The sequence below is a fragment of the Aythya ferina genome, assembly GCF_964211825.1.
Source record: "Aythya ferina genome assembly, chromosome: 5".
In the NCBI taxonomy this organism is placed as follows: Eukaryota; Metazoa; Chordata; class Aves; order Anseriformes; family Anatidae; genus Aythya; species Aythya ferina.
Window position 1 is genome coordinate 57,093,176 of NC_140301.1, and position 144,179 is coordinate 57,237,354.

At 40.8% G+C, this 144,179-nt stretch overlaps 1 protein-coding gene across 1 annotated transcript; it reads right to left on the reverse strand.

Moving 5' to 3' along the window:
* Nucleotides 1-1,191: 1,191 nt before the first annotated feature.
* NUDT14 (nudix hydrolase 14) lies at nt 1,192-61,993 on the reverse strand. Its single transcript, XM_084522278.1, has 5 exons — nt 61,794-61,993; nt 33,724-33,767; nt 19,099-19,163; nt 14,040-14,277; nt 1,192-2,808 (listed from the first exon to the last, which is right to left on the reverse strand). The coding sequence occupies exons 1-5, from the start codon at nt 61,872-61,874 to the stop codon at nt 2,568-2,570; spliced, it is 669 nt and encodes a 222-aa protein (XP_084378404.1). The 5' UTR covers nt 61,875-61,993; the 3' UTR covers nt 1,192-2,567.
* Between the last annotated feature and the right edge of the window lie 82,186 nt (nt 61,994-144,179).

A 144,179-nucleotide genomic window follows, 5' to 3' on the forward strand; every position in this document is an offset into this window, starting at 1 on the left:
TCAACGTGCAAGTTTCTGAAGGGAGGATGTCACAGGGATGGGGCCGGACTCTTCTCAGCGTTGCCCAGCAGTCAGATGAGAGGCAACAGGCACAAACCAGAACACAGGAGGCTCCATCTGAACACAACAAAATGTTTCTTTCCTGCAAGGATGACTGAGTACTGGTGCAGGATGCCCAGAGAGGTCGTGGAGTCTCCTTCCCTGGATATATTTAAAAGCCACCTAGGCACAACCCTGTGCTAGGGGACCCTGCTTGAGCAGGGGGCTGGACCAGGTGCCCTCCAGATGTCCCTTCCGACCTCAGCCATCCTGCAAAATGGGGACTCTGTTTTATTCCAAACTGCAGGCTCTCCACGGCCATATACATGTGTGGTGGCACGTCTGAAGGATGTATCTAAAAGGCAGACGTGATTTCAAGATTCCATTAGAAGCACTTTTCTCCTGCCTGGGCTTGGCTGATGTATATCAGATTTGCTCTAATTATGATCTTTGAAATGAGCCCTGATGAGAGAAGTGGTATCTGAATTGCCCTGGTTGTATTTTTATATATATGAATCATCTTCCATTTGGAAAAAAAGTTCAAACCCTTTCTCCTGCATTTTCAAACCTTCCTAACTACTTACAAAAATCACCACCAAAACTGACAGGGAAGAAGGAAAAGGATGTCAATACTTTTGTATTTGATACTGCACAGCCCAACACCAGGCACAACCGTGCTCTGTGTGCATCACATTGCGTTGCTTCTGTCTGATGACTGCATCCAGGGGCGGGACGGACTGCTCTGGTGATGGGGAACAGCCTTCTGCTGCCCAGCAGCTGCAGTTTGTGCTGGATTTTGGCAAATCCAGCAGGGCCTTCACTCATACCCAACACACACACATGCACTTGGGAGGCAGGACATTATTTATCATCTATATTCTACTAGCTTTTAAACGCCTCAGCAGCAATCAGGACACATGGTACTGAGCCCTGTAAGGATGCAGAGCAGCAGAGACCCCACCCTAAAACACCTTCTAATGTAAATACCTCAGACAGACGAGATTTATTTACTTTTCACAATAACTCAGCTGTTGGCTCTGCAGACCAGGCACAGTTCTGTGAATGTGTCTGCACTCTCGTAAGAGGTGTCGAACTGCTCCTTCTCCAGTGACTCTCCAAAGAGCTTTCCTCCCTCTCAGCAGAACAAGCAAGTACCAGTTTTAAAGGCTTTTTATTTATGCATTTATTTCTTAAACACCGATTTAGATCAGCAGCAATTTCAAATCACCTGGCGGACACAATCGCTTCCAGCTGATCCGCGCTGCGTTTATCCCAGCCGCTGTGTGAAAGTTTGCGCATTCCTGGTGCTCGGCTTCTAAAAATACCTTGTAGTCCTACAAGCACAGATAATGTAGTCATCTTAATTAACATTAACTCAATGAATTGCATAAACAACTGCATAATTAAATGTCCAGACTTGATTCTCTCTCATTCATGCTATTAACAGTTTTTCACATGACAAATCGTCCACATCTAAACCATGCTGATAGAATAATATACGTTCTAATTAGACCACTTTATTAAATCAAATTGCGTTGCTCAGTGTGTCTGTGCAGGATGCACGGCCTTCGACATAAACTGCACAAATGATGATAAAGCCTCTCATTAAAGCAATTCCGATGGTTGGATTTCAAGGAGCACTATCTAAGAGGTAGGTCCCGTTCTTCCCATTTTGGCTACAAGGAATCCGAGACCACAGAGCACCTCCGAGAAATCACTTGTATTAGTCACCTCGGAGTCAAATGAAAAGAATTTGGCTACTCAAGTCCTGCTCTAGATGACAAAGTTTGATCTAATTAAGCAACTATTATCCATACAACAAACAAAGAAGCATGTGTTCCAGTCGCAGCCCCCATCATTCATCCCCATCCCGGCTGCTCAGCATTCTAGCGGGCGCGAAGGGAAGTACATAGCCTTACAGCTGGGCTATTGTCCGAATGACACATTAGCAGAAGGATTTACAGGCATGTTTGCTTATGAAATAAAGGTTTGCATGTTCAGAAATGCAAATGTTTTCTCTCTGGTACGGGAGCTACACATCACAGAGAAAGCTGCTCCCTGGAAGCTGTGCTTAGCTCAACAACATAGTTAGGGTATCTGTAACTACTACAGTTGGCTTCCTCCCCCCCCCAAGAAAAAATATTAGGAGAAACATCCATGAGAACTAGAGTGAATACACGGCTACCAGACCCTACAGACAGCAGCAACAGGTTGGTATAGCAGCTGCACCGAGGCCCTGAGTATCTCTTCAAAATAGTGGTAGAGCATTGCCATGAAAAGAGGGCACATTTATTAGCTGTTGAGTGAGAATCAACATTTGCCTCTCAGAGGCAAACCCTGGTCCCAGAGACACCCACTACTGTTCTGCTAATGATGGAAATTGGGTGAGGATTTTACTTCAGATTTCACTTCCAAATTTATTTTGAGAAACATTTGAGAACTCTGTGGTGAGTTGAGTTGATCAAGGCAGTTTTTTTTGTACCCACAACCAGCAAGAAATCTTCTCTGAAAGTCACAGTGCTTTGATCTTATTTTTTTGGCAGCTTGGGTGCTATGTTGGTTTGGAACCACATGAAGCTGAAGATAACACCCATTGTCTTCGGGAAAGTCTCATCATAAGCAAACTTCATGGAGTCTTCTAAAGGTATTTCTACAACTTCAATCAGCTCTCCTTCCTCAGGCTGGCCACCTCCTTCACCAGTTCTCATCTGGTCTGTTACTTCTGCATAAAATAACGTTTGCCTAGAACCTGTCACACCAACTCCAGACCTGGAAAAAAGCAGAGAGGAAAGTTGGTTTTAGATAAAAATATGGTAGCTAGGAACCTGGAAACCTTGATCCTTAACTTGCGTCCCTAAGCAATGCCAAAATACGTCCTTACCCTCTGTTAATGTAATTGCTTGCAACTTTCATGCTGAAATATCAACACTTTTGAAAACAGCTGCATATGAAATGCTTCTGTCTTCAAATACATTCTGCAACTTTGGGAAAATGTTAGCTTGAGGGAAGATGATAAACTTTTTTTGAAATTGATGAACAGTTGTTACACATATACTTGAAGTCAACAGAAGTTTTTTTCAGTTGATCTTGGTGAGAACAGAACTGCACCAGAGATCTACAAACAACAGAATTAAGCTCCTCAGTGTATCTGTATGCTATTATGCTACATTCGTTTACTTGTTTTTACGCAAATATTTAGAGTTTTTACTTAAGAAGATTACGTCCATTCACAGCTGGAGGCCTCTACTCATGGAATAGATAGATACAGGAATAGAAAGGCAGCCTGAGAGTCTTTCTCTATCCTTCCTGAACTTTAGCCTTGACCCAAATGGACCACCGTAAGCACGCATGTATCTGAAATAATTCAGTCTCCCTGCTAAATTTATTACAGTGGATTTAGTTATTTTAGATTATGTAGTCTTTCTTCAGTTAGACCACTTGCTGTGCATTATACTTATTTGTTAATCCTCTATTTCCTTTGGACAATTTCATTTAGATATTTTAAATAAGGGATGAGCACATAATCCACTCATTTAGTCCTTCCAAAAAAAAATCGCTTTGTAATTGCAACTTCCTCATTTTGTATAATTACAAGTGACTTCTCATATTGAAGATGGATCCAAAGTTCACTGAAGCTATCAATCAGGCCTTAGAGAAAGCTGAAAAATTAGCCTCTAAATTATTACACACTCCGAGGATTCTAAGATTTGTAGCAATGTTATAATCCTAAAGTGTACATCCGCGCTTACCCAATCACCAGTCAACTAGGTCCCCCAGCTAATCCAACATAAATACCTCTATACCAGAAGGTCATCATTTGTCTCTCAATTTGCTATGAATGCTGACAATTATTCTGTTTGGTCAATTAATAGTGATTATTGAAGTTGATTCCTTACACCAATATACACCTCCTTTTTTAAACATAGAATAGGGAGTGAAAAAGTGAATTATTTTCCTAAAACCACTACTGATGCACTCAGTGACTTTGGGCAAGGCATTTCACCCCTCCAAGATCGTTCCTCTATTTCTAAGAAGTGCTAGAGAAACTTAAGCATCTTCCACACTTCCATGAACTTAGAATAAAGGCTGATATGTGATTTCTTTTATTCTGGGCTCATCACTATAGTTCAGTGTTTGTAGTACTTTTTTGATACACACTCTCTGCCCTGTGCCATGCTCCCTTTCCCCTGCTCTTAGGGGAAGCTGCCTGGCAGAGCAATGCCATCTATCAGCCATGCCGCCACTCATCCTGCCATGACCAAAGACCCGACGGCACAAACTGCAGTCTCTGAAAGCAGCAGGAGTTACACACTGGGCCCACCGTGCTGGCTTAATTGTCCTAACCTCAGTACAAAAGTAAGGTAGACTCATCTTTCCTCAAGTTGCTATCAGCAACCAGCTTCCAGCAGTTGGAATGCCATTTTTTATGCTGATGTCCGATCGGTCCTCTCTGCTGTTGTGGTGACAGCACACTTTACCGCATTCTCCCTGTGTTTAAACACAACACATTTTCTTGATATTATCAAGCAGTAATATATAATATTAAAGAGAAACACTGGAAATACCGATGAGGAGCAGACAGATCCCTTTCAGAGCTCATCACTGCTGGCCATTTACGCTCTGGTCATTCAGTGAGCGATCTGCCCCAGCTTATTCACCTTGTTATCTGCCACTGGCTGCTGAACCATGTGCTGCCCATTCCTCACTACTGGAGTTCTGCCCATGCAAGGAGCCTCACTGACAGTACATATTTTGATGAAATAGTACAGTGTTTGTTCACTTTTTGGCTCTTTTCCTTCTTTTCTTATGTGAGAAGTCAGAAAGGATTTTATTTTTCTTAATCAGCTGGAGAGCCAGATCTGTTTTCCTTTCTATACAGCGATACTTTTTCTTCTATTGTTTCTGCAAGAATTGCATTTTTAGTAGTAAAATAAACATAGGAAGCCTGGGGTTCAGCAATTGTTCTTTGGTAACTGATACTAAGAAATAAAAAGCAAATGTTAATTTATACTGCAAAATTTCCAACACAGAGAATGCAGCTTGCTAGTCTCTACAGGTACTACAAAAAAGGACAGGACTGTGCACAATACATTTAATGTTACATTATTTCTGCTAAGTGTCAAATCTGAACTTCATCTGGGGTGCCCCACCTGGAGAATGAAGATGCTCTTAAATGGACTTATGCCCACGTCCACTTGATATTAGGCAAAGGCTATATAAAAAAAATAGAGACTTTATTGAAGAAGCCCTTCTATCAGAACTTTCTAGCTTGCGTATTTACAGTATAATCTCCTGCTATACCACCTGTGACAATTTACTTAGGAAATAGCTGCAGCTGTGGAAATCACAGGAGTTCACTTGCCACACATCTTTTCTTTAAAGTAAAAGACAAATGCTTGCTGTGTGGCTATACCTTAAGACTCAGTTTCTTGTCACTCTAGCTCAGACAGCACCGAGTGATTTCCATATGCTGTTATTTCATCGTGTTATTTACTTATATGACACTTATAATAAATCAGCATTTCTTTTCTTATGGACTGAACACACCAAGAGTGGCTACTGTACTGAATACACTTTAAAAGATGAAAGCACTGGACATCAAAGTCTTTCTTTGTTACGATGCCCAGAGTTATAGCCGGTTCAAGTGGGGTTTCTCCATGCATGCTGGCATATCATTTGCCATGGAAATCAATGAAAAATTTGCAATAATACATAATCAAGACAGGACACAGCCACATGTTCATCCTTTCTATTTGATTACCTACCTTCTTCTGGCACAACTTTGCTGTGTGTTATGCATTAGAGGCTAGTAAGAACTTCCAAATGAGCTTTGAATAAAATCAGAGTGCTGGTATTAATATTCATGCTATTCTATTCTACTTTTGCCCCAGAACAGCACACTTGACATTTCTAAGACTACTTATAATCCCCTCACTATTTAGATCGGTAACTTTGGAGACTGGTGTATTACATTATTTATGCACATATTCACTGCATTTGCTGTCTAACTACATGACTAGTTCAACCTCTTCAGTAATAGGTTGACACAGGAACATCCTGTAATGCATAAAAAAAGACTTTTCTATTTAATATTTCTTAATCTAAATACTTTGGCTTACTCTGCTACTTTTTGCATGGACCTATGCGGAATGCCCTTTACTAAATATTCTCCAATATTGCCTACTGCTGTCTTTCACATTTCCAGACCCTTAGGTATTTCTAGATTCTGCCTGTCCTTAGAAAATTGTCAAAAACAACAACAAAAACCAAACCCCAGTGCTATTGCCAATCCACTTGTCTTAGTACCTTTGGTTTTTATAGAAATGAAAAGTTAGCAGGTCTGTTGCTTTGAAGCCAATCTAAGTCTCCATCTGGATGAAGTAATAACGTGTTTTAAAATATACTTTTGAAAATGTGTATACATTTCAGCAGAGGGAGGAAGAGAGGGGAGTGAGAGAAAGTGAGTCTGCCTGCTAAAGAGGCAACAGGCTACAATTATGTTTTCAGTGTGCTTTCAGGTTTATCTGCCATGAGAAACTTCCTACGCTTTTGCACAATTATTTGCACTTTCTGAGCCCTTTGTTTAAGGAACGCTGATGTGCCTTTATTCATGTTTTCATTACTTCTGCTTACTGCTACCTTCTTCCTCTACCCTGAGTCTGTGACATATGTTTTTCTTTTCCCTAGTATTTCACACTACAAATAAAATGCTTTTGGTCTAAAATGAGTCACCTATTAACAGATTACAACTATATTCATTAGCTTTGCATCTGTGAAAATCACAGGGGTCAGCACACACAGACCGCAAGTGATGAGTTTCACCCTGGGAAAACCACCCCCTGACGAAGGTGTCCCCCCTTCCAGCACACTGGGACCTGCTCTGGGGGAGGGCAAGCAGGGTCTGAACTCGCCGCACTGCCCCACAGCAGGACTTCAAGCTTCAGCCTCACTCCGCAGGCATAGCACCGAGCTGCCCGGATCAGGCATGGCATGGCTCGTACTGACCCAGACCTACCTCACCTGGCTTGACTCGGCTCGCTGTTCCAGATGTATTTTGATGTGCCTGCCTCTCATTTACCACTGTGGGACAAATGCAAATGATCTATACAAAACACAGCTCTGATTTACTCGTCCCTTTCTCATGAGGATACTCTGAGAAGTTCGTAGTTACTTCAATTAACAGCTACGTGGCTGACAGAGACCCTTTGTCAAATCATTAGGGCTTAAGGTCACAAACCCTGTAACCTCGACAGATAGACTTAAAATTAAAATCTTTAGCAATAAACTTTAAGCATTGCTTCAAAGATGGTAAGAAACCTCTACTACCTTTGACAGTAGCAAGTCTAAGAATGTAAGCACATCAAACTGAGGATACCAAAGCCGTATGGTTTTCATCACAACAGTAACTTCAATTTAGGTTTAACGCACCAAACCAGACTGTGTGCTGCTGTTCCACATTTCACTTTAATAAAATACCCAAATACTGGGATCAAATCATGCTTATGAACCTGTGGGCAATACACTTGTAGGCAAGAGCACAACAGAGATGCAGTTCTGCAAAGTGCTTTTCCTCACCTCCTGCCCAGGGGTGGGACTGGCTGGCAGGACAAGGCTGTAAGGAGGGTGTTTTATCTCTACTTCCCTCTTAGACCAGGGAAACACAAGAGGCAGATTGTCACTGCAATCTGGCTTTGAAGCACAGCAATAGCAGCTATCACAAAGTCTTTGTTTAGCTTTTCCCTTTCATCAAATAGATGAGGAAATATGCAGCACCTGAACCAGAGCTCACAACACAGGACTTTTCATTCCTCAAGTCTAAGTTCCTAAGCATAAAATATATAATTTGATTAGAGTTGGGTGGCAGAATCATAGTGCTTTAAAAAAAAATGTTTAGTAGTTCCCACAAGCTACAAGAGATTGAGTCCACCTCCTATGAGTGCCTATGCTCATTAACAAAGAGTTTCAGCTTCAAATTCTTGTGTACACACACATGCACATTTGTAAGCAGGGTCAAAATTCAAAGTGTGTACTCCAGTTTTACTTCCCCTTTTCTCATGTCCAGGTACTCATTTATGCAAATCAAACTTTACATTCAATATTTTAATGTGAAGGAACAGACAAACATCTACAGCAAAATAAACAGGATTCATACTGTGCTCCTCTGCTGAAATGTGGGGAACAAATAAACTAAATTGTGATTGGGAAGATGTATTAGTTAAACTCAGATTTCTGACAGACAGTAATTAAAAGTTAAATCTCTCATCTTTTAATATTTAATAAATTATATAAAACTAGTTTTATGTGCTCCTATTAACATAGAAATACATGTTTTGGTTTTAATATCACGTAGTAAATGTGAAAACCCTTAATGCCATATATCTATTTATAAAATGTTAACCCTTTGGATGCAGTATTTGGATATATAGTGAATTCATAGTTCAAGTTTACATATAAATGTGACACAAATCTCTGATCAAGATCTATTTAGGCATGCCCCATGTAAACTGATGAACATTGACATCCAGCTCCTATTGTCACTTCTTAGGACCTTTGTACAGTTCTGACATTATAAGCAGCAGGTGCAGGGAAAAAGCAGAGAAGTAATTAACATAAAATTATATTACATTATGCCATCACCCAACAGGTGTACTAGCAGGTGATCTTTCTAATTATAATGCACTCCAGCATTTTGAAGGCCGTTATTCTTTCTACATAATAACCTGTGAATACAAACCATTTTTACCTCATTGCACAGGGACTAATAGCCGTAGCACGGTAATTGGAACATCCAATATTAATTCTGTGAATACCCTCCTTTGTTGTGTACTTTTGGAAAAAATTCAAATGTAGGAAGATTAAAGTAAGTACCTATGTTAATATAGGTAGGCCCTTAAACTAATCCATCTGAATTTTTTACAGCAGGGCTGGGAACCTGCAGATCCTATTGTATCCAATTCATATCCCAAGATTTTGTACAACCACTGAGAGAAAATGAAGATGGGATGAAGAGGAAAGGAAGATGAACCAGAAGCTCTAAGTAACCTTTTTCCTGATGATCTAACATATTATCAAGGTCCAAATAATTTTTAAAATACTCCTCAAGATGACCAAACATTTTGAGAACTAGAAGAAAATACTGTAAGTATTATTATAACAACATATTTAGTAATAACAACAACAACATATTTATCTGTCTCTGTCTTGTAATGAAACAAGTCCCAAGGAAGATAGCTGGAAATATTTCAACATAAGAAACTAACTCAAAGCTAAATTCCACATGGGATTCAAACCAAAAACTGCTGGGATACGATGACAGAAAGAAAATTTGTTTTATCTGATACACGAGTAAGGCTAGTTCACTTTCAAATTTTTGCTTTTAAGAAACCAAAACCATATGAAAGCTCACAGATTCATTTTAGAGCTTTTAAAAATGAATAATTTCACTGACAACCATTTTCACGAAGCCCCAGTTTACAGTTACACAGCAGAATTAGCACCTACCATCCATTCAATTTTTGACTTGAAGCCATACACATAGCTGACTAGAACTCAACACAACGCTAGGTGTCAAAACTATCACGACGGAAAATGAAGTCTCCAAAAGTGGATTAGTTGCTGACAGAACAGAAAAAAAAAAAAAAAAGAAAAAAAAAGATTACTGTAGTGGCAAAATGAGGCTACTCACTTTGTGCCAGTCACAAATGTAGCAATTTTTGCAGCCATACTGAGAAGAGGAAACTCATCACAAGGGTGAAAACTATAACGTATTTTTCAGAATGATTCCTGCCTCCATCTACAGAGGTGAACCACGTACATTCAAATCTAGTTTCTGGCTGGCGTAATTCTATCATAAAATCAGATGTTTCTGATTTTCAAAAATACAAGTCCTTTGATTTCCTGCAATCAAGCCCCTCTTAATATATTTGTCATTCTTATGCTCTGCTTCCAATCCAGTCTCCTTCGTTCAGCCACAGCATGCTGTGTCCTTGTTGTTGGAACAATTTGTTCCAAAGACTCTTGCTCAAATAGTGTAAATTCTCAATTCCTGGCTTTCTCACCGACTCAAGCTACTCTGTGGATCATTCAAGGTAATTATGTTTCTGCTTAATTCAGTGCCTGACTTCTATCTGATTAGTATCATGTCACAGGAGCTTTGACAGAGCTTAAAAATGGAGTCCAATAGCTCATTTGTAAATGCTTTTGAAATATCTGTAGCAGTATAATAAACTTTTTCAGTTAGCTGAGAAACTTTAATAATAATAATAATAACAACAACAATAACAATAACAATAATAATAAATCCTCTAAAAACACTACTGCAGACCCTGGTAATAAATATGAAGAAAATGCTATTTTCAGATTACCTTCAGTCTTTACTGCACCCAATTCTTGAGAACAGAGAGAAGTTCTGCTTAAAGTTTAGGAACTTTCCACATGTCTTTAAACGAATTCCTCTCCACCACAATGATTGTACTTTTCCTGAGTCCATTTCCTTTTCAGTCCATGTTCTTTCCCTGCATTGTCGCTTCATCTCTTCTTCTCATTTATAATTGAGGAACTTCTATTCCATTTTTCCCCCTAGTCTAAGTTCTCCCCATGCACTGTCCATGTCCCTCCCCTTCTCCATCCATTAGCCACAGAACTGTATTTACTGTTCTGGCCAAAACTGCTTCTCCCTTTACATTTGTTGTGTCTTCTGCTTTCCATATCCTTTTGCCAGGTCTGCTTTTATTCAAGTCAGGCAATTTCCTTCTCATTACCAGGATTCTAGAAATGGGTGTCATTAGGCATACAGGACAACTCCTTGCTTTCAGAGCAAAGGATGTATCACAGAAGCTCCTGCGTGTATGAAAGCCTTCTCACTGCATGCAATTCTCAGCTTTTATCTACAAAAATCTAATAGACTTAACTCGGTAATTCTGCATTATATTTTATCAATATTCGCAGTGTGGCATTTTTTGCATCGAGAAAAGAACAGCTAACAGATTTGTAAAGAATGTATGATATGCAGTCAAATAATTCCAGCTACAGTAGGATAACAGCTCTTGTGGGTAGGAGTATCAATACAAACAATATAACTTCCATTTCTTAAGGCTTTGGATTTTATTTAACATGACTGTTTCATTAAGATGCTAGAAAATCATGATATAGTTAGAAATTGAAGAAACTGTGAAATTGGTGTAAATCTAGAATGAAAATGGTACTCATGGAGTGGGTATCACTGCTGAATTGGAAACACACCAAAACAAATTCCACTGTGCATCATCCTCAATTCAGTATGAATCAATATTTTGTTTTAGGACTTGCATGTTGGAAGAGTGACTGCAGGTAGCAAAGCTGGGATGGGTTATTTGTGAGAAGCTAGAGAATAATATTGAAATTCAAAATCATCCCAACAACTTGGAGAATTGGTCTGAAAAAATGGGATGCAATTCAGTAAAGACAAGTTAAAGGTCTGGTGTGCAGGCAGGAGTAACAAAAGCACACAGAGAGCCCTGCATTCAAAGAATGACAGTCCAGTACTTCTGCAGAAAATAGTTTTGAAATAAGAGAGGCATTATGGACCAAAGTCAACAACATAATGGAACTGCAAAAGACATCTTACTACAGCATAGAAACAAAATCATCTGTACGACTAGGGAAATAATGGTTGCACTCAATCTGAAACTGGTATAGCCTCTATTAAAATACTGTGCTCCACTTTGGGCACTATGTTCTTAAGAAAGATGCAGACCAGATGGAGAGAAGGCAGAGGACAGCAGAAGGAATGATCAGACATCAAAAAAACATAGTCTATAAAGAAGCTTAAATCAACTAAGATAGCTTTTCATAGACAAAAATAGAATCAAGAGGAGACCTGTTCAAATAAATGCACGGAAGGTGCAGAAGTACTTCACATCCACTGGGAACAGGGTAATAAATCACAGACTTGAAATGAAGAACAGGAAATTCAGACAAGATATGCGGAAAAACTTGCTTATGGCAGGGACAGTTAGCCACTTCGAACAGAATGCTTGCAGAGGCTATGAAATGATTAGATTTTAAGGAAAGCACAGACGCACATTTGTCAGAAATTATTTAAATCCTGATCTTTGGAAGAGGAGCAGTCTAGACAAGATCCTCCCAAAATTCCTTCCAATTGCATTTGCTAAGGCTTTTCTCTGACCTGCTGCAGTGGAACAATTAATAATATAGAGCTACTATTACACAGATCACTGGGATAACAGATAAAAATAGAAGAATTGCATGATGCATTTTAACTATTAATGACATGCATGGGGCACTAATGTAACACCAGCATAAACCATTTGTAAAAACCTGTTACACTTCGAAAAAGCTCCGAAATTCTTATATGTACCATAGCCATTATGGAAAAAAAAAAAAGTATTCAGCAGAGTCTAGGGGGACCAATTATTTCCTCTCTTTGCATCAAATTCAAGTATCAAACAGATACCAGTCTTTGGCTGAAGGAAAAATAACAGGATATTGCTAATGGAGAGACCATAACATTTAGAATCAAATTTTAATACAGAACACAGTAAGTCCAATAAAGAAACTGAAAAAAATCATTTTTGATGATTCAACCTTTCACATTAATCTGAAAAAGTAAATACTATACAGAGCCTTTTGACTTCTGCATGGATCTCTGTGGGCAGAAAGCTGTGCCCAGATAGACAAAGCAGGACTGGGGGATTAACATATTAAGCATCCTTTGCATGGGTTTCAACAGAGAAAACTCCAGTTGTACGCTCTCTTTGCAAGTCTCAGTGCAATTAAAAAAAAGTCAACCTATAAGATTAAAAGCCACTTACCAATCCAAAATGTGTGCTATTTTAGCAAGCTGAGAATCATTATTGTTGAGTTAAACTTCTATACTGACAGCTACAGAAATTATATTCTACTCTTCCTATTCTGTAGGTATGTGTATATATCTGTATGCTACAGCCCATCAGTGTCACCCAACATATGAAATGCTACAGACAGCTTTTCCTCAGAAATCTGGAAGGCACTTTTTCTTTCAGCAGAACAAACCCTCAATCTAGTTTCAAGGAGTTGTAAGAGACAGCTCCTGTGATTCACCCCTCCCCTCAACAGAAGCACTGCTCGTTAATCCAGCAGGAAATAACATTTGCCAGGATTGACAGCTGTGGATTTGTATTCAATTCCCAAATTAAAAACCAATGACAGGGCCTAGTTCAATGGAGATGTCAAGCAAAACGAAGAAAGTAAAAACCTGCTGCTTTCTCTGTAAAATACAAAGATACATACATTTCTGATAGCAGTACTGAAAGCTGGGAAGGAGATATAACAGGATTAAAGCTGCATGCAAAGTTTCTCCTGAGCTTTTTTTTTTTTCTTTTCTTTCCTTTTTTTAAGTAACTCATATTTTTGTATTTTTCCTCTTACTCCTAATACAGATTTTAAAACATGTTCAAATCTATTTCAATAGCTATTTAAAATACTGCAGCAAATATTATGTAAAAAACTCCACAGTCAAATCAGCAAAATCTTAATATATAACATTAATTACCATTCAATTAAAAGGAGCATTAATTATGCCCTAAATATATGAAGAGACCAAATGGCACAAGTTCTCATATTTCATATTAATAGAATGTAAGAGCCCATCACGAGCAACTTATACCAGTGCAGTAAGAATCAGAGGTAGAACAAGCCTGGCACAGAAAAGCCAGGCAGTTTTCTAGTGCTGTAACAAACTGCTCTTAAGAGCCCAATGCTACTTCTGTCCAGTTCTAACAGCCTTTGGAATAAATCACAATAGTTGAATTCTTACTTGGAATTCCATTCTGTAATTATCAGTTTTTAATTCCTAAATTCTTAATAAATACTCCTTTTACTTGTTGAAAATTACACCTTACACATACTTTCAGATGCCCGTGCTTCTCCAACACACTGCTTAGAACATTAATTCACACTCAAGCCACTTCAGAAATCTGCGACACACAAAAAATGCAGTATTTTTACTTACTGTTACTTACCTGTAAGAAGTGATCTTCCTTAGGTTTGTAATGGGAACACGATAGCCACACTCTTCTAAGATCTCCTCGCATGCAATTTCTTCTAAAGAAAGGTCTGGCTTGTCTATAATGCCAGCACAGAGTTCATAAGTCACTCCTACCGCAGCAGGTAAGGGATCCTCTACACGAGATAAACTCTCCTTGTCCTGGTTCTCAAAGAGCTCAGGATGATGTCTTTCTAGTTCGCACATGTAAACAGCTAAAAAAAAAAAAAAAAAAAAAAAAAGGAAAAGAAATGAAGTGTTTTTTGAGTTTATTTGTATTAATGGAAAAAAATATATATATAACATATGAATTTTGCCTGGGAATTTACAGATACCAGAGCATCAAGAGCAGCAAATATTCAGTAGAATTATCTATTAAAATTATCACACACTAAAAATGGACTGAAAACTTTAGAGAATAAAGGTTATTTTGCCACTTCTGTAAATTTATTCTTTGAGCTCTATTTGTGCTTTTATCATTTGGAATGAGATCATGCACACCTTTAAAAAAAATAAAAATAAAAATAGGAAGCTAGTTCATCCAAGAAGTCTACATCCCAGAAGCTCCAAACAGCTTCCATTTGCTGGGCAATGTGGATATCAGGATTTAATTTAAACTATGCAATTATTTTGCAGGAAAGTTGGGTTGTACATTATGTACCATGTGCACAATGATGAGTCTTTCAGCCTGTCAACTCAGCTGTTATTTAGAAAGGGTATGAAAAGCATGTATGTTTGTTTGAAAAAAAAAAAATCCTCTTTTGAACATATAGTTCCTTGCACAGATTCCTGTGTGAAGTTTGAAAAAGACTTCTTGAATTAATCTACAAACAGCTGCCACTGTAATGGACTCCTAAAGAAAGTGCAAATGCCAGATTTTAGCCCTCATTTAAGCAAAACCTCTCACTGATGTCAGCAGAAATTTTGCCTGAGTTAGAACTGCAGGACTGGATGCAAACACACAAAGAATCATTGTTGATAATTCCAGATGATGGTAACTTTAATTTACAGGTATAATTCCATTTAAAATGGCATGTCTACCATCTTGTTGTTCTTGAAAGGTTACCATGAGGGTGTTATAAAACAACCTTAATAAAACTATTTTAAAATTTGAAACAATTTTTATTCCATTAAAATATTTTACATCCATATTTCATGTATGTGTAACATGGTTTTCAAATGAGCTCACCCTTTATTTCCCCTTCTAAATCTTCTACAGCTGGCATATAAAAGAGCTCAAGTTCAATGGACAACCTTTTGTTCTTCCAGTTACTGCATTTAGCTCATTATTTCTTAAAACTGTGGTACACAATCAGATCCCTAAAGAAATGTAGCATAAAAGTAGCATAGTGACAAATTCTCAAGCACTTTCTGTATCCCAGAAATTGGTGCCTAGGCTTCTTCTGTAAGACAGCTCAAAAGGGTCGTACAGTGGACCAGCACTTCATGGGAGCTGTCAGTCTACATAGAAACATGAAGTGCAGAAGAGTGTCCAAAAATTCATCATTGTCCAGAACTCAAGACCTTCAAAGCTGTTTGCAGTAGGTACACCTAGGCCCTTGAGATGCAAGGATTTAAGGAAAAAAGCCTCCAGTTTTTAGATGAAAGACATGGTAGAGCTCAATTTTCCCCTTAAAACGCAGTAAGGAGGAAAAAAAAGTAGTCCATGCAGAGCCTGAGGGACAGATCCTTGAGAGGTGAATATTGTCGTTAATCCAAAAATATTTTAAAAGCTATGGCAGTTATCACAAATGACAACTACCTCCAGGATCTCGCTGAGATGAGCAGAATACTCTGAAGATTGTATTGTCTTGTCAGTACTGCCATGCCTTTATCAGCGAATACAAAAAGGCACAAAGCACACATTCCAGTAGAGGACTTAGGCACCAAACCAGGATGCAGGTAAGAGTGTGGGAACAGAAATATGAAACTGTGATTACAGTAACTCTCTGTTACAAGCCTGCTGAATCCCTGAAACCCATCCTGTCATTCCAGCAGGCACCTGCCATTCTCCTTCTCCCCCAGCACAACTGGGCTCCATGTGGATCAAAGTTACATTCCTGGAAGGACCCAGTCGAGCAGTCCTCCTCAGAGCAAAACCCTTGAATATGCCAGCATTCAAAGCACACTAACAGCTTTTCTCTGCAGATAAGGAAGAAAACAAGCAGTACTCGTCACTTCTTTAGAAGTGTACGAAAATTAGAGAGTGTTCACTACAGAATCAAGTGTGAATCCATTATCACCACTCCTGGAAAGGTTCAGACTCAATTTCTCTCTCATATAGAAGCAAAGCCTAGAAGGCCAAGTTGCCTGCTAATATTAGGGAACAGAGGAGTCCCCCATCTCTCTCCTGCAGGTGGAAAACTGACTGCACGGCTGACACGCCAAGGGACATAAAGCCACGGACGGAGCATCAGCCTGTGGTCTGTTGGATAGGGCATGCTCTTCGGATGTAAACCTGGGTCTTCCCTCTTTCTCATCACAGGTTGTCAACTTACTGCAAACACATAAAGAGTTCAGACAGCAGAAACCAGAACCCAGGACTCAGCTGCCAGCCCCGTGGCCCACCGTGGACACTGGTGCTATGTCTGGTTGCTCTCTCATGTCTTCTGGTGGCTTATGCTACTTCAGTCAGACAGAGCCACTTCACCACCAGGCAGCCTCCTCCATCATCCGATATACGCATGCAACCAGCAGCGGTGCCATGAGGAGCATCTTGACTAATTACCCTGGAGCAGCTCAGCTATGAGGGGTCCCAGAGTGGAAACTGTGGCAGAAGTGCAGTACTTGCCTTTCTTTCTGCAAGTGGGGGACAAGGGAAAGACAGCTCCACCAAACTGGTTGAATAAGATGGTTACAGCTATTCAGAGCAGTCTTTTTAGATGATCCATAAAGGGATTTGTTGCTCTTGCTAGAGAGAATAAAGTAACAGCCTGTACTTGGAGGGGTTAGTGGGGTTCAGCTGACTGGGGAACGTGATAGCTTGCATGTAAACTTCAGATTTCTCTTTGATTACACCAGTGTTTACTATCTCCTGAAACAGAATGTGGCTTATGACTCAAATCTTTGATACTGCTTACTTTGAGTCAGTGCAAAAACAAACATCACAATCCAATAAAAGGTAATTATTCTTACAGTGAAAAAAACCAAGGCGCATGTCCATAGGTACTAAGGCTAGCCTTACCCCAGAACATACAATTTTATTATAATTGAGAGTGTGTGGTCATCTAACTGCTATAACGAGCATTGTCTGAGTCCTTGGTCAGCAAGTAACGTGTGAGGAATTAATATGGAAACTACTGAGATATACGTGTAACTTTCCATTCTCCATGTTCTTTCCAAATATCCCATTTTATGACCATGCAAGGTGGCTTAAGTCTACAGTACACTGAAAAATAGAGTCCTGTGTGCCTCACCAAGGTTGTGTGCTCCTGACACCCCTCAAGCCACCATGAGATCTTTGAGGACAGTCAGATAAGCTGCCTAACCCTCCACCTTATCTGCCTGCAGCCGTATCAGACCTCTGCTGGGGCTGCATCAGGGCTGGTGCCGCCAAAGGGAACGGGGTGGGAATGTGCGTACGGAGAGGGACAACTGCCTGCAGAAGCAGCGCGGACTTAAATGGGAAAACCTGACTGTGACACCACACCCAAAGGAAAGGCGAGCACAGATGTCACCACCAGGCGTGCAGGGGACACGCCTGGTGCCTGAGCTGCAGCTGTTTGCTCACCAGAAAAGGGCGGCGTTACCGCCTGCCTGGTGGGACCTTGGCAGGGGCAAGCAGCGAGCAAGCCTTAGCCTTCGCTTCTGCTCTGTGAAACAGGCACCTAGGCAGACAATAACCAGCCGATGGAAATGTAATAATAGCGATGTGAGTCATGGAGAGGCATTGTTGCATTCATGGGGCTGCTATGGGATGTCTGACCCACCACCGGTCCCTATGGCCAGGATTCTGAACAGCTCCAGCCTCTGGAACAGTTCAACTCCAAGAACAATCCAGTCTGCTGAGGCAGATTTGACATTTCCATGGAAACGATATAATGGACTTGTCTGTGTTGCTATTACATACATACATATATATATATATATATATATATTTATGCATATACATGTAGGCTTTTGCCTAAGACTGCCTCAAACTGATGAACAGCTATATGAGCGATTTTATTCAGCTGGCAAATAAAAGGCACTGAACTATGGATAAACAGATAAACAAACTCTCCGTGTAATAGCCAACATAGTGCTTCATGATAAATATACACTATTATTATAACAGCGCTGCACAAAACAGAGCCTGTCAAGCTCTGTTGGTAAGCAAGGACAGCATGACACCACCCTAGAAAGTTTTCAATAAAGTCTACCATAAACAGTCTTGGAATGGTTTCTTAGCAACAGTCAGTGAAATATCTCGTGATTTTTTAATTAGCATGCAAACAATATGCATTTCATTTTTAACTTCCAAAAAGTAAATATTGCTTGGAATTAAAAAAAAAAAAAAAAAAAAGACAAAAATACTGAAAAATACAGCATATTAACTTAAATTTGTAATATCTCATAAAATGAAACTGTCCATGTATTAGTGAAACATTAGCATAAACAGTCCTGAATTTTTCCCATTTTAAATTTGCAGGTATATAACACACAATAACACAATCTGATTTTATTTATTTAAGAAAAAAAAGGAATATTGTGGTTCAGAACAAAAGCCCCCAACTAAATACTAGATAGGTAAAGAAGGAACTTCAAATAAAGGCAACTTATTGCATGATCATCATAGAGGTGTTTGAAATTTCATCCAAAAGAGGACAATGACAAGCCCAAAAGCAGAATGTGAGGCTACCCTCATCATTCGTTTCATCTGTAATGGAAATTTCCTTGGTTAAGAATTCCAACCTATTGAAAAGTGTGGGCTATCGTACAAAGAACAGAATATAGAACAAAGATTTTATCACCACAGATGCACCAACTTTTAACTGCTAAACCCTTAAAGCTTGCTTCACAAGAGAGCAAAAGTAAATCTAAAAAAAGAGGATTACCTGGGCGGAACTGCTTCACCACTACAAAGCACTGCCGAGAAGTGTTAAAGATCAGGATTGACACACTGAGGAAGAAGATAAAAAACAAAAGATCAATGCTTTATGAAGGATTAATGCAGCACTATTAGACTTACATCTTGAGAATTTCATTTTAACTACATAAATACATAGAAGATTTATTACTAGAGAGACAATGCAACAAGATCCTTGACCAAAATCCATCAAGAGGAATAGATAATGGGTCATGTTCCCAAAGCAAGTCACTTTTGTCTCTTGCCATATAAAGTAACTCGCCAATCAATTCTTCTCTCCAACAGGAAAAAATAGACAGACCAACTCTAGGGACATGGCTACAAGACAGCAATAACAAGAAAAGAATTTCTTAAAACCATTTTCTTCCCTCCTAACGGGTCCATATTAGGATGCTCTAAATTTTAGGAACAATCCAGCCCCATTCACACCCAGACTTCTGTATAAGCACAGAGCATCTCCTATCAGTGGCTACTTGCTGAACTGGGGTCTTAAAAAATACACCACCCAAGTCCAATTTTGTCCAAATTTAAATCAGAAGTGGTTCTAACTGCTACCACATTCTATGGTTTAAAAGCCAGATTTTAATCTTTCTCCCATCTTCCTGAATGTTTGAAATAAATGTCATAGGGAAACCTGACGGGCTGAGTATTCAGAGACGCTCAGAAAGTGTGAAGTGCTGAAGTTCCCCTCTTTTTTTTTCCAGTAAAATTACTCTTTGATTTTACTAGTTAAAAAGAAAAAGAAAACAGACAAAAGTCTCCCTCCTAAGTTGGTAGCCCATTAAAACCTGCAAAAACAAGCACGTATTATGCTTATTACCATAGTAGCATTCTGTCATTTGTTATGCCTCACTGTGTGCAATCGGAAAGTTAATTCATTATTCTATGAATTCTACAATAGATTATACTAACAATGGCATATTTGCAGAGTTTAGTCAAACTATTAACCTTCCTTGTAAAAGAGCTGTATATTTATTTTCACTATTTGATTTTATAATGCAGTCTCAAGCTGCCAGAGTAACTGCTACTTGATGATTATCAAAAATAATATTAATGTTTATTATAATAATATAGAAAGACCAAAACAGAAGGGGGAAGTCCAGATGTTAACGTTTATATTCATGGTTGTTATTCTCAAAGAGCTGTACTGCATATTGATGGCTTCCTGCCCCACGAGATGTCATTTGCAGGCAATTTTCAGGCAAAGGTTTTAGCCTTTGGAGACACTGAAAGTGAATATTTGTTCTTTTTGTAGAAATGGGGTTCCTTCTGACACAACCCCAAAGTATCTGGGAGCTGCAGTGTGGGCTGCTAGAAGAGATGAAGTTAAACTACAGTCTATAATATTTTAAAATTTACTTTTTTTTTTTTTTTTAATTATTTTTTAATTAGTTTCTTTATTTCCCCATTTATGTGGCCATTCATTTTCGCAAGAGCAGTACTGTCTGAGGGTAGACATGGCACAAAAGGAGATAAGGAATTACTGCTACTGAATATATATATATATGTACACGTATATAATATATACACATATATATATATATTGACCATCGTTCCAAGGCAGAGTACGTTGCCTGAAACTGGAGTCAGCAGCAGTCCAAGTCCAAGGTTAAAGGGACTGGTAGGGACTTCTAAAGGATGCAGATGCCCTTTGCCTTTCTTCACAGCCACCACCCCAGGCCCAATTTTTCCTTTGGCATGCCTTCTTCAGCATGTCTCATTAAATAACTCATACCAACTCATTAAAAATGGCTCAGCTATTAGACATTTTTTTTTTTTTCCTAAGAGTCAATCACTTGAGATTTTTATGGAACAGATGGGAAAATTAAAAACAATCTGTCAGAATTAAGGAACAGGATCAAATTAAGCTGGAAAGGAGTAGCAGCAAGTTATTACAATTGTCTGCTTCTCACACCATCTTGAGATGAGAGGGTACAGAAATGGCACAAATCTGCAGAACTTTCTATTTAATTACTTTTAGTTTTCTGAGAGACTGACAAACAATTTTGAACATAAATTTACATGTTTTAACAAACCGCAACACACAAGTTCTAATAGTTCTTGTCAGACTTGGAGAGGAAAAGTTCAAAATCAAAGCTTCTTAAGAGGAGTGTGACCCTACAAATACTATTTGGTATTTTTTATTCCACAAGAAACAAGATAACATGAAGTATTTCCACACGTTATTATGCTTGTAACTTACAAAATGTCATTTAAAGCTGAATTCAGGAGAGTTATTTGAGTATTCCATAAAGCTAGGGCAAGGCCATTCAACAGATCCAACTGGAAGATCCCCACAGCTTTCAGGGAGTTTCCTTACTGCTGCAAGAACCCAAGGATGTTCTTTGGTCTGGCATATAAAATTAGGAAAGCATCTTCCAGAGTTTTACATCACCCCACAGAGAATTTATTACAGAACTATTTCAAAATTACTATTTTTACAGATAAGACAGGCTACCAAAAAGCCATATTACAAAAGAGTTGCAAATGCATCTTTTAGTGGTAACACACCACAGGATATCAGATGAATATTTGATGTTTCAAGGCAATTCCCTTTAAAATATTACAACTGATCCTATTTTTAAGTATTATATATGCACCTATGTAAGTTAAAATGATCAAAAAAGAGTATACATATTAAAATAAGCAATTAAAACTTGTGTAATGACTCTTGGGAACATCTCCACAAATAAAAGATATGGAAGATCAATGAAGCCTAGCTTGTGTGTTATCAAAAGGGAAAAAAATAATAAAAATCACACATGCCCACAGGTGATGGTGGGGGAGCTGAATTTCCTAAAAAGGCAGAAATCCTTGGCAAGACTTTAATCTGACACGGGTATCAAAACATCCTAACCTAACAACAGGCTTGAGGTGTACAAGATCTAAAAAGCTGCACGGTGTCACATTTTTCTTCATTTTTTACAAAGGAAAAAAAAAATGTCTATTATAAAAGTGTCAAGGTGGATCTGAAACTTGCCTCCACGCTTTAAAAACAAGCTGCACAACTAAAACACTGCCCCAGCTTAGACCTGCCACCCTTTTCATTCCGGGTAGCGGGTCACTCCTTTTGCAATACTCTGCAGCTGTAAATCTTTGCTGGCTATCCCTGCAGCAGCTGACACCCAGGCAAACAGCTGGTGCAAAAGACCAGGCCATTAAGGCAAATGCCATGCCACGGAGCCACAGACCTGCACCTGGGACCCACTGGGCTAAAACTTTGTATGCAGGGAGCACTTGGGGTACTTGCCATTGCTGGTGGGCTTGGTACACGTCTGCAGGCAAGAGGAGGCAAAGGAGATCACCCTCCAAAACACCCTGTACATATTATTTGCTTCTGTAAAACACAGATCACCTTCAAGCAATAATGGAGCCCTGGCTCCCCCGTGCTGCATCTCTCAGAGGCTGCCTTAAGGACTTCCACTAAACAGAAACAAACTGCATTAGAGATGCCACAGGTCTGTACAGTGTCTTCCAGGGCTGGTGATGACCACAGACCTGCTCAGCCTTCAGGCCAGCTCCTCCTCGCTTCAGACATACAATAAATCACTGCTCCAGTGACCAGAGGCTTTCTCCCAGAGAAGGCACGCACATAAACAGGGTGCTGTGCAGTAAGGCAGGACACTGTTCTTTCCATAAATATAGCAACAATTAGTGTAGCCTTGAAGTATTTTAAGAAGGATAAATACCTACAATGTCAGCAAGATGTATCTAAAAAAAAAAAAAAAAAAAAAAGCTAGTCTGTGCTGAAGCTTTTACTCTAATCTTGTTTGCTGAAAAATGTGCCTGGTCTTGGTATTTAATAGAGCATTTTCTTAGAGGGACTGAACTGTTCAGTCCAGGGACTCACCTAGCAGTTAACCAGCAGAATTCAAAGAAAAGCCTGACTGAAATAGCTAAGCTTTCTTTAGGCTTCTCTAATGGCTGTCAGGCTTCCCTAAAATGTCAAAGTCAATGTGCAGAAATCACATGCAGCTCGCTCCTGGCCATCTACAACACAGGAATCCAGAATCTTAATTCCTCTTCCACCTTTAAGACTCTCAATAAGAGCGATGATCTCCAGCAGAATACTTCCCTGAGAGCTGAAAACAACTCTTACAGGAGTTTAGAAAATGACTCTATTGTGTGCCACTGACCTAGAAAACCACTTCCAAGTTTTTCTTTCCCCCAGCATAGTACACCTCTGTATTTATTGAGCTCGTGGTAACTGATGCTTTGTGACATTTCAGCAGAGCAGACATGGGCGGAGAAATGATATTACAGCTTCACACCCTCGAGGCTGAAAAACGAAGGTGATGCTTCCTTCTAGGAGCCATGTAAAAAACATGGTACGTTACCACAGCAGGTACGAGGTAGGGGACAGACGAAAACTGACATCCTGTTAAAATGTGCACACGCATATGGAAGGACAGAAAGTTAATTCTTTTGAATTACATCCCAGCAATTAAGATCAGCAAGCGAGCTTTGCCAAAGCTACAAGAACAGGTACTTCTTGAGATCCAGAGCTTAAAGGATGTTATTGTGTTTGCTTTTGGCTGAGCTACATGCTTTGTATTTTGTTGTTGCTTTTTGGGGGACAGAAATAGATTTTCACTTTGTAGTCATTGGTTTTGTCATTTTCTGTCTTGAGGATTTGTCAGTTGTTAACCTGGCATACAGTTAATCCACAAGCACATGCTAACATTTCCTAATTGCTTTTCAAGAGACAAACTTTTAGAATCCCTTAATAAAAAGATTCATTCAGCCTTTCGTTCTTCTTACATGTGACCTTAATGCATGCTTTACAAATGTGTATTTGCAAAATAAGTAAATAAATAAATCACAGTTTAGTAACAGCAAAGAAAAGGACAAGATTCTCTTGTGTTTCTGTGAATGAAATAAGATTCTCAAGACTGGAGATGAAGCTTTTTAAAGATAATCTTGCACTAATACTATAGTATGCTAAGTAATTGATGGGGTAATAAGGGCAAAGAAACTGACCCTTCTTTAATCATTTTAAGAGCAAGTCAGGATATTGTTTTGTAGATGTCTAGTGTGGGTATGTGTGTGTCACACACACATTCTGATCAAACTGAATAATGGAAGATAAAGCACCTAAAAAGACTGGCATTAACACTGAAAGCCAGGGCTTCCCACCTATTAACCCCAGCTCCTTCCATCTACTTGTAAAGGCTAAAAATTATCACATAATTAGTTGAAAGTCCATAATATTAGGAATGACAGTCTCCTGCACCATAGTGGAAATTCAAAAATATAATGTTATTTGATTAATAAAAAAAAAAGGAAAAAAAAAAATCAACCAAACCCCCACAACACTATCAGAGCCTGTGCTAATTCAATGCCAGTCTCAAAGACGATGAAAATAGACTGGACAATGAAAACAAAATTCCAAAAAGAAATACAAAAATGGCATGCAAGAATAAAAGTAAGTAATTGACTTAAGTCCCCTCAACTCCCAGCATATTTGGTATTAAAAATCCCCTAGATGCAATCAAAAGGAAATAATCAATTGCAGTGTGCAACCATAAAAGTATTTAGGGAGATGTACTCATCTCAGCTGGAGAGCACATGAATACAAAATATACACGTAGTATTTTTGCCTTGTATGTTTTATAAAGGAGCAAATGGCAAGATTCATAAATCTCTCAAGAAAGGAAGTAAGAGAAAAATATCACTTAGATGTGCTACAATTGTTTTAGCTTTAAAGTATATTTTTTTAAATTAAGTTACATTAATTTGGCTTTCTTTGTTTATACAGAGTTGACAAAATGATCTTTCACATTATTTTCTGCATCACATCTATAACTCCATTTAGTCTTTTTTTTTTTTTTTTTAAATTATTACCTTTGAGAAATACCGTAGATCAGGATTAAAGCATGCTAGTGAGCAAGCATCCTTTTCTTTTCCATGAAGTGACTGAGCTTTCCATTTTAAAGCAACAAACAAGCAAATAAACAAACCTGTTTGAGAGCTAACAATCAGAAGGAATTGTAAGGGAAGATTCATCCTCCAGGAGGGCCTATTTCACCTTAAGTTACTTCAAAATTATTTTTGGTGACCATGAGCAAGAATTGCATACAGCCCCTGTGTTAATTCTGTATTCGAATTAACCATCCACAGTTGGACACATCCCTGAAAATTTACAACTTGGTACCTAAAGCGCTGTCGTCTTCCTTTTATCAGAGAAGCACAGTATTGTAAGCCAGGCCCTTCATTTCAGAACAGACATGTAATAAAGCTGTACCCTTTGATTATTCTCCAGTGCAATTCCTTTAGTTTCCCAGAGCTTTAACTATAATGCAGATAGTCCTGAGATTAAACGTGGGCTTGCACAATCTTTATTGGTTCATTTAAGTCTTCCTTCAAAGCATTTTACATTTTTCAAAGGCCAGCACCAATCCAATTGGCTGCTTAAAATGCAGCCTATTACAAAAGCAAAGCTATAAGCTCCTGACAAAAACATTCAGCCTTTCATACTAATCACAGATAAAGTGGATTTGGCAAAAGATAATTAGAGACGTCTAGAAGACTTCTGTATTCAGATGAAATGTGAAAGCTTCCTCCTTTACGATTTAAATATTTAATATCAAGTAAAACCAGAATAAAGTGGTGAGACGCATATGCTTAAGAAAACGTTACGTTGGGAAAAATCCAAAGGAAGGCTGGTTTCAGAAAAGTGAAGTGCAGCAGGAAGTTGTTCATGACACCATAGAGCAGGAAGCATATGTTTGGTTAATCATCGGCCTGGTAGAAGAATGAATTAAGGAGTGCTAACAAATCCATACACATGCACTTCTAAAACATTCCCTATCTCCTTGTAAAGCAGTAATTAGTCCCCTATTCAAAGAACAAGATGCGGGACAACTTGTTTGGAATAAACAATCCTCCCAGCACCCTGTTTTCATCTAACAAAGAAAAAAAAAATTAAAAAGTAAATTCAACTGCAAAATAAATGAGACATCAAAGCACATTGCCTTCAATAACATTCTTTAAGTGTCATATCTTGGCCCGTATCCCAGGATACCCTTGGAAATGACACACTGCATCTTAATGGGATTCTTTCAACAAAATATTTTAATAAATAAATTCAGGTTTTATTCTTAACTTATTTCATTAAATAAATCTTTGTAGGCATTACGTACAACAGATGTCAGAATCTGATGGGCTTTTGTTCCAATTCCTAATTATTTTTCTGAAACTACTGCTTACAAATGCTATCACAAAATAAGACCACCAAGTGATCTATCTAAAAGGCAGAAATATGACTTCATTCTGAAATGGCAAAAAGAAAACTTTTAAAACAACTTGAGAATTCAAGGACAGTGCACAGAATAAAAAACTCAAGTGTTCTGCCCAAGCTAAAGTAAGGGACAAACCAGCAACTTTCTTTCATACCTATCAAAAATCAAATATGAAGTGAATAGCAACTTTTTTTCCAGGTATAAAAGTATAGTCTCACCACCATGAGTGAGAAACTGATAATGTCAGTTATTCACATTTTTCCTAGTTTCCCCATTTCTGAAATAATGGATTCAAGAGTTTCCTCTTTTCCACGAGATATTTTCTGATAAAAATTCAAAAACACAGGCACTCAGATTAGAAAACATTTCCTAGTTTTTGTAAAATTACTTTTACAATCCCAGATGCAGGCCATGACCACGTTACTGTCTCTAGACCATGTGAATACTTTTGACACTCCTTTCAGACAAACAGGTTTAATTCCACATGGAAGGAAATTCTTCTTGAAAGGTTCTTCTTGATTTCAGTGACTAAAATAGAATTAATATGTCCACTTATTTTAATACTGAAAAATATTGAAAAATGAAATTCTGCACGTTGTAAAAACTAGATGTCTTCACTTTGGCCACCATAAACCTGTATGTAGAAATTTGTGACTCGCCAACCAAAACTTTTAAATACCTGCTTAGTTTAAAATATTTCTATTGATTTGGTTCTTAAAATTAGACAAACATGTAACTTTCTAATGAATCGATGCCCTGAACAAAGATTTTATTGCCATTTTACCCTATTCAGTGATAGGGCATAGTTGAGTTTATATGCTATATGGAGTTTTAATGGCAGATACTTAGAAAGGGGAAAATCAGAACCTGGCTTATGATCTTGTGTTTGTCTCTGATAACTTCACAGCATCAAATACATTTATTTTTGCCTCATTGCTACAATTTTATTTAGATCAGATCCTAAGGTAACAACATAATAAGACATCTAAAAGACAGTAAACATGCCTGCAGAATTCCTGGCACACCAGCAGAGGATATGTCAAACCTTTGCTTTAAAAAAAGAAGAGAAAACAACAGAAAAAAAAAAAAAAAGCATAAATGTATTTTATTTGCAAATATCACATGCAAACAAATAGTGTAATTACTTGGGTTGAAAGGAAATCAACAGGCTTCTAAGATTTTTCCTTTTAATAGCAGGAAAAATATCATTATCCTGATAGCATCCTTGATAAACAGATACCAAGTCTAGACCTGAGCATTTCTAGTGACAGCGATTACAGAACATGCCTTCCCAGATCATCTTATTGCCCATTGTTAAAAATGGTTTCTTAGTGTTTCATTTATGAAATACTTTCTGTATGACACTATTCTTTCTTGTTCTGTCATTGATTACTGATGAAATTAAATGTTTCTGGCCTGCTTTAGAGCATTCCTTTCAATTTTTGTGATAAGCAGTAATTTCTCTCTTCGGTTGTATTATCCTTTGCAAGAACATGCCCAGCTATCATTACTTTTTCTCTCAGCTATTATTTCCCTAAACTTTTCATCATTTTTGTTGTTTGTTGAACTACATCCAGTTTATTTTAAACAGCGCATTATCTTCTGCACTATCTTTGAAGATAATCATGAGAACTCCACTCCATTGACACCCTGGAGGAGATGTTACAAAGGCAGACAAGGTTTAGACAAGGTTTACACCACAACAGCCTATCATTACACATAAAAGGCACTTGCCACCCAAGAAAGATTGTTTTTTAACTTAAAAAGATGCTAAAAGGCTGTATTTTACCCATCTTAAAGCTACTGTGATAATTCTTGCGCAAAGGAAGCATCTGAGTTAAATTTCATGGTGTCTTATAATACACTAGGACATAAACCAGAAAAATACATACGGGATTAAATTTCCATAAAGCCCAAACGATCCGGCATATGAAACAGGAGAAGGAATTTAATCCACTCCTATAATGTGGTCAGGGCACATGACTTCCACCCCGTCTCCAGAGCTGCCTGCTGCAGCCCCTGAGCCGCGAGAGCAGCCGGCTGCCCCCGGCGAGGCAAAAAAGGGCAGCGGGGACGCAGCAGCTCCGATGGCAGCGTGATGCAGGTACCTCCCAAGGCGTTCGTCCTCCCACTCCGTGTCTCAAGACCCCACAGGGGACAACACGCCGGCGTGCAGATGTCCTCCGCTCCCTTCAGCCTGCAAACCACCTCCTGATGGCAACCCGTGCTTTGCAGTTGTCTTTGCAGCACATAAAGCATCTTTTCTGAGTGAGCAGTTCAATTAAGAATGAAGTTGCTTTAAATGAGAAATAAGTCGATCCCCTAAATAAAATTATCTCACGCGGCAGGAATATTACTTCCCCTTCTTTTTACAGAAATTAGAAAAGAAAGTTTTTTCCATTAAGAATTTTTAAGTTGAGAACTACTCCTGAGCCACTGTGACATGTTTTTGTAGCTAAAATCAAAGGGTTTTAGTTATAACAAGGGTGCAATGCACATGCAAAAGTTTAATTTTTGGGGTCCTACTGCCTTTTCCTTCTCACATGGTATTTTCAGGGTTAAGAGGAACTCACACAACACTCTTACAGGCAGTTCAGTCTCCTCAATTTATTTCCCTTTTGAAGTAGTGTACTTTCCAGTGAAAGTTTAATTCTTTTAAATAGACAACTAGCCATCATTTTGCTCAATATCCTTTCACAACACAAGCTGTCCTTTTCCTTGTCAGCTAGCAAAAGGTTCCTGTTCCTGAACATTATTACTCAAAGCACAAAAGCAAGCACATGACTCTGCACTGACCTTCATCTGTTCCCAAATTATGTCTTTTAAAAGCCTTGAATCTGTTTAAGGGGAGCTGCTGAAACCTGAAACGAACTGGGTCTATTGCTTTATAAAGTAGATGAATGTAAATCTTAAGTATTACATTTCAGGCTCTTACGGTACTAAATATAGCAAAATTAGGATGAGGGGGGAATATAACTGGAGCGTGACTCTGGTTTTAGAGACTTTTTTTTTGTTACAGGCATGGATGATTACTTTGTAATATTTGGCATATTTCTATTTCTGACAGAAAATCACTATAAACTTGCAGAATTAAAGTGCACTCCTAATCAGGTATTTTACTTTTAATAGCAGTGACCTTAAAAAACAAACAAACAAAAAACCCTCCCTCCCAGAAATCACTGCTGATTACTAAGTAGCTTTGATAGACTCAAATCTAAGAAGCACCTTGCATTAATGATTCTATGATTTAAACTTTTCATCTCTTGTATTCTGTGTGATTCTCTTAAGGGTGTGTTTAATAATGAGGAAAAAAAATCACCTCAGTGTTCAGAGGAAAATAAAATTAACTATAAAAAAAAAGCACAATGAAATTAATGCAGAAAGCATCTCCTCCTGTGTGTTACTGCCTGACACAACAAGCCATAATTATCTAACACTTATGAGCATCACCTCAATAAACTTATAAAATACTTTCAATAGAAGAGATAATCAAGATTTTTTTTTTCTTCATCTACTTTTAGTAAATTTCAGCATTATTTCTAAAGACATGATAAAAACCTGTAGTGAGCTCTGATACTCTTCAACTGCATGTGTCAAAGAATCATTTACAAATGCGACTCCAAAGGACCAGAACAATAGTGAACACCTTATTTATGGATAGAAAATTGGCTTTCAAGTTGACAGATTTCTAGACAAGTTTACATTTTTTTGACAGTTATCAGACGAGAACTGTAACTTTCATCAAGTATATTTAATTTTCATATAAAGTCATAGAAACTTTCAGGTTATAAGAGGCTTCTGGAGATCATCTGATCCAACCTCCTGCTCAAAATTGGCGAACTTCCAAGTTAGGTTTGACTTCTCAGAGCCACTCCAGGTTTGAATTCCTCCTAGGATGGAGACTCCTCTGCCTCTCTGGGCAGAACGTTCCCAGATTTAGCTACTCTCCATGTGCACGTGTATGTCTTTGTGCCCTGGGTCTTCCTTCTATTACAATTTAAACCCAAATAGGGTAGGAAATGCTGCCTCTTTTGTCTACAGTAATTCTCAACTGACTTTTGGCAGCACAGGTTTGGAAGGTTTGCCTTAGTAACAGTTTACTGTGTGACCAGTAATAATTTCACAATTTTTTTATTTTTTTTCTTTTTGGTCTTTAAATGGTATAGAGGAATTAAGAGTAAGCATAAATTACAAACTAAATAAAGCAGAGGCGACTCCAGACATACCCTAGTTTTGAATGCTCTTAAGAAAGCTCAGGAGCCACAGTAGGGGCTCAAACACAGATCTGCAGTAACTAAAAAGGAGAGGGAAAAAAAAAAAAAAAAAAAAAAAGAAAAAAGGGAAATCTAATTAAAAGTTGTCCTATTTTAGCTTGCACTAGTGTTACGCCAGCATGTGTACAGATAAATGATTTTGTGTTGAGCCCTACTGGAATACATTGAGATAAGTAGGTGACTCACACCTAAGGCAAATGAAATGACTACTGCAGTCCTCTTGTTTTTGTCGTTGTATTATTTAATCAGCTGTTCATCTGAACAGTTGGAAAGGATACGTTTATACAGAAATAACTTCAACTCTCTTGCTAAATATTTTCTTGTATCAGGTCTATATTCTGGTACAATCTATTGAATATTGGCTTATGCTGACCTCATCGAAGATGAAAAAAAACACAAAGGTCCCAGAGGAACCACAAAAGACAAGCTCTGAGCTTACTGTCACACGGCACTGAAGTCAGTCTTAAACACTTCTACTTGTGCTGCTGAAGGAGGATAAAGACATGAATCAGGCTCAATGTCTGTTTTCATGCGATTAACATTTTTTTTTAATATTAAATATCATTAAATCAATTGCATATATCAATTTTATGTAAATATATAATACACACATATGCATACTTTGTAGATCTGTTGTTCCAATGTATATGTTCTATTTAAGTAAACAACCTCATCTATTTTTTTAAAAAAAGGAGCATTTACCAGTGTTATAGCATTTTCAGTAATAAAACAAATTTTAAGTACTTTTGAAAAGTTATCTTAGTTTTCCATAACTACCACAATCTTTCTGAAGGCAACAGTTATCTCCTAACTTCATGCACTAGGAAATCCTGACCAACAGGACACATGCCCTGGAAGCCCCTCCTCCCTCAGTATTTTATCCCTCATTAAGAGCAACGAACCTCTCAGGGCCCTCAAAGTACAAAGTTCTCTACACTCTTCAGCAACTAGACAAGACGACTTTTCCATATAACTAGCTGTCTTACTTTCCATATAACAGCACATATCTTTCCATATAACAGCTGTCTTACTAAAGTACAGTAAAATGTAGGGCTTCAAGGCATTATATGGAATTCTGAACCTAACTAATCTTTTTGATAATAATTGACTTTGCATTCACAAATAGAATGTATGAAAAACATGTTTTTTCATATAGAGGGTTCATATTATTACCTTAGGTTTCAGAAGTTGCAATGAATTGACTTGTGAAAGAGCGTGAGGCATTCTGCAGTTCAACAGTAGTCACTAATAAGTTAGGATGGCAGCTGTTGTACATCTGAAGCTAACAAATGTTATGTGACCAGAGATGACTGGCATGACATGTGGCTGTAGCCTTTTTATACAGTTATGTACTCAACTATTTTAAAAATGTTCACAAAAGTCCTTCAGAAATACTGTTCTCAAGAAGTTCATGGAAAACTGATCCTTTAATATTTACCCCACTCAGTTAGTTGCATATGCTCACACATTATCACACAGTGATAATCTGAAGCTAAAACAAAAATAATAACATAAATTATTCTTCTGGAAGATATGTTCTTCTCAGCACAGTGACTTGAGGCTGGATTCACTTGCTTGAAAGTACAAGGCATATATTCAATTTCCAGCAATCAATTATAATTTCAGCTTTTGTATCTGTGCTCATAAATCCTGGCACATGCCCATATGGACAGACAAAGTGCAAAGACAGAACTGTCTTCCAGGCAAATTCCAAAAGCAAGTGTGAAGTTCAGTAGTGAAATATCACTCCTTTTTCTTCCCTTAACCTCAGGCAGTACAGGCATTTTTAATCAATTTAATATTTTCCTAGTCTTCTTGGAACTTTTACCTTCATAATCTTTATATTGATAAAAAATGTTGTTATCACTGAAGTAATATAAAAATCCATTTCAAGAGCCTAAAACAAAAACATTCATTGTAAGGATTCAGAAGGTTCTGGCAGAGCAAAATTTCAGAAAATGCAATTGATTTTACCTACTTACCTCATACACAAGAAGAATCTCTCTCTCTCTACATGACTCTGGTTGTGTCACAATTTCTTTTGCCATTAGTACTTTCTACATTTTATACATTAATAAATTCAAAAAAAATCCTTTTATTTCCTAGGGAAAAGTCATTACCTCTGCTTTTTATTTTCCAATACCTGAATTTTCAGTAACTAGATTGCATTGTTATACATTTAAAAAGAGACAAATACTTTACAATTTAATAACTCTGAGACTGCCTCTACATCATACATACCCTAGTTGTTATTATTTTTAATTCTTTAGCGTCAGGAGTAAACTACTTTACCTCCTTTATAGGAAAAATACTATTGGAAAGACAGAATAAAGTTCGAGGTCATCCATTTTTTCCTGTGTGATTAGGAGAGCATTTTGGTCTACAGAATGCATGGGCTGAAAGGTTTCAGACATTTGCAAAGTCACTTTGCCTGAAACATCATTATATAGCAGTGATGGAGAGGATTAAAATAAAAAAAAAAAATAAAAAAAGCACAATACTAAGATTTGATCAAACATGAAACAAAATCTCCACCTCATTGCAAAAAATTGCCAGTGACAAAATCGAATGGTATGACTGTAACTTTAGACCTCTTTTTATGAGCCTTTGTAGGGCAATATTTGGGCTTGTATATTCAGAGGTGAGGGAACGCTGTCACATATTAGGGCCCAGACTGTTTATCGACACAAATAACAGGGTTAACTATGTGCAGACAGAGTCCTTCCCTCAGTCAATATTTTCACACTCAAAGAAGAAAGCTTCATACAATTCAAACTTTTAGTTCCATCTTCTGTATCATTACATCATGTGCAATGTATCACGTGCCAAAACTCTTAACATCTGAAAAGTCAGGCACAGACAAAACATACTGAAAGACATAACAAACCATAAGAAGATTTTAAAATTTCTGCTAATTCTGTTTGAAGTAGTGAAGAATTAACTGCATTATGCAAGAAGTAAGAATTGAAGAGGAATTTGGAGGAAAAACAAGAAACTCAATATACTAAGATTTGACCAGAGGAAGAGTATGAAATACAACATATAGAAAAAAGGAAATAATGTGATTCCATCGGTTACCTGTCATGTGTCCTCATAAAGTCCCAGAACTTCTTAGTGCCATTCTATGGAAAAAAAAATATAAATGCATCAGTAAAATTAATTCCAAATGAAAACTAACTATAATGAAATTGAACAAAATTTTAGAAGGTATTTTTTGAACGCTCGGTAGTGCTGGTTTTACTTACGACGTCATTATTCTGGATTATGACAGTAAGTATTAAAGATGGTGACAACTATCTTAGGAATTTCTGAAGCTTTAGTCCACAGTATTAGGCTGACAGCTAATGAACGACTGAGGTACTCTTTGAGCCCAATTCTGGCCATGGTGTCAACTCCAAACCCCAATCTACTCATTCAGGTGCCAGGAAGCTATATACAGCTAACTTTCAACCAGTAAAATAACCCATAGGTCTAAGTTCTTCCATGGTACATGTGCTGAAGTAGACTTAGCTTTGCAGGACAGCTCAGCATTTACCTCCTGTACCGTGTCACTGTTTACTACTCACACCTCTGTTATCTTAATAAATGACAGGTACCACAGGTAACATGGCTGAAACAAACACCTGAAAAACACCACTTTTTAACAGTACACACACACAATTGCATATATATTCTATGTTCTGTAACCACCTTCGTCAGTTCGTACACAGCAGGTAACAGAGATATACATAGAATCAGAATGGCTTGGGTTGGAAGGGACCTTGAAGAAGATCCAGTTCCAACCCCCTGCCATGGGCAAGGACACCTTCCACAGACCAGGTTGCCGAAAGCCCCATCCAGCCTTGCCTTGAACGCTGGTCCTTCTCTGGCAGCCTGTGCCAGTGCCTCACCATCCTCAGAGTAAAGAATTTCCTCCTGATGCCTAATCTAAACCTACCTGCTTTTAGTTTAAAAACATTACTCCACATCCTCTCACTCAATTCCCTGACAAAGAGTCCCTGCCCAGCTTTCCTGTAGGCCCCACTTAAGTACTGGAAGGCCACTATACAGTATATAATTCTGTACCCTATCTATTAGATGTGTGGAAATACTCTTCAGATGAAGAACAGCGTGATGAAATTCCCTCCTCAGTCAGTTTTAAGTCTGTATAAGGACTCAGCATACAACCTGAGGAAATTCTTTTGGTTGACACCTTTCTTGTATTAGCAAGGCAAATAACAGGCCAGCTGAAGACCTACAAACCTAAAACATGCCTAATGTGAAGAGCAGCACAAGCTCTCTATTATAAAGTATGATTAAACGGATGGTCAAACCCTGAGCAACTGGTTAATGATTTAAGGCAGGTAAATGCAAGCAATGAAAGAAGAATCAGGTTCAGTTGGTGGGTAAAGGTGCCAACCAATACAGACAGGCCCTTCAGCTCTATTACAGATGTCATGGCTACCAAGTACACAACAGCTGGTGGGGATTAGATAACAAGCACTCTGGTTCAGAGATTAAGCTCCTGAGCTTTATGAGTTTACCGAGCTTTTTCGAAGAGTGACTGTTTGCTTGCTAGCAGCGTTTGCCTTCATTCCCACAGCTCTAATTATAAACAGTTGTCCACCTCAAGAGAAACTCCAGTCTGCTCTTCCATCGGTGCCTGTGCATAACTTCTGTAGCACTGACAGGAATCAAATGCACGCATCAGAAGAGAAGCCATGTCATTGTTTAAACGTAACATAATGTTGAAAGAGAAATAGAGACAGCAAATTCTGTGTGAACTGAAGTATTAAAACCCTTGGTCATCAAGCTGAGTGTACATCCAATCTGTTCCACCTGGTGAGAGACAGAGGAACTATGAAAGGAATAGGACAACACATAGATGCAACACTCAATAGCACAGAGCAATGCTGTATGGCAATGTGGTTTAATGTATTAAATTCATAAGGTCTGCTCAATCCTTTTGTAGATTTATTACTACCTGTAAGACATTAATGTGTGGGATTTTCTCTTGCTTGCAGATTGCTATGCAGTTTGTTGTTTGGCATGAGCAATTTGGGAAAGTGTGTACTGGGAATGTCTTCTGCATGTACCTTCACATTGGTTCTCCAGCTTTAACCTTCCACTGCCCTACACAGTAAGATGTGCTCCCATCCATTCTCCCTTAGTAGTGTCAGCTTAAGAGAAATGTGTGTGTCCAGCTGATGGAGAAGACAGAAATGCCTGCACCACAGATATCCTAGAATTGACTTAGGCTATTAGTCCTGTGATACTAATTCCCATGGTGTGATCCCAGCAATAATCCTCCTGACTTTTTCCTCCTGCCATCGTTTTGCAAATTATAGAACCTGATTGCTTTGGAACACTTATGAAAGGGTTTCAAATAGCTGAGGAAAATTACACCCTGGAGAATGAGCCTCAACCAGATGGGATCCATCAGATTCAAATGCCCTCTTCTCATGGATGAGCCCCATTAACATTAACAGAACCTACCACACAGACGTGCAAATAATTTTTAACAGAAAGTAAAAGAAGAAACTTAGTATTTCAAAAAATAAAAATAAAAATCAGCAAATACTTTACTTTTTCTATTTTCTAAGCACCTGGACAGCATATAAGCACTTTCTCTAGAACATAATTTGGTTAGTTTAAAACCCAAATTCAAAACCAGCCACAGGCTAAATTAATTTTAATCTGTCCATTCAAGATGCTGGTTATGATCATACACTCAGACTGGACAATGTTGTTAAGGTCTTGTCTGTCTATATTTGAATACGAATTTATTTCATATGATCAACTTGCACCTGTCCAAATAAATAAATCAATAAACAAATGAAACATTCCAACATCTCATTGTTTACAATGGCAGAAACTCAAATGAGCACCATTCATGCCCTATTGTCCAAGTCAAACGTAATTTGAACCCAACCGTATGGAGTTGAGTTTCTATTGTACCCAATGCATGGTTCTTTCCTAACAGACTAGTATGAAGGTTGCTAATTATTAATAGCATGTAAACAGTTACCAATGGTTCTTATGCTGCTTTACATACTTTACAGAACATTAATTCTAACCAGTTTCCAACCAACTATGTAAAGCTGTACGTAATATACCTATCTTATCATTAAGACAAAAATATTAACTGCAGAACTCATCAAGATTCATGCCTTTAAAAGCCAGGTAGCCATGACTACTTGTTAAATTTAACCATCCCATTCTGTATATCCTGTCTTCTACCTTTGACAATGTTCTCTTATCACCGCAATTACAGACAGTTGCAAAGATTTAAAAGGTATCAGTGGGTCAGCACCACTCCCAAAAACCAGAAGAATCTTTGTGAAATATGAAGGCTCTCTCAAACACTTAATGTTCTTCATTTTAATATATATATATTTATATTAAGTAGTCCGTTCTCCAACGTCTATTAAGGAACAATCAAAGCATTTCTCATTGAAGTGTGAGAAGTAAGCAAAATAGATCGCTGTGAGATCTTAACACTGACACTTAACACTTTACGTTTAAAACTGACTTAAACAACTGTCCTTCAAATACGAGATGTCTCTATTAAAGGGAGGTATGTCAACACTGTATTAGTTTTTATCTCTTTGAAATAGCAGTTTTGATACTCTTCACAGAAGTATATAACACACAATTGATTTGGTAAATCTTTAATTACAAAGTAATTACACTCTACTTCTGTGCTCAGTGATCAGATTCTGTCATGTTGCAATGATGAACTAGTGCATATAGTATGTGTAAATTAATAAAGCTGTATTCCAGGGGGGGCAGCATGTAAGACAGCTTCGTTTCATGTTACTCAGAAGACAGATTACTTACATAAGCACAAATTGCGTAAGAAAGCTGTATCAGGTCAGGCGAGATGTCCATCTTGCCTTTAACAGCAAAAGGAAAATTTAAGAATAGAGGAGGCATAGAGCAATGCTTCCCCAGACCACTCTTTCAGACCTTTGACAGAAGGCAGTTGAAGGTTGTCAGAAGACAATGCCCCCGAAAGGCATCCAAATTAAACACAGTCCCTTCCTCCTTCTCCCCCTCCCAGAAAAGCAAGCACAAATAGCCATTTCTATACACTACTTGAGTGTGCAATAGCATGTCACAAGTCCTGCTCGTTTTGTCTGTAAGACTGACTTGATAATGGCATTGACAACTTAGAATTACAACAGCATACTACAAGCTTCCCAGTCCACATGGAGCGAACTTGATCCCTTTCTATTCAAGTGACTGCAGGACAACCACACACTGCACAGGGCTCTTTGCTAGACAAGTGCTGACAGTGGATACAAGTTCAGCAGATGTGGCTCCTACCAACAAGGCGCTGTTTATGATGCCACCCATACCTGATCTCCACATTCTCTGTCCTTCCTCTATCCGTGAAACCATTTCCTAAGACCCTTCCTGCACCTGCTCACTGCCATACTTACAGGCAGCAGCCTGTTCACACCATCTGTGACAGATAAATTGGACTTGTCTGCAGCCTCTGATCAGAATACCATTCTTTTTCCCACCTACACTCTTTCTGTCTCTGGATAAAATGCTGTAAGACTCACTACCCCAGGGATATAACTGTCCTCTGCTTTCCTCTACCACCTTATGCAGTATGATGTCTGAACGATGTGGTCCCATTGCTGTCAGGTTACCCGTGCAAAAGATAACCTTTGCTCACTAGAGAAACTCCTGTAAGATTTAGCCCAACCTAGCCAATAAAGACTACCAAAAGTAGTTTGGGGGCAGCTGGAATGCCTTCCTCCTTCTCATCGCTGTGGACAGTACCAACACACAGCTCGTGCTTTTGGGAAATGTCTCTCCATGTATAGCAAAGCTCAGCTCAGCAGTGCACTGATACCATCCCCAGCTGTCAAAACAAACAAACAAACAAAACAAACAAACAAACAAAAAAAAACCACAATGCAAAACCCCTGCAGTTTGGCTGTGGTCTCTACCATTGTGTAGAGCCTTATAGGGACCCCTAACATGTGTTTCTGTGCAGATGTGACTTCTTCAAATGGAGGCAGTAAGCACTTTGATGTGATTTTGGAGAGACAGGTATAGGACTTTTCCCAAGGATCATTCTGCTCCTCCCAAAGAATGGGATCTGCTCACAGATAGCACAAATGAATTAGTGGTGTGGTGCTGCAGTTATAAATAACAGGACCAGGGCCTTTCCAGTGCTACTGAGTTTTGAGATGGTAAGGAAGAAAAAGATCTGGTGGTGCCACGCAGTTTAATGTAACCTATGCAGAGGGCCACACTAAGGGCTGGCACGGCAGCTCTTAAAAAACATGAATGACATTGTGATGGTGAGTATAAAATAATTGTTCACTACTTCCTATAATACAGAAGACTGTCATTGCTCGGTACCCGAGGAGAAAGTCTAAGGCCTACCTGAGCACTGAACTGGCTCCTTCTGAGGAACCTGTGGTACAAACTGCATTATATATATACATTTTAAAACATCCTGATTTAATGTTTAATAAAATCTAGGCTAGGTAAAGTTTTATTCTTAAGAGTAAATTGAAAACATGCTAGTGTAGTAGGTGCAATAACACTAAAAAAAGAAATATCTCTTTAAATGTTTCTTTAACATTAGGTAATAATCGTTACACAACGGTTAAACTGAGGTTATCTAAAGCAAATCCTCATCATGAAGGTTTACAGTAACATATTTCCTGTAGTGATTGTTGGGAGTTCAGACCATTCAAAAAGACAAACCTTACATTAGATTTGCACCAACTTAAATAACAGAAAAACTTCTCGTAAGGAGCTCTGTACATACAATACATGACCGAAGCAGTAAAGATATTTGTTCAGACTCTACATAAAGCTCTTTTTAAATTTGCATTATTTAAAGTATGACAATTTAAACAGCTGCTGAATTGAAAACATTAGCCAGCAGCATCTCTTATGTTTATCCAGAGGAAAGCGCTGCTTGGACAGACAGCAGCCAAAGTTTCCAAGAACTGTACAGCTGCACCAAAGCCACCTCAGTAAAAGGGGTTCATACCTTAGGTTACACTTTTGATGAGGCTGGTAACAGGCTAAGGAAGCAGATAATTAAAATGTTGGAGACGTATGTCCAAAATAAGCAAACTAGCTTCACCTATGCCATTCAAAGAGGAAAGAAAAAATCTGTCCATGACAATGATTAACTTCTTATTGTTTACATAACAGGAGAGACAACCAGACGTTTGGCGACCCATTGTGATGGGCATTAAAAATACTTAGTGGGAACAGTTCCTGTTCAATGATCTTACAATTCAGTTAGAGCCCAGACAAAGTTGGTGTAAACAAACAGCGGCAGTTAAGGAAGAAAGGCAAATACATTATGGTATAGATAAGCTACATGCACAGGTTATGAGGGTTAAAATGAGAAACAACAGTAACGATCCCCTAGCCTCTACCAGTTGGGCTGGGTTTAAAGCGGTTATCCATGACATAAACGTTCCATGCTTGTGAAAAAAAAATTGAACTCCTGAAGTTGATGCAATTATAGCATAAAAATAACTCTATCCTCACTGCTCCATTTTGTCTGTTACCATAGTTCTAAGACACAAAAGCAGTTAATGCCCTCAATGCAAAGGGATTATGACCATTCTTCAAGCAATCATGTATCAGCATTACAGGTAAAAAATTAAAATAAAAAATTATTTGGCAAATAACGGTCTTAAACCAGAGTCAGCAGTGTCAAGCAAGTGTGCAGTCCCTGTTTAATCATTTACATGTAACAAAGCTGTAAAACTTCCTACAGGAACAATAAATTTTTGCCTTCTGTTCTCATGAAGAAAAATCTTAGAAGTACAAGCGTGTTTTTTCATTAAATGCATTTGTAAGATCTGTTTTCTATTGCGTACTTTCCCATATTCAACCAATCTTCTCTAAATTCATCCAGTTTAGTATCAGAGCACATAGCGTAACCTCTATCTGGAAATTTGCTACACATTCTTTTGCTGAGGTATCTCCTCGTTGCCCAGAACCACATGGCAAGAGAACAGCAAACTCTTCATTTTATTAAGTAACTGACTCCTGAAGACAGACAAAAATCTGCACCAACTCAGCCAGTTGCTGCAACCTCTTGTTACTTTTATTTTCTTAAGTGGTCTTAGCTTAATGCTTTTCACTGCTTTTTATGATCAATAATAACTGCGCAAAGGTAAATTTGTGATTACAGCAACTCAGTAACTCAGTACATCTTGGTTTACAAAATTTATGTTCCTACAATGGTAAATACGTCCTGGAGATGTGCATTAACTACTGCTTCTCTATCAGCCACTGGTCTTGGGCTATACAGAGCGGACTTTTGCTAGGTAAACCTAGCAAGACAGGAGATGCTGGATGTTGCCACTTAAACCCTCACCCTTTTGGAAATGAACCTTTCCCTTTCTTTCTTCCCTCAATGCAGATGAAGCACCCGTATCAGTTCAAATTTCCCTGTTACATTTCTTTTTTCACTTTAATAGAATCTGATGTCATATCTGTAGCAATTTTTAGTGGAAACATATGAGGATTTATAACCTCGTGCATACCATTTCTTGCCAGGTGAAATATTAATGCTATAATTCTTTGCTATATATAATCAATACATGATGTTTCCAGTGTCCACAGTGACGTGCCAACATGAGCTGTGCTTCCAGGCCAAACCAAACTCAGGACTGAATACATTACGCTTTTCACTTTCATATCAGACAACTAGTGATCAAATTACCTTACACTGCCTGAATATTTGTGTAGTATTTTCAACACTGCCAAACACAGAAGTTGTCTAAAGAAACAAATAAATAAGGAAAACCACCAGTTTGGATGCTGAAAAATCCATGTACCCCCATGGTTTCAGATTATTTTAGAGCAATAAAGCAAAAATCATCAACATAATATTGTGAAAACTGTATGAAGAACAGAAATTATACAGAGAAAGACAGCTAAAACATGTTTGGACTTGTGCAGTTTTCCAACTAAGAATAAAATGAAATAGCCATTCCATATGCTTTAGAAGTTTAATTGCTCCCCATTGTTTTGTTAGATTAGTAAATTAGGGCAGTGTTTAGCATCTCTTTTTCTTTATAGGAGTTAGAGGGCTGCCCTGCTATATAAAAGTATCTTTTTCATCCACAAAAAAAAAGAATGCAAATGGACAGTCAAATATTCAAGGTCAATTTATTTTCATTTTTTTCATATAGAAACAATCATCCCGAACCAGCTATTTTGCATATAAAATCTGTTTGAAGTAATGACATAGCAATTGTGCTTTTTATTTTTTTTTGTCTATTTCAACAGTTTGATTTGTGAGAAGCAGGGAGGTAGCTGTCTTCTTTTTATATAACTACAAATTTTACAGAAAGTATTATGTATCTTTTAAAATGAAGAGAAGTATTCTCAGACAGCATAAAAACAAGGACAAAAAAAAAAAAAGTAATAAAATCATTCTGATTTTCATGAGTCGAGTGCCTGGACCTTTTTCTTTTCCTTTCGAAGGAACACATCAGTATTACTGAACCGCCTTACGCTTGGCTATCCTATTACATAACTACTCAATTAAATGTGAAGTGTTTCTGTTAAACTCTGTCCAAGGGTGCTGTCCTGTAACACTGTAAAGTCAATCTAAACCTAGGCTGCCCCTTTTTCTACCCCAGCTGCATAACTCTGCTCTACCCCTACCCTACCACTAGCATTTGTGTAACCATACAGCAAGCTGGTTCTGGAAAGTGATCTGAAAAAAAAAAAAAAAAATACACTCTCCAATAAAAACTGATGGGAAAAAAATAGTAGCTAACATGAATGTAATGCCATTATACACACACCAAATTTTCACCAACGACTATTAAAAAGAGTACTCTTGGGTCTACTCAAAATTATTGCAAGAATATAGAGATGCATCTGATAAGGAGTGTTTGAGAGAAAGACACATGCACACACAAAAAAAGCCTAAATTACAATTTCAGTCCACACCCACTAATCCACTCAATCAGACTGCACATGCTGGAGTAAATGAAGCCTCATCTTCAAAAGCAATTTGCAGAATTACTTGCTGATGTTGAAGACCTACTTCAAAAGAGTTTAAGTGTTATGGAATTTTACTGTTTTTTAAACAAGCCACTGTTTAAGCTCCAGAGGAAAGGGGGAGGTGTTTGTTTTTTAAACAAAGCCTGTAAGATTTCATTACTAAACTATCCGGAATGTTTATTTTAAAAGCATCGTGATTACTAATAATGGTGTTTTGCAGTTTTTAACTTAACCACTATTCAAATATTTCAGATAGAAATGACTGGCTTTAGTGCCTTTGTGGAATGTGCATCCAAAAATATACAAAATGATGACTTTTCAATTACATTAAAAATCAATGTTGTGTCTAAAGTACTACATCTACTGCTGCTAATTGGCTTTAATTGACAATATTAACAATTTTGTAAGTAAGACTAAGTCTAGCAAAATTCACAGGGACAAACCAAGCTACTCACTAAAGAACAGCGTGCCAGCTCCAGCTGACACAGCATTTCTGGGCAGGGAAGGGCAAAGTTGCTGTAGTCTCCACTACACTTGTTTTACATCTAAGGATCTTGAACGAGAGATAAAGGTGCTGAGCTCTGTGCGACAGCAAACTCTGAAGCACGGACTTGACTTCTTATCTGAAATTAGCTGGAAGACAAAGTTACTTCTTCAAGAAATCATAATACACACCAGTATAGACCACACCAGGGATACCTAAAGAGACATAAAACCTAAGGTCATAGACTAGAATTTTTACAACCCGTATCAATTTTCTCTTCAAAGTGAGGGTTATTCTGGTAGGAGTTTGTAATGAAACTGCAAACAGATGGTTATGGCAATAGAGGTTACTGTTCAAAGGTGCAATTTTTTCACACTTTAGGAGGTAAAATAAACAATGGAGAACACACTAATTTATTCAACTGTTAATGCAATACTGGGCCAAGCCACTTTGTTCATTTTATGTACATCAACTGCCAGAACAATTACAGCTAAGATACTTGATGTGTAAGTAAACTTTCTCATATAATCCTCTGGAAGTTTACTTTTCAGGTCACAGTTTGTTTTTTGTGTGTACTTTTCAACAATGGAGTTGTTGCAGTCTAGTTTGGCATTCAGCTATCAGTAAGATCACTTACATTTGAATGAAATTTATAAAACACGAGAATTAAGCATATATGAATACACTAAATTGAGTTAAATCCCCTTTCTGTCCTTGGTTGTGTGTTTTTGTTTTTGTTTTTGTTTTTTTTTTTCCATTTTGATTATACATTATTACTAAGAGCAATTACATATACATATCAAATATGCTTTAGAAGTCAAATATGTAGTAGCTATAGTGTATTTTCAGTATACTGAAATCTACACTACAAAGAGCAAGGATACGGTGCCTGCATTAGGAAACACAATATGCACAAAGGTCAAATTTATGACTTTTCTCACTAACATCATTTTACTGCCAGGTCAGCATATAGTTTAAGGTTATAACTTGAGATACAGATGGTGCTTTTTCCAGTACCAAGTTGATTCCAATAAGTTCTGTTGAAAGGTAGAAAAATCTACTAGGTAGATTTTTTAAAATAAGCTATTAGAATATTTTGAAGACTACATTTAAAGCAAGTATTCAAATGCTCCGAGTTTTACCTAAATTCCTATGATATCATTGAATTAGAAGTCTGTAACACTTTTTCTTATTTTGCAGGGATAAGCTGACTATACACCTTCCACTTTTACAAAATTACTAACACTACTTTTTCACAAAGCTATAGTAAAACATGAAATCTGAAACTCTGACTGGGCATAGTTAAGAAATAGCTTCCTAAACATGAAAGTGGTATCATTTGCAATTTTTGTATTCAGCTGATGTGGCAGCTAAGTATTTTCCTGTAAATAAGCACTGTATTCTGAAACAAACTTAATGCACATCTCACACAGCCAGTGATACCCATACTTGTTAAAAATCTACACAGTAAATGTCATTTAACTAATATTGTTAGAATCTTTTACCTGTATTTTTATGTTATTGATAAAAATAAAAAATAAAAATCACACAATTTGCAATAGTTGCCTGATTTATTTTTTTGTCGTTGTTGCTCCCCATCCCCCCTTTTTTTTTTCCTAAATCACTATCAAAGAGACAAAAGGAAAAGCTCAGGAAATTTAAACCGCTAAGATTTCTTTTGCCCAGTATGACCTAGGTCAGCACTTCCAACAAAATAGCATCACCCTCCCTTTCTCTGCTTCCTGCATGGTCTCCTGCATGCAAACAGCACAAACACTTCTGCAACCACACACTGAGCCACACTAAAGATGTAAGCTGGTTAAAGCACCTCAACACAAAAAAAGTTTCTCCATCGCCAGTCATGCTGCCCCTGCATAAAGGTATGTGCCACACAAGAGGGAACCAGCATAACCACAATTTCATCTCTCACGTTCTGCAGTCCTGATCTACCAAATAATTAAAGACATATTAGACTTTATGAAGTTCGATGAGATTAAGACATGTAACTTAGAAGAGAATCAGATGTTAGAAGCAATTGAGATGACTGTCCTGGGTACATCATGATCAGAAACTGTTAACACTTTGTCTCCTCGATTCTTATCAGGACAAGCAAAAGTGTTTCCACCATTAAATGCACACCCTTGTGCAGAAACAACATAGAGTATTTGATTAGTTTATTGTACACTTTACATATTCAGTGACCATTAAAGGAAATTAAAAATAAAATTCCCCAAACAACCTAAGAGGCTAAGAAACACAGATCCAATTTTTCAAAATTAATTCAGTATTGAGGAGAATACCATACTTCGGATTTTCAGCTCGACAGTTGTGAAATTGAAAATAATCAAAATAATGCCTCCCTCCTCTCCCCGCCCCCCCTTTTTTTTTAAACCACAAAAGGATAAAGTTAGGTTTCATCAAAACTCTTTCTGGATTCAGAACAGCATTTCTACTCAAAACCGAAGAAACTTCTGCTCATCAGCACAAACAGTCAGATGCTAATGGCACTCTCTGGTGCTACAGGAGGCACATCTGCTGGCTTCAGCTCAGAGACTAAAAGCCAGGGAAATACCCAAACAGAGGGCTGCAGGGAACTCTTAGGTGTTCCGCATTTAATTTCTTTTTGTAGAGTTTTCCTGATTTGTATAAATCGTTACATATTCATTGAGTCAGGAACAAACACACACGAGGCCTTTGTAGTTCTCTAACAAAGAAACAAATGTGGAGAGCAAGAGACACGCGTTCAAAACCCTTCTCCAATTCTAGTATTTCCTGAACATCTCCAGAAGAGGAGACGTAAGAAAGCACTTTGTAGCATTCAACAACTTCCAATTTAAGGCACTCTTCAGAAAGACAAGATCTGAATTTAAAGATTTTACTTGAACCATTTCAGGCAAACACCTGAATCCCTGAATGTTGAAACATCTTTATTAAAACCTTTGTTTTAAAAATTTAAATAGATTGAAAGAATGAAAATGTCTCTGGGAAATCTGTTTTCATCTCTTTTGGTCCGTTGGCAGCTGACTTCTTTTGGCCCCAGAGCTACCACGTAAGCCTGCTCTTGGCCTACCACGCCTGGGCCTGTTATGTCTGCAGCGGTGGTTTCAGGATAGAGTGGGACTCCACATACAGGACCCACTGCAAGTCTGTAGAGTCTGACACCCCACAGTAGATAAGAAATCTCACTTTGCACTCTTGTACTCTTTCCTCTACTCATTCTGTGCATTCACTACTCAAAATATTCTTTCCACCCCCGAGGGAGAGGACTCTTCTAAAAATACATGGTGGACAAGCTCTGCTTTGGTCCAAATCACATTCCTGCAATTCTCCATTCCCCTCTTTACAGGTATAGGCATCCTGAAGGATTTGGGACTGCTGAAAACAAGCTAACTTAGAATCCCTAACTCAAAAGGAGACATTTGCCCCACTGACTTGGCCAGGATTTAGCGCTCTCATCACATCTCTGCAGGTACAGCAGAGCGAGGCAAACACAAGAGTAGTCAGAGAAAATGAATCTTAAAATCATCAGTCCCAAGGCAACCACTACGCCTACAAGCGTAATTTCTTTTTTGCTACCCTAGGTCATGACCCTCATCCAAAAGAGGAAGGAAAGAAACTGTCCTTTCATCATTATTTTAGCTATGCCACTGAGGAAAACAACACTGACAACACCATAAAACCACAGTGTAAGTTGCCACTGGTATTCCAGCCAAATGCTAATCACCACCATCAATTGTCTAATATTTCTCATTACCTCTTTAGTCATTCTAACAAATTCCACTGCAACTTACACGCGGTCTGATTAAAATCTTCTCTGGTTGACAAAGGGCCAGCAGAAAAAGAACCGAGCCCTCTCCTACCGCGTGCCGGACCACTCCATTTCCAGAGAGATAATAAAGTTGCATTAAAAGCCATGCACTAGATGAATGCCATTCTAATTTCAAAACCAAACAAAACCTACCAACTATGTCACCTGAAGCAGAACACTGATAAGAAATAGCCGGTGTATGTATTAGACTGTTGTATCATTAAAACTAGATTAAAATAAAGTAACACAGAAAACAATCCATTATGCATAAACTCAGTTACTTGGTTTTGCAAATACATCTGTAAAGCAATAACGTAGATCACATAAATATGATTTTAAAATATAATTAACAAATCTATTCATTTATGTATAACTTACGAAGGACAACATACTTCTGATGCAGAAGTCAAGTCAATGCAGGAACAATATAGCTCAGTGAACTGTACACCTTGCATCACACACCAATCTGGTACATGCCAACAAAGAACCAGCATTAACAAGATTAACCAAGGTTAGCAAGCAGCACTCGGGAGATCCTAAGTTTCAACAGAGTTGGGAAGAAAGCCAGGTGCAGCACCGTGGTGTCTCCATGGTGAAGCAGAAGTAGGAAAGGACGCCTCCTACCCACTGAAGGCTCACAGGAGCTCAAGGTTACCACTTACCGCAAGTGTTTTTGTAGACAAGGTCTACAGGTGCTTTAGCATGTCGCCTCAGTAATACTGAGCACTGTAAGCTTTTTAAATCTATTTATTGCTGGTTCTGCTGGCTCCTTCAACAGAATACCAGGCCACCATAAGCTCTAAGACCTTAACCCAAACATGGGATGGCAGGAACCCAGCATACACAGAGGTGACTAAAATCTTAGACAAGGAATGAAGTTCATAAATCCACTCCCCAGATTCAGCAGGGCTGGACTGACAATGAAGAATTACCTTCCACAAATACTATAATTACAAGTCTTCCACTGCAAGAGCAAGACACATTCTTATGACTAAAAAAAATAATAAATATACAAAACTTGCACTGCAGCAAGTTGCTTCTTTTCCTTTGCACCCTCTCCCCAAGGCACAACTGTGAGGCATGGTTTGTCATCCCACTCCTCTATCACAAGGGCTGTAACAAACATACAGGAAGAGGGGAGGGAAGATACACCACTAAATGGCATTCACTCGTTGTGTTTTTAATTAATTAATTAATTAATTTATTTATTTATTTTGAGAAATGCTTCAAAAGCGAGAATTCAATGTTTTTCTGTGTAGGGAAAAAATTTCACCGACTGCCATGTTTTCCATTTCAGGGTGTGATTAAATCTCTAACCCCTGAGCATAACTTTTACACTTAAATCTGGACATCTATATTATTACTTTTACAAATTAATCTTTCTCTTTGGAGGGCACCAGGAGGCTCTAGGGAAGCTCGTGTGTTCCAGTGATTCTTGACAGATCAAGCAGAAAATAAGGAGATTAAAAGAAGCAGGGTTCTCCACACTGACAAGTCAACCACCCACTCTCAGCGAGGCAGAAAAGGTGGCTTACAGGAACAAGCAGGTGTCAAATTTGGAGGAACTATCCTGTACAGGACTACAACAGTCAGCCCTTCACTGATGATCACTGACTGCTTTCACGGCACAGGAGGCCAGTGCTCCCACATTCATCTTTAACGTGACAGAGCAGTATTAGTGGGATGAGTTACCGATCGAACTTCAGGCCATACTCACTGCAGCGCTATGAAATGTCATTTCAAAGAGCAACACAAGCCTTGCAGGCAAAACATGCTGGTATCCACTTCCTTTTCTTAAGTCACAGCCATTTAAAAGCTGAAAAATTCAATTTGGAGGCATCACTCAATTCCTTAAAGCATTGCCGAAATGCTTTTCTGCTAAAAAAATACCTACAGAAACTGCACCTGTGCTCAAGATTTTAAAGTGCCAGAAACACTGCAATGCTGAAAGCAGTGCTAAGCACAGACATACACGTGAAATTCTAAGATAAACTGCTGCAAAACTTGTCGACCAGCTTCTCTTCCAATGCTGCTGCTTCAACGTCACCAAGCTTAATTGGTCGAACAGAAACAAAGACATGTCCCAAAGCCAAAGCAGGACTGAATGAAGCCCGCAGCCATACTTCACTTCAACAACTCAAGATAAGCACACATATAAGAGCTATATAGGTTCATACCCTAAATAAATTTTACAATCGCTTACAGTGTTATACACAATACCCAAAGTTATCTATTCCCCCTGCATTTTCCACATCCTGACTTCCAACTCAGTTTGTCAAAATGTGTAATTTCTGGTCATAAAGCACCAAATTGCTCCAGCTGCAATTACCTTACTTTCTACATAAAAACAACATTAGTCAAATTGCTTTGGACTTTGCCTAAATTAGGATCAAGCAGAAACAATGCAAGTAAAGACCTGGCCTCCTCAATATAAGGACCAAAACCAACATTGCATTCAACAAGGTCAGAATTTTAAAAGTTTGTAAAAACACATACCAAAGATTTCTATACCTGGCCTTTCATAGCCTGGAGCCTTTTATAGTCTAGAACCTTTTTACGCAGCAAAACATGATGTTATAACCACTCCAAGTACACAAATAACAATAACTATTATGGCTAACTAAAACACCAGGTAAAACGACAAAATTAATTGAGAAGAATCATTAAAATAATAACATCAAGTTATCAAATTCTATGCAGTTAATTGCATAGTCAATATTCCTATCCCTAATCTAAAATGATCTTGTACATCATGAACATCTTACAAACTCACACAAAGTTAATTTTTTTGATGATACGTACCATTTCTATGCTATCATTCAGAAAATCAAGTAATTGCAATAATCACGTACTAGTCTCTTGCGAAAAACAATTTTCTTCATTATAAATCAGATCTAGGGTCCCAATTATGCATAGACGTAGCTGTTTAACTCCAGAAAGAATTCATGAAACTGAAACAACAACATTGAACATTTCTGAAATTTTAAGATGGACTAGTAAATAATGCCCTCTGTGCTTTATCAGCTTGCTGAGGAGCTCCTTTAGTCTTTGAAAACAACTCTTTGTTTTGCTTACTAAATATGCACCTTGATCATAAGCAGCATGACATACCAGAACAAGGTTTTGGCTTGAAGGTATAGAGCTCAAAGTCTTAGTGGAAATGCTGTGTTTTATGTTGTTTTCTATGCACACTCATTTTTTTTACCCATCTTATGGAAGAAAATCTACACAACTCTAAAATCCACACCTTTATTGACTGGAAAGACTGAGGAAGGAAAAGAAGGTGTGGAAAGGAGAAGAAAGTGAGAGGACTGGACTCCAGAAGAGATGCTCTTGCAATTCCTATGTGATACACAAATGTACTTCTCATCAACCGAACACACACACAAAAAAATTGTTTTTGATAGAAAATATATTACAGCACAAAGAAAAAAAAAACTATTTAAGATAGACATAAGGATTTGAAACACTAAACATTACAAATATCAGAAGACACCCATATGCGCAGGCAAAATAAAATTAGAAAGCATAGTAACCTCCACTTTCATTTTTACAGCGTGCTTTTCCTGCATACAAGAAAAAAAACTCTTCAAAAAAAATAAATAAATAAATAAACCAATCTTGTACACATGCACACACACACAGGGTCACAAAAGCTATGAAAGAGATACTTCACATAGGATCCTGAGCAGATGACAAGCCATTAAACTTTCACCTTTAGGTAGTTATGATGATTTGATGTCTCTTTTATGATATCTCCCATTTTTTTTAATTAAAATCTACAACGTGTTTAACAAGCAATTCTTCCATCAATCTTTGATGTGTTTTACTTATAAAGCAATGACAGTTTTCAGTTCAGTCTCCTTAAAGTTCCAGAGAAACCATTTTCCACTCACTTGCTTTGAAAGCCATTAAAATAACTTGATGAAGAACAGCAGCAGGGGGCTAATAGAAGCCAAGGCTTAGTAACAATCTTTAGATTTTTCTCCTAAGACTTTCTCACAGACCCTCCTCACAAAGATCTTCAGGGCTTTTCATCCTCTCCTTTCTCCCCACCCCCCAAATATTAGTTCAAAGTGACAGATGCAACCAGCTCCAGGTTTTGCTGTTTTCTTAATTTCACTTTTACCTCACAATTGAGAAAGACTCCACTGAGATGGGATTATAGCAGTGGCTAGACCCTCCCCATCAAAAAAAAAAAAAATAAAAAAAAATTGAAGAACTCCAAAACATCTCCTAACTGGTCAACTATTCTGAAGGGAGCACTGGGTACAGAGAAATGTACCTGTTGCTTAAAAGCCACATACAACTCACATTCAATTAATTGAATTAATTAGTGATTAACTGAGTTGATTGGTGATTTACACACAGTTCTGCATTTTAGTACTTTATTTTGGAAACCTTCATAATGACAGCAATGCTGGAACAGTTTAAAACTTATGATTTAAACCAAAGAACTATGCAAGCCAACTGCAGATAATCTTTAACCTTTCCTTAAAAATGGGAACCGCCTGTAACAGATGGTTCAGTTCTTTGGTTATAGCATCATGCAAATGTAGAAATTAGTTTTACAGAAAACAGAACTATTAGGATAGTATTTAAGCCAGTCAGAATCAGTAGGGCATACTCTTTTTGATCTATGTTTTGTTGTGCAAACATTTCGTTTCCTTATTGTGGCCACTTGAAATACATTTTTTGCTGATTACTGACTTTGGGAAACTTCTGGGCCCCAGAACTCCAGCGCTTTCCTGGTAGTGCAGCTGCTGTACCTGGATGATAGCGCTGCGGTCCGAACACAGCACCTGGCGTTAGGGCACGGGACAGCCCCAATCAGCCCCAATTCGAGTTACAGTTGCCCATCTTAAAAATTAGAGGTACAGTTACAGTACACAGGGCTAGGCAGAAACTGGGTCTGAAGGAGGCCAGATCTCTGTTCTACCCTGTTTTCTAGGACTGAGGCAGCACTTGGGAGAGATTTGAGGTCAGGGAAGACAGATGGTGGGCATTTCCGTTGCAGCTCAGTCACCTCTTGTCCTTATATTGAGCTTTATGTTTTACAGTTGGTGACTCTTACAGTTTGTGTTTCTACTTCATTTTAGCAAGCTTTTACTTCCTCTTACAAATGAGAATGCATCATGGAATAACCTCCTTTATCTCTGACAACAGATCTTATCAGTGCTTTGTCAGATGGACATCAGCAGTCAGGCTTTTTGCATCTTCTCCTGCTAAAGTAGCACACCAAGAGTGCTAATGAGATCTACTTTTTTTTCGATTAAGTTTGCTTAAAAATGAAGATCAAAAACAGAATAGAAAACACTGTAGAAATTTTGTGAACTAACAGAGAATCCCATCAGTGAACACACAAGAAGTGTAGCTTTCTGAGATAATTGTATCATAAATATAGGAAAAGGATCCAGCAAGACCTGAAAACAAAGAAGTTCACGACACCAGAAGCAATATTCTCAGAACACCAACAGTTAGGTGTAATTTCTCAGAAGCACGAAATCATTGCACAAAATGAGAGGAACGTAAGGCTGGAAGGACCTCACAAGATCACCCAGCTCAACTCTCTTTTAACGGTGGCAAGATCAGACATATGTTACATGAGAGCTATATAATACATGCCAGATACGGAGTGTGTCTGAGCATTCCTCATCCAGAGCTCCCGTTCAGGCTGTTCTGTCACTGAAACTGCTCAGTTATTTCTGCAATTTTTGGTCTAAAATTAATAGTTTCTATGCTATATATGTAGTATCACTGTAATGTTGTTATGCTAAAAGTACACGACCTAGAGTTTGTCACAAATGCTACCACAGAGTAACCATTTCATTGAAATTACTGCTAACATTTCTCCTTTCTGTATTAAAGTATTCACGCTTGTGTCTCCGGGAGGGCAAACTTTTCTTTTCCCATATTTTCTATTTTCAGGGACAGCACATCCCTCACCTTTAGGAGTTTAGCCTCATTTCCCTATAATGTATTCATCACCACTCAGCACATCTGTCCTAGCAAATCCCATTTCCTGTTCTATTCATGAGGCCCAGCAACCTGGAGCTTTAGTGATTGCCGCCACACTTTTCCCATGGCCTTCTCACCTCTCCCCCCCCACGCCGCCCGCTCCCATTGTTTATCATCTGTTCTCCCCTGCTGCAAACTGCTGTCAGATGTTCACTTATCCCTAATCTTACTCGCTGCCTTTGATATTCTTTCTAATCCAACAACCTGTCAACTGGGGCATCAGCCCATGTCCAGGCCAGCTGCTCTGTCACAGGCCTTAAGATTCCCTCTCAGCTCCATGAGGTATTTAAAGGATTTTGACACAGCAACCACGACGTGAAACCAATAATTAATGCTGTTTTGAGCAGCGATCACGGCTTTAGTGTGACATGAGCTGACCACGAAGAAAAACTGAGCTTTACTTTGTTTAAACTTTAGTAAACTTCAGTATTACTATACTAACAAGACTTTGATCAATGTCTGGAGGACAATACCAAGAAGCCAAGCTTGGAGATGATAAAGCTTTGTTTTAAAGTTTTGAAGAGTAATTAATCCAAATGCAAGGCAGAGAGGTGGTGAATTTTATATGCCCACAGTGTAAAACATGCTTATTTATGCAACATCAGCTTGTTGTAGAGAGTGTTCAAAGCACAGGAGCTGACCATTCACGAGTTATAGATGAAGATAAAAATATTTTCTAAATACAGCAGCAGTTGAGGTAAAATCATTATTTAAAATGCAATTGTATTTTAAGAATATAATAAAGTATACTAGCATCCCATACAGGCCATCAAACCAAGCCATTTTAGAGAATATTCCCACTTACGGAGAATGTCTCATTTCCATAATATTCAGATTTGCTGTAAACACTTAAAATGTTACAGTGTTCATCTGCTTTAAAACATACCAAATACACATAATGTCATAGCTGAATGAAATAATGATTCAGATGACAGATTTTTGTACCGGGAAAAAGAAATATCTGCTATTTAAGCAAACATATGTATTTTGATCCAAACTGAAAAACAAATACAGCATTTAGTTGTTGAACTACATGAACACTATTTTATTTCTCAGATCTAACTGCAATTACTACAAAAGAAACGTTACCAAACAAGTCAAAAAAGCCTACTTTATACACCACAGTAGCCATATTCTACACGTAAAAAAAATACAAAAAATACAAAAAATAAAAATAAAAATCTCAATGATGGATTTTATAACGCGGTTCATTCACTTAGAACTAAACCACTTTCATTCTTAGGGCTTGTCTCTACCAGGACATCAAGAAAACGCATCTGAAACAAGCACCTTGATGAACTTGCATTCTGCTAGTTAAACCCCATTAAACCCCTGTGTGGACACAGTCATTCAGTTGAGTTTACTGCTCCCTTAGGGCATGCACGGGAAAGTTAACATGGATTAAGGTAGGGTATGAATTCAAAGTGCAGTGGTACTTTGAAAGTGGTTTAGTGTAAACAGTACCAGACTCTTTGTTGTAGAATGAGACGTGGAGTTAATCGGGAAGGTCCTGTGTAGACAAGCCCTTGCAGATGAGGCTACTGGAGTGGTACTGTCAAAGCCAGTGGTTTTCAACCTCTTCATCTTCTGGAAACCTGGAAACATCTTCCAGTGAAGCTGCACACCTTTGGTAGCACATGAAAACCTGCTGGTGATTGATCTGCTTCTCCTAGCTGACGCATGGACCACGTGCAGGCAGCACAACGGCCCTCACTGAGCACTTCATGAGAACTTGAGAAGCACTGCCTTAAGCTAACTACACCCCATGGACTTCCTCCTAAAACTTGGTCTCAACTTCATAGCTATTGCACAGTAAACCACCTAGCATACCCACTGATGACATTAAATGAGATTTTAATCTCATGGCAGTTGGACTCTGTGGTCTTTGTAGGTCCCTTCCAACTAAACTGTGCCATTCTGGTTTAATGTTCGTTTCTCTAGGTGCAAACATTTCAGCCCTGTGCGAGGATGATACAAAAGATGCGCAACACAACCTCATTCTTCCCAGTGATATTTGCTGCCATAAATTCATTAACGCAATGAAAAATGTTAAGTTTTGCCAAATAATTTTAATGTATTTACTTCAAACAACCCTATATTCACTTCTCAAAGCATGATGGATAAAGATGTTAAGACTAATATAGCACAATATTCACTGAAACAAAAAGGAGCACTGGTTTTCTTTTCAACTGTAGCTTTTATTTACTTATGCTTCCCATTTCCCGCTGTGGTAATTCATAAACACCTCATTCAAAAATATCTTGTACAAATTTCCAGAGTTGAACTCCACGTACATAGCTCAGCCAGAAGCAGATACACCTGAATTTCTTAATTTATTTTCTTAAACCTGTGCCCTAGTTGCAAAGAAAACTGTTCCTCTCAAAGCAAATTACATTCCTCAGTATTTTAATTCCCTAATGCTGTTATTGCAGAAACTCCACAAATCTTTTCTTCCACCCGTACAGAAGAATCATTCTGCACTTTAACCATAGTTTCCCGGTCAAAACAGCAGCAGCCATATCAGTCAGATCAAAAATTTTTCTCATCCAGGATCCTACCTCTGACAGAAGCCAAGATGCCTGAGGAAGAATATATTGTTAAAACACACTCAGCCTTCTGCAATTTGCAGCTCGGGAACTTCCTGAGCTAGCAGCAGTATGTTTAAGATTAATATTATATACTGACATATTAGACTTGACAACCTGAAGAAAACGAGACAAATTTCACAGCAAAAACAGCATCACCTTTTATTGCACTATTGCTTTGAAAAAATGAACTGCAAAATAAATGTATTACTGGGTTGCTTATTTCCTACTGCTAGAGCCTTTTGAAGATTCAAGTGCAGACTTACTTGTTTGAACAGGTAACTTAAAAATCTGTTTACTCCCTCAACAGCATCATTTTTAACTGTCAAAATAGGAAAGAATGTTTAATGTTTATAAAAAAGCAGATAGAAGTTCCAGAGAATATTTCAGGCAGCTGGGCACATTCATGTTGCTATTACCATGTAAAAATTTTTTGAATGTAAAATCAGGTTGTTATTATTGCTGTAACACTGCACAGCTTTGCTCTTTTCATCTTCAAAGTTTTCACGACATAAATGATACAGCCTTTGCTTCTCCTCTGCATGTATGCAGCTTATCACAGAATCAGGGTCTTAATCTTCATGACATCTCCAAGTCAGTTGAATTGTAAAGGCACAGCAGCAGAGTGGTTGCTTATAGTCACAAAAGAAAGACGTATCAAATCTCAGATTAGAAATAAGACATTCCTTATTCACTGATGAATCGCACGCTACTCCTGAGGTACATGATAAAGTTCATTGTGTGTTAAAATCTACCACAGTCTTGAAAATTACTTTAGAATGACCGTAAAGCTTTGAGATTATAATTTAATTTTGTTAACACATAATGAAAACACCTTGCATTAAAATGAAATCAAAGGGAGCAGTTTTCACATGTCAAACTTCAAAATAAATTATTCTAAACATTAAATTGATGGAAGAAACGCAATACTCAGGCACTGAGCAGGACTGAATTGCAGAAGGGACATGAAGCTCCCAGGAGCAAAGAGCTCCAGTTCACCATTATTGGTCATCTCTAAAATCCATATGCAGAGTTTTTCAGGTTTATCCCACACCAGTGAAGCAGATGCCCATTCACCATTTCACAGATTTGGAACAGAGCCTCACTCACGTGGATGCTGGAAGAATTAATGACAGTTGCTATTAGCCTAGTAGCAAGCTTCTAAAAGCTCTTGGACAGAATGAATGCTTATGTTTACACAATGCAAGGAAACAGTGGCAAGAGCTCCCTTGCCAGAACAACCTTCAAAAACAAGGCTATAGGAGCCTGGGCTAGATCCACAAAGGCTTTGGTATGTGAGCTTTGGGGCAGAAGTTTCTTGAAGTGCTCAAGGTGTTGTTCCCCCAGCAAGATGCTCTGCCTCCCCTGGAAGGATGCTGTCCCCAGCACAGAGGTCACCAACAGGAACATGCCAAGTCACTTAGTCCTGTGCAAAGCTTGGTAATTTTGCTTAAATGGCTAATGAAGGTGGGTTTGAACCAGAACAGCAGAGCGAAAACTGGAGCAAAAACACTTTTGCTTCTGCTAAGCCTCAGAGGGTAATAACCATTAGCGCAGAGACAAACAAACACGTGCAGTAGCAACTTCTATTACTACAGGAAGATTTACTAGAGCTCAGAACTAGTAAAGTCTCTGCTCAGGCATTTATTAAGACTACAGTGAATCCGGATTCCCATTTGGGTACTCAGAGTTGCCCCAAATCCTGACAACTGCTCAACTGTTACCACTCAGGGTCTATTTCATCCCTGAGACTCGGCAGGATTCTTAACCTTTTGCGTGCATGCGTGTGTCTATCTGGTATGTAGGCCAGTGTCTGGCTAACCTACACAAAAGAGAGCTGAAGATTTACACACAAATGTGTTTCCCAGCAGTGAGAGCACTCTCCTGTGATGTGGGAAGCGATATTAATTGAAGCAAGATCTTGCAGCCTGACTCTACCACATCCCAGGGAAATGCCCTAGCCCTTGGGCATAGAGTTAATCTCTCATTAGCCATCCCTCTGGTCTCTTGAATAAATTATTTATGAAAAGCAGAAAAACTTCAATAGGAAAAAGTGAAAAGAGATTTACCATGGAGTTCCTGGTAGAGAAGCCAATTCTCTGGGAGGTGATATATGTTTAAAAAAAGGGCCATTTTAGGCAACAAATCAATTTGCACTTTGGGGGCAAGTATGCATTAATAACAGCCAGATGCTATCCTATATGTGAGATAAATGAATTCTTTTCTTTCAGCACCAAGCAGAACAAAAATATGTAAACAGGGTTCCTACCGACAAAACATACAGCATATTCATTAGGCTGCATGAGGTGCCTTACCCTTCTCTGAGCACCACATCCCCCTTAAAGTAACTTGGATTAATTGACTGAGGGTCCCCAGTCAAGAAGAGGGTTTACAGCTGAAAATCCCAAGCACAAAGTGAAGTCTGTTCGGAGGTGGTAAATGTCTATTCTGAAGTACATCCTTTTAAACTTTACCTTACCCCTCTGCATCAGTCCTAGCCAACCCTGCCTACAGTTTGCTGATTTCTGTGACTCCTTTGCTGCACTTATTTCTTCGTTTGCACTGTACGAAGACAGGACAAATCCTTTAAAAAAAAGTGGCTGGTACAGCGATGTGTCTGGAGCCAGGCTCCTCCCCACACTGTGGATGTCTAGCACCACGCTGCCTCTATGTGTGCATGATTCAAAACCTACATTTTTTTCAAAAGGGTATACACTTACTTTTCTTCTCTTTGAGAAACATGTAGAAACCATTCCTTTCATTTAAAACACTATCAGCAGGCAGAAGGAGAAAAAAGACCTCATATGAAAACAAAAACATCTCATGACCTTCCGTTGGGAGAGTAGATCCGCCACGGGCACAAATTGCAGTAATTTTGGGAACTGCTAAGAATTACGACAAACCCTTCTCCATCCAGAATCCTGCATTCTTCTCCTGATCTTTTGGAAGAGTATTTCTATATAACCAAATATAACACATTCAATCCAAAAGATGATTCAAGCCTTCGGAACACAGGTAGACTTAGGACTAGCACACAAGTCTAAGAAGTTGACATGAAAGTAACATGAAAGTAACCACCAGGCCTGATTCTAAGTACACATAACTCTGTTCCTGCATGTGTCCACAGCTCCTTGTCTGAACATCCAGATACCCAGGCAGAAAATTCACCTGGCCAGAACACTAATCAGATCTTTTGGCCTACGGTTTTGCATGCGTTAAGTGTCTCTGATGAACAGATGAAGGCCACCTGAGCCTCTGGCTCCACTCTCCATCAGGTGTGACACAATCTTCTTCAACCGGGACATGCTTACAATCATTATTTCCTCACCAGTTTAGATTTAACCCCTCTCATGGATCACTTTCTGATGTCTTGAAAACTTCTGGTGGTCTGCAAACCAGCTAGAGCAATGGTGGCCTATGACTCAGTTGGCTACAGACTTAATAGATAAAACCAGACTTGCACAATTAACTGTGATATGGCTCATCTGTACTTAAATTTTACATTTCACTTTTAAAGACTTAACTGTTTTAGGTATAGTGATGAGATCCAAATTACCTCTGAACAAGTAGTGTAATTTTCAGATGAAATATCTAAGAATCCATGCTATTACTTAAGTATCCATGAATGTTTAGAAACAATCTTCAAGTCATATACTGTTTGTAAAAATTCTCTCAATTTCCTATTTGTACAGAAAAATAGTTGTAAAAAAAACAAACTAATAAAGTAAAAAACACTGATTCTATCTGTATACCTCCCTGGACATAGGATTTTGTTGAAATATCAATATCTATTACAGGAATGTATCTGTTTGAGAATAGATTACAAAATGATGACCTGTAAGGCCTAAAATATCCTTCATCAAAATTATATTTAAAAAATTAAGCATCAACGAATCTTCTTCAGATTACAATGAATTACAGGGGACATGTTATTGTTTCGTAAACAGCATCCAAAATACCACCTCCAATTACAGCACTATGCCATGTATTGCATTAAGAATCCGACTGGTTTCGGTTTTCATAATGTAACAAATGCTATTATTTAAACTTTCTTCACTTAGATTATTCTGTTATTCACAAAGACTTTTTTATTAGATTTGGGTTAAGTTCAGCAAGCAGGTGCAGGAAATTTGTGGAGAGGGGTAACTAATTTACTCTAAGATAGAGCACCAATTAAGAACTGGGAAAAGGAAAGGTTTTCTTTCTTTCTTTCTTTTTTTTTTTTTTAATTTACTTTTTCCAGATGGTGATTTAAAAAAAAAAAAATTGGAGAAGGAAAAGATCCACTCACCATAAAACCATTAAGATCAAAGGCTTTATTTTTTGAAACCATTTTCGGCTTTAGATAAGCGGTGGAATTTTCAAAATTCTTAAGCAGATCAGGCACCAAACTCCCCTACATTTTAGGCAAACAGTTTAAGTATTTACTGGGGTTTTTGGCAGGCCCAAACACCTTTGAAACAATTAGTCAAATAACTAAAAATATTTCACATTTCCTTTGGTTAGTAAGTCAGTTTTTAAATACAAAATGTGTTTTTAATAAAAGTAGGGCCTGTCTCCTGGGTCAGGTGCAGACAGTTGTGCGCTCATTCAGTTCATGCTCTCAGGAGGCTGGGCCCAAGGCAGTTTCTGCACAAGTGCCGTATAAACAGTACTTTCACCTTCTTTTTAGGAGTTTTGAGGCCAAGAGAAACAATCTCTGCCCTCAACCAGCCCCCAAACATTCATCCCTAACCACCATATTACCACTTCCCCTCTGCACTTGTTTAGGAAAAAGTTAACATGTTTTTTTTTTGGTCAGATTAGGTTTGCTCTGGACCAGCTCCCCAGCCCAGCTCCCCATGCTGCTGCACAAACGCTTGCACAAGGAAAAGAGAGGAAGTCAGAGCAAGCAGCAAGACTTGCAGAAAGGGCAAGTCTTGGTGGCAATGCCATCTCTTGTCAAATCACAGCATACAAACAAGTACATCCTTATTTCTTAACACAGTCATCATGTTTAAGGTACTTGTATTCAACTAAATTTAGTTTTACAATACTATTCCGTACATTTTAATGGAATCCCATTTTCCAAATAAATAAAGCACAACTCAAACAAAAATGAAATCAACATTAACAAGTAAGACTTGTCAGTTACAGGCTAAGCCAGCAGAAATTGACAATATGAAAAAATGGTCAAGTTTCCTTCTAACACATAAAAAGAAATAGTTAACTTGGTGTAAAACGTACAGCTGTTTGCAAATCTCTGTTTCCATTACACCAATCAATGAGAAGAGAGATTTCTTTAGGGAAATCACATAGAAATATAAAACAAGGTAAAAAAGTCAGTTAATCTGTATTGATGCAAACTATTTCAACCCTTGCTCAACCTTTTCTGCATCTCATCTCACTGTTGGGCTTAAACACCTCCGCTGTGTGCATTCCCTCTTCTACCTGATGTGTTCAGGAGCAAAAAACAAATAAAAGTTAATGAGAGTGAAACGTGGTCCACATTTATTTCTAGGGTTGTCCAAGCTTTTTTTTATTTCCACTTTCATCCACCTCCCTTTCTGTGACACTGGAGCCACCACTGTGAAGTAGAGAAACAACCAGTTCTGTGCACGACCTCACTCGCAAAAAACGTCCCTCATGGAAAATTTGGCATTTTAGACCACGAGAAAGGACTTCCACGTTACGTCTCGCATTCCTTCCATTGTTGAAGGCTCCCATTCTCTGGGATCCCCTGGAAGGTGATTCATGTTGATATAAACATTGTAAGGAAGAGGATTTCCTTCCACCGCCTCCACGTGCCTGCGGCGAGGCTGGCCGTACGGCGCAGTTGTGCAACTCGGAGTCACGTCAATAACCCTGCACACCGAGGGCTGCCAACCAACAGGTTGTGCTCGCAACCCTCGGCAGGGAAGCGAAACCTAAATTAGGGGGTGCCCTGCTGCAGGTCAACCCCAAAGAGAGGGGTTGAGGCAGGCAGGATGCCACGGGAGGGCCGGGGCTCGATGCCCTGCAGAGGCGGCGGGGAGGGCGCCATGAGCCTGAGGCGCACCCGGCTCCGAGCCGAGCCCAAAATGGCGGGGGCGGCGGGCGGGGAAGGGGGGGACACGGCACCAGAGGGGCCCCCCCGGGCAGCCTGCCCTTCTCCTCCGGCCTCCCTCCGCCCCACCGAGGCGGGAGAAGCCCGGCTGGGGCGGAGGGAAGGGGAGGAGAGACGGGCAGGCTGTGAGGGGAAGAGGCAGGGCGAGCCTGAGCCCCCGGCGGCACTCACCTGCCGGTAGCAGAGGCGGAAGGGCCGTAGGTAGAGGGAAGAGGTGCAGGGCTGGATCGCCAGCTCCTCGATGGCCTCCATCCCGCCGGGGGCAGCGGCCGTCAAGAGGAGGAGGAGGAGGAGGAGGAGGAGGAGGAGGAAGAGGAAAAGGAGGAAGGGCAGAGGAGGAAGGGCAGAGGCGTGCGCAGCCGCTGCCGGCCGGCCTGGGAGCAGCAGGCAGGGCAGGGAGCGGTTTCACCCCGAAACGGGGGTGCAGAGGGGGCTTGTCGCGTTGACATGTTAAAATACCTGTTTGTAAAGGTGTTTTCTCAAACTATTTGCGACAGTTATCTCCAAACGGGGTGTTGATACTGCTGAGGGACTCCGACATTAAACAGAAACTGGGCCCCGTCCTCTGGAGAACTGAAATAAGTGTGGAACTTTGTCCGAATTGCATCCCCATCCTGGCTGTGTGTCAGGCTTTGCAGGGTGCCGACCTTGATGTTAAAAGCCCGGTCCCTTACATTTACCTGTGTGGTGTTTGTGTGTCAAAATGGAATCATATCAGGGCCATGGAAAGCATGGCTATGAATACATGCTCATTTGTACCTTAAAACATATAAGGCAGTGCTTCTTAGGCTTGTCCTCATGACCAACTTCTAGTCAAGGCCACGCAGGCAGCCCATGGCATAAGAGCAAAAACCACCTTATTAGGCCCATCTGGCAGTTTTTAGCTACAAAGTTATGAGATAATTACTTTCTCCCCCTTCATATTTTTTTTTTTTTTTTTAAGCAAATCACTATTAGATTTAACAACCTCCTGGTCTTTTGGACTTTCTGAAGTTTGATCATCATTATGTAACATTAGGTTAGATTCCCTTTGGTATTTTAATGTTCCTGATAATGTTTTTTATAGATTCCTGAGCAACAGAGCCCACAATTTGTCATGGTTATTTTCTCTGACTTGTGCTCACTTCACATGCAGAAGTTCCAGTGTACAGCTATTTTAGTTGCTGTATAAATTTAATTATTTGGTCGATACATTAACTGCACTGAGAATAATCTGAAATCCCTCCCACCTGTTTCTTTTTTTTTTCCTCTTCTAATCTACTACCACTGCACCAGTAAGAAAGTTTATTGTTTTCTAATGTAGCACTCAGAGTCTAAACAACATGGCTAAAAAGAGGATATTCAGCAATTACAAAGCTCAATAAAAGTAGGTGAGGTAGCACTTCCATTGCAGAACGTTTACCATCGGTTCTAATAACACAAGTGACAAAATAATAAAATGTTTTGTAGGACTGAAAAGTGTTGTGTTCCAAAAAGCATATTTGGAAATCTCTCATGACAAATAGACAACTAAATGTATTTTATTATCTACTTAAAAATATTGGTTTAATTCTATATTTGCGTCATTGGATATGTCCCTGTATTTCCTTTTTTTTTTTTTTTTTTTTTTTTCAGAATGATCTTGAGGTCATTCAGAGCTCCTGGGAACTTAAGCTATATTTTGCTATTAAATTATTTCAGTCTTCCAAGCCCAATTTAAGTATAAACACAGTTTCCATGCATAGCAAGTTTACAGTATCTCTGTTTGCTTATGTTAAAAGTTACCCAGTACCCAGGTCGGCTCAGCCAGTGAGATTGTGCTCTTCAATAAACATTCTGACACCACTTTAAGGTTTTCAGTGTGTGTGTGTTTTTGGGAACATGTCATAGTGTGTGATGGATGGTTTATTCCATTCTTAGTCTTAGGTGGGAAGCTTTTGGGGTTGTGATATGTCACAGACCTGATCTTGCTAATGTACCTGGAGCAGTTGAGCACAGTGTCACAGGAAAAAACGTTTTGGGGTGCTCTAGCATTGCAATCGTGATAGAAAGTTAGAGAGTTCTTTATCGGACAGTGTTCTTTCTGAATGTGACAGCTGAACTAAGGATTTAACAGTCTGAGATTGAGAAGCTGGCTTGGTGCTACCATTTTACAGGTGAAATCTGAATGAGAAATTTAAAATATGCCCTGCAGTGAGACTACTGTTGAGCAACTGGACATGAATTTGTTACAATTCTTCATTAATGCCTAGATACCCCGCATAGCAAGTGGCCTTGACTTTGCTAGTCCAGGAACAATCCTGAGAAGGGAATGACCTGCTCCTACTTACTCCCATGAGCAGTACTCAAGGGGAATAACTTACCTTTCGATGGATGAAATGCACTTCTGCTTTCCTGTTTTCCTGCACTGCTCATGTAGCTTGCCTATGGTAATCGGTGCAGTGACTCCGACCTGGCTGTAAATGCACTTACTTCACAAGAAGAAGCAAATAACAAATAACGAAGCAGAAATGCTGCACAGCAGCTCAGCTCTGAGGTCAGGATAGCTGTGCTCACGTGGTGCACACGAAGTTCCACTAGAGCAGAAGTGCACCCACCATGTGCTCACGACTTTTGCTGGGGTAACTTGATTCCAAAGGACATTGGGAGGCCGGGCATGTTTGCTCAGAGTGCTGCCCCATATGGATTTATTACCTCAGATAACTATCACCTTGCAGATCTCCATACTCCTCTGTTGCGTGTTACTAGACATCTCTGCATGTTTGTCTGTGTTTTAAACTGGTGGTTTCATTCCTCCAAAAGCTTGAGAAAATAGACATTCATAATTCCAAGGTGTTCAAGTGCTGCACTAGTGTCTATTACTTTCAGTGAGATGACTCTGATGCTTAAGTTGAGGCAGATGTTTAATTGCTTGCAAAATCTTTTGGTTTCCATTAGTAATAGCCTGTAAAGTATCATTTCCCTTTCTCTGATACTGTCCCTAGATTATCAGTTCCCAAACTTCTTACATCCTAGGTTGCTCTTTGCTATCGCAGTTTCTTTGCAGATTACTACCTATGTTTACCATTAGACTCCTAATTAAAATAGGCACAGATGGTATGCTTCCACAGACTGATTGTCTTGTGCCATCACATCGTCCTTCCTAAGTTACTGTTAATTTGACTCACCCCAAAACCAGGAAGGTGTCAGAATGACAGGTTGCTTTTCATTGCATCAAATATATTCCTTTATCTTCCTTAGAAGTGGCTTCCGTACTATATAATGTTTTCTCACTTATTAAATAACATATGTAATGTTGCAATGAGTATTTTCCTGGATCTGATCTATTATAAATTACTAAAGTATGGATGGTTTACGGGCATGGGTTTTAGCAGGTCTGAGAACATTTTGTGTGACTGTGTGACAAACAGCCAGGTAAAGAAGTGCAAAAACATGAGTGCAAGTTCATTTGTTTCCTGGAAAGAAAGATCAGCAGATTAGGTTAACAGAGAGAGAAGAAAAAAGAAGTGTCCTGTCTGGAACTAAAGAGTCTTAAGGGAAGATTCACTGGGATTTCTTATAAAAAATGAAATGCTAACATTAGTGCTAAAAAGGAATTCTTTCCTCAGGGTAAGGTTCTTTGTTTAACAGACTTCTCTTTCCTTCAAAGCAATGTTTGCTCTGTGTTACATTGTGAGTAACTTTTATTACCAGCAAAATATCCAAACAAATTTTGTTGTTGTTGTTTAAAAAAAAAAAAAAATCCCCTTGAGGTTGAAGTTTTTGCAGACACAGTCCTTCCCTTCCCTTTAAACACACACAGACCTTGGGCATGTACTTTGCAGAGGGTCAGGTTGCATCCTTATTAGCAGTTTGTTTTATTGCTGTTTGCTTTGGGACGGAACAGGGAATGTTTCCTGCATGGGGCTGGCACTGCTGTCCCCTCTACCTGTGGCAGCTCGTGGAGCCACGCACACCTCGTGGAGCCTCTCCACCTGTGTGCCTGGGGATCAGCGTGCAGGGAGCTGGGTTTGTCCTTCACCACCTGCCCCAGCCCATCTGTTCAGGCAGCAGCCCCGCTGTTTGCCATGTGCACCAGGGAATGTCCCTCGTGGCACTTCCCTCTTCCTGCTGGAGCTTAGCAAAGCGCCTGAGCTGCTGGGCTCCTTCGTGCACAGTTAGGTGGCACATTTCCCACAGTGATTTTGGTGTGTGAGTGTGTGTGTGTGCTAGTAAATTCAGTCTGTCCTTACCAGGCACCATGGCATGGCCATCGCTTAACAAAATAATAATAAATAAATAAATAAATAATAATAATAATAATAAAACATCTCATCCAGAGCTTTTCTTTATCTCCAGATATTGCAGAGTATCATTATATATATACAATCTTATATTTCTTTTGATATCTGCGTAGTTACTAAGATACTGCGAGGATGAAAGCCTCAGCGAGTAGAGGCCAGCTGACTCGCAGTTCTCAGCTCTCATTTTTAAAAATTATTTCCAGCTCTCGTGGTTACAGGAAAAAGTCAGGAAATGTAAACTACGGTAAATCTATGGCTTGTGAGCCGTTGCACGCAGGTCCTGTGCCAAGGAGATGGCACGTATTTAGTAGAAAGGCTTTGATGTTGGGGTGACAGATAGCCTGAGCCCATGACTCTGGGCAGAACAAAGCCAGTAGAGGCTGCCGAGGACCCAGCTGCATGCCCGGTTCAGCATCATCCAGCCTCAGGCAGCTGGGATGCCCGCAGAGACATTGTCTTCTGCCTGGAAACCACTCCCAAAACGCCCTCCTCCCCAGCTCCCTGGACCACATGCAGTTTTTGTTAAGATCAGATAATGGTATCAGGGAGGTTGGACACCTTGGCTGTAAATGCTTAGTGTGACAGGTGGATAAAAATGTCCAAAATCTGGTATAATTTTTGATTTTGTGTTGGGAAACCTTCCGGCTGCCACCACAAAAGCTTGTCTTCTTCATGTGGGCCATCTTTGTGTTGCCACAGAGAGCTTAGTTGTGAGCACCTCTCCGGGGATCAGATGCAGGTTCTTTCCATAATGAAGTGGCTGTTCTGAAGTTTGCCTTCTGAAGTTTACCCCCTAGGCTCCTGCAGAAAAGCAAGCCTGAAGCTGCCAATATCTAGCTTTTAATTATTATTCAGTTCTGGGGCATAACCACCCTGGTTACATTCATGAAAGTCAGGAATCGTGCTTATGCAATTGTTCTGGCATTGAAAATAGAGCCCTAGAGAAATTTGTTTTTATTTTAGTAGTAACTTTTCTGAGAGACTTATTTTTTTGTTGGTGCTGTTTTAAATAATTTACATTTCCATTACTAAATATAAAATCAGAGGTCCGTGCTGCAGTACATAACAGTATGTTCCAACCATTTTATTTACCATCAGTTGGTTCAGAGGTGCTTTAATCACATGAATAGCCCCAGTCAGAAGAACTCGGAGTAATTATTCCTGTACGGGTTTGCAGAATTTAGTTCATAAGGACTGAATGCGTGAGCAAGACAGGAACGGTGTGTGGTATTGCTGGTGTGCACCACGCTGAGCTAGGGGAATATTTCAGTTTGCCTTCCTTAGATCTTACCATTAGCTACTGTTTGCTTTCAGAAAACCAAGATGTGTCTCTTTTAATGAGAAAACGACCTTCTTGGTCTGTACTTTGCAAAGTCAAGGACTGTCTCATGGCTATAGTGGAAAGCTCACCTATGTCAAGGAGAACAGCACCATTTTCCAAAACTGCTGGAATTTATCCACCTCCCAGGGGAATGAACGGCTGATACAAAGCTTTTTTTTTTTTTTTTTTTTTTTAGTGCATATTGTCATTAAAATTCTTGTACAAAATACAGTAAAAAAAAAAAAAAAGAGAGACGTATTCTATATAAATACAGATACAGATACCATGACATGTAAAATTGGTCTCTAAAAATAGTGAGGGAAAAAAGCTCTTCAACATAAATATGTAACTAATATGTCAGTAAGACAGTTCATAAGATATTCATAATAAAATATGACAAGTTGCAATATGGTATAAAGTAGAGAGAGGGAGGTGAGAACATGGGAAGTAAATTCTGATTCCTAGCTATTCAGCTGGGGGAAGAACAAACACATAGCCTGTGAAAAAATAAGAAACAATATGCATGCAAAAATCAGATGCTTTTTAAATTATTTTTAATTACTATCCAACAAATGTTGCCTACAGCTAGCAGAGTGAGAATGATTAGAGAGAAGACTTTGATTTTTCAATAAGCTCCTCTCTAATGAGGGAAAAAAGAAAATGATAACACCTTGTTGTTTGTGTTACAGTACCACGCACAGCTACAGTCTGGGTCTCATTATGCCAGAAACTGTGCAAATACAGGTAGAAAAATGGTGTCTTTCCCAAAAGAGCTACAAACTAATTTATACAAAGGAGCAAACAAGACTAGCATAACATAATAAGGAACAGCTGAAGGAGGGTAAAGGAGTAAGAAGAATCTGCTTTTGTTTGGCCCGTATGTATGCAATAGAGCTGTAAGGAGAAAAGTATTTTGATTTCTCCAGGAACCTTGATGTTCCAATAGCTGGAAATTGTCTGTGAAAAGGACTGGAGCCCAAGCTGTTGGATGCTTGAGTGTTGGCCGTGGCTCCAGCCATGACCCTGGTATCTCGGAGCTCTCCAGTCACCGTGACACTGTGCCTGGTAGCCTGCCTTGGACTGCAGGCATTAAAAGCCCAAGGGTCCTTAATCTTCAGGCAGTTTGCCTAGCAAGATTTGTTGAAGCTGTGGGAGCTGGAAGCCCTGGTCCTCAGGAGACTACCAGCTGGGCTGCTCAGAAGCCGGGGGCTGGCATAGCTCCAGTGGAAGCCTGCCTGTTTTCCAAAGGAATTTAATTGAATACTTGTCTGTATGAAACATTTCTCTTCGGTAAATTGAGACATTCCAAAAGAAAAATATAGTTGGAGAGTTATTTTATTATTTTTTTCTACCAGATGTAGGGAGCAGGTACATGGCTTTTATTCTGACATGTATAGACATAAATATCTATGTAATTTATGAGAGAATAGTAAGGAGTCACAACTGGCCATTTCCCTGCCTCTTCTTCATTAGATGTACAATCTTATTCTCATATTTATTAGTATTGCAGCAGTGCTTAGGAATCCAGAGCTTTATTGTGCTCATCAGTATCAAAACGGAACAAAACAGCCGAAATGCTTTTGAGAGATTCTTGTGGTTAGAAGTGAGTTGGAGGAGGGCTCTGGGGAAGGGCAGGCTCAGCTCTGCACAACCTAAGGGAGCGTAGCTTTCATCCGAGTGTGAGTGTGTGAAAGGCAGCGTAGAGAAGGGATCTGGGAGCATTGCAGCAGTGGAGGAGGTGGGCAGCTGGATTTAAGTGCTGGAGAGTTAAAGTCAGGAAGCAAAACAGGGGTCAGACTGATTACATTCAGGTGGTTTGGCAACGAACTTGGAAGTAGCTGAGCTGATCTGTTGTTGAGAGCTTGCCGGAAAGTTAGAGACCGGTTCTTTGATCACATGAAGGGCTCTGTAAGAACTGAAGTTCTAAAAAAGAAATCCTAGCCGTCTTAAATTGGACTCTCAAAACTGTTGGCATTGACATTTCCTAACTTTTGAGTGCTTGACTTTGAAACCTTGGCAGTGTTTTTTTTTAATAAATGTTGTGTGCATTTAGACAATACCAAGTCTTTGGTTCTAGTTCAGCAGCACCCACCCCCACATCCCCCCCCAAAAAAGAATAAAAAAAAAAAACACCTTTCCCATTTGTGAACCATCTTGCTGGATTTATTATTTTGTACTATGGCCTTAGAGGCTGCAGAGAAGGTATCCAGTGCATTTCAAGTGGAGATTTGGGCATTAGCATGCTCGCAGCAGAACTGAGCCCAAGGATATCCATCCCTAATCTCTGCTGATCTCCCGGAGCAGTCTGTTTTCACCTTACTTTTGCAGTGCTCCTTCTCTTAAAGCCTCTTCCTTGCCTGCAGCCTCCTCATTAGAAATCCTGCAGAAGGGAAGAGGCGGATGTATTAAAAGTTGGTAGCTGTCAAGAGACACTTTGTTTGGCTACCTGCTTGTGCAGGGCAATGCTGCACCTTGGCTGGCTAAGGCAAGGGACTTTGGGACCCGAAGCTGGCTCATGCTGTGCAGAGGATATTATTGCTTGTAGATCTATAGCTATTTGCTGTATTGCTTTCTTTTTGCTGAGATTAGATTTGGGATTCTCATAACTGGGTATGCTGTATGAAGAAAATGCCTTCCTTCATCAAGATCAGGAATTGCATGTTGTTTTAACAACAGTGTTCTACAGTAACTACTACGGTTTTCTACTCGGTATTTTAAAGATATACAATCCATGTATGCTAATATATCTGCATGAGAGATTGCCATGACTGAGAGCCAATCGTTGGCAGAAACAATAGAACAGACTCACAAACAGGTGGTTCTCATCACTGGATGCATAATGCTGTATGTATGCACTTAGCCTTTGCCTAACGCCCTGATCCTGCAGAGAATGTGGCTCTTTCTGGACATAAAATGGAAGCACTTGCTGGAGAAAGTGGCAAAGTACTTATTTCCCTGAGATGCTCCTCTCAGTAACTGGATAAATCTCTCTCACTACTTAGGTAAACCAAAAGCACATAATCTGTCATTGCTAAGGACAGCATTGCTCTTCTGTGTACCTAAGAAAGGAAAACGTATTTACAGTGAATGTAGATGTCCTGTTCTTCATTCATGTGTGACCAAATTCTAATCTCTCTCAGTCTGCCCTAAATCCAAAATAACCAACTGAAGTCAGTGCAGTTCCTGGGGATTTGTGCTACTGTAAATGAGAACGGAATGGAGAAATTTTTCTCCTCCCTCTCATAACAGTGAGAAGAAAAGCTGCAATGTCAGACTGACTTTTTATTTTTTTTTTCCCTTAACTCACGTTGTCATAAAATGGACATCATTTAGACCTCCTTTTTTATGTATTTGGAATATAACAGAAGGAGAGCCTTGATGGTTTCTTATTTTACAGGAATATAAACATTAAAAGTCATTTTTCTTTTACACATGAGTTAGGAAGCATAATTTACTTGAAAGGACCCTATTATATACTCAGTACTGTATTTGTTTATCTAATTGAATAGAAGAGCATTTACTGCAGTTTCAAAGCTAAGCCAATAAACATTTGTCTTTGTATTGCGGCAGCAATGTTTGACAATTGGATTGGGCAACACCCATTTCAACTTCAGTTTATTTTATAGTATTGATGAAGCAAAACTCCTTGTACACTTTCACTCCCTTGCTCACACAATTTCCACGAGTTGGGTATTTGGCAAAAGATGCCGAAAGCCTTTCTTACAGGTCGCCTGTGTTGCATCGTCCTCGTTTCATACACCACCTCCACTTCATACACTGGCTCACCTCACAACTTAATATTTTATTTCCCATATCCTTGTGAACAACTAGGTATAGAGAAATAAACAGCAGCTTTTTAAAAACACCTACACGTCTAATTTCTCTTAAAATCCAGAGCACTTAAAAAGCTTTAATTTTCACTGTCAGTTATACAATGCTGTCAGCATTCTTGGACGTAAAAATATTGGAGATTACTGCCTTTTTATTGACTCGCTGTACAAATGTCATTCTGGATTGTGCTGCCTGTATCAAATAGCTTGTGGAACATCTCTCCTAATCAGTTCCTTTTGGGAGCAGGATAACCCCATCCCTTCTGAAGCCGTGTCAGTGCCTGCAGTGCCTGGGACTACAGATGAGATCTTTGTTAGAGAAGCATGAGATGAATTCATGATTCCAGGCCGTGTAGTAAGTGCATTCCTGACTGAATGTTACATCGTTTTGATTTTCCTGGGACAGCGTTGCACTTTGTCTCCTCGCTGAAAAAGCTATGTTCATTAGATACAGGAAGTCCTGCTAAACACCCATAACGTTACATTAACAGCTGCTGGTAGGTCTTTGAATGTCCAACGAGCAGGGGAGAGTTTGCCAGAGATTAGGTATTTCTTAGCAGTGATTGTTTTCTTCAGTGAGCTTCAGAATCTAAATTTCTGTTAAAAAAATAAATAATAATAATAATAATTTAAAAACAGGGCAGTTAATCCTTAAAGTTGTGAAGAAAACTTTTAAAACATGCACCAGATGGGAATCAGTGCAGTAATGTCTGCAAGCAGACATGCCGAAAAGCAGTCTGAAGGCTGATACTATTTAGATTAAAGGAGAAAGAGCTGCAAAGCAGTCATGCAACATAGACAGCATCTCTACAGTGCAGGGAATCTGCAAGTCTGCAGCAATCCCTGCTTTGTTTTACATCATCGATGGGTTTGCTCTTGATTGTGGCTCAAGAGAAACCCAATTTTCTCTCCTGCTGATTTGTGCTCCCTCCGTTTTATATAGACAACTCCCATTACTTCCTTTGGCAGTGCGCACAGATAGCTGACTCAATAACAGAGCTGACTGAAAAAAAGGAAAAAAAAAAAGAAAAAAAAAAAAGATTTACAATCTATGAATTTGTGTTTCTTCTCTTGTTTTCTGTACTTCCCAAGCAGGGACAACAGACTGCTAAATGAAACTGCTTTGAAAGTTCTGAGTAGAAGGAAAACATTTTCTCACAACAGCAGAAAAAGAGAAGAGATCATCATGTCTAATGAGTGATGAGATTTTTGATTTCAACTGTTTCACTCTAAATGAAAACCTGGTGTTAGAACTGATAAACAGAGTGGCTTCTTTATGTGTTGTGATGTCTTCAGGAAGCTGTAGTTCTGGTCACCATCCAGTGACGCCTTTGCCCCAGTTTCTTGTCTCTGGTCCCTCCCCAGAGGTGGGATTTAGCACAATTTCTACGGAACCTCTCTCGAATAATCATTTGCTCATGTCTCCAGGAGTGCTGCATGGCCAGCTCCAGTTCAGCTCATTTGGCAACTCTCTGCTCTCACAGTGTTGCTGATTTTGATAGGGGAAGATGAATCCTTCCAGTCTTCTGGGTGTCACTTCTGAAATGGTAAAAAATAAATAAAAAAATCCCAAGAGGAAAGGTGATTTACAATGCCTGGGAGGAAAATTACATACTAAGTTACATCTTGTACCTTCAAATCTGGATGAATATCCGGTATCAGCAGGGAACAGGGGATGTGGTTTCAGGGAGATGGATATTCCATGGTCAACAGAGGTGGCCTGAGACTAAAGTATGTGAAAGCACCATCGTTCCTGGCCCCTCCAGCACAGGAAAATGCCTGTGACCATAACAACCTGCTCGGGAGTGAAACCTCTCCCAAGTGAATATACAGACCTGGTTACACCTGATGGCTAAACCAGATAGGCAGCTTGTGCCAGAATGGACAGAGCCCATAGAGGGGAACTGCCCCAAGGGACAGCAAAGGTAAAACAGAAGAGCAGGCCCCATTTCCTGCTTACAAAAAATTGCAGTATTACCTGTGTGTGCCTCTTTTTTCCTAACTGACCCTTACGGGGAGTTTCTACCTGTGTCAGGCAAGGCAACTGGGGACAGGCACGTGGCAGAAAAGGTGCTGGTTGCAGTGCCCCACTGCCTGCTGTCTCCCCTTCCCGTGCAGCCCTCCTATGCTCTGCTCCAGCCCGGGGTCTCGGGAGGACAGCCCACAGTGCTGGCATCTCCTCTGCCTGCAGCTCAGTGACAACAGGGCTGCTCCTCTGGTACTCCAAGGGGCACAATGTTAGGGATGGAGGACATAGGTTTCATGTTTCTGCCTCTTCACCCTTCCTCTTACCTCTTCTTCCCTTGATTTTGGGGCATTAATTGCTGCTGAAAGAAAAGGGCAGGAGATCTTGCTTCAGAGGAGAAGAATCCACGGACAAAATAGGAGTCTTCAGGCCGTTATTTCTACCTTGTCACAGATAATAAAGTCGGTCTGCTGTTATCAGATGCTACGTGCAGACAGGATGAGATGCTTGTAGTGCTCAAGTGCTGTCAGCCCACAATATAAAAAATGTAATGCTCAAGCCCCAAAGTCCTGGAGACTGGCCATGATGTAATGAGAGTTCAAAATAAATAAATAAGCATTTCAGTTTTACTGCACCGAGTCTTTAAGGCTTTTATGTTTTCCTGTGCAAACTTGGAGGCTGGAAATGAATTATTTAGGTGAAAGATGAGTCTTTCTTATGATTATGTTTTCTTGCCTGGATATACTTACATGTCCAGTGCTGTAGGAGCTGGGAATTTTAAAGAAACCTCTCAGAAAGCTTGTGATTATGTCCTTAAAACTGGCAGTGCTGGATGCTGTTATATCATAGAACGGGACTGTTGTGAGAGTAAAGATGAAGTCCTGATTTTAGTTGCACTCATAATTTTAGGAAGTGCCTACATGTGCTTAATAAAACTAGATTTCCACCCTCCTGACTGCAGTTTTAGTCATAGCAGCACATTTTGCAGCTCCCACTCAAGCCAAGCTGTATATGATAGTAATGGCAGTGTTGTTGAAGGGGGGAAGAGTTGGATTAAACACTATTGCAATTGATCTCCTGTGTCTCAGCTCGCAAACTGAGCAGGAAAGCGTTAAACCTCCTCCAGCCGGGCTGTAAGGGGAGAGGCTGCAGTCATCTTTACCTCCTAAGTCACTTGCAAACCAAGGAAAGAAGCAGATCTCCAAATTCTGTTTGCTTCATTCTGAAAGATTTTTATTAAAATGAAGTGTTGTCTGTTCCTTCTCCCAGACAGAAAACAAACATTGGCATCTAGAGTGGCAGAGGACGAATATTTGGTGCTGAGCAACTTGATTAAAGTGTATTCTTCGCAATGCGCGGTGCCTCCCTTATCCTGCCATTGTGTTCATACAAAAAAAAAAAAAAAAAAAAGGAAAAAAAAAAAAGAAATAGGAGGGCTTGCCCTTTCCCATTGTATAGTCACATTTTCTGAGTTCAGCCAAAATGAGTTTTATAAAAAGCTTAAAGAAAAAGATGAACTTTGTCTTTTAGTAAACCACTGAGGCAATCCTGAAAGCGATCTTGTGCATTTTGTGTATAGGAAAACTGCTGTAGTTAGTGCTCTGGCTAATCTGCCAGGGGAGGAAGATAATACTAATACAAATGGTTATAGGATAAATGTTATCTGAGCTTTGCTTAAGGGTTTGCTACAAAAATTGAAGCTGAATTTTACTGAAAACACTGAGAAAGTTTATAGAGGAGGAAGTGATTTGCAGCAGAAGAGAGTGGGTTCGTACTGTTACATTTTTATCACTGCCATCAGCAATATCAGCATCTACATTTATCCACCGATGTACATTAAGCTAGTGATCCTCTGATGTAATTAACAAACATTATTAGCCACAACAGCCTAATTCAATCAGAGGATCCGAGAGTCTCTGCATCGTGTTTGCCATTACCCAGAGACAGTTGCTTTTGGGCATTCACCTGTGTGCAAACTGGGCATGAAAAATTAAAATAGCGCATCGTATGCTTGCATTATGGAAACACTAAAAAGAGGCTGTAGTTAGTTGACACATACAGGTATCCACAAAAAAAAAAAAAAAAAAAAAAAAAAAAAAACCAGAGACCTAGGCTGAGCCATGTCCTCAGCTCTATTTTGTGGCACTTTTATCTGTGTTAAGGACTCAGCCATGGATTTTCCTCTGTGTCTGTGTATACTGAGTTTTACTGTACTGGTTCCACCACCACCAGACTTGGTAAACAAAGATGTGCCCAGGGAAAAACAGACATGGTTACAAAGATCTGTGTTGCCAGCCAAAATCTGGTTAGGTTACTGTGGGCTTCTAGCAGCCAAAATAAAACAGTTGTGCAGGGCCAAGAATTTTGAGATAGAGAGGGCTGGAGGAATTCAAAATATGCTACAGAAGTGGAAGCAACAGGACTTGGCAAAATCCTTGATCTAGTTAGAGAAACAATGCGTCCCGGTAGCCAAACAACAGGGTGGTGTCAAAAGAAAGAGTGAGATGGCAAAACCCTTGGGCAGAGACAACAGAGGATATCCAGGAAGGGGAGTTTGAGACCTGGGTCTGGATGGAGATGAGAAGTTAGCTCTAATGAAATACCCATTGGCTCAGGGTTTTGGTTCAGTGTAACTGTAAATTCCTGACCTAAAATTCTTCTCCAGTATTATCAAAGGATCTGTGCTGACCAAATAATCCTAAGGGATCCATCAAAAGCACAGCATTCTTGAGATATGTGTAAATATACCTACACCTCCATCCATACTTACATACATGTGTGTTAAATGGAGATGGTTTTGCCACAACAGTTTAAGTAATAGAGACAGATACGTTGTACTATAACAGCATTAAACAGTTACAGCAAAGAATCTGATGTCCTTGTGCTTAACTCCAGTTCTGTATGGATGCATTTGTTTTTAGGTTTTCTTCTTTTTTTTTTTTTTTTTTTTTTTCCTTACTTTAGCAATAACTGTATTCCCCATAGCTGTTCCACTAATAGAAATTTATCTGAGGAACTTGCATCTGAGGAGCTGAACGTATAAATGCTTAGCAAGAGGATTAGCAAAGTGATATGGGTATTTCTGTAGTCATCAGTTGCACACTAATGTGTATTGATCGAGAGGAAAGCAGTGCACATACCAATTTCTCAGCACAAAAGAAAGATCTCTCTTGCACTCACTCAGCCAGCGTGGCGTTTTTGCTGTATGATTTTCTTTGTTTTTAGCACCAAGTTCAATATAAAAGGCAGGTACTTTCAGTTAATTAAAATTACACATTTTATCCATGAACACATCAATAGATAGGCGTGTAAAAGGCAGAGATTTTATCTTGCTCAAAGAGAACATGGGTTTGGTTGAATCTTACTCTTTGAATTTGTGTTTGTGGCTTATTACCATTGTAATCAACAAAATATAAATCTCCTGCTCAGCACTGGCTTGAACCTGACAGCACTGAGAGAGGGTTTCTGCAGCAAGACTCTTCCACTCAAGACCCCTGAGAGCCAAGGGTCTTTTTCCCTCTCGTGTTGGAGCGGGCAGAGCTGGTGGACTTAGCACAGGGGTGAGTCAGCAGAACCCAAAACCGGGTCACTCCGCCAGCCACTGGCACCCAAAACCCCGAACTGCCAGAGCAGAGGAGCTGCACGTGCCTCTGCAGGGCCCCGAGCCCGCCGTCGGGCGGAGACAAGGCCGGTGCCAAGGTATGCAAAGAATTGAAATGAAGGTTCTCCTAACCCTATACAACATGCATTTAAAATAAAATAATAATAAAAAAAATAGCCTAGATCTCTCATCAAAGAAAAATGTAATTAGGGGCATTATTGCATGCCTTCTTAATTGGAACGGCTTGTGACAGAGAAGTATTTGGGAGGATTTCAACCCAACAACAAAGCGCGAGCCTTGTGCCTGCTCTGCTCGCCTGGAAGTGCAGCCTGGTGAATCCATGTCTGGTGCAGCTGAATGGCAAGTGGCACAGCTGCAGGTCTGCAGGGGTTTGCATGCAAGCTTAAACCCTGGTCACAGTGAGATACTGCTGAAATTTCCCTGGGCTGCTGAGCAAGGTTGAGTCATGTCCCTGTGAGCAGCAGGGAGCACGTTGATGAGTCAGGTGGTATGTTAAGTGAGATCTTCACTCAAGAAGCACAAAGGAGTGATCGTAATGTCCCAAACTTGAAGCCAGTGGTGTCACCAAAGGCAGTATGAGGTTCTCCCAGAAAACCTTATTCCCCTCATACCCACCCATGCGAGTGAGGTACTGGCAAATGCATGGGAGGAATTATCGTGGTGAGACCAGTAACACAGACAGGATTCAGGCACTTTTAGGGATGAATAGACATTAGGGTGGGAAAAGATGCCATCATTCCTGTGCTGTGGCCAGAGGAGTCACACCACAGGGGGCCGTTCACCCAAGCAGCCTGGCTAAGGGCCAGGTATTAATTTCTCTGTGTTCCTGTGTGGGAGTGGGGAAAATGAAGGAAAGTGTTAGAAATTAAAATGAAGTGAAGATGCTAACGAGGTCTGCCATTGGGTTTCTTCTTGGACAGTGCACTGCTCACACAGCCCCAGAGTCAGTGCAGGAACAAGGTTGTTATATTTCATTTGTACTGCTACTAATTTACATACCTGAAGATTACTAGAATATAATTTTATTATTATTATTTTTTTCCTCTAATATATCTCTTGGTGGAAAGCAGATGCATCTGAAAAGATTTGTTTTAATGCAGCATATTGAGAAGACCTGTTGCCTGGCATGCAATAGTTAAGCTATGAAGTATTGGACACTGGAGTAATAAAAACCGATTTGCTTTGATCTTGTAGTTAAAAAATGATTAAAGTATAGAATTGCATGTGCCGACATTAGATCTCCACCCACAAAGAGATTTAAGGCTGTCGGGGGAAAAAGGAAAGTTGAAAGACAGCTTAAATGTAATAATTCAGAAATTGAGCTGCTTTTTTAATTTAAAAGATGGTCAGGATAAAGGGATTTTTATACCTTATTTGTTGTACTAGACCTAAGAGCCTTATCCCAAGATATTTCCTCTTGCACACAACTGAAAAGCTGAAACTTGGTAAGAAGAGCTAGCATGTCAGGGAGCTGAGTTTCCATATTTTCTGTTGAACTGAGCTGAGTGAATTTGCAGCTTCGAGAAGGATTCTCGCTTCCCCTCTTGGTACCTCCACCGTGCTCAGGGTGACCCCTGCCCTCCCTTCTGCTTGCATGCTGCAAATAGAAGACAGAGTATTCAGTAATGTACTTTGCAGGGATGAAAAGCTTTCTTCTTTTAATTGCATGCATATTGTCATCTCCCAGGCACATGAAATTACCTTGTGGAATTGCAATTATGAACTTATTACTGGTTTATCTAATTGTTAAAGAATACAGAGACGTGTTGAATTGGGTTTCTGGCCCCTGTCATGTAAACTGCTCCAGCGAAGGCACACCCTTACACCCACACACAATCCTGAATTAAGTCAGTAGGAAGCCTCTGGTTTTGCATAATCATTTTGTAGCCAGTATAAAAAACATAAGAAAATACATTAACTGATGCTTGCAGTATTACATCTGCCCAGCCAGACTTAATTCTTCTGGAGCGACAGCTCTGCTAGTGTAAAGTCAATATTTGATCTTTAAGTGTCCTTGATTGTTTTGGATAATTTTGATTCTTTGTCCAATTACAGATCCTTAGCATTCTGTTAAACATTGCTTAGTGAAAGAAAAGACTTTTAGACTTTTTATTAAAAAAATAAATAAATAATGCAGTAACATTCATTGTAAGCAACCTTGGAGATCAGATGCAACGTTGAAGAGCAAGGACAATGAATTGGGTTTCAGTAGTGCTGAGCTTGTTATTATACACATGATGATCCTGGTCAGAAATTGCAGTTTGATACCTGTTAATGTTAATGATCTCTGAGAAATAAAGACCTAGGAAACACACCACGCCATCTCTGAGACATGAGGTGTACTAGGATAAGAAGACTTAGAGTCAGTATTCTGGGTTGGCTTTTATTTGCACAGAAGTCAATATTTTTGCATTTCAATTGACTCCTCTATTTGCAGTGCCACTCTTCTACTGTGTACTGGATGTTCACTGCTGAAGCACACACTTCATAAATTGTTATTGGTACGATTTTTGTAATTCACTGTTTTGTTACACATTACTCTCTTCAACATCAAAAATTAAACACTGTGAATCTGGCTGCTAGGGTGGACAAGCAGCTCATTTTGTCCCTCCAACCATCAGGGATCCACTTTCCATTTGAAGAGGTCTCAGACTGCTGCAGGACAAGCTCCTGGTGCACCAGCCTTGTCTTTTGGGGAAGCCACACACATCTTTCCCATGCAGACAAGGGAATCTTCCAACCACACAGAGCTTTCCCTGTACTGTTTCCTCAATGGGACAGTGAATTCATTTCTATCCTGATCAGGTCAACAACCAGAAGTAGAAACATAAAAGCGTGATGGAACAGAAGTGCATAGGACATGGATTAGGTCAAAATGGGGGAAAAAAATATGGTTCACAGAAAAGCCATGGCGAAGATCTCCATGTTTTCATCAACACAGAGGAATGTTATCTGGCTTTGGGGATACGTCCTCTGGTAAATGGGCACTTTCAGGCAGAGCTGTGAGAGAGGTGCCCAGTCAGAATCATAGAGAAAGGAGCACCAGATGCTTTTGGGTTCCTCTGAAAATGGACCATCTGAGGTATTTACAGTTCATTTCAGAGGGCCAAGGTCTCAGCTGGGGTTTTGCAATGGCATGGTGGAAATGGACATGTTTTTTAATGGTCAAATCCTCTATCCCAAATGCAAAAATGACACCTTCAAGTTAAAATAGCAAAGAACATCTTGAAACTTTTATGTATAGAAATAAGCTCTCTAGGTAATAGTAAATGACTTTTTATAATTGCTTGTTGGGATGCCTGACATCAGATGGTTGTACTGGTAACATGAGAACAGTATGTGACAATTTGGGAAAAACACATGGCAGAAGATGGGAATATTGATTTGTAGGCAAAATTTGGAAGGGGGGGAGAGGGAGAGAATGGCCAAGAATGTGCTTTACTTTTTAAGAAAATGACATTCCTGCCACCAAAACAAAAACCTGAGAAAGAAAGCACATTCCAAAATGATATCATCACATTCCTTCTATTCGGACAAACACGATTCACTGTAACTGCTGTTTCCTGCGTTTGTGATTTCCCTTAAAGGGTGTTTCAACGAGAGATGTTTTCAAATAGGAAGAGAAATTCAGTTTCAATGTCCTTAGGAGCCTCTTGGCAAAGCCAGGCCTTCTCTCTAAGGCCAAGAGAGGTTTAAAAAACAATGTCTGGGTCAGATAATACACCAGCTTGTAAATTAGTGACGTAGGTAGAAAGTAGCTTTTCCTCTCATCAGACACTTTATAGACAATTTGTGTATATCCTGAGCACCAGCTCTCACTTCTGTTGAATGCTTTAGACTGAGCAATAGACCCAAAAGGAGATTTTTATTTGTGTTGTTCTGAAAGAGAGACTGCAAAATGTGTTGTAACCATAGGAGGCCTGTGAGGCTCAACAGCATTTGTGTTATGGTGACTCAGAGTGAGCAAACCACTGCAATACCTGACCAGGGATGTGGTGATTCTCCGTCATCAGGAGACTGCAGCAAGCTGTAGTTTCTAAACCGCCACCAACCACAAATTGAGACCACAGCACTGTGCAGGAGCTTCTGCATGAATTTCTCTGCCCTGGGTTACACCAGAGGTCAGACTATACAATCACGAGATCATGACAGCTTCTCTGGCCTTAAAACTTGTAGGATTACAAATCTGGGAATTGCAGTCATTGCCCAGACTTACTCTTCTACTGCAGGAGAAGGCATTCAGGCCTGAGGAGAAGTGAATGCATGAGCGACCACAGCCAGTGTTCAGCATGAGGAGCACGTTAGATATGGAGAGAGAGAAAAGGGGATGGACTCAGGTTTGTGTGGGAGTAGTTTACTGGATAGCAAACATGTCCTACAAGAGCAATGCATGCTGACTCTCACTACAACATCAAGACAGGTGACTTTTTTTTTTTTTTTTCTTTCTCTCTCTGCTGCATCCCACTCTGGTAGAACTTGGTAGTTTCTGACAAGTGAAATCAGACTTGATGAATTTAGAAAAGACAAGCCTGAGATTCATATGTGTTTTTTTTCAGAGGATAGAGCACAGAGCCATGGATCTAGGGATGTTATTCATGGACTGTGTTATTCTGAGTTCTTTTGTTATGAATAACAGAGTGGTGTTCCAAAAGCCTGAATTTTATCATCAGCTAAGCAGCGAGCTCCTGGAAGATTTCCTTAATTATTTCCCAGTATTCCTACTATTTATCATTAGCTTTCTAAAACTGGCATTCAGGCACTTCCACTAACATCTTGTGTGATTTCTGACCACCTAATTTCTTCCTTTCCTTTCTGTTTTTGTTACCCTTGTGACACAATATACTTGTCACCAATATCAAATGCAGGTCTGGAGGGTCTGCCTCTGTGGGTATGCAGCAGGTCTAACACAAACAGGTCTTGTTCTCAGTCAGATTTATAGCCCAAATAATACAAAATAATATTTATTGAAAGGAGAGACACTTATTCAATCCTTAACTCAGATTGGTAACTTGATCCTCATATATCAAAGATGTCCATTTGTACAAGTGATGCCAAATTATGGTGTCTTCACTCACACCAGGCTCATTATAATATCTCACTTGGTTTCAAAAGAACTTCCTCAATGAAGTCACTTGCCATAACAGAAACCTGATGGTCCACCAGCAAGAATTGCCATGGTACCAAGGGGAATGTCCCTCTCACCCTTTTCCAGCCCATTCCCTGACTGAGTGCAGCTTAGCTACAGTTCCTGTTCTGCTTTTATACAGGGTGTGATCCTCCTCCACCCTGCTGCCCCCAGACTGACAGCTGTTCCCTCTGTCCTTGAAGCACTGAGGGAAGTGTATGACTGGCTTGTAGCTCTTCCTCTCCTCAAAGCGAGTGACAAGGTTATGTGGCAGTTGCATGTTTCCTTTGTTATCCATTTGTTTGAAGAAATAGGAGTTGCACCTGACTGAGACTGCAGAGGCATTCAATTAAACAAAGATGTTTTATTTTAGAAACCATGTAATGAAGAGGAAACCAATAGACAATCTTCTCTTCCTCTGGGCAAGAAAAGCATTGACAAATGCTATATTTAGTTGTGAACTATACAACCTGCAAAAGGATTTCATCCAGCTTATCAGGAAACGAATCCCCCTTCGCCTCTAACAACATGAACTTCAGGGAATGAGAGCAGTTCACACAACACTTGAAACTCATGTTCCTAAGGGAATTTGTATTAAAAAAAAAAAAAAAAAAAAAAAGGCATTTTTAGGCAAGTAGATCTTCCTAGACCTACCTAAGTCATAATCTGGGATACATTTGTTGACATGGGAAGGCAGGACAGCTTATTGCTCTTGTTCCACTGAGTGCTGTGATAGCTTAGGACCAGTGATGGCTGAACCAGAATGGATGGGGGACTGTGCATGAGGAATGGCTTGTTCAGTGGAGCTCCATCTTCAGGACTAGGTATTGGCCTCAGTTATGGCAAGAGACAGCCCATCTGAGCTGAAGGACCTTGATGTGTTCATTGCTGATGATGATTCATAAGACACTTGAGAAGACAACTAGATTCTCAGATCCTAAAGCAAGTTTCCAAGGCTGGGTAGTGTAGGTGTAAACTGAGATAATTAAAGGTAATTTTTTTGTATGTGACAGGAAAAAGCTGATAACCTCAAACCCTAATGGAGATAGATGGGAGAATTTCCCTGAGCTATCTGCTTTTCTGCTGAGAAATCAGCACTTGGCAGATAGACGAAGATGAAACTGATTTCCAATTTTGTCTTCTATTAATGTTTTATGATTTTAAATTTAGCACATCAAAACTTCCTCTGAGCTCTGTGGCTTAGGTCCAGCTCTGCCTGGGTCTGACTCTTCAGATAACAGAGGATGCAAGTAGTTCTTCCTTTCTTAACCTCCTGGCTTAATGTTAACCATCTCCTGGTTGAGCAAGTAGGTTCTTGGCAGAGAAACAGCGAGAGCCACAGTGCAAATCCTTTCGTCCCTGCTCTGCGTATATTTGGGATGTAGGCTGTAAGATTTTATGCAGGGAGCTTTTATGGCACATGGAGAGTGCTCTGGCACCAGGCTGAAGCATGTTGATTGTCTCCCATTATAACTGCTTAGGAAAATGAAAGAAGGTAAAATACATATGCACCTGTATGGGCACTGGGGACTATCTGAGAGATGGATGCTGATTCATTCCACCCAAAAAAAGGTACAGAGAGAGCACAGAGTCAATTGTCTTCTGCATCTCTTTCCATTCACTATCATCTAAACAATATCCCTCAGAGTGCTGGCTCTCAGCAAGCTGAGATTTAGGCAGAAGAAGATGGGCAAAAGGCATTGCACTCAGAGGACCAGGATGGGAACAACAGGTGATTCCTCTCAGGGCACATTTCCTCCCATTCTGGTGCAGTCAGTGTGCAGGGACTAATTCCTGGCAGCATCCCCATCAATTTCATACTGCCAGTCCCTGTATAGGGTAAGGGGCCATTGAGAGAAGAGTTAGTACGTGCCTACAGGTTAGTTTGGTTCTTGTTCATACTGACATCAGTATAGAGTAACTCTTCCAACAGTTAATCTCTCTTTATATTGCTGATGCCCAGAAACCAGTGAATGAAATACTGTGAGTTTGGGAACTTCAATTAGCAGTTCCTAAAATGATGAAATCCTAGGAGGCAGAGAATGCAGGCAGAAGGAAACCTAAAATGTAAGTATGATTCTGTAAGATATCAGTAAGAAAAGCAGACTAGGAAAGGAATTTTACCCAGCAGGGTCTCTTGGCAGGAAGGGAATCTTTATTTGGAGAAACATGACTTCATTGTGCCGATTGTAGCACTTTTTCTTATCTTATGCTGTTGTACAAATGAAAACAGGCATCCGCAAGAAGGCCTAATACGCTGGTGCTAATTTAGGTGTGACTGGGTGTAAAAACACAATCATTTTAAAGCGGGGGTAAAGTACTGCTGGCGATCGGGAGTTGCATATCTCAGGGTTTCAGTCGGCTCGGACAAGCTTCCTGTCACTGTCCGCCATTATGTATCAGCAGGAAATTACACTTTTATGAGTGATTTACCTTTAAACAAACACTACTACACAAACAATATGGTATTGAATTTGGTGGTTTGCCTTTTAAGTATTACAGTGAAAGATTGTAACAGCTGTCTAAGCTGATAACTACTACCTAGGATAAGAATATTGTTGACTGAGTTATTAGCCGATTGTTCAACTAAATCTAGCTGCTTCTTTCTCTTTTAACTGTGTGACATTTACAGTTTCTTTAAACAATATAGTTCCTTGAAACACTAATGTAACTGGTTCCTTGGGTGGGAACTTTATGGGTAAAGAATTGTTTAGGAGATCAGATCACGCTTTTAATTTAAATTTTTGTATTTTTGTTTTATTTATTTATTTTTCTTAGCCGGTTCCTGGTGGGAATGGTCTCCTAGAAGTGAATTTCCATGCAGCTTTCTAATTTCAGCAGATAAGCTGTGACCACAACCTGTGGCTAAAGATGACTAAATGGCACAGCGGGATGCATTTTGACAGAGAAGGAATGAGACAACATGATGGATCCACTGCACATCTACTCATAAGAAGTTTTATCCTGAGATGGGACTTCATTTTGCAAGGTACTGAATGCCTACAGCCTTCTAGGAGACTCATTGTAAAATCAGACGCAGTGTGTGTGGAGGAGGTTGACCTTGCAAAATTCTTATTCTGTTTTTGAACAATTAGGGCTAACTCCGTGCCCGGTTGAAACTTCCAGACTTAGAGGCTCCAGAGTTTGGGCTCGATCCAAGGCCCAGTGAAGTCACCTGGAGTTTTTCCATTGACTTCACTATGCTTTGGACCAGGCTTTTGGAAAGGCTATTCCCATGAACATAAATGCCGAAAGCCAAACATGGCTTTACACAATTGAAAAATCACCTACTTTGTATGTTTTCAAAGGCAACTTCACTGGTCAGCAATAACAATATAGAATTGGGATGAAAGGGTGAAAATAGATTTGAATGTGGAGTGGCTCTTCAAAAAGGCTGTGGCAATGCTCCAGCACTGCAGCACTGAAAATGAGAATATTTAATGCAGACTTTTTTAATGATCGTTACTGAATTAAGTTTAAAGGGAAAAATCATGCCAATATACCAGAATTAGAGCACTCTTTTTGTTTTATGTGCTTGAATAATGTTTGCTGCACTCTTTGAGAAGGAAATATCTTACTGCTTTGAGGCATTCCTTTTGTTGAATCAGTCATACTATCACTTTAAAGCAGATTTCTTTATGCCAATTTTGGTGATACGCTGGAATAAATCTATACTAACAGCCCATTTTCATCAAATTTATTGCTATGCTTCAATGACAAGCTCTTCTCAGGAGCTTTGCATCTGTTCAATGGTCTTGTTCCAAAAAGCTGGACTCATCCTTGAGTTCCGGTATAGTTTACACATAATGGCAACCTCATCTCTTTTGTCCCACCATTAGTTTTTTCAAAGCACAGCTCCTCTTTGCCTACAGATACTCTTTGCAACAGAAACCCTGACTTTTATGAAGTGTTTTTGTCATGCACGCTAATATTGCTGACTTTATGTCTGCTATTTTAAATTAGGTCAGTTTTGAAATTTGACATTTGTGCATAAAATATGTGGGTCCTGACACGGGTCCTTCTTTTTCATATTACATAGATGAAAAGGAAGAAAAGAAAGCTTTATATAGCCTTATGAGCCTCACGATCTACCTCTATTGCTTATTTCCTGCCCACATCCAACTTTTCAAAGGGCCCTTTCTTTGTTAGAGGACTAATTATTTTGGCTAGTAGGCCAAAGCATAGATGCATATTGGATTAACAATGACCATTAACTGTCCCTCAGCAGGTGGAAGATTTGATTCTGATCAGCTTGATGCTGGTGTAAAGGAAGAGCCATGTCCTGGAACCAAATGGAAACACCATGATACAAAGGAGGATGAGACCAGAAGTGAGCTCCATTACTAGTAAAAGCATCTCCCTCTTGATGTAGCCGTCCTTGAAAGATTCATAGAAAACTATTGACTTTTCAGCTCCACACATATTTTGGGGCACAAGGGTATTGGTAACAGAGAAAATCAATATTCTCTTTTTGAGCTTGTTTCCTTTTTTTTTTTTTTTTTTTTTTTTTTTTTTCCAGCAAAGTGGGAAGAACTGCAGGTGACAATGAAATTGAGGTTCTTAAATGCACCAAAATGACAGAACAGTCTTATGTGCAAGTAGAAGGGGGCACTTCTCTGTTAAACAAGTTGTCAAAAGCACTGCCTCTTAATGCAGAACAATAAAATAATCTTTTCAAACAGTTTAATGGCCAGGATGAATGAAAGAATCTGTGTGTGCTTTACAAACGGCCTGATTACTGCCAGCTCACATGCTTGCTCTGCAGTTGTAGTACATTAGAATTTGAAGTAGGATGTTGTTAGCAACTCTTTGCGTGGGGTGGAATTTGAATCAAAAGCTATAAATGACCTGTGACAGCAAAAATGAAAGTGCAATTGCTTTCTCACATGACCTGTTTCTTTTAGTGTCATTAAACTTAATCAATGATTAACCTTTGGTTTAACAGTGCTTGTCATTTCATAGCAAATCAAGTAGAAAAAATGTTGTCTACCTGAATAATTCCCTAGAAAATGTCTCTGAAGTACATTAATAGTTTGAGAGGTGAGAAGCTGGCCTAAATGTATGTAAGCAAAAAGCATTTGAAGTGCAAAATCACTAAGAGCAATTGAGGGAATAAGAAATGTCTGACTATCCACTTAAACTTGTACAAGTCCTGTATGCAAGCCCAGATTTTAGGAAGATCTGGAGGCTCCTTGCACAAACAGGACACTGTTGAGCTTACTAATAACACATGAGAAATAGTAATGAATGATTTCAGAGCCTTCATCTCATTTAGGTTGTTTTTGCATAACAACTTTATGTAGTAAATATATACAAACAAAGCACCTTAATCCAAGATTGTCTGGATATGGTTGTCTTTTTTTGATCTTCATTGAGATCAAATGAGTTACATTGCTTTACACTGAATAACGTTCTAGCTGGAATGGATTTCCTTTTGGCAACCAATTAGGATGTTTAAAGAATTTACTTTCATTTCTTGATCTCAGAAGTATTTGTGGACAGTTCACACGGACTGTGTATTACTGTGCCTAACTGTTATCAGCCCATATAATTATCTCATTTGCATATGCTAACAAGGTACATTATAGGTATAGTGTTTTCACATGCTTTTTATCCAATTAGCCCATTGTTCCCACCAGGCTTGTGTTCTCCCCCTCTGTCACCAAATTAATAAGAGTTGTGAATTGAAAATGGTTTCATTCATCTGGTTTGTCTGTGCAGACTTCACCCAGAAGAAATGGGGCTTCTGCTGTTCACAGTCTTATTTATTCATTACACAGGCAGAGAGGTCGGTAGGGCTCCCAGATAAGCTGGGGAGATTGATGTAGTAGATGCTGACTGAATTCAGAATTTCACAAAAGTTTGTGTGCTACAAAAATGAAGCTCCTAGGATGACTTCTCGCCTTCACCAATCACCTGGAATGATTAACCTTTGCTTGCTTTTATTCATTTTGTTTTCAAAAGGAAAAGTTGCACACAGTGAGGATCTCTTTGCTCTTTTTTCCTATGCCTAACTCCTCCAATTGATTTATTTATTTATTTTTTTTGTATTGCCATTTCAATCACATTGAATGGGAATTTATCACATTGAACGGGAATTTATTCAGGCAATACAGCCATGTTCATGTGCCTTTGTGCATGAAACCATATCTAGCTATATTTACTCTAAAATAAAAGGATTTGCCTGTAGACTTGCACCAGAAGGATGAAAATGTTAAGAAGCTGATTTTCTTCCTAAAATGCTGGTAGAAAATACGATCTTGCTCAAAAGTCATGGTGACATAATTTCCCCTTGTATACTTTTTTTTTTTTTTTTTTTTTTCCCTAATGAGCAACTACTTACTGGATAGACTTGTATAAAAGTTTGCCATACCACCATGCCTCAGAATTTGACACTGGCATTTTCTTGTGTATCTGCTGTAGACCAGCTTCATCTTCATTTCAGACTACCCAATTTCCCTTTCAGCTACTGGCCAGCATCAACCAGGAATATGCTCATCACAGTCAACTAGAGTAGCCTTGGGAAAGTATAAAAGAGGCTAGGTTAGGCTTATTATCCTCAGTGCTCTTTTGTATCTTACCCTTTTGTGAATCAGAAATGTTCCCAAGCAAAACCAATCCTCTTTGTGAAGAAAGGCTTCTCAGAACTGGTGTCTCCTGATGGTGTATTTAAATTAACTGAATATTCAAGTAGTTGAATAAAAGTTCTGTATATTGAAAGACCAGTAGTATAGAGATATTTTAAGAACATCTCATACTTTTTTGTCATGGAATGAAAACTCACTACACTTATTAACATTATAGCCTAAATAGACAATGGAAACATGGTAAGGAGAGAAGAATTTAGGAAACAACATGACAAGATTATTCAGGCAAGAGGGAAATGAATTTTAAAAAGTGTGGAGAACATGGTTCACAGTTACTGTTTTGTCCTTTTCCCTTCTTTCTCTGTCTTCCATGTCATTCCAAGCAAAGCAGCTGGCATCTGTAGCCTGTTGTGCAGATGGGTTGAGAGGAGCACATATTCCACTACGTGTCTGGCATGCTTCAGAAGTAGCTGGTGACTGATTGAGTACTTGCCAGCAGCTAGTAATGAGGGAGACTTGCTGTAGCCTGTATGTCTGACAACACACAAGGGTCAGAGAGATGGAGAATACAAGGAAATATTAGAATAGTACCTCTCAAAGCACTGACCACATATGCTGCTGCTTGGTAGATGCAGCCTGGGGGATGAGCAGGATTTTTATTGGGATTTGTCATTTTATAGCAGTCCTAAATACCCATTTTGACCTCTAGGCACTGTATGCACACCCTATAGGAAACAGCTCTTGCATAAACAATTTGCAGTTTAAGTAGACAGAAAAAAGCAAAGGATGGGAGAAGGAAGATGAAATTCCTCATTCCATGGGGAAGGAACTGACACCTAGAGAAGTAATGTTGTTTGGTGACACAGGAGGATCATGGCAGTGGTAAGGATTAAATCCTCTTCTTTCAAGACCTTGTTGGGAGTAAGGCAATTTAGCTGTTTCGTCCAATAAAACTACTCGCCTTGGGCATAGGTCAGATGCAAGCCCCACTGGGATTTTGTGCCTCTCCAAATTTCTACTCTGGCATCTCCATCATCTTCACTCTGCAGCGTAGCTGGGACCTGAATGGTCCTTGCTGCTTGCAGGAGGCCCATGTCTGGGGGCTGCTCCGTCCACACATGCAGGACCAGGAGAGGAAGGGAGGTTCAGAGGGACTGGTGGCCAACAACACCAAGAGCATCCTGACTGAGGCCCAAGGGGCATTCCTGCACGGAGCCAGTCACTGGCCATTTGTCATAAACTGCTATTGCAGAACTTGATATTGCAGATTTCCTGTCAGGCGACATGGGCAGAAGCAGAGAGAGGTTTAAATGCTCTGTGATTTCATCAGGTGTGATGGGATTCCATCAGCCTAAACCCTAACCTAGGAAAACTAATACACTCAGTGTGTTTTTATAAGGCAAAGTTTCCTGTGGACAAAGCATGAGTTATAAGCATGTGAAAAAAAGAAAAGGGGAAGAATATCTAGTATGGCCTCAATGGGGAAAACCCGACACAGACTGCAGGCCCCAGAGAAGATGAAACCTGAATGTGGGGGAGTGAGGGAATGGCTGGGGGGCACTCGGCTTGAGGCCAGGCCAGGCCAGCATGGAGGCCATGGTTAGGGCAGCAGGCTTGTCCCCAGCATCAGGCCTGGCCCCTTCAGCAGTAGCACAGGTGGTGCAGAGCCAGGGACTCAGCACCCAGCCATGCCTGGCCTGGGGACGTCAGATGTGGAGGCTGGGACAGGGGAAAGCCTGGGTGATCCCGGCAGCCACATGAAGGGGTGCAGGTTGAGGGATTGGCTTCAGACACGTTTTTTCCCTCACAGAAGTAAACTATTCAACCCTCTGCATTCCAGCTGCCCCCCGGGAAGACATGCCACCCAGTTTGAGAATAGGTGCATTAATAAACTGACAATATCTGTGTCTGCATCTAGATCTAATCTGTGACAGCTAAGTGAGATTCACTGTTTCCCACTCCCAGCAGCTTCTTGGCAGTAGTTTTTGAGCTTGGTTCTCCACCTGTAGGTTGAACATCCTGCATGATGGTGTTGATTCAGTTCCTGCCCCTCTTTGCCATTCCTGTTGACTGGCGTTAGGGAAGTTCAGGCAATCTCCAGCCCTTCAGGGAACCGATGCCCTGCCTGCTTTCAAAGCTTCAAAGATTAATTCAGCCAAAGTGATCCCGGTTCTCTGGATAGACAAGTCTTTACCAGATCTTCTCAGCTAAGCTGCAGTCCCTTGCTGCTTCAAAAAAACCTCTCCACTGGCCATTAACTTGGCACCAATGTTTCCTCATGGGGTTGCTGTCAGGTTTGGTGTGATCTATGTGGGGTGCTCCAAAGAGTACCTGATGGCACCCAGGTCCAAGCAGAGTCTCTGCTTCCCCAGGATGCCTTCCTGCCACCTCTTGTTTTCTGTTTGGTCTGAGCTCCAACTTCACACAACAGTGTTTAGTACCTTCAGATTCATTATTTAGCTACGTTTTGGCCAAAACACTCTAAATATTAATGCAAACAAGGCCTGTCTCTTTTAACTGTTTCCCTCTGCTTGCTAATAGAAACAAGAGGAGAGCTCTTCCCCGGGGACAGTCTGCCCATCTGGAGTATTGAGGCTTTTAGGGGCTGCTTTTCATCCTCTTCCCTGGCACAAGCTTCTTGCAGGGCTGGGTTGCACGTTCACAGGTATATGACATTACTGATAATACCACAAAAATCTGGCATTCATCAAGCATCTTGGATGAAGGCTGTCTTTAAAAAGGCAGGTAGGGGCCTGTGCCACTGGAAAAAATGACCAGGTTTTCTAATCATTCATATGGAGTTATCTGGACACATGGCTACCTTTCATCACTTAGTCTGACGCCAAAAATGGATTATAAAGCCAACATGCCTGTTGAAATGTCTGTGTGTATTAAGCTGTCATGGACTTGTTTTGGGTCAGGATAATATGTGTACTCTTTTTTTTTTTTTTTTCTTTTTCTTTTCCTTTACTCTCTTTTCTTTTCTTCTTCCATTTTTTTCCCTACTGTCCTGATTTTCTTCTATGATTGAGAATGAAGAAGACACAGCTCATGCACAGAAAATATAATACTGCCATTAAGCAACTCTGCGTCTTGAAAGCTATGCATAACCTAAACCATATTGCAATGATAGAAAGAAATACAAATCTCTAGGTCATTTTTCTCATAAGAACTAAACACTTCAGGAAATGCAAGCACAACTACAGCTGCCTTATCACAACTATCTGTACCACAAACATAAAAACAGAAGAGTAGCCATACCAGGTCAGACCAAGGTCCATCCAGCCCAGCATCTAGTTTTGGACTGTAATCATTAGCAGATGCCTTGGGAAGAGTAAGGAAAGGGCAAACCTATAAGATATTTTCCCATGATACTCTTCCAGCATCCAAGTATTCTCAGTTCAGGGACTCCCTGAGCTAGGTGTGGTTTCTGTATGTTTAGCAATCTCGGTGCATTTCTCTACCATGAACTTGTCCAGTCGCTGCTTAAATCCTTATAAACTTTTATCATCCACAACATCCTTTGGCAATCAATTCCATAGATTACTATCTTTCGCATGCAAAACTAGCACCTCTAGTTTGGTTTGAACCTAGCTAAATATTATATATATCTTGTATAGAAAAAAAAAAAAAAAAGAAAAGAAAAGAAAAAAAAAAACATAGACAATCCATCCCTATCCATCTTTTCTGTGATTATGTTAAGTGATCATGCAAATTACCACCAATAGCATTATTCAGATCTGGCTTTACATTGTTCGTGGAGCTCTGCTGACATATTCCAGGCTAGCAAACACTTGTCTTCTACAGAACTTGCTTGGAAAAGGCACAAAACCTTTAATAACTAATAAAAGAATGCATTCAAAGGACTTTCTGGCCTATGCAAATAACTCTGAGCAATTAGGACAAGATGTAGGGCTTGGTTTTCCATTGCATGACACTAACGGATTTACACTTAAAGAAACTGCGTGTAAAGCTCTACAGATTGGATTGGATCGGAAGGGAATCATTTTAATTAAAATTCTATGAAAAAAAAGTATGGTGCAGTGCCAGATAATGTAGTTTTCAAATGTATGCTTAGGTAGACAGTGATGGAAGAATATATTTATTTTTAAAATGTTGATCTAGGATGTAACATTGGTCCGTCCAGTTTTTCTTGGCACTGGAGAGTGATATGGCTCTGCTTTGCTCCCCAGTGAGTAAGTGGCATGTACCACTCCCTGGCATTTATGGCTTTTCATTGAACATTGTGCAGCATTTTGTTCCCATTCTTGTGGGTTTCCCTCCGCTGCTGCCATTTGTATCATTCCAATCAAGGCGTTTCTAACAGGGATGCTAATAAATGGCAGCAGAGCAGCAAGGCCCACAGAGAAGGGAGCCAGCATCTACTGCAACTCCAATGGGAGATCTGCAAAGAATTGCAAGGGGAGGGTGCCAAACCAGACAGAGCGAGAGAGTCACTATGGGAAGGGAGGAACAAGAAAGGGAGAAGAAAAGAAGAGAGCTTGCCACCTTTCCCTGCAGGACTCATGCAAAGTGCTGATAATGTGTTTTATTCATTCCTCTCCTTTGTTCTCTAACCATCTCTTGAGAGACATTTCAAAGAAAGGGAGGCGAGGAAGAGACTAAAAGTCTCCTTTTAGATTGAGGAATGCAGGCTCCACCCTTGCTCCCAGCTCCATCCTTTTTGTGCTGCTGCAGCTGGGGAGTCTCCCTTGAGGCTCTAACTTAAACCTGGGCTTGGTCCTAAGCCAAATGGTCCAAAGAGCAGGGGAGCCATTTTCTTCCCTGAGCTCAGGGCCAGCCTTTCATTCCAGTATATGGAGCTGGGGGGGTCAAAAATCCCTCTGCAAAAAGGAGGGCTCCATTTCCTACTTCATAAGGGACTTGGAAGGTTGTAGGGGTGATGGGAAGTAATCAGATCAATGTCAGCTCCTTGTGTGATCCTGCTGTGCAGAATGTCCTGAGTATGCACAGGAGGAGATGTGACCTGGATTTATTTCTGTGCGCAAAAGCAGGGGGTTACCGCAGGAACGTTCTGTCCTGTTTTCATGTCCATGCTTCAAAAAATGTTGACAGGTTGGAAAGGCATCAGGGAAAGGTACATGAGCAATCTGAGATCTGGAAAACTTTATAATAGGAGGCTAAAAAGTCAGCGGAGTTTGTCTGTTTGAAACAAGGCTAAGGGGTGACTTGATTGCGGTCTACAAGTACGAGCACGGGGAAAATGCAACAGATGTTTCAAACAGAAAATAAACCCATAATAAAATCCAGTGGTTGGTTGTTGATGCTAGACACATCCAGAACAGAAGTAAAGTAAAAATTGAAGGCAATTAACCACTACTTACTAGAGTAAAGTTGGATTCTCAGTTTCTCTTTAAATCAAGGGTGGATGACTTCCCGAAAGCTCCTCTGCAAGGTCTGAAGATGGAGAAGAGTTCATGGGAGATAATTTTACATTGGGGTTATACAGCAGGTCAGACGATCATCATGACAGCTCCCATGACAAAACTGCATTTCCAGCAGAGTAGATCTTCCATGCCGATCCCCATTTGTCCCAGGTCTGGCAGCCCTCTTGTGACCCTGTGTGCACTGGGAAATCCAAACGGTCCATATTCACATTGTGCTCATACACCCCAGAGAGGTGAATGAGACAAATGTTTCCATACTGGGTAATCAGAATTAAATCTCACTGAGATTACAGCATTCAACATAGGGCCTCAGAAACTGAGATAAAGAACAATAATAAATAAAAAATACTCTTTTTTATTATTATTATTTACTTTTTTACACAATAGGTCTGCTATCAAAAGTGACTGATCTGCTAGCAATTATATTAAAGTATATTTCCATTTTGAGAAAATGTTGTATTGTTTCTGGTTACAGTGAGTACCCTTACCTAAAACCAATATGATCCAAGGAGAGCTTTAGAAATGCTCTGTGTCTGGTACTTGGGCACTGTGGACATCCACTATGCTACATGGAGGCTTTCTGCACTCTTTGGACCCAGATCTCTATGAGTTTAAATTAAATAATAATAATAGTAATAATTAATTAATTAAATAATAATAAAAAAGCAACTGTGTATCAGACCTGAGAGGGTTTCTGGGTGAATGTTCACACATCCATTCTGCAGTGACCTCTACTGGCAAGGGCAGGACCTATAATGTTCCTTACATGTCATTATGTTAAGGGCATCTGCAAACGTATTTTATTAGCACCTTTATCTGAAGCTATCGCATTACACTCTGTGTCATTAGTGTAGGGCAACACAGTTAAGGTTATGGAGCTGTCATACAAATTGGAAAAAAAAAAAAGTGCCATGAGGCATATGGAGGTGGTATTTAAACAGAGATATTCAGATCTGATTAATAGCAGTGATAAAGGAATGTCAACATATGCCTGTCTCACTGATGAAAAAAGAAGGTAGCTGGAAATTAGCAATTGTTGCAGGTAGCTTAAGGATATTGTTATTTTTTCGCCTTTTGAAACATCCTTATGGGCATGTCTGCCAGTGAAATCACTGAGATATTCCTTAAGCGCGTGAGGAATTACTGTCATGCAGCAACTCATAAAAGATGCCCCTTGCTCTTCTGGAGGGATCTATGCTTTTAATGGCAGAGACTCTCTGCTGCTATAAATCAGATTAGTGCAATTTACTTCATCGCTTGTTTACCCCGGCAGAAAACCTGGCTCCAAACCTTTACCCTGCCGTTGTCCAAGAGCACCTACCAGCACTGGGTTAGTTTTTGGCCCTTAGACAAATCCCCAGTGCTCACTGTTGCAACTTGCCTTTTTATATCTGATTTATTTTTTAGTATACATTTATAAGTTGTTTTTCTTTCTGTGCTCACCATTTGTTTCCAGTTCCAGAACTGCTTTGTTTGCGGCCCTGTGAGTAATCAATAAAGCCGTGCAGAGTGCAGCAAGGAGCAGCGTTTCTAGGTGCTGTCCTCAATGTGAATGCTGGTGGAAACGTTAAAGGCTCGGCTGCCTGCCTGTCCTGAGCATTGCCCTCCTCACCACCATGTCTGAATATGCATGGCTAGTTCTGAGTATGAAAAGAAGCTCAGAGACAGAGTACAAACAGAGCTAGGAGAGCAAAATTAGTCCACAAATTACACGTGCAACATGGGACCCGAGTTTTGGGTATGTGTTGGTGCTCTCTGAGAGCACCCAGGAAAGAGGTTAATAACAGTGGAAGAGTGTAATAACAGCAGCAGATAGTGGTATTTCCCCAGACTGCTCTGCTAGCCACCAGTGACTAATCTGACCCAGGTGTGGCACCTGGCAATGCATAAGATGTCAATGAAAAGCTACTCACTTTCCAGCACTTATATCTACAACACAAGTGACAGCCCTTAGCTTTCAGAGGTGTTCTGATCTGGAAGCAGAAGGGTGGAAGACCCCTTTCTGAGAGGTCTTCCCATCCTTGGGCTGTTTTTTTCCACACCCCTTTGGGGATGCAGCAGCTGATGGAGGTGGGATGCCTTCCCTTCCCTGTGGGGCATGATGCCCACATGTGATGGTGTTTCCTGAGTGAACTGTGCTGGAACACAACACAGAGGATTAGGGAGGCAGTACGATGCCACCATGCCTTGGTCAAGGTGGTGGAAAGCAGACGTTTTCACCTTGTAGGTTTTTCCATGATGAACATCTTCAGGAAAACTCGGTTTTGCTCTCCATGGCAGAACACCCTGCTGCCTCCAAACTCCGTGGGGACCTCCACATGCCCACTAGACCACCCCCTGCACACTCTAGTTAAGGCCAAGTTGCTGTACCCCTGCACTGGGAACAGCTCCTCTGCCCAGTGCCCTTGCCTTTTTCTCGCCCTGTCAGATGACTCAGGGTATATTATTCATGTCACTGACACTCAGTTGGTTAATGTGTCTCTCTGGGGGTTTGGAAAAGACTCAGAGCTCTTCAGGTCTTTTCCTGTGAGCTCCTGGGACTCAGCAAGCTTACCCTGTTACAGCCAAGGTGCAGGGGAATCTCATAAATCTTCTACAGCCCTACTGTCTGCTTCGTGCATATTATCGCCCTCAACATCTCTACTCATAGTAATCACTTTTTAAAATGTAATTCTTTAGCTGCAATGTCAGTAATTAATCAAATGCCTTTGTTTTGTTAGCCATAATAAAACCTTTGGTTTCATGTTCCTAGGTGTTCCTCTTTATAAACCTCTCATGCTGAGTTTCTCCTCCTTAGCACTCAGTTGCTGCAGATGCTTTAACATCACTGATAAGGTGTTTAATTGAAAGACTATGAAATCATTTTCTTTCTCATATCAGACCAGGATCTATAAGGGTTGGGATCAGCATCAGGTCTGCTTTGCAGCTGCAAATATTTGCTGTGATCTTTGCACTTTGTAGCTCTCAGGAGACTCCAGAGAGCTGCTAGCCTGTGCTCTGTCTTCACAGTCTGCAGGCAGAGCTTGCATTAGGGCTCCCATCCCGACTCCCACCCTGACCCACACCTCCAGTGAGGTGTCTTCTTGGTTAATAGGAATAGGATCAGGCCCTACAGGAAAAGGAAAAATAAATGAGTAAATAAAAAGTGTGGATTTTGGGAGGAATAAAAAAGGAGGTCTGATCCCAATGCTGCATCTGTATTAATTACAGTAGCAACAATGATGGTATATCTGCAATGCATGCCATTACACATTATGCCCATTGAGAGCTGGGGTGTTGGGACTTCATCTCTCACAGTGACATTCACAGAAGCAATGCTTGCCACACTGACTGGTGAAGCCTGGTTATTCGGTACCTCTGACTTCTTGATTTGTGCTATTAAGGCCATTACTGTATTCTTCAGAGTCATGCTGTACAACAGGGACTTCCTTCTCTTCTTTTTCCCCTGGGATAACCACTTTATTTTATTTTATTTTATTTTATTTTATTTTATTTTATTTTATTTTATTTTATTTTATTTTATTTTATTTTATTTAAGTCGAGCAAAAGAAATTAATTCTGGCATACTTTGGGGAGTAAAATAATTGTATAAAGGCATTGGCAAACAATCTCTGCCCAAACAAGCATGCAGAAAGCAAGTTCTCACAATTATGGTTAATGCAAAATGAAGTCAGATTACACAGGCCTGCAGCGTGATTTCTAGCATGATAATGCTGAGAAGAGGAGATTAGCCTTATCACAGACAAAGCTTGTGGTGCTGGGTTTTTAGTAATTCAAAAACAGCCACAGTGCTACAATGCACTTAAAATGCTTATCGGCAGCAAGGCATTCACAAATACTGCAGCTTTTCAAAATGAGGCAAAGGAGGGTTTTTCTGCTCAATTTAATGCCCCGATACAGAAAAATCCTGCAGTATGGGTGCAATTTTCAGCACGTGGAGCAGCTCCATGGGCTCCTCTGGGAAGTGCCATGTGCCTATGTGCCTAGAGGTGCACAGGTGCTGCTCATTACCTGGGTGCTCGAGTGGTTGTTTTTTTGTTTTGTTTTGTTGTTTAGTTGGAGCGAGGCCTTATCTGAACCTCCTGCAGCACTGTGCATCTGCCATGGGAAGGCTGGGAGCAGAGGCTGGCAGGAGCCCGGAGCAACCCTCACCCCGGGTCTCTTTGGTGCAGTGCAAAGCCCAGAGCTGCTACGCCCTGGTGGAAGTCGGAGTCGGCAGAAAGCCTTTAAAGCACGGCGTGGATCCAAAACCCCTTACACAGCCATGTTCCCACGCTGTGCTGCACGGGTTGGAGATAGGGCCTGTCTCAGAAGGAATGGAGCTGAGTGCTGTTCCCTACACCCCAGAGATGTCCCACCAGATACTCGCAGCTGATGCTGGTCTGGCCATGGCAGACCCAAGGCCCATTGTCCTTGTCCTTGTCACCTCTCTACTGTCAGGACCTCACAGTACCAAGTTCCTCAGCTCTGGTCGTTGTGTCTTACACCTTATGTCCCTCTGACTCGATCCCAACGAGGGTCTGCCCTCGCTGGTAGAGACAGTCCTCCCTTCCGGATAACCCAGGACAGCCGGCCATGGAGAAACACAGCCTCCAAGCAGCCATGGGGTGAATTAGCCCAGCTGGAAGAGAGCCAGGCTGCAGGAACAGCAGTGCTGAGTCAGACCGAGGGGTCACCTAGCCCATATCCTGCCTCTGGCCAGCCAGGAGCGGATGCTCAGCAAAAGAGTACAAGAGCAGGGCAAGCACAGCGATATTTCCTCCACTTCATCCTTCCAGTTTCTGGCAATCTGGAGTTTAGGGACTTCCTGAGCCAGGGCAGTATCTTCATCTCTGCAGTCTAGGGGCCTTTGATGGACTTCTCTTTCAAGAATTTTCTAATTGCTTTTTGAACCCATTTATACTTTTGGCCTCCACGACATCCTGCGGCAACGAGTGTCACAATGTGGTTATGTGTTGGGCGTGTTTGCTTTGAATCTGACACTTAATCATGTGAAGGCTCCCCGGTTCTTGCGCTGGGAGAGACGCATTTTTATCACATTCTGCAGGCCATTCCTGGTTTCACATACCTCTCTCATCTGCTGTCCCAGTGGTCTCTTTTCCAGCTAAACAGTCCCAGCCCATATGATAGTTCTTTATTTTGAAGGCTTTCCGTAGCTTTGATCATTCCTGTTGATCTTCTGCAAACCTTTCTAGTCTTAATCTATTTTTCCAAGGCACTGCAAGAAGAGGGCATGCACCACCAATGTGCACAGAAACACAGGGATGGAGACAGCACCTTCCTTTTTCTCAGTTTCTTTCCTAATAATTCCTGATGTTCAGTTTTTCTTTCTGAATGCTGCTGCACCCCGAGTTATTACTTATAGCACTATCAACAGTGCTTGCAGGCTGTCTTTCCTGAGTGGTAGTAGCAAATGCAATGTCCATTACTGCATAGACATTGCCATTTATTCATTTATTTATTTTTTCCCTGTAAGCATGAGTTTGCATTTGTTGACATGAAACTTTTATTTGCTACTTTATCATCCACTAATGGGAGATTGCAGTCATTCCCCGTGTGAGATTTTCTGTGACTCTGCACAACCAGAATTACTTTTTTTTTTTTTACTGCTCAAAGTCATGATTAGCTTTTGACCAATCTGTACAAGATTAATAGAGGCTAATGCTTACAGTCCCACCACTAAGGCTGGTATTGGACACAAGGGTTTGGGTTTTGCACTGGTGTGATGCTCTTCTTTGGACCAAAACTGTGCTGGACATCTCAACAGGAGAGATGATACCAAGAGAGTCCCTCACCTCTTGAATTACAAACACCAGTTCCTACCTCGCCACCCTACAGGGAGTGCTGAGTTGAAATGCCTGATTAGTGAGATGAGTGTAATGCACACGCCTGGGGCTATTCCAGGCACTGGAGCTGATCCAGGCAGCGGGGTACAGTGATGGGCCTGGAGCTATGCTGGCTGCAGATTGGATTCCAGGTTGAAATTAAGCTATTGCTTTTCTCTGTGAAGCTTTAAATGTTCCATGACATTTGTGTTAGGGAGGCACACCTCTTCTGATGCTGGTCTGTTGGTTCTGTCTCATCCCACAAGCTGGGATCTTCTTTCCCCTATAAAATTTGAGTCTGTAAATCCTAGGGGTGCTGTGGGGGACCCAGTGATTGACCAGTATGTTGGGAAGTAGGGATGCAATGAGGCTGGGGATGACTTTTGAGGCTCACGTTTAATTGTGACTGGCTGTTGCAGGGTGGGAAGAAGTCAGCTTTCCTCGTGACAGATGCCAGGGAGGCAGAGCCAGGATAGGTCGTTTCCGATGGGAGCCCATGGTATGAAATAAATAAGGGGAAAGTGAGAGTGAAAGACACATTGTATAAGATGTACAACTGGCGAGATGCCAGCATAAATATTCATTGAGTATGTTAATTAGCAACTATTGCTGTTACTCATTAACTAATTTATTCAACAAATAGCATTCAGGCCACTCTAGAACACTGCATACTGTTACTGCTAAAAGGGGTATCAGTTTCCCTGGCTGTCACCTGGAGACATTGATACTCCCTCATCTTTGCAAGTACTTTGATATGTGGAGATGAAAACTGCTACACGGGGCCAAAGGAGCACAGTGTATTGCTTATAGAGTGGGAGAAGTCCAATCTCATTCCCAGCAACATGCATAAGAGATTTAATTCATTAGTTCAACATCAGTTGGAGAAGAATGGCAGGTCTATGGCAAGACTTCTCTTTGGATGACAGCAAAGTGTATAGGTTGCAGAGAATTAGCAAAGGGACGGATGGGCTCCTGTGTGAATTGGCTTCTTTTAACAGAGAGAAATCAAAAGTGGAATAAAGGGTCAGCACAGGGGATTCCACTGAATCCGCAGGCACCTGGCTGCCAGAAGTACAGCTGACAGCAAAGAGCTGCAAAAGAGGTTGGCTTTACTGAGCTACCGGGTGATAAAACAGCAAATGGATTCAGTGTTGGAAAGTGCAAAGTAATGCACTGCAGAGAAAAACAACCTGAATATTACATACAAAATGAGGGCTTCAGATATAGCTGTTACCAGTCGGGAAAGGGACACTGAAGGCACTGGTGACGGTCCTATGAAAATATCATAGCAGTGCTCAGTAAAGGTCAAAAAGGCAAATGGGATGTTAGTAATTATTAGGAAAAGAACACTGAAAATATAGTAAAGATTATTAAGCCATAAATTAAATCCAAGTACATTGAAGCAGGCCAGGTTCTCCCCATCTCAGAAACACAGAGCAGGACTAGATTAGATCTGTAACTCTGACAGAATATGGAATGATAGTTGTGGATGAAAAAATTCTGTGCAACGGCTGAACATGCAAACTAGAAACTTTCTGATGGAAAAAAAAAAAAAGATGATGAAAGGCAACATCTGAGAAAAAATGTTTAACATCCCAAATGGCATGGAAAAGGTAAATAAAGACAGCTGTTCTTACAATAGAAGAGCTGTGAGACATGCAAAGAAATGATCAAGCAGCAGACTCTTTCAGACAAAAAGAAATATGATTTCATACCACATCTAATGGAGTTGTGGAACTCCTTGCCCAGGGTGCTATGGAGGCCAGCAGTATAACTAGTTTCAGAAAAGGAACAGAAACATTGATGAGGAAAAATTCCTTTAGTGTGTATGGAATGCAAAGGCTTAGGCAGTCACTGACTGATAAAAGCTGGGAGGAGGCCATGCCCACGGGAGGATCACTATGCCTGTCCTGTTTTGGAGTCTCTTTGCTACAGACCTGCTTCAGGTCACTGTCAGAGACAGGGTCCTGGGTCAGCTGGGTGCACAGGTTGCCTTTGTTTAGGGATTTTTATGTCAGTACTCTGCAGTGAAGTGTGAGATCTCTTGGAGGTCCCATCTACTGTACCTTCTCTGACAAGACATCTGAGAAGAGCCAAAGGATGAAAAATCCTGATCTGTCTGTCTATTTATCTATGCGTCTATCTGCCTACCTACCTATCAAGATAATGTGTGTCATTCAGCAATGCCTTAAGCTTCACGGTGTATCTTACAGTACTTAAGAGAAATGTCCCCTGACGTGCAATTGAGCCACCAATTGTGGTGGTATGCCATTACGAACGGCAGGGGTGGGTGGCACCACAGTGCTGATGGCTCCTGCAGGTGAAGCAGGGGACTGATCCGTGTGCTTGCACTGCCTCTGGAGTCACTCAGGCAGCCACAGCAGTGTTAATAAGTCCAGGTATGCCAGAAGCATTCCCAGGTGCTGAGCCAGGATTGCCTGCACTACCAGTCTGTTAGAGCATCCCCGGTGTGAATTTGGCCCATTCCAACACTAATCCTGGACACAGCACTTAGATCAGCCCAGGAACCATTTCCCGTACACAGCTACCATGCAAACACCTTAAAACTAGGTGGGTCACCAGCACAAACGCTGCCTGCTCCATGCCAACTGGCTGCAGTGCCCAGGAGCACCACTGGGCATGTTTAATTTATCAGTGTGCATGTGGCTTCTGTGTCTGGATCCAATTACAGGATTAGCTCCACAGGGACACAGGAGATGAATTTGTGAATCGAAGTGGTGCAGATCTGTTGCTTTTGAACAGCGACAGTCAGCAACAACATTTCTAATTGAGGCCAGAGGAAGAGAGGCTGCTGAAAGAAAACCCCAAAGATTCTTATCTCAGCCTTAATAAATGTGTGCATTCTGGAACTACATCACTAATGGTAGGAGGATGCTCAGCTGGAAGCTGGAAGGGCTGGAACAGAAGTCTGAGGGCTGAATAAGAAAGGGGAATGGCCTAGAGAAAAAGCCTACCCCCCCCCCCAAAAAAAAAAAAATATATATATATATATATATATATAAAGAAAGAAAGGAGCAAATGAAAACATAGCTGACATTTATGCAGTGTCTAAGACAATAACCTCCTAGCAGAACTTCTTAGAACTGGTGTATTTTAAATAAAATACAAAGTGAAGCAGCAATTAACTAAAAAGTGTATCCAAGTCCAGCCCCTACAACAAGTTGCAATATGTAGAAAAATATGCATGAAATTCTTTGATGGGGGTTTAAAGTCTGAGATAAAAGTAGTGTTGAGAAAACAGTATTCTCCCTCCTATCTGGTCCATCATCAACAGCAACTATAAGTCAATCCTAGTGACTGCCTAGCACTCTGCACTGCTAATTGTTAGGGTGGTTGAGACCAAAAGAGAAAATGTAAAAGTGTGCTGTTCCTAATGCTTGTTGCATTTTATTAAAATGTGAAAAATACCAATGAGCTGGTGTTACTTGTACTCAAGCAGCCAAAAAATGCTGCATGAAAAGGCCATAGAAAAGGCCTCTTCCTGTATAAACAGGTCATGATGGCATAAACTGAGACTTTCAGAAGAGCGTGAAGATATTTTTCCTAATTTGCACTATGCTCCAACCTCAGAGCTGGGTAAATCCAGGCCCTGATCCTGCACCGAGCTTCATGCACAGAGCTGCCGTGTTCGCTGGGGTAGTGCAGGGGGGACAGCAGGATGGATCCAGCATGCTGGGTCATGGAAAAGGAGATGTGATGTGTGATGGGGCAGAGCCACTAGGCCTGAGAGGTCTCTGCAGCACGGTAGCAGAAGGGGCAGAAGCGGGGTCAGCATCTCTCAGGCTTCACCCTAAAAGATCATCTGGGCTCCACTTCAGGAAAGCTTCCCCTTGCTTTCCTATTTTAATTTGCTTGCAAAATATTTTCTCACAGCACACAGACACTTTTTTTTCATTATTATTATTTTTGGCAATGTTTTCCAGGTTTATTTTGGGTTCAATGCAATGGCTCACACTCTTTAATGCAGCGAGGTGTCTTCTCTCTTTGGATAAAGCCCTTGTGGGAGAAGATTTTAAAGTAGCCTGGGGAGGGAAAAAAAAAAAATAATGGATTGTTTTCTCTCAAAGAAGATCAACTTGCATCTACAAATCAAAAAGATTTCTGCAGCCTACGCTTAAAAGTCCTTGGAGAGTCCCTCGCAGGGAGGACGTCACCCCCAGGGGGAGTCCATACCTCCCTCCAGCCCCTCCACGTGCTGGCTCAGGGTGAAGATGCAGTCTGTAGACACAGACAGCATTCACATAGCTGCAAGCCCTGGCTCCAAACCCACCCAGCCTCTTTCCTCCTGTGGGAAAGTGCCCCGCAGCTCAGCTCCCCGGATGCAGGCACTCGCTTCCCCCGCAGTGGGAAACAGGGGTGCCAAAGCCCCGGGCGAGCAAGTGTCTGGAGGGTGCCCCCCATCCAAACCCAGGCCCCATCCATTATGTGGTTGATGTGGGGAAGCCTCACATGATGGTGCTGGAGGAAAGAGGGATGGAGGAAGGAGGTTCACAGCCAAGAGGTTTCTTTCTGGGGATGTGGCCACTCCTAAGGGACACCCCCTGCCCGCCACCCGCTCCCCAGCGGACAGCCTGGAGACAGCACATGGTGGGCTCCTGGCTTGTCTGGCTTTTCCAGGTGAGCTCTGGGGGCCTGCCTGGGGGACAAAATCCCTTGGTGTCCAACCTGGCATCCCATTGGGGCACCATCTATGAGCAGCATTTTCTCTAAGGGCCAGGAAGAAATAGATGGAAACCACAGGATCGTGTTTACCTCTCTTCCCTTGGGAAGGTTCCTTCATGGCATTAATTTCATGGATGGATCCAGGCCACATAATTCTGCAACCATTTACAACAGAGGGAAGTGAATGCTCTTACCATCCTCCCAAGGGGGATGTACTTCAAATAACAGCAAACACTGTAATTTCTAGATGATGCCTATCTACTGAGTATCCTTCCTCCGTCCAGTTACTGGAATGAAGCATATCCTTTAGTAGCACAGAATATGAAACACAGACCCATTTTTGCTCTGAGCAAAGACAGGGACGTGGTTGTCTGTTTTGTCTAGTGAAACATATGAAGACTTTATAATGTCCCACAGGGAACATCTCTTTAAAGCAGCTTGTCAGCTTTGCACTTTAATCCATTAGGCTACAAAATACAGGCAAGAACAGAAAAAAAACTAATTCTTATTTTAAGCTGAAGTTGCTTAATCTATTTCAGTATTTACACATTTAGCATCAGGCAAATAGTGGGCTTGCTCAGTAGCATGGGGTTTGCTTCGTGCCACTTACTTTCCTCACAGCTTTGTTGGGATCTGATAGCCCATCAACAATGCACTGGGGGAGATGTGTCATGTCATATGAATTAGCTACAAGGCACTTCTTGGATTTCCAAGTGCTTGCATGCATTGTTCCATTCACAGTATATGGTGTCCCACTCCCTTTTGAGTAAGGACAAATATAAAAATATTTATATACATAAATAAAGCAGGACATCAGACAGCTCAAGCAAATTCTATTTTGACTGGATTCTGAAGGACCACACTCAGAAAGCAGTCACGTGTATTCCCCCTCCTGCCTCACTGTCCACACTTCCTGACAATTGGTCAGTTGTCTTTCTTGGCCTTTTTTTGCTTGGAGCAGCTGAGTAAAGCCACATGCTCTCTGGATAATCAAACAGCTGATCCTCGAAGATTGCGTCGCCAGTCGTGACTCAGTAGATACGGAGACACTGTTGCTAGCTGGCCTTATGATATGTTCCTCGTGGCTCCTGAATAGGCAGTGACACAAAGGGATGAGGAAAGACATTCAGGGCACATGCACAAACCAAGAGCATGGTGTGGCAAAACATAGCTTTGTTTGCAAGGGACGTGTAGCTCTCAGCCAGGTCTTCATTTGTTGCACCTGGACATCACATCCTTGATCACTGTAGGCCTGCTCCTACACATTTCACCCAGAGACCCAGCTTCTTTTTTTACATCTCCTCTTTCAGATGCTTATCGTTTGCAGAGGGAACTTGCTGGAGATCCATTGCCCAGAGTGAGGACAGAAAACATGCACAGAGACCCCATTCTTCCCTTTAATGAGATGCCATCTCCATTTAACTAGCTTCTGGCAGAATTTTCAAGCGTTGCAGATCTCACATTCCAATTACATCAGTTGGTATTTTGCTCTTTGGCAAAGGCCACCGATTTCAGCAGCTCGCTGCATTCACTAACAGTAGCAGAGATTACCTACGAAACAGGGCGACAGGCCTAAATAAGCAAGTTACATGCAAGAAGCCAGATCCTTGGCCCAGCTGGGGCTGCTTTGCCCAGCTCCGGCAGCACAAAGCTGTCACCAAGCCAGCCCAAACAGCTGTTGGAGGATTCCCTTGGCGCAAAAGAATTCCTGAATGGCAAAGAGCCACTAAAGCAACTCCTACACAATCTCACTCTCTGGTCCCCAGAAATCCCTGACAGCTGGGACGGCACAATGGGGCCAGAAGCACCTGTTACCATTCAGAGCGGCCTAAAGGCTGCTCTACAGGGTAATGAATGGAAAAATGAGCACCCAGCATCTTTAGGAGCTCACAGAAGCCTGCCTTTATCACCTCGTGTCCACGGCCGGAGGTGCACCGTGGGAATAGTTTTTTAAGGCGCTGCTGTGGTGGAGCCAGAAGCTCAAGGCACTCCACACATGCCTGTGTTTTCAGACTTTTGCATTGGTGGAGACTTTTTTCAGATATGAGCCTCCTTCCAGAAGTTTGGAGCCCTCTACACTGAAACAAATATTGTAGCTTGGCACCTCAGTTTAGTAAAAGACAGGGTTTTCTCTCAACCTGCCATCCCAGACAGGCCTACCACAACTTTCCTCTTCATCTTTCTTGCCCTTGTGGTTGGCTGTCCCTTGACAATTCCTTGTGTCAGACTAAAACAACCCCTTTTTCACCAGGGACTATCTGCCATGAGGTTCCTTGCTGATGCTCCTAGGGATTCTGCTCTACTCAGATTTGGGGTCTGACATCATCTAACTTCATTAATCCTTTGGCACAGGGGAGCTGATGAGTCACTTAGAAACACGGATATCCCAGGAGAGCACACTGGATGGGCTGTTCCCCAAATGGGCCACGAGTGACAATAAAAGGCTCTGTGCTGTGGCATGCTCCTGAAGAAGGTGCAAAGCAGAATGAAGCCCCTCATTATGGTCAGGTTTGAGGGCTAATATTTAGGCCGATTAAACTTTTTTTTTTTTTTTCTGTATAAATTTCTAAAATAAAATCTATAGAAATGATATATAAAGAAAAAAAATGTTATTTTTATTTAATCACACACATAAAACCCCTGAATTCCAAAACAGCAACAACAAAAAATCCAGTCCTGCTAATAATCCTCTCCTAGTGCTCACCATGGGATTCACCCCCAGCCCTAGACAGGCTTCACTCAAATGACAGTATCAGCATCGAGATTTTAGGCAGCATCTGAATGGAGCATTGTCTCTGTGCTATGCTCTTAACACGCTCTTGCTCTTATTAATTGGGTACTTAATAAGAATTTGCGAGGAATCCACCTTTCATATAGTGCCAATGTGAAAGGGATTAATATTGAAGAGATCTAACAAAGGACACAAAGACAGGCCCTGACCCGGAGACCTCCTAATCAAGGATTTAGACGATGTACAACAGGTGAATGCCCCGGTAGGATAAATGGAGACAGGAAGGAGGAATGGAAGACCAGTGCATTTGCCTAAGCTAATAATCACAGTGATCTCAAGAGTCACAGGTGGTCACTAGCTGAACCCGTGATTCAACAGCCAAAAAAGTTTTGTCCAAAAGCCTAGGAGATGAATGTGCTCTATGTGAGCGCAATTCAAAGCGTGTTAAAGCCACTGGAAAGACTCTCATTGATGAGGCCTTAGGAACTGAAATATTTACCTCTCAGATTTAATTGTTACTGGATGCAAAATTTGTGGATGCAGTAAAGATGGTGTTTTATGGCATGTTCTAATCCCTCACTAACTATTCTCAGTGAGTCTGTGTTCCTCAGGTGATGAATTGCCTCATTCTCCCTGAGCCCCACGAGCTAACGCCCTTCTGCAGCCTGCTTTTACTGGCAGTCCCTTCTGACACCAACAAGCCACAGGCACCAACTACCTTTTATCTCAAGTGGTCTTCCCAATGTATTACCTGCATTCAGAGCAATGGTTTTCAGCTGTATTTAATTTTGAAGATCAGTACTTTCTGAATAACAGGTTGGTGGTGAGCTCAAAAAACTTGTATCTAACCCTTCCAAGTGCAGCAGCTGTTCTAGTACAAAACTTGACCTTCTCTCTCCTTACAAAACTTGACCTTCCTAAAAATTCACTGAATGTTCCGAAACTGAAGTTTTTTCTCTTTTACTGGGAAAATGGTTCCAAATGCAAAGCAAGTCTATCATTTTGATATAGTAAACAATTTTCCATTACAGCTCAGAACACGGTCAATCAGAATAATGTGTCATGCAGTCAATGAGAAATCAGAAAGGGTGTATGGGGGGCTAACAATATTGTGTTTAAGAAAAACTTTATTCTAATTTGCTCATGAAAGCTACTCATTCCAACAAGAAAGTCACCAAGATTTTGCAAGAAGAGGTAACAAATGAAAGTTGTGACCAGCAGACCTGTGGTTTTGCAGACAAGAAAACTTGCAAGCACCAGTCTGTATTGGATATTTTATATACTCCCTCATTATATGCCAAAAGGGCATGGCTGCCACAGAATGAAACTCTGGAAATAAAGCCCTCAAGAATGTTGTGTAATACTGGAGCATATAGATATGGCAAAATAAACTGACAGAAGTACCCAAGTGCAAAGCCAGTGGATACAGACCTGCAGTTCGTGTCTGTGCTGCAAAGATTTGCAGGTGCAGCTGCATCAGGCGGTTCAGAGAGGTGCCCTGTCCTCACACAGGACACCCTCGCTTTGCTTTTTTGGGATAATACATTTACCCCTGGGCTGGGGGTGCAGGTGAAACAAGTCACACTGGAAAAAACACAGTTCTCCTGATATGAGCTACATTCACAACAAGGTGTTTTGCTGTTGGAGAATACTCTGAAAGCTGTATTGGCAGAGTAGAGGGTTGTGGACCTGATCCGAAGAAGCTGGCAGGTTTGCATACTGTGTATTATCCCTTTCCAACCTTCTCTTCTGAATAAAAAATGGTGTGGAATCTAATTTCCTCCCTGAATAAAACATGAATATAGATAAGACAAAGTAAGGATCCAAAGACCACAGCAGCATACTTTCTTGTGCTTCTTACTATTCAACATCATGGCAGCTCACATATAGAGCAGCTCTAGAAACCATCTGTCATTGAGCAGCTCTTTATTCAAATGAAATCAACTGTGAAGTAATCATGGTTCTCATTTTTATTATCTCTCCTTACAGTGAACTTGATTAAAATCCAGCGCACGGTATGCAAACAGGCTGTTGTAAATTTGTACTCTGACAAAAGGGGAAAGAAAGTGATCTGCCCACGTGCCTAGAACTTTGTCATTATACATGGGGACAAAAAAAGGAAGGGGCATACTGGGTTGCATAAACAAGTTTGTCCGGACACAAACTGTCCTAGCCCTATACAAAGGCCACGTCTGCTGTGTGACACCATCAGAGGGGCCGAGGAGAAGCTAATTTTACTAGCAAGTATAAAAGGCTTGGGTATGTACTGAATAAACTAGATAGCCTGGCTTCAGCAGCACGTGCTTTAAAGTCTTTTGCCCAGGAGGATGATCCGAGCTTCTGAGGAATGAACTCAAAACAGACGTGATTCTCCTTTCACTTCTGGCGGTGTAAATGGGGAGTGATTCCATTGTATGGCTGGTATGAATGAGACTGGGAAACAGTCCCAATCAGTCAATCATTCGCTGCTTTGTCTATTCATTAAAACCCTCTTCTCCTCTGCACAGATGGCCAATGTACTATTGTACTCTAAGAACTGGCCAAGTTAAAAAAAAAAAAAAAAAAAAGGAATATGCCTGACAAGTCAGCAATAAATGTTTGTTTTTCAAAAAAAAAAAAGGGGGGGGCATATTAACCTGCTTCTACAGATAAGGCTTAAGCTATACATACACACGTATATGTAAGTAGATATAGATGCGTATATATGCATAGATATGCAGTATATATATATATACACATACATACATGCACATGTGTGTATTTATATATATATATATCTAACTTCAACACCCACAGATTTCCCAGCACAAGGCAAAAGGTGTGATTTTTTGACCTCATGGTAGCTAGCACTGTTAACAAACCTATCTTCATGCCTTAGAAAAGGCAGGGTCAGAGAGGGAGACTGCAGGTGACATGAATTGTATTGAGCCACACTTTGCAGTCATGCCACCTACAGAAAGGAGCATGAGCAGGAGTGCAGCCATGTACAGACATTGAGTACAGCCATGGGCTGTGCCATGGCACCTAGGGACCCTTCTCAGGTCTACCCTGGATAGCTCACCGGAACAGACATCCTCCCCATGATGTCCTCAGCTCAGGTAATCTGCCTGGACTGAGGGTGTCTGCAGAGTGATGGCCACAGCTCCCCAACCTGCATGCTACTTGTCTTGGCACACAAGGACTGACAGTCCCAAGTGCTACTCACAAGTCACATGTCAGTTAAAATTGCTGTTTCTCACCTCATATCGAACTGAGCATTAAATATTTGGAGCCTGTGTAGGTGTCAAGAGGGTGTTCCCAATCAGCTAGTGTTTTGCAGAAAATGTGCTGACCTGGTGTGTGACTGAAAAAAATACATATGTAGTAGATGTACACAGGGAATGGAGTCGTGTACACTGCTCGACTGGTCTCCAGGCACCTGGTACAGGTGTCCCTGCCTAAATAATGAGCTGCAAGGCATGGGGAGCTTTCCTCCCTGCAGTGGAGACCTGGATGCCCCCATACTGATTCACTGAGAATGGATTTCAGAGGCTTACAGGGCTCAGAGAAATAGCAGACCTGATAAAAACTGGACAGATTCATGGTAACTAAATGAGTTTTCAATCCACTTTTGTCTGGGAGTTTTAAACTATTCTTTGTGAAAAATAAGCATAGGGAGCGTTGCTTACAGATAACAGGATGTTCATGGTGGCTCTGGTATATGTCATTGTTTCCTGTGCAAACAAAATATTGCTGTAGTCCTTCAGTGAAGAAAGTGATGCCAATAAAGAGAATAGAAAGGAAAATCTGAGAGAGCATGGGGCACCTCTGAGTGTACAGGATGCAGCTGCAAGAATAAAATGTCTGTTGTGTCTGTGATAAGTAGGAACTCGAATATGCAGCACCCAAGAAATAAAGGGATTTACCTGGGCAGTAAACAGAAAATGGAGATTACTTTGGAGCTGCATACAAATGCTGAGATGCCTTGGCGATGATTTCATACCTTTTCCTGAGGCGTGCTCTGCTGGTACATAAAAACAGCATCTTCCCGTGTCCCGCAGGGATTAATGTTTTCGTTAGTCACTCGAGGTGGGGCAGTGGGCAGGGTCACACAATCCACCTAGAGGTGAAAATGTGGGAGCAGCTCTCCCTCCCGCTTCTTTTCTGGGGGTTTCATTTGCTGCATTTTTAATAATGAAAACCAAACCAAAACAAGAGCGCAGCATCTGAAATGTTTAGAAAACACAGGGCCCCGCTCAGATGAAAGCAAACTGTGCTCCCTCATCAGGTGGATGGAAGTCTGCAGCCTCCTGTGTTTATCTGCTCCCTGCTAACCTCAGTTCACCTTGATGGCATCCAGGGAATCTTTGCTACAGGGCTCATGTATCAAAGGCTTCAGCTTCTGAGAGTCTCATTGCCCCGTGCTTCATCAGATTAGGCTGTTGCACATCCTTCCATTGATCCGGTGGGCTTTGGGTCCTTTGTGCCGTTTCCAACTTCCACGTTGTGACTTCTCTCAGGATTGATGTCTGATTTTGGACACCCCTCCTATAACCCTGGGTTCTTTAAAAATACCATCACTTAGAAACAAGTCCAAGATACAGCAACCCCGCCTCCCCTCCCCAAGGTAACTTCACCTTTAGTTAACCCACAGGATGAGGGGCCACAGGAGGAGTGCTGATGGAGACTGAGCTGCATGGGGGTGGAGGCATTCAGGAAACAGAAGGAGAGGGAGCTTTGGGGTTCCCCTCAGAGTCTAGGCAAATAACTCTGCTGCAGAAAGACAGGGACTTTTTAGCAAATAATCTAAGGGTGGTTATGAGGGCAAAAATATGGGAAGCTTGGATTTATCCAGGGTACAGACCAGCCCTGACTTGGTCAGACAGCTCTATGAATGCTAGATACACACAGCTGCCACGCAGTACTTGGGGGATGTCTTAATGTTGAACAGTTGAAGAAAAAGGACATCTCTCTAAAAATAAATAAATAATAAAAAAGCCTGTCTTCTTCCTTTAAAGATGTATAATCTGGATAAATTTGTTGCTTTTATAAAGTGACTCACAGGGCTGGCATGAGGTAGGAACAGCACTAGGAGGTTCTTTGAATGCACCCTATCCCTACTAGTGAAGATTTTTTTTTTCTTCTGACCTAAGTGTCTTCTGCTGTCCAAAACCAGGGCCTCTCTTAGCAGACACCACCATTTCCAATGAATTGAGCAGTAGTTTTGCAGTCTGTGCAGAGTATCCCAATTAAAGTGACTTTTGAAATCCAACTTGTAGAATTTACCTTTACACTATATTTCATTTCAAAATTAACTCAATACTCCTTTTGCTTCAGGCTGTACATCTCCTTAACATAGATTTTAAAGCCTAAGCTTACATTCTTCATTTTCTTGAGTAATTATATGCATAGAGTCACCATCTCTACATAATTTAGCACTGCAGTAATTATGATTATTTACAAGATCAACTGAAGATGACCTGACATGAAAAAGCGGACCTGAAAAAGGCTTACATGCCCCAAATCTTATCTTTGTTTTTCCATCCTTATCAGTTGGCTTAATAAAAAGATACTATCGTACCTTCCAATCAACTGCCTTGTTTATATCCTTAGATCATCATGACTTTAGCAATTCTCTCATCTTGTCTTCACCCTTGGAAACAGAGACAGAACTCACGTTGCTGCCTATAGCTGCTGTACTAACACTTATTACCATGCTTATTTAGTCATTCTAGCTATACAAGTAAACTCATTTGAGCAGATTTGGAGAGAATCATAGAAAAACTTAGGTTGGAAGGGGCCTCTCAGCGTTACCTGGTCCAATGCCCACTCAGAGTAGAGCCAACTTCAAAGTCAGATGCAACTTCAAAGCTAGATCAGGTTGCTCAGGGTCGAATCCAGCTGAGACTGGAGTAGTTCCAGCGATGGAGACTCCACAAGTCAATGATCTGAATCACTCATTGCTCTCTTGAAGTTGCATGATACTTAAATACAGCCCACCATGCAGCTATCTGATGAGCTAATGGGAGTTCATGTACTGGTCAACACAGTGATATGGCTTGGTTCTTCAGAAATGTTGCTGTTGCACGTGCATTCCTTCTTGTTCCTCATGAAAAAAAGAATTATCCTCGACACTGGAATGACTAGTAAGGGCAATGTGAGATGCTAGTTCTTTCTTCATCTTTGTTTTTCTTGGTTTTGGGAAATATTTCATACCAGATTGTCTGAACGTTTATCATATTTTGATATTCTTTTTACCCACTCCCCCCCTCCCTCCCCCCAAAAAAGAGAGACACAAAAAGCCCCAATAAAACCTCAAACAGTGCAGCTATAATTAAAAAAACTTATAAACTTGAAAATGAACCTGAGGCAAAATCATGGAGCAAAAAACTGTGTGTTTAATCCAAAGACTGCCTGCCTTTGCTTGCCTCCAATTTTACCTGATCTCCATTGACCTGAAGAGAATTTTCAGCTATCCCACTGGCATGCTGCACGGTTGTATTTATGGCATTACCTGAGGTCCTGTGGGCTCAAAAGCTTTTTTCTCTCATCCTCAATTATTTTGTTTTGGTTTGAGACATCACTATGACATTATTTGTGGACACTAGCATGAATTTAATAGGTAAACACCAGAAATGGTGGAAGAGAGCAGGGACAGTGCTGCAGACAGATGATTTGGGCCAAAGGAAGGAGTTTACACATGATTTATAGGGGAAAAAGTGTGAAGCATTCAAGGGTGTGTCCTGTTCTAGAAGATCAGTATTAAAGCAAATCCAGATTTATAAGTGGAAGTAATCAGATATATGTAAAAGAGCACATTTTGCTCTTTCTAGCATTAATACCATTAATAGTTAAACGAAAGCATATGTGTTATTTGCAATGCTTGCCAGTATTTTGGTGTATTCTTTTAGATCTGTATAATATATTTCAGGAAAAACAATCCAAAAAGTTTGCATCAAGGCAGACTAAGAAATCTTTTGAAACCATTTCTGATAGACTGTTGGTTTCACCAAAATTAGTTTGGATTTTGCTGCAATTCTTTTGCTGAAACATTCCAGGCTTTCAGACAGCAGCCCATATTTTCAAATTAAGGATTGATATTTTCCACTGAATAATTTGCTAAAAGTGATTTTTTTTCCCCTTTAGTCAAATAACACCAGTTTTCTTCTGAATTCTACTTGGCCCGGTGCTTTGCAAGAACCAAAGCTCATTTTAAGGGATTTGGATAAGACTCTAATACACTTGAAATTGTTTTACTCCCACTCAGCTGTCCAAATTCCTGTAGTCCAGATCTCTGGCCATTCTTGATGAGTTGACTGTAGCATGACTCATCTCTTTGACCTACCCAGCTGTTCTTATTTCATTTCCCTTTGCTGGGTCAAAGACAATCAGATCATTTATTTCAATCTTTCCAAAAAGAAGGGAAATTAAAATTTTTAAGGGGCAGCATATCATGACCAATGACACAATTACATAGTCTCATACACAAATCTGTTGACCTGGATTTTGTGTAGGACTCATTTATTTGATGTTGATTGATCACACTTGTAGGTATTTGGATTCAGACAATACCATAATAATAATGACATATCTTGCTGAGTTTGTAAGGTCAACAAAAAATTTCCTCTGTATAGCATTACACTGTGGCTCAGCTGTAATACAAGTACTTTTCATCTTATTTTGAAAGATTAATTAGCAGCCACATCTAAAAACAAGTTACTAGCCCCACTGAGCCAAAGGTCTGGCTTTCCATTGCAGCTCCTTTATATATCACTACAGAAATATCAGTATTGCTTAAGGCCAGCCATTCATGTTTCTGTCTACCTGCAGATTCTTGCCATGTTCTCCTTTTGCCAGGTTTCTTGGAGGAATGTAGTATGGTAGGCATCACCTTTGTCTTGTGAAACCTCATGGAGCAAAGATAACAGGATGGGAGAGTTAAGCTGGGCAGGAAAGAAGGATTAATGAGGGGACTGGAAACAGATCGGAAAGAGGAGATGATGTGTTTGAATAGGCTGGCCAAGGCAGGCAATATTTTTTTTTCTCTTGTGGCTCAGTGTCAAAAACTCCATTATCAACAAGCAGACAGGAGAAGAAACAATTTGCAAAACATGAACACCTCAGCTTTATGTGTCTGGCATAGATCTTCCTGAATTTTTTCCATCTATTTTATTTTCCTCTTCTATGATAAAAGAACAATCTAATGAAAGAGAAGTAGCCCAGGACAACATGAGTGGTGTGATGCATCCACCAATGCTTTCTTTGAAAGCAGAAACCTCTGCTTACATGTTCTAGCACTTGAAAAGAAAAAAAAAAAGAAAAAAAAAAGACAGGTCTTGTTCATATGTGAAGTCAAGTAGGAGGCCATCTCTTGCTTGCCTTAGTCCCATGAATAAGACAGCTGAACTTGCATATTTGGTGTGAGCTTAAAGTGAGTGAAGCTCTGGAATGTACTTCTGATTGGCAAAAGGGAAGTCAGTCCCCAGAAGAAGCTTCACTTGGATCCAGGTGCCCTGCGTGTGTAAATACAGATGCAAAGGCCGCGGTAAGCAAGCCTCTTCTATTGTGTAAATTAGCTAGTTCTGAGGTGGGGATTTAAGGGGAACTTTGTCCTGCAGCGGATAAAAGTGAGTGAGCTCTTCAGTACAAAAAAAAAAAAAAAAAAAAAAAAAAAGTCAAGGAAAGAATGTGCAGCTAATCCAGATGAAAGACCTACAGGCAGTCTTTAAAAACATGTTAGTACAACTGCCTGGGAAGTTTCCAAATGGATGCCACATCTTGAACATCTTTCACAGCCTTACATCTGCCTTCAGTATGGAAATGAGAGAAGGGAAATGCTGATAGGAGGGTTGAGAGGAGTAAGTTGGGTACTTTGAAATGCGGTTGTTGTTCTCTGGTGTCCCCTCCTTGCACCCCCACAACAGTTTCTCATTTTTACAGAGACAAATCTATGCCCTGCCAATTGTCTACCTCTGAAGGGCAGGACTAGTGACAGGTTTGCAGTCCTAGATCTCTTTGAGATGTGAGTTCTCAGCATCAAGGTCAAAAGCAGGGGTCGCGATCCCTCGCCTGCCTATCTTTCACAGTGCTCCTGGCTACATGTACTTCTGTTTAGACATGGCAGATGGTGAAATACTAAAAGTACAAAGGATTACCCAATCCTATTCAATAGCAGAACTATTTGTGTATTATTGTTATTTTAGAGTGAGGGCAGCTCTATGACATCCTCACAATGTCTTTCACTTTAAGCTGCCCTTAGATATCTGAGTTCTGAAGGCTAAGGGGGAAAATAATGTTCTTTGCTCTGCTTCCGAATGCTGCAAAACATCCCCAAAATGCCTTTTCTGCAGATTTTAACATAAACAAAATCTATGATTGCGTACTACAAAGGAAATATTGCTGCTAGTTGAAATGAACTCTGTGTGTCCAGAGCACTGCTAATAATACATCAGCCTGTGCTTTCTATAGGCCAAAAAAACACTGAAACCTGAATGAAGTCCTCAATCTTTACTTGAGCCTAAAACTTTAATGGGAGATCTTAATGAACTAGAATGTTTTGAAAAACTTCTCTGTGGCTTTATGGTAGTACATCATGTACAAGCAGAGGGGATTAGAAAGTGAAAGGAGAAGGCAGTCTGTCTCATACTGTTAAAGTGCTGCTAAACTATTATTACGTGTGTATTTTAAAGATTCTCAGGGATACGCAAACATTGAGTTTATTGCCAAACTATGAATCTGAGAATAGAAAAGGTTGTTGAATCAAACCATTAAATGACTTTACAAGTTTCATGTATTTTTCTAGATGCCTTTTACAAGTACCGTGGGAGGACATAGACCAAACTGCGTCTGTATTGATATCAGTTATGCTAGAGTATGTTTTTGATACTTCTGAGTCTTTCCAAACCACTCAGAAATGTCAAAATAGTCGCTCCATTTTCATCAGAACAGCAAACACACTGGTGGAGGTGAGGACATGCAGCCAAGCTATCACTTGTCAAGATGAAAGGCCACAATTGAGCCTCTTATTGGGAAGAAAAAAAAATAAAAATAAAAAGGGAAAGACAAGGGACCAAGGGGTTGAACTCCCCATTTTATTGAGTTGCAGAGATGCTGCTTACATGCTGGTTTGCCTGCAGAAGGAAGATGATGTACTCTGGAATTGCTCTCACCAGAAGAATGAGAGCTACGTCTCGGCAGCCAGTTGAAGAGGCACAACCGCAGCTGGATCAAACACTGCAACTGCATCTGCCCCATCCGCGAGGATGGGGTGGAGGGCAGAGAGGAGCTCCAGAAAGGGGATGCTGCCCCAAAAGGCCTTGGTCACCCCTCCTCCATCCTTCCCTGTTCAGGAGAGGGTGTGCTCTGTTCCCTAGGAGAGATGGGCACAACCTTGCGTAGGAAGCTACCAGCTCACAGGTGTTTTGTACAAGTCACAGAGCTGACGGCAATGTTGGAGAGAAGCACATGGTTGGATTATCTCACCGACAAAGATACAGCGTTGGCAGCTGGTGCAAAGGGAGGGAGCATTTGGGAAAAACCAGAGCCAAGCCCTGTTCTCACAACCACCAAGGTAGCTCTGAAATGGCTCCATAGCTGCATGAAGGTTTGACACAGCTTAAAACCCTTTGGTCCCTCTTAGCAATGACCTAGTGCAATGACACATTTTGAGCAATTTCCACTACCTAGACACAGGCAAATTTAAGGGTTTTGTTTTTTATTCTCCACATGAACAGAAAGCTTTTGACTGTCATTAATGAGGATATGAAATGACAGAAATACCATCAGAGTGAAAGGTGGCAATTTCTTGGACAGTGGAAATGTCATCAGAAGTATAGTTTTTATGGATAATTGTTCCATAATACAGAGCACACAAAAAGCTCCTGGGCTACCTTCAGTAGCCAAGTTAAGTCTACTGTTAACAGAAGACACAGCAAACCTATCTAACAGAAGGCACAGCAAACCTAAGACCATAATTTTGTGCTCGTGCAGCTTTTTGAAAGGTCTCACCTGAGCAATCACAATTTCACTTCTGAATACCTGGAAAGATAGGTAGTGTAGGTATTTTTCAGCATGGAGAAATAAGGACAGTCAGCCATGTGCTGTGGTCCTCAACCTTAGTGGGATAAACAGGGATTGTTCTGAGAAAGTCAGCAGAAGATATGAGGCTCTGGCTCCATTCTACAGCCTCTTGGAAATTGATGTGAGAGAACTGAATCTCCTCAGCAATGTTTTTCAAACCATAGTCTTATTCATGTGAATAGTCTAAGGATGCATTCACTGAAAGCAAAAAACGTATTCTCACATGTATTAAAATTCTCAAAAGTAAAAATAAGGTATCATTTCTTTGAGCATCCCAAAACAGAACCAGGCCCAATGTGTTTAAATAACCCTGGCTTTAACTTAAAGGTCAAAGGAAAATGAGTAATGAACTAATTCTTAAACAATGCAAAATTCAGAAATGTTTCTGGTGTGCAATGTATGTGGCTGTTATCCTCCTTGTGCCATTAGAGTTCATAAATACAATGTAAAGGAAATGTCCTTTCATCTAATATTAACAATCAGAATCTGAAAAAAAGACCATTGACCTTAACATGAACAGAATTCAAATGAGTAATAATTTCCTCCTATTTTAAAAAAGCTTTCAATAAATTTATTGTTTTTAGTTTTCATAGGGCTTGGCTGGTGTGCTGGGAACACTGTTATTTGCTTATCAAGCTTCTGCCCATATATATTCTAAGTTAATGAAAAGCTCTCCAGCCTGGTGCTGGCTGTGATAGGGCTGTGCTCATACACGCACTGTTGAAGGGTGGGTGGAATATTCTGTATTTTCTCATGCACTATATTTCATTGTGGATTTTTTCTGTGTGGGTGAGGGGGGAAGTGGATTATAAAATTAGGACTTTATTTTAGTTGCAATGTAATTGCTTCAGCCTCCTTTAGATGTTTTGAATAACTTTAGAAGTAACAATGCACAAAAGCACAGGAAGCAATATGAGAAGCAAGCCCTTACCCAGCCTAGTTAAAATACTTTGGCCACAGTTTACAGAGTTGGGTGTACAATATTAGGCACCAAGACTTCGTACTTGGATCCTGAGAGAGGCTCCTTCCACACCCCCAGGTCCCATTGCCTGAACTCTGGCATCACTTGCACGGGATAAATTCAGAGGACTGAACACGTAGGAAAAAAAATATAACTTTTTAGGATGGATTTCTGCCATGTCTGTCGAGCATGGTCAACGTACTGATATGTCTGGGTCTAACCACTGCTGCTGATGCTGTCACCTGTCCTGGTCCTGGCTGGTAGCACCTATGATCTGGAACAGTTCTCCAGGTGAGCAGGAAAGGCCCATGTATACGATTCTGGCCTGCCTCACGAGCGTACCTCAGCAAACCAAGATCAGAATTGTTCCCATAGTTGGAGGGAAGCAGGGCCTCTCATTTATCTCTTTCCTTCTAGGAAATGATTTCAAGGGCAGAAATTGCATATCCTTGGGCATGAAACAAATCCACTTCTGTTCTTTCCGGTGCTGTGGGCAAGTCACTGCCTATCCCAGGGACTGATTTTTGCTCTGGTTTAACCTCATGAATGTAGTCACTGGAGTGCTGTGGAGAAACTCTGCATAACTGAAGAATTTGGGTAATTTTCATGAAGTTTTTGCATCAGTGCATGTTGTGGTTGAGCCTGTCACAGTCTGGAAGAATCCTTGGCACGCTTTCACTCTTCCTGCCCATATCTCTGTGAAGTGCTGCACAGCAAGGAAAATAAGCTGCTGCTCCGGGTTCTACCTGAATGCCAGTTTTGGAGGATGAATCTGGCCTGTGATCTGAAATTCTGCAGTCTAAAGAGAAAGGGAGAATCCTCAGATGGGAAAACAAAGAAACCAGGACATTCTCACCCTAAAAAATGTACAGAGAGAGAAGAAACTGGCAGAATAGATGAACAGGAGGGCATACTGTTATAGCAAAGGAGCTACTTCCACATCTGAAGATCAAAGAGGGTGGCTGCGTAGGATAAGAAACTGAGATCTCCTGATCCATAGGATGCAACGAAGATCTCAGGATCGCTGACCAAAACCTACAGAATGCTCAAGAATGGTAAACTTCATCACAGGGCACTATGATGCTGTTTTACCATTTTGCCTAGATCTCTGCGTTTGGTGAAAGAACAACTACTTCTGGTGCCCTTTGTAACGCCTGGAGTATTCTGCACTTTGGCAATTCTCTGAAGGGTAAGCTGTAACCCACAGTGCCTGCAGGCTGGAGGTAGGGAAATGTTTGATCGAGCAGCTGGGTGACTATGAGGTTGTACCCACCAGGAACAAAACAGCTGAACTATGAGGGCCCAATTCTAGGAAGAAGAAATAATATGTTAAGTATGGAAGCAATGGCTAGTAAAGAAACAGCTTGGGAATTATCAGACTTGGGAATATGGGGTCACTCGGATGTAACAATTTGGAACCCCAAACCAGCAGCGAATTCCACAGGGGCCTGTGAGTTTCTTAACTCTTGTATGGTGCAAATGTGATGAACTCTGTCCTTTCCACCCATAACTCTAACACACAAGACAGCGTGTGAAGCAGCTACGTTTCACACATGAGGAAGACCAAATTAAAAGCAGATATATTTTTTCTGTGCTGTAGCGGCACCTAAGGGCAGCCAAGAGCCTCAGTCAGTCTGCGATAGGTACTCGCACCTACCTAAGGAAAAAAACTCCCCTGCCTCTAAAACGAGTAGACGGAGGATAAAACAAAAAAATATGGGGTGAAGTGGTGAACAAGGTGTCACACAGGAGGTGGAAATATATATTTATTGCACTTATTTTATTAATAATATGCATTTTTTTCTGCTTTACACTTTCTGCGCTTGTACTCCTGTCCCACAGATGTCCATTAGTGCCAGGCTACTTTGGTTTGTCTTACAGATTATGGATCAGATGTTGCTTGGGAATTACACAGAAGAAAATCATTTTTTCTGTGGTGAAATGATTCTCTGGGTGATCCAGCCTTTCAGAGGATGCACCAGGCCAGAGCCTCCTCTGGGTGATCCAAAAATGCCAATGAAGCAGAGGACATTTACTGGGTGGATTGGAAAAATATTAGAGTGGGCTCTTTTCTGACCTGTGAGAAACATTCAGCTGGACAATAAAACTCTTCCCCCCCCCCATTCTCCCATTGCTGTCACTTGTTCTTTCCACCAGCGATATGTGAGCAGGGGCTTGTTCTGATGTAATCAATGCAGTTCCCCGAAACCCAGTTGAATGACTCTGATTAGCACCAGCCAAAGACCTGGGCCACAGACTTTCAGGGGAGCCTTCTTGTCTCAGAGCTATTGTTAATGCTTCCTGTTTATAGCAGTTCAGCACAAAGCATTAGAGGTCCTGTCCACATAACAAAACAGCCTGAGGAGACGAAATGGTTCTTAGTCAAGGTCTCTTGCCAGCTTCTGCAAGTTTCCCATATCAGTGACAAGAACTGAAACACCTACAATGTGCTGAGTGCCAGTGCCCCCTCCTTCGAGATATTTAAATTAAAGTTTAAGGAGTCACTTTGAAATAACCTTACATTTCTTACCACGCTCGGGGGACCTAGCTATTTCTCTTGCTAAAGGCAGATCTAGGATAGTGGGAGAATAATTTGCCAATACACCAAAGAAAGAGATCCATAGGGACTGAGGTAGGAAAGATGCATGTGTGCTTCAAAGGGCAGAATGACAGCCAGGAGCAGAGTCAGACACAAAACTGAGGAAGGGAAGGAGGCTGATGAGGCCAGAGGAGTATGAAGGATCCAACACAGGGAGCAGGACCCTGATGGACAGTCAGACTTAATCATACCTGAATTAGTGATGCCTCAGGAGCTGCAGGGAACATTCTTCCTTTCTTCTCCCTGTTACTAGTAGAGAGCTGTTTCCAAAGGTACAAGAGACAGCTGAGTGCCTGATGGCTGTGATTACTCTGTGAGGCCTCCCTGCTGCCTTTTAATGGCACCGAATGTCATGAAAAGAAACACAATCAAAGCCATGGTTGTGGCTTGTGGTGAAAGTTGCTCTTGCTGATGGACCAAAATCAAACTGAACATGTGCTTGAGTCAGAAAATGCAAACAGCCCCTAATTAGGGCTACATAGTGCAGTAGTGCTGGCAGGAATGGGTTCATAAGCTATGTCATGACTGGCACCAAAGTCCCTGTTAGCCTCTAAGCAAAGCTGTACCATGTCCTGATGACTCAGCTGCATGAAGTAAGCAAAGCACATGGGAGTGTGAATTGCCTGGCCAGGGTATATCTGTAGCCATAATATTGCATAAACCTGCAGTGTGGACACGGACTGAAGAAAATTTAGCTGAAGTGATGAACTACACAAGGGCAGCAGCCTGCCTGTTCACTCTCTCCTCTAATCCAAGACCTGAGGATGTCATACAGAGAAGGCAGGGAAAAGCTCTGAACAAATGAAGTAAAATCTTGTGTGTGTAGACAAGTTGTGGAATTTGGTGTGAGAAGTTGTTGGTGCAAAAGCCTTAGGTAGGGGCAATATGAACCTGCACAAGGTCAGGCAAGAAAAATCAATTGAAGATTACTGCATATGTAGAGACTACCCTGATTTACAGTATCTTTGAACTACAAGTGGTTGAGGGCTGGAATACCAAGGAGATCTCATATTTACCTGACATGTTCCTGAAGTGCTCCCTAGGCATCCACTGTTGGTCACTTTTGTAAACAGTATACTGGACTATACGGACCATAGATCTAATCCAGTATGGCCATTCTTGCGTTTAAGTGCATTTAAACTTTATTATGCATCAAAGAAAGATCAGTTGATCTGGTTTGATGCTAGAAAGCTGTGGCCTCTCTGAACACCTCCAGACTCTGGGCAATATCAGAAAAGATAAACTGAGGGAAACTAGAGGTAAAACATTTTCAATTTGTCCACCCAACCACTAAATAATCAGGGGTGCCACAGCACTGCCTCTTAGCATTTGACTCAGTTTATGAGGATTGTCTTGCTTTGACTTATTTGTTTTGGATTTCACAGGCTCTATTCTTTGGATAATTAACCTACAGCTAACATATGCAAAGGAGAAACTGATTTGGGTCAGAACACAGTTTCTAAAAAGGAAAATATAAAACAGCAAGGTTTCACGCCCTACACAGACCCCCTAAACTCTTGCAATAGCTTGTAATAGAGCCACCTACTGACTCTCAGATATTATTACATTGATATTGCTTGCCTCTGCTTCTTCAGAGTCCTCGGAGCCAGGCTGCATCCTGACTACTAATGACCGAAATAAAGATTCCATATAGAAAGCAGCCTTTTAATAGAAAAACTCTTGTGAGCAACACAGTCATGGGAATGGCAGCAGAGATGAGTCCTCGGCTTGGAACAGAAGGTTGGCTATCGTGGAGGCCAGATAGTGTGATAGCTCTGAACACTAGCTGAAGAGCACAGACACGAGAATGGTGTTATTTGATGAGAGCTCACAGCAGATGGGCAGTGTGGTTAATTAAAGGGCTAGGGATAATATTTCCTAAATTAAAAAAAAAAAAAAAAAGTTGGGAAACATTTTAAAAAAACGTAATCTGCATGTATGAGGTCTCTCAGAAAAGAATAATTAAAACAACAAGAAGAAGAAAAATAAAAGAAATTCTGATTTCTTTAAAGTACTGGAATATACTCCCAAATGAGGTAAGTAAAATGGATCCATTAAAATGGATTGTGATAAGTTTATGCTGGTGATTGGATGTAAGGTTACCAGCAATGGCAGGGAAATGGAATAAGTAACCTAGGAGGCCTTTATTATTCCTATGTGCCTAATCTCCATTAACGTCAGGAAAGCTGATCCACATTACACCAACTACAGATCTGGTCCAGAGAATTTGTTAGTGCAGAGATCTGTAGAGGCTGTTGAGGTTCTTCTGTAGACTTTGCAGAAGGAAAAACACAGCACTTATCTGGAATTCTTGCTGTTGCTGTCAAGCTTTTACACTGCGGTGGTCCTCGGGGGTTTCAGCTCATCAGGATTCAGAGGTGCTCAGTGTTGTACTAACAGATCTCTTGCTTGTTTTTGCAGTTGCAACTTAATTTACTTTTCAGATAAAAGGTGCAAGCAGAGGTGAAGAGAATGTTTGTTAAGGGAGCGTCTTTGATGACATATTTTTATATGTATAACCTATGATTCAGATAACCCATATCTATCCTTTTTAAAGTACCATATCTTGAAAATGAATTTTCCCTCAGATAGTTCTTGACTGACTCACTGTCTCCTTCATGGGGTGGTTACATAGTCCACAAATTCCCCAGGTCGTGGTGGAAACTACCTGCTGAAGGAGTCTGGGGTGGGGAACAGGTCAGACATGAGTAATGCCGGGATCACAGGAGAGAAGCAGCAACTCACGTGAGACTCAGAGGCTGGTGGGATGTCAGGGAATAGGGCTATAAGTTAAATTTGCCCTTTTAGTACTCGCTATTTAACCCTCAATTCTCCTGAAATCATAAAGGTTTTGGCAGTTGAAGCACAGATTGTACATATGAAAACACAGTAGATTAAAGCAAGGCAAAACAGACAAAGAGAAATACCAGAGACTTAATTCTCCCATCTGTGAGATGATGATAATATCTATCCAGCTATGAAAAGAGCTAAAAGTTAATATTGTCCACAGAGTTGTTGGTAATGGTTAGGGTGAACTGAATTATACTGACTAATGCAGGGCTCCCTTTGAACAAAGGCATTACAAAGAGTGTTTAAGAGATCTGAAGACTAACAATAAATTAGTAGAGTTGTTAGAAGAAATGAAAAGGAAATTGAAGTATGAGTAATGCAAACAAATTTCTATGAAATAACAAAAAGCCCTGTTATGACCATTCTTCTTAGCCACTTGTGCAGTTAACATGCGAATTATGTGTTTTATATAGACAGTCCAACATTTTTAAAAGAACACAAAAAAGATTTTATACGCAAATTTCATTTGATCAGATCTTTCATGTTGGTAAAAACATTTTTCTTGTGTTGTATGATTGGCCTCTTGTACTTACTGTACCAGACATTCTTGAGTCAAGAATTTAGCATGATTAAGGCGATTAGCATGTTTGAATAAGAGAACAGTCAAGGTTATATAAGACAGTTAGACTGGACCATGAATAAATTAAGAAAAATTGTTAGTAAAATGCTTTTTTTTTTTTTTTAAACAACCGAAGCATTCAAGTTTCTAGTTGGAAGTTGTGCTCCATTGAAAAAGATTGAGTTTTGCATTTCACTTGTGTGAAGTCTGGCCTATGTGCTTAATTAGACACTTCATTGGAGGCCTTCTAGTTACCTAAAATTTGTGGACTGAAACTATGCACGTAATTTTTATTTTATCTTTTAAATCTAAGTTTTAACAGGTCTTGAAAGGACAATCTGTGATAAGTTATCCAGTAAAATGGCAGATAACTTAAAATTCAGCACATTTTACTTGGCTTATTGGGAAGTATCTTGTAATTTGCTATTTCATAGGAATTATCTGACATTTCTTATCACCTTCTCTGTCTCATTAAACCAGAATTTAATTGTACATCACTGTGTTCTTGGAGGAAAGTTATCTTATATACCAAAAAAAAAAATATATAATAATAATAAAAATCACTTCTTAAAATGTCAGCTGCATCTGTAACAGATAGCGAACCATTATCAGGATATAGCTGTCTTGCACTCTTCCTTAATATTTAGGGCAAACACTAAAACACTGAGTATCTATGTAGAGAAAGTAAATTGTAAAGATCCTTGCCACAAGAAACATAGAAGTCAGGAGATCCCAACAAGCTTCTGTGATGAACTCTGTCACACAGTAATGGATGCAAAGAATTTTAAAATGTGTTTTGTCCCCAAATGAGCAAACATGTAAGCAAAATAGAGTCTTTAGAATTAAGCATGAAGACCAATTGCAGAAGAAGGTTTCTAATAACACTTGTATTCTGGCATGTTTTAATGTTACTGTCTTCTACAAATTTATACTGCTTTGCTGGCCAAACTGACTTCTCACCCTATATACCAGAGTAAGAATCTTAAGTGAAAGGATAGAAGGTCTTTCCCTGCTAGACTCCTCCTGTTATAAACATGAAACAAATATCAGATTCCTCAACAGTCCTTATTTTGGCTGCTGCCCAGAAGGTGTTGTTCTTTTTGGAATTTATGAAAGATGATAGGTTGACCCGTGGAGGAAATCATACACTCTGTAGTAAAGTCATGAAATATATTTTGTGTGAACATTGTAAGTGGAGATGGGTCAAGTGGTATCTCTTTAATGTGAACACTGGCAAACTCAGCCTGTTGCAAGAATGGGAATAATGTGGCTTACAGTACCTCGCGTCATTCATTTCAGCTGGGAGATCAAGTGTGCAGTCAACAGAGACTTCAAAATACCTATGTGCATAAAAAGGCTCATACACACACCAACTACAGTTGTATTGCATACAAGCACAGGCATATGTATTAATGGAAAAATATAAAGACCAGCTCAGCATACTCTTACAGGCCACAAGGGGGGATTGTTAAATTATCAGACTGACTGGGCAGCATAAAAAGCACTTATGAAGAATTCTTCCAATCTCAATGCCTATTAAACTAAGGGAAACACAACCCTACAAACATTAACAAAAACAGATGTGATGATTCCTAGCGGCTCCTGTCACTATCAGAAGAGACTCAGTGACAGTATACACAAATACTGAGTGAAGTGAACATTTACTGGGTTTGCCATTCATAAAGAACCCTTTGGAAAAGAGAAAAAAATAAATCTCAAAACATTCTTCCCCATTGAAATGCATAATCACCTATGTTTCTTTCCTCCTGCCTCAATATGAGCCACATCCAGCAAGTCACACAAATATTTGTTTATCCTGAAGCATGTAAGTAGTACAAATGCAGTGAATGGGATTATTCACATACTTAAGAGTTAAACATGTGCTTTACTGGATCAGAGCCACAGATCTCGGCAACTTTGTTGGGCTAAGCCATAAATATGGGCTACATAAAGATCCCTACTCTATATTTAAATATTGCAATACTGGATCCCATCTACAGAGAATGTCTGGTTGTCAATTTTCTGCTTGCATATTTCAACAATTTGTATTATTTCACTTTGTATTTTCACTGTGTCCTTAATCTCTTTGGCCTCTCTCTCATGACTTAGTAAATATGTGACAGTTATCAAACTTATTAAAAAATAGAGAGCATTCCACTTGTCACCCGAAATAATCTTAAGGTTGTCAGAGATAGCAGAGAAACATTCTCTGCAGTTTAAAAGTGGTCTTAAACAAGCTCAACATTAACAATAAAAAGACCTAACAGAATGTCAAGTCCTTTGAGTGCAGAGCACACAACACTGTCACAAATATTTTTTGGAAAATGGTCTGGAAATGTTGAAATATCTTTTCAGTAAGTATTCTTTTTTCAGCCAGCTTGCAGCAAAACATCACATTTTTCAACTTGTGAAAAAAAAAAAAACACATTTTAACACTGGAGCAGTTAAATAAAGAATAGATATCCCTCTTCAACAAGCTATTTCTCTATATAGATTGGGAAACATTAAGCCCAGAGAGAAATGTCACTAAATCATGAGCAACCGGAAAAAAAACAAGTCATCCAATAGAGTGAAAATGTATTCTCTGCATGACATTGCTTTACTTAGGCTGACCCATCTGTTACTAGTCTTTCTTTTTAATCAGTTATACTGTTAGGGAGTATTAGCAATGTGAATGAATATTAGTTGTTTTAAATTCTTGAGTAAGAATATCAAGCATGAGACCTTAAGCAGTGCTCACATATGGCATGGATAGTTGCTTTGTGCATGGTGGTTTCTTTGGACAATACTAGAGGGCAGGCTTGGTGGATCCAGATTTACTACCAGACTAATGAAGGGGACAATATCACCAGCTTATTGCCTGTTAACCCTGATCAAGTGTAGTTCACCCCCTCTCGGCTGTATGAAGCAACGTTTGCTCTGTGCAGACCCCACCTAGAGACTGGCTATATATCAGGAATTACTTATTCTTTTTTGATAAAACGGTTAAATTCTTGTGATGTGAATGTTCCAGTAGATCTAACTCTACATTTCTCACATTAAAAAAATAAAAATAAAAAAAAAAAGAAGAAAAAGAAAGAAAGCATACATACAAGTGTAACCAAGACCAAGTAAAGAGGAAAAATCACAGAAAATATTAACTTAGTGAAATTAACACATACTTAGGAACACAGTTAAGAAACTAAAATGGAGCCGAAGTGTCTATTGTACTCAAAGTACTGAGTAATTAATGTGAGAAATGGGACTCAGTACAACTAGCTCCGTGCTAGCTGAATCCTACCACAAAGAAACCATCTCTGTCTCATGAAGTTCCTGACCTATAGACAAGAGACAGCAACCTCCAAGGAAGAATCACTACATGCTTACTCCATTTTACACTCCTTCCTTGCAATTAACTGCGGATTTCAATAGGAGAAGGACACCAGGGCCCAGGAAGACTGTACTTTTTTTTTTTTTTTTTTCCTGTTATGGTTATTTCAATTAATCTAGAAGCAGCAAGGAAGCAAGAAAAACGAACTGTAAAGACACAGAGAGATTTATTTATATGAAGATTTATTTCCACAAGGTGTGAAGTACAGAAATTTAAATTATAAAATTACTGTTCCTCCCCACTCTTCTTCAGTGATGACAGCAAAATTAGTAAAATGCAGCTGCTCATACCCATGCTGCTGATGGATAAACTAAACATAGTCTACAATATTATAGGTAATAACCACAGATATGGATAATAACCATCAGGAAACACATATGCACTGTTGCTCAGTAGCTTTCCTCCACCACAGCACATTTTCAGGGGGAGCTTTTGGTAGACTGAGGTCACAGGAAAGCAGCATGTGATCCTGCGTAGACTTCACTTACTGTAGATATCATTCAGGTCAGCCAGCAATTTATTAACAGCTGGTGGTTCTAGCCCTGGCAGAGAAACTAAACTAGAGAAAAGTACCAATAGAACACCTCTGGCTTTCTGTTTGCTGATCCATCCTCATGGCCAAAGCATAATTCAAGGTTTACACATTTTGCTTATGGTATCTCATAACCTAAATTGCCCATAAGTGCATGAAAGCCTCAACATCATCATCCTTCATTGCCAGCACAAAGCCACAGCTTCCATCTCCTCAAGTACTCCCATCTGCAGAGTAAATCCTGAGCTGTTTGCCTCAGAAATGATCTGTGTGTACCTGACACAAGGGGGATGCTGACCTGTGAAAATTTCTGCCAAACACTTCAGTTTTGGCACTCTGGAGAAAATCCTCACTGACTGAAAACAGCCACTTATGGCTCCTGGCAGGGGCCTGGTAGGCAAGCCTTGACTCCTTTCCAGGGCCGCCACCTTAGGGAGACCTCAGGGCTGGCAGCAGGGCAATTCATGGGCCCACGTCCCCACATGCAGTGACAGCCATGGGGAGAGGGGAGGGTGCAGGGTCGGCAGCCATCTTGTCTGCCCAGGAACCACCTGAGCTGTGCGGCCATTTTGTGCCAGGATCCTCACCGCCCACCATCACCCCCAGCAAACACACAGCCCTTCGCAGTAATGAGACTCTTGGCAGATAACCAGGCACCAAAGACTTCCCTTTTGCATAAACACAAGAAATTAAGGGCAATTATCCGTGGCGTATGGCACAGGAGGCAATTTTTAATTAATGTCTAAAGGAGACATACTTCTGGAGACATCCAGCCCACCCATCAGCCAAAGCTGCTCTCCCCTCTCCTCATGGTGGGCAAACAGACATAGAACTGTGTATTGCCAACTATGGTCTGCAGGGTTTGGAGGGCTTCAGCATCAGGGCAGCCACGTTACTACCCATTTCAAGGGTAAAGAGTCTTTCAGAAGACATGTTGCAGGACATGGGCGTTCTTCCTCACCCTGGCTGCGGCCTGTTTCCTCTCACATGCTCTGTGTTAGAGGGCTGGACAAAAGCCTATTTTCCACAGGGCCTGTCACTCAAAATGTCTTCCTGGAAAGTGGGAGCTATAGTTTCAAACTTTTCTTGGGGCTGAAAAGGGCCCAGGAGTGGAGGGAGCTGTGATAGGAGCACCCCCACAGCTTGGGCTGGGACAGTTCTGGGCATGTGCTTGTTTCGATTTATTTATAGTCAAAATGCTAAGTACTTGGAGTTTTGGTGCTTTTAGCATTAGGCAGACACTTCCTGGAGTGTTTGGAGGTTTGTTTATTTAAATTTGACTTCCCAACTCAGACACCAGAATTCTAGACAGGTGCTCGTGCTGGTGGCACTTGTCCTGGTGAACAGGGCAGGAGAGGCTGTGGAGGTAAGGAAAAGCAGGGTCAGCCTGCAGAGATGGTTGGAAAGTAGCAGCAGAGGCACTGCCCACACTTCGAAATGTTCTGGGCTTCAAACCAAGCCCCAGCCACGAATTCAGAGCAAATTTTAACAAATGGTCTAGCCTTTCTCCTTCAGACCTGCTTGACAGCACCCTTGTTCTGAAAAACAATGTGCATTTTCCATCTGCAGTGAGGTCCAGGCACTCTGAGGTACTGTTGGTGAGAGGTGCCAAAAGCGCAGAGATGTCTCTGAACACTGCCACTGCGTGCAGTACATCTGCTAATTGGCTTTCTGCAGGAGGAGAAACTCATATAACAGCCTTTTCCTGGCATAGGCCTGCATGATGTTGTGATCTCTTTAACATCTCAGACCTCCAATGATTTTTGCATGGAGGGGACACATTCACTTACCCCTCCACTTTGTCCTCAACTGGGCTGTCAGTACTGTATGCAGCATGACAAGTACCTGGGGTCTCAGGTGATTTGTGCTCCTCACCTGGCACATCCCATGGAGCTCTGTAAAAATCAATCTCACGGATTTGCTTTCAGAAATGTGGTACTGACTGGACTGGCAGTTTTCTTATTCTCAGTGCTTTCCTCTGTCAAATTGATGATGCAGCATTTAACAGAGGAGTACCAGGGCACTTTATAAGAAGAAAATGTTCTTATAAGTGCAAAGGCTGCTGAAAATGGTTGGTCTGATGGTAGATCCATCTATGCTCTAGTGTAATTTAGGTTATGGCAATATTGAGCAACCACTGTATAGACAATTGGCCAGTTAATAAGCTAGCTGTAAGCATCACTGTGGATACTGGCAGGCCCTGACACCAACCTGTCTTGCAAAACGTTTTCAAATGCAAAACAGAGGTCTGTTTTCCACTTGTGTCAGAGTTACCCTTCGTAGCTTAAGACAGACTTTCAATCTTCATCCAAGGTGTGGAATTGCAAGGATGTTGTATCAGCACTGCAGCCTTGGCAGCCCCTCTCCTTTTGGAACAATTATCAGAGAAAACAAGACAGAAAATCTATACCATTGAGGACTAATGAGCCAAAGCATGTACTTCAAGTGAAAATGTTTGCGGTTTTTCTTTAATGTGTCACAGAGCCTCATGTAAGGTAGCTAAGAAAGGCATGAGCAGCAGAAAAACATTCATTCAAGGTACAGGAAGCAGCGTGTTATCCCCACTATCACAAAAAAAAAAAAAAAAAAAAAAAAAAAAAAAAAAAAAAAGTAACATTCAAGTGGTATTCAAGTGGTGTGATGGTCTACTGCAAACCAAATAAACTCAGAGACTTCATGCTTTTTAAGTTGATATTAGACTAGGGAAACGACTCTGGTTTATTCAGCACCTAGATTTCTGCTTGGGGAGAAATCACCTAGATTTCTGCTTGGGGAGATTGCAGTTATTTTATTATTTCTCTCCTTTATGTTCAGGCTCTAGTATGGATATTCCCAGTGGCAGGAGGAGGCTGTGTGCGCTGTCCCTGTGTGACTTTTGCATGCATTAACGTGTCTGCATGGGCGGTCTGTGCGCTCAGCTGTGCTGTCACGGAAGAGTCAGGACTTGTTACGCTGGTTTGATGCAAAACATAGCGCACACGTGGATTTATTTATTTTATTATTTTTTTTTAAACTACTTGCATAAGCACTCGGCCTGCTTGAGGCTTGCAATGCTGCGAAGGGACAGACGATGGCACTGCAGCATCACCTTTCTTCTGCTGTTGCTGCCAGGGGCTCATGGCTGCAGATTCAGCTCCTTCCCAGCGCTCTGATCTCCTGACTTCCAGTTTCACTTTTTTTTTTTATTTTTTATTTTTTTTAATTTTTTTGTTTTGTTTTGTTTTTGCATCCTCCTCTCTCAAAACATTATTGTGCATAGACCTAAACACCTCCTCTCCATCATTGGATGGAGTATTGGGTCCCTGTATTATGTACAGATTCTTATTCCCTTAATTGTGCCAGAATATGCAAGGGAAATGCGCAGAGCCTCCCTCCGTAGAAGACAGCCTTTCCTTCTCTTTGATTGCTGCGTCTTTCCCAGTGCTGTTCATCTGTCTTCAGCAAGGACTGTTGTATACCGCACGCATGATGCTTTAACATCACTTGGTACAATAGTTAATATCTCTCCTGACAGCACCTAGGACCACATTTTCATTTTATGCAGCTACATCACATTGGCAGCATATAATCATCCCATAATCACCTTATATGCATGGGTCTTTCTCTGCATCACTCAGTTCTAGCAGATGAGTTCCCAGCTTATAAAAAAAAGGAAAAAAAAAAAAAAAAGGTTTTGTCATTGGTTTCTTCTTTCAACAGCCTGAGCATTGTACCACTGAATTTCATCATATTTATATTTATATCTCATTCCTCAAATTCACTTGGTTTCTTCTCAGAGTCTGCATCCCTAAATCTTTTCTGCACAGGTGATGCCTGCTAACTTCATGTCATTGACAGATGCTGTTAATAATGCTCCTAATAGTTATTTCAGATCATTAATGCAAAGATTAATCATTTCATTGTTATGACCACCTCTGATGATCTCCATTAACAACTGCTCTCAAAGATTATATTTCCCACCTTAACATCAGCCATTACTGCATCCCCTTAGCCAACTCCTTACCCACTGTCCTTAATTATCCATTTATTTGAAATATAAGAAGAGTCATTCACTTGAAAGCCCTGGGCTAGCATTTCTCAAGGGGGTGGATCACAGGGAATGAAACCAGTGACTGAAATTGCCCCCATGCTGTTCTTGGCTAGGCAGAGGAAAAGGGATGCTCTCTGCTATCATCACTCGGAATGGAGGAGAGAGCACTCAGGTCCCTGAAGCTGCTCCTCAGTCACACCATTAGGTTTTTCTTGTTTGTTTGGAGCTCGCTAAGAGGGCAGCTGGAAAACTGGCAGCTTCCCCACTCTGCTGTGGTGCACTTACAGCTGCTGTGCTGCTGCAGGACTGCCTCTCTGCACCGGCAGCAGGGCCTTGGCTAGGAGGAGGTGATACCTGCTGGATGCCCTGTGGAGCGGTGGGCTCAATGCCAGCTTGAAAGTGGCCATCCCTACTCCAGGCAAGCATTCTGCTTTCTGTGCAATTTTTTCCTGTTAGAGTAGTCGCCCTCCAAGTAGCACAGGTCACAGCCCTGAAGGGCTTTGCCAGGGAAGTGATGATAGAGAAATCAGCCCTTCCCCCCCAGCTCCGTACCTCCAGGGAGCCCAGTGCTCTGTGGAGAGCAGGGAATGCCAGCTACCACAGACTAATAGTGTCTGGCCCCTGTGCTGCTCTCACTGGCAGGGAAACCTCTTTGCTTCTGTACAGCCAGCTCGTGGAGCGTCAGGAGCTGCTGCAATAGCATGCACTGGTAGCAGCATTCAGGCCCTGTTTTGATCGCTTCGGGAAAATGAGACACAGTGACTTGCTCAAGGTCAGCAAGCAAAAACAAGAATTAAAGCTAGAACCAATGCTCCCTATAGAAAGGGTGGGAACGGGAGATTTTCTTCGTCACCTTTTCACTGCAGCACGAGGTCACCCAAGGGCTGTACTGTAAGGCGTGGGAGTTGAGTGCAGCTGAGTTACTGCACCTGAGAGCTGGGCTGTGCTCACCACCTGCACACGCAGCCTAAATTGTTGCAGACGTGAAGAAAAGAATAGGTTTCAGTTTTAAACTGTTGGTGGCATTTTAGAACAGTGAGCTTGAATCAAGCTAGCAGGTTCTGTTTTGGGGTTGTCTAGACAGTAGGGAGCACACTTCCTTCATTTTTCAGCAGCTCTGCTGGACACAACCAATAAAATCCTCTGCATTTCAAAGCAGGCTATAAATGAAATGCTTGTGATGTGGTTGTGCCAGATAGACAGGGAGCTCACTATGTGAGAAAAAAACTTTACAGCAGCGCTTCTGGTGGGGACTGGCTTACGTGGATATGCAGCAAACCCTACAGCATGGTCCAGGGACGTGTTCTAGATCCCCAAACTCTGGGGCCACCATTTAATTACATATTGCACAGCTTAAAATCTTGATAGGATTTAATTTTTAGAATATGTAGAAAGTTCTAGCCTAATGTACTTATGATTCAAATATATGCAGTTAATTGATGTTTCCTGTGGCTTCCAGATGGTCTGAAAGGAACATTTTATATTGCCCTGATTGCTAGCACAAGAAAGAGATTTTAGGAAGGAAATTGAGCACTTCAACCTGAGAGCAGTATTTGCAGTAAAGCTTAGGAGCATACAGAGAGGTCACAGAGAAAAGGAAGGGACTGTCTGGGCATTCTGCGCTGCCATTTGTTCAGGATGTCATTCTCACCTTGGTCACTTTCTTTAATGACGTTTAGTATAGGGAAAGACAGAATCAGTTGTAACCAATTTTATGTGCTTTTTACCTGATAGAAGAGGAAGACAACTGCTGCAATGATTGAACTGCCTACATGGAAATTACAGACAGCTTTTGACATCTGTTAACCCATAAAAGAATGGGACTTGGTAGGGCTGGCATTGATCCTGCTGTTCTCTCCTGTGGAGGATGCAAGAATCTGGTCTGTTCATCTTGAATGCAGTATGGTCAGGGGGAAATGCAGGACCTGCTCTTGGGCCCTCTAGTTTTGACCCTTTTGGCTGACACAGGTAGTAGTTGGCTAAGGTCATCTTAGGAGAAGGGTCCTTCCACCAGCTCAGTGTTTCCAGAGTGCCTCTGGCTGTGCTGTATTTCCAGGACATTGCAGTAGGTACTGACAATTGTGGTGGGATGTTTCTCAGCTACCAGTGCACCTGGGGCTGCCCCTGATGTGTTTTAGGGTGGGATAGTGTTGCTTTTCGGTCCTTGCTTTGTCCCATCCTATTTTATGTGGCAGGCAACTGATCTAGCCCTGTGTCATTTAGGCAAAAGCCATTGCAAAGACAGAAGTCTTATGCTAAGTAAAATTTTTCTTCACTTTTTGACTCCAAATAGTGAAATTATTTCTGCCACACGTAACCCTTGACGGACAAGTGCCACCGAACACCACCACCACCTTGTCCTGTTTAAATCCAGGAACTATTCCTTCTTCCCTCCTCCTTCCAGGCAGGCTATCAGACTCCATAACCTCAGTCAGAAAGATGAAGTACCAGGGACCTCTTCCCCTTCTCCTCAGAGCCCAGGTGACTCCTTAGGGACCACATCCAGCATGAGAACCAATCCACTGAAACTCACATGTACATCCCCCGCAGTAACCTGCTTTTCTCTAGCCTCTGATAACCTTGTCCAGATAAGCCCTGTGAGAGGCAGGATATTGGCAAGACCTTCCTTTTCAGGATGATTTTATGCTTTGCTTGACTTTCATTAAACTCACTCATATTTACCTTTTCACCCTGCCACTGGCAATTCCTACCCACTCTTATTTCTTCAGCTGTATTTTAGGGTCAGTTGTGGAAAGGCTTCCTGGTCATCCACTGGAAGAGCTATTGTGGCCATGTTCGGAGACATACTGAGAAGCTAGTACAGAAATTACTGCCTCTAAGTTCAAAACTGGGTCTTGAAAATCCTTCTTGCTTGCTACTTGTCTCTGTAGGTACCTGTAGACACCATTGCTTTGCCATTAAAATTCGTAGGGTGCCCAAACATCTCTCCTGGTGTACTGAGGGGCACCTCAGTTTTGACAAAACAGATTAGATTGCTGTCTACCCCACATCCAGCCCTTATGTTTTTAAACTGAGGTGGTATCAATCACTCTCCACTAGTGCACCGATTTAGTGAGCATGTTACCACTACGGGCCTGACATTTTAAGTAATGAAATTATTGGATTTAACTCTGAGTGAATACAAGAGGTTTGATGAAAGCTTCTCCACCGGGACACCTTCAAAGAAGGGACACTGTCAACCCACTTTGAAATCACTCCTGAAGACACAGCAAAGGGAAAAAATTACATATTCTCAGTAAACTATTTGAAAATTCATTTTTATGAAGGAATGAACGGTCTGGATGTACTACATGCCCTAGAAGTACTCGATTACCTAGGAGAAATAACACTACCTGACCTACCTTCCCCACTGCAGTCAAGCAGTTCACTTTAAAGGCTTGAAGCTGAGATGTTAGGTAGCCTCACTGTGCACACACTTTAAAAAGAAATGTTTGGGAAACGGGGCCATAAAGTGTAATTGCAGTAACAAACCCAAGGAAATGTAAGCTGGATCGCAGGTCCCCTGTGACAGAAAGAGTCTCAGCTCTTCCCCAGACACATGATTTGCTGCGAGTATTTTGCGCTGCGCTGTGCACAATGAATCACACAGCTTCTGTACTCATCTGCACCCTGGGTCACCCAGTGGGGATTCCTTCACTGCAGCCATTCAAGGCGAGATGCTATAATAAAACTTGCTAATAATACTTGCCAGCTTCACTGGAACTTTGTCTGTGAGCGCTTTGCAGAGAACAAGAAAACCACTCGTCTGGAGAAGGGTGAATAAAGTTTGGACAAGATAGTTTGCTCAGCTCTGGTATATCTTTGTTTGCTAGCAAACCACCTTAAGGGGTTTAGTGTTTTCTTTGATATTATGGCCTAATAAGAGTCTTTGGGAAAAACACAAGAACATAATCGATAGACAGAAAATCCAGTTTCTCCAAGGCAATCCTTACCCCAGCTGGAGTACTTTTGTAGGGCTTTAAACAGGGAAATGCATCCACTCGTTAAAGCTAACAAACATTTATGTATTTCCCTGATGATGCACACAGGGGCAGGAGAAGTTAGCGTCTAAAAGTAGAGGCATTTTTTGCTCTGATACCCTTCAGGGCTCTGATCGTCTCCTGATATTTCAATTAGTTCTGTTAGCAGAGGCGGAGTGGAATTGGGGTTAGAAGGTGTACCAGGTCGGAGCAGAGGTTTGCAGTCTCTCCAGATCAGCTATTAAACCAGCCCTTTGGCTGCAGCCCATTTATTCGTCTTCCGCTCATGTATTTTGACTGCAGGCCTGCTGGGAGGCAGGGTGAAGCCCCCCTGCTTGTAATACGGCAGCGAGTTGTGCATACCCCTTCAGCGCTGCCTGGCTGAGTGGGAGTCGCTGAACGGAGCTCCATTAAGATGTTTCTAATTGAATTGGTCTGTAAGAGGAAGGTGACTCCTTCGCTCGAGCCTTTGGCCTCGGCCTCATTTGCTGCATGCCCTCAATTCCCCTCACTCCCACTGCTCAGGGAGAGAGGCAGAGCACGGGGGTCAAGAGCTGCCTACGCATCCCCTGCCCTGCTGCCCTGCACGTCCCAGCCCTCAGCAGCTCCTGGGCTGGAGGGGAGCACAGCACAGCCTCCCCCAGCTCCCTGCTCTGCAAAGCAGCCTTTTTTGTAGGGCAGCTAAGGAGGAGAGGAGCGGGGGCATTTTTTTCTCCATCGGCATTAGCACACTGGGCAAGAAAGCTGCTGCTGGGAACAGTCAGCTCAGCAGGGCAGAGCTAAGGGGGAGCCGTGCGTTTTGCATCAGTGCTACCAAACCTTGCCCAGCGTGGGATTTCTTTTCACTGGGACGGAAAATCGTCTTGTGGAGCATCTTGCAGCTCCTTCCCTTTGTCTGTACCCACATCCCTCTTACACCAATGTAAATCTGGAGCCAGTGCGCTGACTTCAAAGGAACAGCATGCCACATTGAGTCAGCAGGTCTGCCTGAGAGCAGAATCAGGACCCTGGGGCCCACATGAATTTCGGGGTGAGGTTCGTGCGCATTTAAGAGCGGCATCACAAAGGCTGGGCCAGATGATCCGGCCTTTCAGCTCCCGAGGAAATGGGGAACAGCTTGATCCTTTAGGGCTGACAAAACCCCTCAGCATGAGGCTCACCACAGAGGGCGAGAAGTAGGTAAAGCCACTTATTATGGCAGTCCCCAAAATAGAGTCTGTGGGGAGGGCACGTGGCCAGACACTGCCGAGCCCTGCCTGGGCTGGGCCCCGAGCACTGCAGCTGGTTGCTGTAGCCCAGAATAGAGTCGAGGCACCGAGGCTGCTGCAGAGCTGCTTGGGGGTGGCAGGAGAAAAGCCCTCCCTGCTGCCATCACCCAACCATACCCCAGGGGAAAGGGGGGATTGGGGTGCTTGGCACTCTATTTATGCACTAGGCGTAGGGACCGCAACAGCAGAAGGTTGTGAGACAGAGACAACAGGGTCCCCTTGATTTGGAAGCTTATTTTGAACTTATAATTAATTATGCTAGGTACCAGCAACCTTAGGAGTTGGACTCCGCTATCTTTATGGGTCCCTTCCAACTCGGGATATTCGATGATTGTATGATTTAAGTCTGTTGACCCTCGCTGCACCAAACTGGAGACTTTATCAAGCAGCTGGGTAATGCCTGTGTTAGTAAAACACCGTCATGTTTTACCTTCACACCCTTCACAGGCAAGACTGATGGTGGGTCATTGAGCTGCACCATGCCTCATCTTGCCTCCTTGGTCTAATTGCACTTTGCTTCCTCTTCGGATTTTTTTGGCAAAGAGAAGCACTAAGGAAATGTGCAATTTTTTAGGGAATGTGCAATTTTTTAAGGGAATGTGGAATTTATTTTTAAAGGCAAATAAAAGCACTAAGGACAGCCAGTCTGTCTGGGTTAGGATGCAACACACCATGTGCTTTCATAAAGAAGCCTATTACCCCTTCCCTGGCTCTGCCCTCTCACTACGTTTATCCTTTTTTACACTAAGGTCACTTTATTTGTGAGGCTGCCTTTGTGTTTAGATTAATACAATATTAATAAATGCTAACACACCACGTTTCCTGCCTCTTGCCTTTTAATGCTGCGATACGGTATGGTGCTGATCTCATTCTCTGTGCATTCACCATTTCTTAAAATGAAATGAGAATGGACTTCCCCAGAAGCTGTTCCTCTCTACCACATGTAATACCACAATGACCTGTGGCTCCAGCTTTATCATCCTGCTGTTTGGTAATGTTTCCAAAGAAGCTCTTTCTGGCTTGTATGTGTACTTGGACTCAGTCCAAAGAAGACAATCCCATCCCTATGGGTTCAGCTGCCTTCTCCTGCTTGACTTGTACAAGCAGATCCCGGATGAAATTTGGGTACTTGCATAATACAGCATCAGCTGCTGCTGCTGCTGGCATATGGCACCTCATCCCACTGCTCTTCAGAGAGACTGCGTTCCTACCAGCCAGACTTCACTGGGGACAAGCAGGACCCCTCCTGTGGGTTTTTAGTAGGGGAAGAGAAGGGGCTGCTGCTTCCTAGTCTATGGATTCTGGAATTAGAAGCTGGAGGGATGATGAGACACAGGCTGGAGAGCGAGCCCTGGATTGGTCTGGGACAAGGTCCAGCTCTTTCCATGAGCTGGATGGGTCTCTCTCATTCCTGTTACTGAGTATCATTGATGGCATGCGTTTCTTGAGATGTCTCTGCTAATTGGAGATTTTAAGTCACTAGCAACTCAGTTTTATTATAGCTAGACATAGTGGGCACCGAGCTGGCTGTCTTTCCCTGCAATATGGTCCCAGGCATTACGAGTCTGGTACCAGTCTGGGTACCAAGGAAGGGAATGTGGCTGCAGCTATGAGGGTCTCTGTGTGTTTGCATTTTTTTTTCTTATTTTTTCCATTCCAGTTTAAATGAGTTAAGCAACAATCATTTTCGTTTAATCCTAGTTATGAGCCTCTGAAGTTTTCTTTAATTAAAGCCAGATCCTGATGCTGTTACTTCTGTAAATTGACCTAGAGTCAGAGGGGCGACGCAGGGAGTGAAGAGTGACACAGCTGGAACCTGGCCCATGGATTGTGAATTCCTCGGGGGCTGAGTCTCACATCATTCGCCTGCGCAGTTCCATGGTGCTGCATAAACAACAAATAAATATATTTTTTCATCTTCCTTTTTAATTTTAATTGTCTTCCAGACTTGGATAAAGCATTTCCTTGTGTTGGAAGAGCAATAATATCCCAGACTTGCTAGGAGTTAGGCAGACAACATTATGCACCTGATTTAGCTAATTAACAAAGGAGAAGCCATGTCGCGCGTACAGTGTTTGCTTCCCACTGGCTTCTTACATGCTGTGCCTATCAAAAGAGAACAGCAAACATATGTAGAGAGATGAAAGAAGCCTCTTTGATTGTGTGGACTTTCTAATAAGTGGCACTTTGCATTTTGTAGATCAAGGTCTGGAAATAACACTGGCAGTAATTATGCACATGTGGCATGTCACCTTGATGCACTGGTATGGAATTGAAGGGAAGAACAAATTTACATAACTAATCACTGACAAACAAGATAAAGTGATTGCTATTAGCAAGTTAACTTTTCTCTACAATTACCACCCTGTGCTATCTGAGATACCCCACCAAGTATCTCTGTGAAGAACAAGGGGGGCCTGCTGTGCTTTAGATATCACCACACTACCTTTTTCAAGGCAAACCATAGAATATCCTGTTAATTTGCTTTTCATCCTTGACTGTGAAACTGGGAATCATCCCATGGGAAGAACAAGGGAGAACAAGGCTCTTCCCCTCTGGCATATGTGTGGGTGGAGATTGCGCACAAATATAAACTGCAGAACTTCATGGATGGTCTTAAAAACTGGGCTCATGCAGAACAGTGCTCACGGGAGGAACCAAAACACCAGAAATCACAAGTTCTACGTGGCTTTTGAAACTGCATTATTCCATTACTTTCAGGTTCCAAGGGGACATATTTTCATGCTTTCCTCTGCAGATCTTAAGCCTGGAAACTACGTTTTAAACCCTGAGATTTTCCAGTTGGTAACTGGGATTATAGCTGCTGAGGTTGACACTAAATATTGTGGATCCTGTCATTAAATCAGGCATTCCTCTGTCACTTGGATGGCTCCTGTGTTTGGCAAATACACACTTCTTGTTGAGAAGAAAGCGGCATGAGTTGCTATATCTAGAAGGGGACGTGATGTATGGGGCTCTGTAGATCATGGGTGGGACTGCTGAGCTCCACGCTGTTCTGCAGAGAATGACCTCCCTCTTGCATGTGAGCCATGTCTGTAGTGGCTCTAAAGATATGCTGAGGATAGACAGAAGCAACTTCATGGAGTCCTTCTGAGAAAATATTTTTTTTTTTTTCTCTATTTTTATTTATAGCTCTTTCAAACCCATTCTTTGAAAATAAAGAGAATCACGCCAAAAACATTTCACTAACTACAGCATCATTTTTCTCCCTTTTATCTGGAACAGTCCTCAAAGAGAGGGAAGGCAACTGAGCATAATTAGCACAGACTATGCCAGATAATTGAAAAACAAAAATGGAGCAAAAGAATAAATACTGAAGATGGAGAGAGGGTCCTCCTCACCCCATACAGCTACAGAGAGAAACCAGAGGGTAAGACTAGAGCAGCATGGCCCCCCTGTAGGTATATTTAGTAACATTAAGGCCTGAAATGCACATTTACAAAATGTGTTCATCAGGTTATCCTGATTTGTCTCACTTTCATGTCTCCATAAAGGTCCATTCTTCTCTGAGCCAGAGTCACATTGGCAAAGCTCCTCTTGTCTGGAGACTGCAGGAGAGGAGCAGTGTAGAAGGGGTTACTTTGTGGTGAGCTGGGAAGTCTGCTTTGTCCTGCAGGCAGCCATTCACATTCACATTCACTGCCCTGCTGGGGAGCTTGTTGTGCCTCTGTGATGAAGGGTGAACTCTGAAAGCCAGTGAGACTGTAAGGGTCCTTTGTAGTCATGTGCATCCCCACAGGGTTAGAGGTTTTCTTGGACTGGTGGGCAGAAGACCAGGGAGTGTATTCTGGCATACCGAGGCGGTGTCCTGACTTGGTATGGTGTGGCCGAACTGGAAGCAAAGAGGATCCAGCAGCTCATGTCCACATGGTGAACATAAAATAGGAGTGTCAGGCTGAAAAGTCATAGCCCAAAAAAGAAGCAGAATGGTAAAACGTTCTCTAATCTAGGAGGGTAATTTCCTTCATGAAGCAGGGGAGGGTTTTATTCATTTTGAGGAGTTGAGGATTGGGTTGCAGGGGGTGATCACTGCAAGCATTAAGGTAGTTGAGGGGTTTCTGAGGGCTCTCCTTGTGCTGGAGACAGTGGGTAGAAGAGACAGGGAAAGGGAAGATCTTGTCTTGGCAGCTGTAGTCTTCAGCAGACATGTAAACCACAAATGCTGTCTTCAGACACGGGAGAATTCTGGAGAGCTAAGAGATCATTAACGTTTGACAGGTTTTAACGATTATTTCTGTGGGAAGAAGCTTTATTTGTGTGTAGTAAGAAAGGGATGACTTGGGTGTGGATCAGGTTTATGTCAGGAGACATTTTGTCTTTATCATATAGGGAAGAGTAGGACTGGGTTCTATATGGAGGACATACGTCAACTGTGATTTAAGTGATTCTTTCTGGAAATGACCCCACCCCTCCTGGCTTCTTGGATGAGCCATTTCTCAAAGCAGAAAAGAAGGCAGCAAACAGATAACAGAATAGAAAGTCAGTGTGACATCTGTCTTGCATATATGCTTATGTTTTGCTTTCTGATCTTCTGTGAGTTTTTCAGGCACAAAATGACTAAATTTCAACAAGTTCAAATCATGCCTCAGATCATCCTATACAGCAAGTTGTTTACCCACTATATTACAGGCAAGCAATTTCAATATTGACAGATTGGCTAAACCCCAAATTTGATATGCTGCTATTAGCATATTTTTACTGTTTCTGTGCTTACAAAGGAACCAGAATGTTCCCTGGCAGTCGAGGCTAATAAGTATGCAAATCATGATCTGTGCTTATAGGCACGCTCTTTTTTGGTACATGGTCCGTATGCCAATTTGGCACTCCCCTTTCTGATCAGAGATAAGCAGAGCTGCAGGGATTAGGGTGACAAATAATTTTTCCTGAAAACTGTCTGGGCTTTGAAACATGCAGAATTCTGACTAATCCCCCTTACTCTGCACAGAGGATTTGCTGTAAGAGAGGCTACCTACCGAAGGGCTAATACACAGGTCTCTGTGCCAGAATATGTGAGCACATAAGACCTCCTACTTTTTTTAAGGTCATTTTCCAGCTTAAATCTTCATGAGCTAAGAAATGGTTTTGTATCTAATGATTTTAGGGACTGAAAAGAGATTTACATTGCTAAGGGATCTGCAAGAACCAAGAGTGTGTGAAATGAGATCTTAGCACAAGAAATGGTCGTAGGTACTGCGCATATATTTCTCAAGCTCACACATTTCCTATCTGTGCGCTATCTTCAGTCATGACTGTCAGCATGATGGATCACACTGCTTTAGTAGCTCACATCTCCCGAGTATCCCCTCCAGACCACTATTCCTTGTATTGCTGGGCACTGCCACATGAACCCTGTGTGCCTGAGCGTTGGCTTTGTCATGTAAGAGGAATGACATCACCTTTCTTGTTTCTTCAGTGCTGCTTTTGAACTCTGGGACCACTACTCCCCTCCTTCCAAAGAGCACTGTGGGAGCGGGCATTGAGAAACCTGCAAGGCATTTAGACATTACAGCAGTGGAGGTCATTGAAGTGCATAAACAGACAAAATTATACTGGAGGATACTAAAGAAGATCAAAAGGAAAACTTAAGGCTCCTTTCATGTTGCAGGCATTTCTTTCTCTCAGCCTCAGCCAGTCCACCGTGTCTCACTATCCCTTTGTTATCTGCACCCGACTCCTCTCTACTTACAGTAATAGCTGCTGTTTAAGTCCCAAGGTATAACTCTTTTATCTCAACTAACACTCCTTTGAGAGCATCAGCAAAAGGGCTGGTAAGTGTCATCCATGTTGAACGTAAAAGGGAGTCTCTTGTGTGTTTGAATATCAGTGTATTTGATCTTGAGTCAGGCCACATAGTGAATGATTTGGGAGCTTCTTTGTGTGTGCTGTTGCTGATAATTCCTTTATAATTCTTGTTATTGTCTCCTCACTTGGAAAGCTTGAAAGTGCAGCTTGCTTTCTGTTGCTTTTTT

Coding starts and splice junctions, on each gene's coding strand:
- NUDT14 (XM_084522278.1), bottom strand. CDS start 61,874: ATGGAGGCCATCGAGGAGCTGGCGATCCAGCCCTGCACCTCTTCCCTC. Junction 33,768..61,793: donor TCCGCCTCTGCTACCGGCAG/GTGAGTGCCGCC, acceptor TTTTTTCCATAG/AATGGCACTAAGAAGTTCTG. Junction 2,809..14,039: donor AGGAAGATCACTTCTTACAG/GTAAGTAACAGT, acceptor GCTTTTTTCCAG/GTCTGGAGTTGGTGTGACAG.